The 140,078-nt window shown below is 32.8% G+C and overlaps 2 protein-coding genes across 2 annotated transcripts; both read left to right on the top strand.

Annotated features, from left to right (window-relative positions):
- The first annotated feature begins 63,385 nt into the window (after positions 1 to 63,385).
- Positions 63,386 to 135,483, top strand: BBS1 (Bardet-Biedl syndrome 1). The gene is made up of 10 exons (XM_072526291.1): positions 63,386 to 63,462; positions 63,849 to 64,105; positions 70,707 to 70,914; positions 75,177 to 75,390; positions 75,582 to 75,824; positions 75,879 to 76,107; positions 122,487 to 122,642; positions 130,612 to 130,739; positions 130,812 to 130,946; positions 134,858 to 135,483. The coding sequence occupies exons 1-10, from the start codon at positions 63,452 to 63,454 to the stop codon at positions 135,053 to 135,055; spliced, it is 1,779 nt and encodes a 592-aa protein (XP_072382392.1). The 5' UTR covers positions 63,386 to 63,451; the 3' UTR covers positions 135,056 to 135,483.
- On the top strand, positions 77,216 to 109,845 carry kel (kelch protein). The gene is made up of 7 exons (XM_072526290.1): positions 77,216 to 77,943; positions 81,897 to 82,194; positions 85,926 to 86,274; positions 101,819 to 102,181; positions 103,466 to 103,666; positions 106,317 to 106,658; positions 109,705 to 109,845. The coding sequence occupies exons 1-6, from the start codon at positions 77,645 to 77,647 to the stop codon at positions 106,622 to 106,624; spliced, it is 1,818 nt and encodes a 605-aa protein (XP_072382391.1). The 5' UTR covers positions 77,216 to 77,644; the 3' UTR covers positions 106,625 to 106,658; positions 109,705 to 109,845.
- Positions 135,484 to 140,078: the final 4,595 nt, after the last annotated feature.

The following is a 140,078-nucleotide window of genomic DNA, read 5'->3' as shown; positions in this document are numbered from 1 at the left end:
TTTACTAATATATGGTGGGGTTCCGAAACAAGAAAGAGCAAATGAAGGTGTAGCAATAATGATCAAAACAAAATATAAAGATCAAATTAAAGAGTGCCAGTACATATCTCAGAGAATACTTTTAGTAAAAATTAGGGCCAACAGCAAAATTATTAACATAATAGGGATATATGCACCAGAAGACTGCAAACCTGACAGCGATAAAGAAGAATTCTATGATGAGCTACAAACATTAGTGGAAAGAGAAGTGAAGCAAAATGAATTACTTATATTATTGGGAGATTTCAATGCCAGAATAGGAGACGAAGTAATACCAGGAATAAAACAAAGGTTTAATGAAAGAGTTATCAATGAAAACGGAAAGAGAATGGTGGAATTCTGCACATCAAACGAACTAAGGATAACCAAAACATTTTTTGATCATAAAATTCAACACAAATACACGTTTGAAAATACAAGAGGACATAGATCAATGATAAATTATGTGGTCACAAACAGAAATATTCACCATAAACAGATAGTGGATGTGGGAAGTTTGACGTCACCCAATGTGGGAAGCGATCACTATTTGGTACTTGGTAAAATTAGATTCAATGAAAGATGGAAAGAGAAGCTTAAACAAACCAATTCAGAGGAAATAATAAAAATAGAAAATTTAAGAGATGACTCCATAAAATTATTATATCAAAAAAGGCTAGAACAGAAAATACAAATGGAGAATATTGAAAATGAAAGCAATGTAGAGACTAGCTGGAGAAAACTTAAGAAAAATATTCTGGATGCTGCCCGAGAAGCACTTGGAACGAAAATAATAAACAAAAAGTAGTCAACGAAAACACCATGGTTTACACTAGAGGTTAAACAAAAATTCACCAAAAAAAGAAAGCTTTCCTAAAATATAAGTCAGAAAAGACGAATGAATCATATGATGAATATAAAAGAATAAGAACTGACACTCATGAAATGGTAAGAAAAACAAAAACAGACAACTGGGAAAGATTCACAAAAGGACTAGAGATGGATTTCTATGGAACAGAAACAAGTATGGCGCTTCATAAGACAACAAAGAAGCGAAATGAAAGAACTAGTTGAAATAGAACACATACAAGAGGATACATGGGTGGCCTTCCTGACAGAAATGTTTAAAAAACAAAACAAAGAACCTTTACCAGAAACGCCAAATATAATAACTGAGGAAAATACCGAAATCCCCCAAAACGATGTGAAAGAAGAAATAAACAAATTAAAAAACAGAAAGTCATCAGGAGAAGATCAAATACCAAATGAACTCTTAAAATATGGAGGTGATCATCTTGTACAACAACTGCAACTTCTTATTAATAAAATAATCACCACGAACAGAATACCAGATGAATGGAGGAAAGCGATCATGGTGATGTTCTTTAAAAAAGTAGACAAGAAAGACCCCAATAATTATCGAGCAATACATCTATTAAATACAACACTCAAATTGACAACAAGAATAATAGCGACAAAAATAAACGAACGAATATCTCTGCAAGAGGAACAGCAAGGATTTCGGACAGGAAGATCATGCACGGATGCAGTTTTTGTAATAAGACAAATAAAAGAAAAGTCGCTGGAATACAACAAAGCAGCATATATGTGTCTGATAGATTTGAAGAAAGCGTTTGATAGAGTGAGAATTCGGGACGCGATACATTTATTATATGAAAAGGGAATATCACTGGATTTAGTAAAAACCATTGAGAATATATATAAAGATAACATAGCTATGGTATGATGTAAAGGAAAACTATCACAACCTATCAAATATGAAACTGGCATTTGACAAGGAGATTCGCTGAGCCCATTAATATTTAATCTGATAATGAATGAAATCATAAAGAAAGTTAAAAAAAGAAGAGGATATAGAATGGGAGAAAAGGAAATAAGGATAATATGCTACGCCGACGACGCCATAATAACAGCCGAAAATGAAGATGACCTACAAAGATTAATTAAAGAATTCGAAGATACGGCGCTCACATACAACATGGAGATCTTAACAGAGAAAACTAAAGCGATAGTGATATCAGCGGAACCGAGAAGATGTAAACTAGTCGTAAATAACAAAATAATAGAACAAGTGATGGTAACTGAATACTTGGGAATAAAACTGTCAAGCTACGGAAAAGTGGAAGAAGAAGTGCAAAAACAAGTGAACATGGCAAACAGAGCAGCAGGATGTCTCAACACAATCTGGAGAAACAAATACCCTACAACGGAAACGAAAACCAGGATATATAAATCAACAATAAGACAGATAATGACGTACACAGCGGAAACAAGAGCAGATACGGCGAAAACACAAAGACTACTGGAAACAACAGAAATGAAAGTCTTACGAAAAATAACAAACCAAACTCTAAGAGACAGAGTAAGAAGTGAGGAAATACGAGCGAGATTTGGTATATAGGAAATAAACGCGTGGACCAAAAGAAGAAAAGTGGAATGGAATCAACACATCGAAATAATGACAGAAAATAGAATAGTACGAATAGCAAGAGACAAATCGCCAAATGGAAGAAGATCATTGGGACGACCGAGGAATTTTCGTTGAAAAAAGTTACGTTTTTTAACGGTTTTCATGAATAACTAAAAAATATGCTTCCCATCGAAAAAGTATGTAAAATAAAAGTAAAGCTTATAGAAGAAAAATGGAATTCATTTTTTACAAGATATTCTAGATACAATACAATGAGAAATGTGGTCGGTGAAAAAAAAACATTTTTTTTCCAATATTTGGATCATGTATTTTTCGGTGGTAATGATACTAAAGTTTTTTATAGTCCATGAAAAGACTTTTAAAATGAGCACTACAAAATGTCATTTGCCTGCAAACTGAGTAGGTGACAGGTCGTTCGAATCTCTTCGAATATTTTAAGGAAAAAGGGCAGTATAATTAACCTAATATTCATTCAAAGAATTAAAATTAATAGTTTTCTTCTACATTACATTTTATTTTAGTCTTCTTCATTAGATCCACGAGTTTGACTGGTTTAAAATGCATTATTTTTAGAAAAAGTTAATTATATTAAAATGTATCGTCTATGTTGAAAATTTCTAAAAAAGTTTTTTTCAAATTAACTTAAAACTATAATATATATGTAAAAAATGATACAGCACAAAAATATAGTTCTTTTTCAATAAATATTCTCGTTTTTTATAAAACTTCTGTACCTTAGAAAAACAATGGAGATATCACCTATTAAAATATATGTCTTAGTGTGAACACCCCCTCTTAGTGCTTCAAACATTCATTTTTCAAAATTAAAGGGTAGTTTGGCTTTTAACGAACCTAGCTTTGTAGCCCTTAAAATTACCTTTCAAATTAGTATGTATACATACATCAAAGCTTGTATTAAGACAAAAATGTATTAAGTGATTAAAACAAAGATGTATTAAGTGATTGTAAGGGTTTTGTACTATTTTTTACATATTTTACCATAATTTTTACGTATTTTATAAACCTTATAATTATTTAAAAGTTAAAATAATATTGAATGCTTTATACTGTTATTAGCATAGGGGTAGTATCTAAGGATTTGCAACCAAAGAAATAATGTTTTATAAGCAAGGAAAAAATCTTTAACTTTTTAACGTTGTAGTAGTTTTTGGGGGTGATTTTTAGGGGTTGAAGAGTTTAAACTAAAGAAATATCGTTTCATAAGTGAGGAATGAATTTCAAATTATCTAAATAGAAAAATAAAATATTTTATACTATAAATAGACTTTTAAGTATTTTTTGCGTAAAGGGATGCTTTCTACGGGTTAAAAACTTGAAACCAATTAAACATCATTACACAAGCGATGAGTTAATTGTTTTTGATTTTAAATATGTTAAGCATTTTACATCATAAAAAAATATTTATTAACGTTATTTACGTTACAAGCGGTGGTTCTAAACATTGAAAATAATTAGTAAGTATAAATTACCAATAAATACGTTTATTTTACTTAATCCAACATTAAGTCATCCATCTATTATTATACTAACCATTTCCATATTTTATTTTCATTTCCATTTATCTTTTATTTAATTCTATTTCCATTTTATCTCTTTATTCATGTATTCGTCTACTACGTCTTCTTCGCGTGAGGAAGGGTAGATGGTGAACAATCTTATCCCAGCAAAAGCAGTCTCTTTATCGAGGCTACAAGCTTAATATGATTTGAAAAAAAAGTATACCACAAAGTAAAAAAAACATAAAAGAAATAAGAAAATAGGAAAACAACAAAAAACAAAAAAATAAATTAAAAAAGAACAAAAAAAGCAAAAAACAAAAAGCAACAAAACAAAAAAATACAAGAAAAAATAAAAGAATAGAAAAAAGAAAATAAAAATATATCAAAACAAAATTTATGTATGCATAAAAATATTAGGTATATGTAGTACTAACATTTGACTATGAATCTGGAATCAATAATAATTAAAAATTCAGTCGATTTTAACAATAAACACAAATAAGTCTGGCCAATTGGCTCTGCCAAAGCCATCTTTCAGCAAAAAAAGCTCCTAAAGAGAAAATAAAAATAAAATTAGTACTTGCGACAAATGCACCCCACTTGCTTCCAACAAGTTTCTGAAGAGGATTGTTTATCTTTGAAACCTTTTTCTTGTACTCTGATATTAGGGTATTTATATCTGAGTGAGAGGTCTAGAACGACTCAAAGATATTTGGGTCCGTCAATATGTTCAGGATAGGTTGCCATCATGTTTAAAGCCTCTTCCATTGTCGAGTCTACCTATGTGAAGGTTTTCCCTTTTAATGCGAAACCAAAATCGTCAGCATCAACAATTGATTACGTTAGATGAATAATATGGTTATTAATTTGTGTACCAATTTCTTTGATAAACGTTCAATTAATGCTTTAATTTAATTTTAATGTAGCTAAATTTTTGATTTTTTGCTACATTAAGAAAGCTAAACTCTACTAGGCTACACACTTCGTCACTTATATACCAACAATATTACGAGTTATATAGTTAGATATACTATTGAATGAACTCATGAAAAACTCATTAATTTACTATTTATTTGTAAAATTACTTTACACAATTAAATGCTAACTATATTTGTAACTAATTCATTTGAAATAATCAATATACATAAAAGAAAAACACAGATTGAACATTATTACGGTTAAATCAACAATATTTTGTCATTTACAAACATTTAGCTGCGTTAATGACTTCTTAAATATTTTTAAATTTTATTTATTTATATTAACGGCAGAACAATTTTATAATTAAAAATAAAAAATTATAGATGAGATTATGTGCAATAATACAAATCTTACAAGTATATTCAACACTAGAACAATGTAATAACTCACAGAAAAAAGATTTGTGGTAATATTATCAGAATTAAATTAAAATTTTTAAGTTTTTAAGTTGCCTACTGAATGTACGTAGACTACGACAGAATGGCTCCAGGGAATGATCATTATAAATTCGAAATATCCTTGTCATAGAACAATGACGTGCATAGTTAGACCAATGAAAGGGAACAAAAAAAAAGTAAAGTGTGCAGAGTTCAGTGTTAAAACTAATATTACCCAAAACGAAGAGCAATTAATGTCATTATTAATTAACTTATATAAACGCAATATAATAGATTTTATACTGCGGTCTTTTATTGTTACAATAATAAAGCTGTTCATGGTTAAATTGTTTATTAACTTATTTGAAGCGAAGATAACAAGACATCAATATCTTTAGCTACAATAATTGCTACTTTATCGTCCGAAGACAACTCTATTGCTGTATTGACGATTAGTACATTATCATCTTCAAAGTGCTGTTTTGTTCTAAAACCTGCACTCTTACGCTTTATGCTGAGTTCTGCAATAATTTGTTTTTTATTATCCTCCTTAGAAATTAAAAACAATCTTGATACTGCAGAGGTCGTCGTCGTAGAATAAAAATCGATATTTGGACATATTTTCTTGACTTGCCTGCGTCGCCGCTCAGCTATTTTAGTACTCATTTTTAAGTTTTCTATTCAGCAGCGACGTCCGATCTTCTGTCAATTTTTTGACGGACGGACTACTTTTAATTGACATTTTAACCAACTTTTAGTAGTTTGCAGCTAATGTAAGTTTGTAGCCAATTAGTGATTTGTATAGTAAAGGTTTTTATTTAAAAAACAGATCTTAGAACCTTATACTTTTATTGACAACTTTGACCGATCATAACTTGGAAATAATTAACCGATCAGCTTATTTTGTATTTCTTTTGAAGTGTTCTTTAATGCACTATGAATATCAGTTTTAAAACTTAAAATCGATTAACAATTGAAGAAGTTCCCTAGGCCCTTCGGATCGACGGATTTAATTTTTTAAATTCAATAAAATGCCCCAAAAAATAAAAAAGATCAAAACATATCAGCAAATGAAAGAATTAAAAACGCATTTTATAATGAATTTGTTTTATGTTTGGCACAATGTGGTGATTTGTTTGAACATTTAATTCGCTAAGAATTTTATTTGGTTTCGAATATCCAATTGTTTGGAAATTAAGCAGAAGTGTTACATTTTTTTTTTAAAAAGATAAAAATAATTATTAAATATATTAAAACCTAAAAATATTTCCTGTTGCCAAATGGGAACGCTAGGTTCCTATGGCTACATTAACCGAATGAAATAAAAGTAAAAAATATTCTATGAAATTGAGAGATAATCGGCAAAAAACTTTCTATAGCTGTGTATGAAATTTAACATTACACTTTGTGCACAAACCTACTTCACATTTGGCGCATCTTGTTCTCATGATCGACCTGCATTCTTCACCTGCACACCTAATTTTCTTTTTATTTGGTACTGGTTCCAGTAAATGCCCAACTCCATGGTATCTAATATCATCAGATACTCTATGAAAGGAACGACTTGAGAGTGAACTAGACGGTCGGCCACCTTGTTTTGCAGGCACTCCGTATTTGGTCAAATAGGCTTGCACAATTTCACTCCTAAACTCTAACTGTGTCAACTTGTTGCCGGATTTTTTATGTAGCACCCACGCATTTTGTATAGTCGCATCTAGCATCCAGGTAATCAAGCTCCAGTACCATTTTTTTGCCCTCATTCCTATTCTAAAGCGGTTTATATTTTCGTCCATTAGGTCGGTGCCCCCCATTGCATTATTATATTTACCAATCAGGCATGGACTTTGAACCTGGATGATTTTCTTTTCACCTTGTGAATATCTTTTCACGAGCGATTGTGGTTCCACCCCATAACATGTTGACGCTACACTTACGACGCTGTTATCCAAATATCTTACAACTATAATACCAGTTTCTCTCTCGAGAATCGACTCTACATCACCCCTTTTGCGTTTCTGCATATTAGCTTTCGATTCTATAGGGCAGTTTTTGGGAATGCGATTTTCCCGTATTGTTCCGGTAAGGCTATAGCCACGATTCTTTATATGTTTCAAAAGGTGGAGGCTCGTAAATAAATTGTCGCAGAAAAATTTGTACGGTAATCTTGATTTATCATTGGGCAGTTCATCGAGCATTGTGACGAATGGAGCCGCACATGCTCCAAAAACTTTATAATAATGATTATTTGCTTTGGGATCGGTTCCTTGGTACATGTTGAAGCTTACAAGATACCCACTTTTAGTGTTGAGGCGCCAAACTTTGTATCCGAAACGAATCGGCTTTCCTTTTATGAACTGTTTACATGAGTGGCGTCCAAAGTATTTCACCATAGATTCGTCATAATTCGTCGTAATTTAATTCGCCTTCAGGGACGTAATATTCTTTATATTTTTTCTGTAAATAGTCAGCTAAGGGTCTGATCTTGTAATATTTGTCCCTTTCATCGATGGCTTCATTATTTGCAAGGTGGAAAAAACGCCAAATTGTAAGGAACCGATCTCTTCGCATAGCGTTCATGACCATTGCATTACCCATATCGCCTTTCGTATCCCAGTAAAAATTTTTTCCCGAGAGCCAATTATACCCCGATAGAATCAAAATGGCAAAGAAACACCTCATTTCTCCTGCGGAAATTTTGGGGTCGGGAAAGTTCTTCTGTAGTGCATAACTCGTGCATTGGTTGAGAATGTAACTAATTATATCCTCGTCGAAAAATAATTCGAACATCTCGACAGGTGTCAACGTATTGAATGGTTCGTAGCTATATTCTGGGAAACTAGCGGCATTGTCGACCAAATCACCCGTTATCCAATTTAGGGACTCGTATTCAATTTTCTTCACTGAGAGGTAGTTTGTGGGATGAAACTTCCGCTGCTTTCCTGGGAAATATCCATCGCTTGAACTGCATCTTCTTCGATGTCGTCATCCTCCTTGTCTGCTTCTTCGCCATACATTTGCACCTCAACATTTGCTTCCAGCTGTTTTCTAGACAGATTGTCGATGAATCCTCCCCCATCCTCCTCGCCAGAATCTTCATCAGTGAGGTCTCCAATATTTGGGGGCTCAACATAAATATTTCTAACGTTGACGTTATCTTCGTAAACCATGTTCAAAGCTTCTTGTAGAGAGAAACCCCGCCTGAAAAAACAAGATGCCTGTAGATACTAGCGTTGCCATATGGCAACGCGATGAATAAAAACAAAATATTGTAAAAGATCGCTTTTTTTCAAGGGTTGTCAAATATTCACAGAGGGAAAATGACCTTTCTATTAGAGCATAATTGTTACTTTAGCCACTTAGATGTAATAGTTATTCAGAAGTAATTGACAAATTGAGCTACGTACACAAATCTTATATCCATTTTTACAACTATCAAAAACGGTGACTATAAAATCTCACAAACACCAACGCATTAAGTTTTTGTTAGGTGTATATCTTCAAATCACTTATTTTCTGCAGACCGGCACGTTCTTGGAAACAAAACAAACTAACATAACCTCAAAATAATAAGATTAGTACGTCAATACCAGTGTTGCCATATGGCAACTCCAGTCCTTCATGGGTTAACAGAAGTATAGGAGCCGTGGCTACGCCTTCCAAATCTACCTATTTATAAGAATTGCGTAAAAATTACAACATTGATGATACAGAGTGTCTATAAAATAAAAAAATAAAAGCAAATACTAAATCTGCACAAAAAAAAACATAATGAGAGTTAGGGTTTCCTATATATCATCAAATAATAATGTTAATTCATTATTATTATAATAAACCACAAAGAAAATGAATTAAATCGAAAGTAAAATATGTAAAAAGGTAGTTTACATTTAAATTTAACCTAGGTATAAAGTACTGTTAGCCACAAAATCTTTTTGTTGCTTCATTACGTACTATTAACTGGACTTGACTGAGCACGCAAAAACTGATGATATTTTTCAGTAACCACAGACATCTAAATTATTCCAACAAGGTCAACAATTTTTATTCATTTAATAATTTTTTCTACATAATAAGTAAAACCGCCTCATTAACAAAACTACTGTTTGGTTTTGATTAATGGAAGATCGTCCTTTTTTATTACTAACAAGTTTTAAATATAATTATCGTCGGGGACCAATTGCGGTACAATTATATATGTGGTTTTTTACTACATTGTATAAAATACAAAGAAAATTTTTAAAATATCCTAAAGAAGTTACTAAAAGTAATCTAACTGAATTTTACTCTAAAACAACCACTTGAAAAGATATACAGAACGACAAACCTATTTCATGTATCTTAATCTGTAATGACAGACGTGGAAAATTGTCACGTCGTCAAAGACGTAAGTTCTTTGAGACCTACAATTAAAACAGCTGTTAATACCTTGTATAATTGTGTATTGTATTTATATTTCTGTTCTAAAGGATGAATATATATATAATGAACTTTAATTATTTAAATTTGAAACAACTGCAGTTTTTTGGTATACGAAAAAAATGCTACAAATTTAAGTGCATTTTTGCAGAGTTTTACAGGATATAAAAATATTACTAAATTACGAATAGAATAAACAGTTTATTCATAGTTTCTTAAAACACAAACTCAAAGCAACAAGTAGGAGACATACAATTTTTAAAATATTCCGAGCTTAAAAAATTACAAATGTTTAAGTACAGTTCATCCCAAACCCTTCTTTCAGTGCGTCATAGTTGATCGAATTCTCTCTAACGCATTAAGCTAGAAGTGACAGAAAAAAACGTAAGTCTGTGATTATTATACATAGAACTTAGAAAATTATGTATCGTTCACGGGTATTTGCATATTAAAGCGAATTCTACTTACGGATATATAATTGGTTGGAGTTTAGAATGCGCTAAATAGATATCCAATCAATGATGCGCATAAATATAATTTGACGCATATGGTCTCAATAGTGACAGTACTATGACAATGTCAACTGATAAAATGATAATTGTCATTCTAGGTTAGTATTTTCAGAAATTTTACAGTGAAAATTTAATTTTGTATTTCTTGTCATAAAAATATTTTAAATATGCCGAGATATACCGAGAAAGAACAAAGCCTAATATTAAAATTATTAAATTATTTTCAATTAGAAGATATATATTCATATGTATTAAAACGGTTCTTTTTAGAACCACATTTTATTAAAATATAAGATATAATTGATGCCAGCCACATATCCACTGTAATCATTGATTTTAATGAATCAGGTTCTGAATCGGATTGTGGATTGGTTGAAATATAATATTCATTTTTGTTATTCATAAAAAAAGAAGGTAAACTTACATTCGGTATCTTGTTTTTTAACTAAACTCCATTAACACTATTTCATCTGCATACCGAAACTGGTAGATTAACTCAAAAATCGACTGCTTCACTATTTAAACTATTTACATAAATTTACATTCGGTATCTTGTTTTTTAACTAAACTCCATTAACACTATTTCATCTGCATACCGAAATTGGTAGATTAACTCAAAAATCAACTGCTTTACTATTTAAACTGTCCATTGTTTTTTTACCTAAACTTCATAACACTCTTTCATTTGCACACCCAATCTAGTAGAATAACTCACTATTTAAACTATTTTCACGATTTTATGATAAATCTTCACAAAATTAAACTAATGGCTGCCACAGAAACTTTCCGAAAATTACTTATCCGAATATGACTGATTTCAATCGATGCTATTTTATCACAGGAATGTTTGCTTTGATGCCTTGCAATTTCCAGTAAATTTTTTTATCTCGCAGTCAACTCTTAAAAGATTCTATAGGAGGAAGCGTTATTTTAAATAAACAAACATTCCAATTCCATAGTGTTTATAATAAATAATAATAAATCCATAAATAAATCTTAGCTAATTAAGCACTTTCTTTGGAATGTATAGAATAGCAATTATGACAAAATGCCGTTCCAATATAAGGCGCAATAAAAATTTTTATTCAGGACGGGACCTCTAATATGTAAAGTAAAAAAAAATTTGAATTCTTAAAGTTTTTACTTCACATTTTAAAAAAATAATCTTTTCACATTTAGCCGATTACAATCCTGCAACTGTCAGATTTAACTAAAATGTCATGCAATAATTCTCGACATTCTTAAAATCATATATGACGTCAAAATTAGTGACGCACTGAAAGAAGGGTTTGGGACAGACTGTACCTAATTCTTAACAGCACAGCCGAGGCAAAATTTTGAGTGTGCAATCTAAACAAACCGGATTTTTACACATCAAACAAACATATGCGGTTTTTCTGTCTTTGCGGATAGACATCTTTTACAAGGAAAGTTTGTTATCTTTGTCAACTTCGGGATTTTCAATAATTTTTAGTATCTGCTGAATGCATAATCGAACTTCTCGACCCATGCGAAAATTTCCAAATCGTCGCTATCATTCCGGAATAACTAATTGCATGGCCAGTTTTTTTATGAAATCATGTTAATTTTTTTAAGCCCTTGTCTCTATTTGGTTTGCCTGCTATAGGCCTCTCCTAGTTCTCGCCATTCATATCTGTTGTTTATAAGACGTTTCCACATTGGTCCTGCAGTTCTTTTAATATCGTCGCTCCAGTGCATTTTCGGTCTTCCTTGTGGTCTTTTGGTTTCATATGGCGGCCAATTCCCGATTTCTTTATTCCATCGGCCATCCTTAAGACTTTCGTTATGTCCAGCCCATTTCCATTTCAATTAAGCTACCTGTTCGACAGAATCTTTTACTTTTGTTCTATTACGAATGTCTTCATTGGTTTTGTGGTCTTTGAGTGAGATACCCAGCATCTGTCGTTCCATAGCTCTCTGAGTTTTTCTGATCTTCTCCATGTTTATTTTAGTCAATGTCCAGGTTTGATCTCCATATGTAGGTACAGGTAGGATACATGAATTAAACACTTTGGTTCGCAGTCTTTGAGGTATATTTTTATTTTTAAATACGTATGAGAGTCTTCCGAATGCTGCCCATCAAATTTTTACACGCCTGCTTATTTCGGTAGTCTGATTTTCTTTGCTTACCTTGACATTTTGACCCAGATATGTATATTCATCTACGTGTTCTATCTTTGTCCCTTGGATGTTTATCATAGGTTTGTCATGTTTGTTTGACATTAGTTTAGTTTTGCTGAAATTCATTTTCAGTTCTTTTTTAGGGATTCTGTGTGTAGCTCCTCAATCATCGTATTCGGTGCATTTCACGGGTCGGCTATTAGTACTACATCTTTCGTTAATAGGGATTCCCTTATTTTCCCAGCCTATTGACTTAAAGATATCTTCTAGGGCAGCTGTAAATAATTTTGGAGATGTTGTGTCTCCTTGTCTTACGCCTCGGTTGATTGTTACTGATCTTGTTTCGACTCCATTACCCAACGTCACTATCATTTCAGCTTGTTCGTAAATATTATGTATTATTATTCTGTACCTGTAGTCGATCCGGTTGTTGACTAATGCTTCTTCTATTGCTCATATTTCTACGCTATCAATAGCTTTTTCATAATCTATAAAAGCCAGATATAATGGGAGATTGTATTCGTTAGTCTTTTCTATTAGGATTTTCAAAGTATTTAGATGGTCACAGATGATGTACCCTTTTCTAAATTCGGCTTGTTCTACTGGTTGATATCCGTCAAATTTAATTGTTAACCTGTTTGTAATAATATTTGTAAAGGTTTTGTAAAGTTGTGAAAGAAGTGAAATTGGTCGATAATTTTTCAGGTCTGTGGTGTCTCTCTTTTTGTGTATTAATATTGTTTGAACAGTATTCCATTGTTCGGATATGTTGCCTTCGAATAGACATTTACTAAATAGTATTTTTAGATATATGATGGCTTCTTCTTCCTTCGGCATTTCTGTTAGGATTCCATCGTTTCCAGGAGCTTTATTACTTTTTATTTCTTTTACTGCTCTTTCTATTTCTTTGTGGATTATTTTGGGCATCACTTCTGAGTTGACATTTGTTATCTACCTTTTCAAGTTCTGCTTTGAGGAGTTAGGTGGATCGTTTCTAGAACGATACAGATCGGCGTAGAACTTTTCAGTTGAGTTTGCTATATCAGATTTACTTTTTTCTAGTTTTCCTTGTTCATTTTTAATGGTTATTATGTTTTTCTTTTCTAGTTTCGATTTGCTGCATTTGAGACTTTATTTTTTCTTTATGACTTGTTAATTTTTCTACTGTTGATAATTGATACAAAATATATGAATATACAGAGAACATATCTACCGATCTAAAAAAATTGTCAAGTAGTAGAAAGTGATTATTATGTTCGTTGACTTTGTTATCAGTGAGATAAAATAGAGAAAATCAGAAGAAGCAGTCATGTTCTTTGTGTAGCCATACTTAGATGATCTCACTTCTCTGGTTTTATTTATCAAGAACTCAAATGGTATTTCTCTTGTGTTTTTTTAAGTTCCAGTATGTGTTATATATAAGTGTATAAGTTTTCTGCTTTTCGAATTCTATTGACGAAAACTAGTTGTCTGAAGTTATCTTTCGACTGGTCTTGACAATAGGTTTTCCAAGTGTAACAACAGATTTTGTAGATTTTAAGATTTTTTTTTCTTTATCGGACAAGTTACTATTTTCATAATTTTTTTATGTAAAGCTAGACATTCAATAAATAGTAGTTGGTTCTGGCATCTGTTAACGCAAGCAATTTAATGTCGTATTTACAAGATTTGTTTGGCATTTAAATCTTAAATTTTGGTCTCCAAGAAATGATATCAACATGTTATTAACAGAAGCTATCATTTCAATTGAATACATTTTTGGTCAATTTTCAATAAAGGGATTGAAAATTTTAGAATTAGATGTCAAAGGATCTGCTTTTAGTACCAACTCTGGTGTCAGAATAATCAAATCGCAAAGACATAAGAATAAATGCAAAGTTTGCATTTGTGGCACACCGAAATATGTCTCTACCTGATCGATCTGTAGCAAATATTGATCTAATTTGTTCATAATTTGATTTAAAAATTTGAAAATTTAGGGCAACAAAATCAAACCAATAAAAGGTTGAGGTTCTTCTTCATCGCTGCTTTAATTTAATTGTTTGTAACATGCTCACTTAGTATAAAGTCACCATTAGAATCATCATCGCTAAAATCATCGTCATCTTCTTCTTCTGTCTATTTTAGCAAAGTCCCCTCAAAATTTATGTCGCCAAATATTACGTTCTTTGAGGGCCCAGCCATATTAGATTCATTAGCTGTTCTGTATTACCAAAACTTAAAAATCACATCAAATGGTAAATTCGGAAATTTTTTATCTTATTATAAATATTTTATAACCCGATAAAAACTAAATGACCAGTCACAAACACTGGATATTTTGTTATGAGCTATTATTCACGTTAAGACAAAGCTACACTTGAGTTGGAATCGGTAGGGTGCGTGCTTCGGAAAAATATTAGGAATTCTAAAACCGAATACATCTTAGAGACTTTAGTTTGTCATTACGGCTTAATAATTGTCACCTTATTAGACTTTAAACAGTTAACAATAAATCTACAATTTGAGATAACTGTATAGACTGATTATGGAATTTTAAAACGGCAAATAGAATAATGAGATTTAGTTAATAGAAATTGCGCAATATGGCATATCTTTGTATGGTTTTTTGGAATTGTTGTCAGATATTCCATTTTTTTATAGATTACCTTGTATCTTTTACGAGTTTCAGATTACCTAAATAATTCTGAATGTTTATGATACAACACTCTCTATATCTAAATATAACTATTTCCAATTTACATTAGATTTTGATAACGAAGCATCGAGTAAAATTGTAATTAGAGCAGTTTGTGAATTTTACATTTAAATGAGGCTGGTTAAAAATTCAGTAGTTCCGTAAAATATAAACGTCAGTGCATAACTTTTCTGTTACTTTTTGGCAATATAAATATACAGTTGTACATAGTAATCTGAAAACTCCATATAGCACGCATAATTAGTGCGAAAGGAACAGTATGGTATTCCTGTGTACCTTTACATTGTCTAGAAATGTGTCCAAATTTGAGGCATTTGTAACATTGTGTAAATCTACCTAATAATTTTCTAACTTGAAAATATATTTCTGTGCATTCTTTTAATATCAATAATTTGTGAACTAGAGGTCATATATACTTTTTCAAATACTCAATGTTATATTTAGCATCAACATCACGTATCAGAGCTTTGATTTCCAAGAGGTGATTGGGAATGTACGCCTTTAAATTATCATACTTTAAATGACTATTATTGACTATTTGAGAATTTTAGAACAATATTTTTAGATCTAGAAATGCGTTTTCTGTTTACGTTTAGTATTTTGATATGATATTCGGCAGTAGTTACTTATATCCTTACATTGTTTGGTTGTTTGTATTTTGTGTTATTTGTTTTATTTTACGGTTATAGTTGGATCAATTCGGTATGCACTTAGTTATCAATTATTGATGACTTTTATTGTGTAAGCATTGGACAATCTCTCAACAGGTAAGCGGCAAGATAAGGAAATTATAACACTTACATTTATAATAACGCTCTCATTCTAGTATCTCTGCAGAAGACAAAATGAGTTCTAAGAGAGAATATAAAAATGGCTTAGGAAAGCGAAAGCTACGTGCACAAATATCCGAACACAAACAAAAATTAGCAAAAATGTCTTAATTTTTTGTTGAAAGCCGCCCTTAGGAGTGCAAAAAGCATTCCCCCGTGACCAGAAAAAAGCCTGGATTCGATCACAAAATAACTCTCACTGAAAAGATATATCTGTCCCAGTACATGACAAAGTATATATTGAGAGGAAAGACGCTAATAGGAATGAAATACTGCGGACAACAAGCAGGACTCAACTCAGAATCATATCAGGCGACTGATTAGATAGATATGTAGATAGACGATTTCTTAATGAAGGTAATTTAGGAATTTAGATATCAAGAAAATCATCCATGATATATTGGATATAATAATATAATATATTTATAATCATCCAAATATTTATTATCAAAAACAAACAAATTGGATGATAAATAAAAATAAAAAAAAAATCTTATATAAAATCAATAAAGGTGAACCACGCTAAGCTTGAATTTAGTTTAGTTTTAATAAAGTTAGTTAATACACCACGTGTTACCTGAAAAAATATTGAGACAAAAAAGCTTGTTCTATATTATGAAACGACAATCAAAAAACGGTAATCCCACCAAAGACATCAGGTGTTTTGCATACCTTACGGCAGTCAATTAATGACAAAAATAGATTGAACATAATTTTTTCCCACATAAAACTTTGACACCAGAAAAATCCATTTAGTGATTCCATATTGGGACAATACACAGGAAAGGTTAGATTTATTAATGTAATAAGGTAAGAAATAAACCCATTCTCAAAAAAATATACATATATATTAATATATATATATATATATATATATATATATATATATATATATATATATATATATATATATATATATGCATATATGTACTCGTATATATATATATATATATATATATATATGCATAGTTTTAATCGACATTCTTCTCAGATAGCGGTTTTGTATTTTAAAAATAAAAATCAACGTCATTTACTGACCACAAAAAAAATAGGTGGATGCTGTTGTCTTGTTTTGGCTGATTACAAGACCACACAACCAGATAATTTGGTTACATTTTAATACGATTACGTTTTTACTGGTCATTAAGTATGATTGTGTGCCTTTTTGTCACAAATATATTTAGAATCTTACCAAAAAATTTAAAAATATTTAATTATAACTTACTATTAAAAGGAAGTATTGAGATATTGACCGACAGTTGAATTATATTTAGATTTCCACAAGAGATCTTAAATGATTCATATAAACATAATTTATAATAAAGAGGAATATATATATATATATATATATATATATATATATATATATATATATATATATATATATATATATAGAGCGAGAGAGAGAGAGAGCGAGAGAAAGAGAGAGAAGAGAGACAGGAGAAGGTCCTAATATCGGCCCCATTTCTTTTTCCAAATATTATTTTTTTCTTTTATGATAAAAATGTGAAATTGTACATATAGCATGTTTTATATAAAAATGCTTGCAAGTCACAACTTATATAAAGTGACGTCACTTATATTTAAAATTTCCAGAACGTCAACCTTAGAGTTCAAATTTTATTAACACAGCTAATAATACAAAACCCATACGGAACTGCTCGATCTTTCATCTTAAAAAAGCTTCGGACAAAAAAAATATTAAATTAATATAAATCTTGTGCAAATTTTAAAATTGCTCGCTATGCTGTAAATATAGGCCCTTAAGAAAAATGACAGACAAATGTGTTATTTAACCAAAAAAAAACATAGTATAGTAAGTTAGTTGGTAATAATAGTAATAAATTGAAACTCTGCAAAAATCGCAAACATAAGCGTCTTTTAGTTCATGTGCCTACAAATTACACATAAGGTATTGAATCCAAAGCTCTCCCTTTCTGCCTGATTAGAATCGCCCCTCACAAAATACGCAGTCTGCATGTTGGTCGTCTATTGTGTCTTGCCAACTTTCTTAAGGTCAACATCATCGTCAGCTGGAAAAATTGTTGAGATGCTGCGGAACTGCCTTCACTGCTGGCTTCGGATGTTTTTGATTACTTCTATATTTTTCTTTTTTTTTCGGTCCTCATTTTCTGAATTTTTAAATTCTTTTTTTTTACGCAATCGAGTCTTTTGCTTGGAGTTTTATTGAGAGAAAGTCATTTTTGTAGGAAGAGGAGATAATTATTTGTGATTTGGAACCTTTTATCCACGAGTGGATGTTTTTCTTTTTAAGATTGGTAAAGGCAATATTGCAAAAGGTGACACAACTATTGGAGAGAAGTCTCCCTAGAGTATGACGTCGATAGTTCTATGGATCTTTTGTCAATTAAAATGGAGCAGATAGGTTGTGGCTCTACCAGTTCCTCTTGCAGAATACCAGTTGCTCATTTGGGGAAAGATTTACTGGTTTTCGCATCGAAGCTATCGTTTCCTATATCCGCTTCATTTTCGAGTACAACGACGATTAACGATGTAACGTTACATCTTTTTTCGGCTTCATACTTTTCGGCTTCATACTTTTCGGCTATAAAATCTGCATCAGAGAAAATATTACGGTGAAAAGGATAGATTTTCGTTACCCTGAATTCATTTAGAGCAATTTCTTCCGACTGTGACTTTAAAAATGCCTTGACTAACAATTTAACAAAGTCAAATTATGTAAGATTGCGTTGATTTAAACGAATGAAAATTTCCTCGCATAGCACGTCTTGCATCTGCCCATGAAGGTTTTATCAAGAGGTTGAAGCTTATGTGTGGTATGAGGCGGTAGGGAAATTATAGAAACACAGTTTTCTCTAGCCAAATTAATCACTTCCAAATTGCGCGTGTAGCTACAATGTCCATCAATAAAATGGACTCATGATAGGGATGGGAAAAACCTACCGGTTTTAACCGAAAACCGGTTTTTTTACTTCGCAATAACCGGTTTTATCGGTTGTTTTTTTGTCCCGGTTATAACCGGTTTTTTATTTTTAAAGTAAAAACCGGTTATTAGGTTTTTACGGTGATTAGGATTAGGTTAGGTATTATTTTGGATCAAAATCAAAGTTATTATTCTCAAGTAATTATTCCAAACAAAACAATTCAAATTTTAGTTTATTTTATAAATACAGAAGCAAATTGAAAGTGCAAACTTGTAACCTATTGGATTAAAAAAACCGAAAACCGGTTTTTGCAAAAACCGGTTTTTTTGCCCGGTTATAACCACCAGGTTAAACCGTAATAAAAAAAACCGGTATAACCGAAAACCGGTGTTTTGTCAAAAACCGCCATCCCTAACTCATGAAGTGAAGTATATAACAAGGAATGATATGAAAAATGGAATCCGAATTGTATTTTAAAATATTTCTTTAAAAATATTTCGTAATATAAGCAACTCTTTTAATACTGCTTTCGAGCATGCATAAATGTTTTGGGAGGTTATTTTGAACACATTATCTAAATAAAATAAATTAAATTTAGCGTTTTTTCATTTTTCTGTGTGTTGTAATTTTTTTAATTTTTCGTTAGTTTATATTTTTATAAATTTTATTTGAAGTAAATTGTTTTTTTTTATATGTTTATTTGATTACAAAGCTAACATATAATAATGGTAAACTGTCAGTTGTTGACAAGTTAATTATGGCCAACTCACAATAATTATTGGTAAACGTTTCAACACCTACATAATTAATACTTGGTAAAAAATAATAAGTTTAGGGGTAGGGAAAACACATACACAGGTTAGAAGTCTGCAAACTATCACGGTTCACAATTTGTTGATAGCTCACTACAAGTTTAACCCTAATTAGAAAACTGAAATACAGAGAGGATAGGTAATACGATATAATAGTAAAAACCAACCTAAAACTGACGGTTTAAGACGTTTTCGACTAACCCACCTTATATCTGAAGGAATACAATACCTTATAATCCTATTACGGGGGTATTTTGAATGGTTAGATATGAACGACCAGTGTCGTAGAGTATATGATTGAAACATTTATTTGAACTAAATAAATATATTTTTTAAATTGTACTTATGTAAATTGTATTTTTTAATAAAACTTATTTATTTTATTCAAAAATAAAAAGTTTCTTGCCATTTGTAAAAGATACATTTATTTAATTAAGGAAAAAGGCGTCAAATGTCGCCTGGCAAAATTTCCAATGTGTTTTAAATGTATCCATTATTTTCGAATCCGGAGAAAACTAATAATGAAAAATTTAACTGCAGAATGAAAGATTACATTATTACTCAGGGCAGAAAGTCCCTGAAAACTTCTACAATATTTATTTTAATATGTTATGTAACAGGGGTGAAAATAAAAGAGAAAATATAGTATAATTTTTAATTGAAAATATTGCATGCAAAAGAAACTTTTTATTTATTCTAAAAAATATTTCATTCTGCTTTTAAATTTTTCAAAAATGCTTTTTAGTTTTCTCAGGATTTGAAAAAAAATGGATATATTTAAAACACATTGAACATTTTGACAGGCGACATTTTGCGCCTTTCCCCTTTAATACCTTACGATTACAACTACTATTACTTACCTTATATAATTACGATTAGAAAGCTATTCAAATTCAAAATAAATAGGATCAACTTCGGAATCCGAGTCGTCTTGAGGGTTAATAATTAGGTTAATAATCTCTACGGTCCCATCAATTATGTTACCAAGATCCCACATTTTTTGTTCTTCTTCTATTACATGTCATACTGCATCTTTCCAGCTTTGTTTTGTAATATGTTATAAAGACTCGTGAGTATAGTATGAATAAGTACGTGAATTGTATAACAATTCACGTACAACTTGTATTTTATATGACGTATTTTTTCTAGCCACATAACTTTTCATTTGTGCCCAAATAAGTTCAATTGGATTTATTTCGAAGTGGTAGGGTGGAAGTCTAAAGACTGTGATGTTTCGCCTTTCCGCCATTTTGTCAACTATGTATTTCTTGAACTTAGATTTGTGTTGCGGGGCAATTTTTAAAAGTTCTGCTTTTACCATTCCATCTTCGTAAGGCAGATACTTATTCCGCAGCCAGTCAAGAATATCCTGTTTCTTCCACGCATTCGTTAGAAGTCTTTCTACTAGTCGTGAATGATAAGGTGCATTATCTAATACTATAATTGAATTTGGTGGTATGTGTTCAATCATTTGCTCAAAATACTCTTCGAAAACATCAGTTCATCTCCTCGTGATAGTCTTTTGTGCTTTTGGAATGAAATTCCAACAAACCATGCTTAACAAATCCTTTTTCACTGCCAATGTGAGAAATTATTAATCTACTGCCTTTACCAGAAGGTGAGGAGATACCAGTAGACCAACCTTCCATAAAGGCTTGCCTGGAGCTTAATATATTTTTATCTGACCAAATTTTTTTTAGAGTATGACCTGAGTTTACCCACGTTTCATCCTGGTAGAAGATAGGCCTTTCTTCAGCCCGGAATTTTCGTATGAATCTTAGATAATTTCTTCTCCAACATCATCTTCTCCTCCCGGTCAACCAAAAGTGATTTTCGGTCTGATTTCTCCCACCGGAAATTTAATTCTTGCCACAATTTAGTTCGTCCGATATGAGGTAAATCCGGGTCGTCTCTAACTTCTTGTAAAATTTTGTTTAGGTTTGGTATTTCTTTTTTGAAGAAAAATCCATGAATTTTCCTTCGAATACCATTTTTGGCAAATTCATCAATTTCAATAGGCTTTTTCCCTCTCTTTAATTGTTCGTTTGTGTTTGGGTTAGCTATACCGTGTTGTTTTCTTTCTGATAGGAACCTATATAAAGTTGACTCTGAATTGACATAAAACTTGATGATGAAAACATCACAAACAATCCAACAAAACGAGCACGAGCGAAAGGTACGTATATGTTCGTAGGTATATGGAATAAAAAATCACTCACGCACTGCATATAATTCGCAAAAGAAATATTCGAGACGCTAATTACGCTAATTAAAATACTAAATAAAAAAATTGTTTTCGTTCGTAATAACTTCACCCTTTCAAGTTAAGTTTCGAATATAATTATATTATTAAAAATCTGGGGAATTCCATCTTAATTATCTTGCAACGAATAGTACCTTCGGATATGAATTCCAGGTTTTCTAGTAAAGTGATTAAACGCGAAGATTAGTATTGAAATATCCAAAGAGATAAGGTATTCTTATTTACAAAATTGTTAATGGTTAAATTCTTATTTTTATTAATATAATATAATAACCAACATTAGTCGTGAAAGTTTTAATTGTTTTTTGGCTAAATATATTAGTATAAAAATATTATCAATATTATATATAACAGTATTAAAACATTATATTATTATTTAATGAATAAACACCTTAGGAACGCCTATGATTTACGACCGTTTTATGAGTTTGAGTCATATTTCGTGCTCTCAACAATTTGTGAACGAAGAATAATTTTGATATTACTGAATACAGCTTTTTAAAAATGTTGTGTAGAATCAGAATCTGCAATTAGAAATGCGGGCTTTTATTTAAAATTTCAAAGTTGAACCACGTGGGGGTGTGGGGTCCTGTTTGGTGCGATTCGACAGATTTTTGAAAATATGTCTCGACTTTTTTTATTTGTAAGTATATGTCTCGAGATATTAAACAGTTTCCATAATTTTCTTAGGTTATTACTATAGGTCGTTTTTCTCAATTCTAACGCCATTTATTAATGTTTATTTATGTTTTATAAAAAGTACCTATTTTTTATGAGGAATCCAAATCTGCAATAAAAATGGGGGCTCCCATCTGAGATTATCTTTTATCATAAAATAGCGAAGGTCTGGGGTCCACGGACTCTCAGGCTATATTAACAGATATAACAGAGTTGGTCATTGACCCTTTATTTATATAAATATCTATATATATATATATATATATATATATATATATATATATATATATATATATATATATATATATATATATATATATATATATATATATATGGAGCACAGGCTGAGAGGCTGAGAACAGTTTGAGAATGGGCTGAGAATAGTAAGATAATGAAAGGAAAAAACGACGTAATAAAGAAGATTAGATAACAAGTATTTCGACATGTATGTAAAAAATCGATGTGAACTAACTATAAAATAAAGAAACAATTCAATTCAATAATAATAGCTGTGAATGAAAGAAGATAACCCTAACCTTGAAAATTAATTAACTATAAGCGCGGTAACGTTATATTTAATTCAAAATATTCGAAATATGTGCCTGTCTTACTGAGTTCCGTCTAACAAAAAAGGATCTTAGATTTAGCCGAATTAAGGGAGTCCGTTACACTTCTCATTAATAATTTATATTGAGTGATAATGAATATCTATTGATCGAATCCTGAAAGTGAAGTGATTCGTAATTGATTGACTTTAATATAGTTGTTTAATTGAGGTGGTTAACTATTCACGTTTTTTTTTAATCTTAAAACGGAAGAATAATGTAAGTGCTAATTTGAACAATTTATCAATTCATTGATTACTCATATAATTTTAAAATCCCACATACTATAATTCCTGCTAAACTATTTCGATTACTATTTTTATTTATTTTTAGATTGTTACAGCAAAACAATCAGAACGAAATCCGCTTTGATATATAAATAATAACTCATAATAAGTCAATTATTCTAAAATTCTTCGTATGATTCTTCTTTCCTCCTCCTCCTAAGTGCCTTCTCTGTTGAGGTTGGCGATCAATATGGCAAATTTCTCTCTGTTCTGGGCTTGATGAATTAATTCATTTCCTCTTGTGTGGGTCCAATCTCTGATGTTTCGTAGCCAAGATTTTTTCTTTCGTCCTATGCCCCTTTTACCTTCAATCTTGCCTTCTAATATTACCTGTAGCTGCTCAAATTCCCTATGGCGCATTATGTGTCCTAGATATGACGTCTTTCTAATTTTGATAGTATTGACCAGATGAGGGCGAGTGTTCATTGCACTCAGTACTTCTTCATTCATAGTTCTGCTGGTCCAGCTTATTCTTAGCATTCTTCTTTATTTTAGTCAAATCTCCAAATCATCATTTTTATTGTTTCCACAAGCCATTATTATTTCAGTTTTTGATGTTCTATTATAGTTTCTAAGAAATTTAACTGCTAGGACATATTACCATAGTCAGAGATGGAAGACGGACCAAGAAAATTTTAGAATGGAGACCTAGACACGATGCTTATCGTAATCAAGGACGTACTTCAACAAGGTGGTCGGACGACACCAAGCGCATCCAGCACAACTGCATTCAGAATAGTCAAGATCGGATGCAATGGAATTATTTTTGGAAGGCCTATGTTCAGCAGTGAACTCAACACGGCTAATAATAATTATAGTTTCTGTAATATATCATGGTAGGTCTTGTAACCGTCTTGTAGATGCCTTACAGTGTGTATCAGCAAAATGAATAAAATAAATTCGATTAGAAATAAACGGAGACGTGTTCTAATGGGGTAGTGATGCGTCTCAAATAGCCTTTCCTACTCAAATGTCAACCTCACCTTCACGTTGGTGAATCCTGATATCACAAAACGACGATCTGACGATGGAGTAGTAGCGGAAAAACTCTAAAGGTACCCTTAGGCTATTAGTTATATTGACAGTATTAATAAATATTATCAATATTTTGATAGTGTGAGGGCATATACTGGTGTACCGTCAGTAATACTAATATACTTTCGGCAACTAAAGAGTATTCCTTCAATATTGTGGGCGTGGTCATGATGGTTTGAGAGATTCACTGACAGTATCTTATCAGAATAATCAGCCATGTTTAAATACACATATCGCATGTACCAGATACGTAGATATCGCAAATTACCAGTGTTATGGAATAGTTCATTGAAAGAATATAGCGACCGTGATAAGAAAAAGGCTCCTTATAGAAAGAAACTTAAAAAGTTAAAGATTCCATCAGATCGGGTGTTAATGCTGAAAACGTTTATGTGCAGAATTCATGGATGTATGAGGAATTAAAATTTTTATCTGATTGTGAGACTCCAGATTATAGCAGAAGTACGGTTGTTGTACAAAACAATAACATAAGAGAGGTAATAAAAATTAAAATTTATTACAATCTGCTTATTAGTAATTATTATGACATAAAGTACTGAGAAAATGTACTACTGTTCATTTTGTCATGTTGCCATGGCACTTTTCTATGGTTCTATGGTGTTAAAGTAATTGAAGCGTTTCTCGAAAACAGCTCGTAAGTCCAATTTCTCTAAAATAAAATATTCTCGTCACTTGATTCTGAACCCCCATATAAACACATACAAACACTTATTTCTCGTAAAAATATCATAGGTTTCATAATATCTACAGATAAAATTTGGTGTTCTTCTAAAAACTTAGCAAACCAAAAATTAACAAACTTGATCTACTCTTCAGTCCAGAATACCTATCAAGAGATAATAAATAAAGTCAATAAAGCAGCAAAGGAACAAAAAGGATACTCCATTGTGGTGGACAAATGACATCGGTAATGCAGTATACAACAAGAAACAAGCATTTCAGAAGTGGCTGCAAACAAATAACTCAGATGATAGATGAATATACGCAAGATCAGACAGAAGTAAAAAATCTAGTAATTAAAGCAAAACATGTTTTCTGGAAAAGTAAATACAAAGAACTCAACAAATATATAGGATCAACAAGATCAAGGAAAGCATGGAAATGACAAAAACCTGAGAACAAACAGAAAAGAAGTGAGTAGAATAGATTTAATAGAAGAAAGATCTTGGATCGAACATTACTCACAACTTCTGATTGAAACAAGACCGCAATTCACGAACACCATTACAACAACATATGAAGTGGAATACGATGAAGATGATAAAATAACAATACAGAAAGTCGAAGATGCAATACGAAATCTAAAAAATCGAAAAGCATGCAGACCACAAGGTATACCGAACGAATTATTAAAACAAGTATTTCGGAAATTACTGGCGTATGTATTCACCTTATTCTATGAAGGACATGAGTTACCACCGAAGTGCACAAAAGCACATATTAACAACATATACAAAACAAAAAAGGAGATAGAAAGAATTGTTCAAACTACAGGGGGCTAAGTGTCATAAATTTACTCTCAAGACTCTATGGAAAAATAATAAAAAATAAAATTGAAAAAGAGATGACAGACGTAGAACAAAATGGCTTTCGTGCGGGCAGATCCTGGGACAGCATATTTTCTCTAAAGGAGGTTATTGAGGAAAGATTAGCCAACAACCTTTTAACTCATGTATAACTCATTTATATATACTGACAAAGGCATACGATAGTGTACCACTTTCAATGCTCCGGGTAGCAAATAATCAAAACGATCGAAAATATCTACCAAGACAACACAATAAAAGTAAAAGTAGAAGAAGAACTAACCGACCCTATTGAAGCTGGCAATGGGATAAGACGGGAGAGTCATCTATTGTTCAAACTGATTATGGATGAAATAATAAAAAAAGCAAGAACTAAAAACGGATACCAAATGGGAGAAAAACAACTTAAAATAATCTGCTATGCAGACGACGCAATACTACTCTCTTAAAGTGAAGATGATTTACAACGTATGCTGCACCAATTTAATATAACCGCCAGAAAATTTAACATGTTAATTTCCCCAAAAAAGACAAAATACATTGTTACAACAGCAAATTTACTAAGGTAAATTGGAGCTGGAAGGTCAGATAATAGAACATGTGATGGAGTTTAAATATCTAGGCATCACACTATCTAGCTACGGAAACCTAGAAACTGAAGTGGAAGATCAAGTGAATAGAGCAAACAGACCTGCAGGCTGCCTAAATGAAACAATATGGAAAAATAAAAATATCGGGAAAGAAACGAAAGGCAGAATTTACAAAACAGTCATTAGACCAATAATGACATACGCGGCAGAAACAAGACCTGACACAGAGAGAACAAAAAGGATGTTAGAAACAGCAGAGATGAAAACACTTAAAAAAATTGATAGTAAGACACTATGGGACAGAGCTAGAAGGACAGATATACGACGTATATCCAAGGTGGAGAATATCAAGAACTGGGTAAGAAATAGAAGAGTAGAATGGAACGATCATATAAGCCGAATGAAAATAACTAGAGTAGAAAAGGCGCCGGTTTTCCGGCGAGAGACGGTTCTCCAATAGAAATAAAAAAAATATATAAAAGCAGTACAACAGCTTTACAAAAATATGACGGTATACATTAAAACTGGAAACAAATTAACTAGAGAAATTCCTATTAGTAAGGGTCTAAAGCAAGGCTGCTACATAGTACCTACACTCTTCAAAATATATCTGAATTAGGCGCTCTCAATGTACAGAAAAAAATGCTGCAATATGAGCGTTCCAATGAAAGATGAAATATTGTATACAATACACTTTGCTGACGACCAAGCCATTCGAACTGAAGACCAGAGCAATATAGACTATATGCTTAGAAAACTGGAGGAGTACGCCAAGTGGGGCCTTACCATAATCAATATGCAAAAAACCGAGTATTTAGTTACAGGAGAAAAATTAGAAAACCTACAAATTGAAATGGGAACTATAAAATCACCGAAAACCTTCAAATACTTGGAAGTCCAAATAACCTCAAAAGCAGGGAGTAACGAAGGAATACAGTCTAGGATTGGGCAAGCAAGATCAGCCACTAGACAGCTACACAGACTATTGTGGAGTAATAAAATAACAAAAGAAAATAAAAGAAGAATTCATAAAACAATAATAGAAAGTATTGGGTTGTACTGCGCCGAACTTTGATAAATCAATCAAAAAAACAAATGAAAAATTAAGGCCACGGAAATGGACTATTGGGGACGATGTTTCCGGCACACTAAACTTAATAGTTTGAGGAACGTAGACATAGGAGAGAAATGGAAATTTACCTAGACATAATAGATACTATTGAAGTCAAAAGACTAAACTGGTATGGACACTTGCAGAGAGTGCCTAAAAATAGGTGGCCAAAAAAGATAGAAAAATGGACTCCGCCTACTAGAAGAAAACGAGGTAGACCAAGACGGTCATGGAGAGCAGATGCATTGACCGCCAGAGATTTAAAAACTGAAAATTGTTTCGACAGAAAACGCTGGAAATGCGAGAAGGATGCGAGAAACGGCGCCAGCTCGTTAATACAAACATTAATGATTAATGTTTGTATTTTGTGAACGATTTCCGAAGTAGAAATTGAAACGTCAATAAATTTATTTTAACCTTCATTTGTGGCTTATTGCCAATAAAATAGTAATTAGTTTTTAGTGTAAATTTATATTTAAATGGGAATAAGCCACAATTGAAGGTTAAAATACGTTTATTGACGTTTCAATTTCCACTTCGGAAATCGTTCTCAAAATACAAACACTAATGTTTGTATTTTTGAGAACGATTTCCGAAGTGGAAATTGAAACGTCAATAAACGTATTTTAACCTTTAATTGTGGCTTATTCCCATTTAAATATAAATTAATTTAAAATGCCACAAGAAAATAGCTTCAGAACAATAGTTTTTAGTGTTTGCATTCAGGACACTTGTTCGTTTTTCTTTCAAAAATCTCACATGTGTATGTGTTTTTTTAATTTTCTTCATATTCTTGTCAAAAAAAATCATGGATGATATAATACAAACTATCTTATATTTTTGTACACCAACTAAATGTATCAATATCAAAAATGGTAATGTCGGAGAGTTTTTTCATTTTCCCAAATATGCTAATTTTGGACTTTGAGGTTTTCCGAGAAATGCCGCAATTTTTAAAACTGTCTCTAATGTCCTTAGTCGAACGAGCCGCATTTTTTACTCTTTGCTCGTTGTAAAGAAAAAAGAGTAAACTCGTCACCCATTTTGTGTATTTCTTTGGTACTCAGATTACGGTTGTAATTAATTTTTTTTGTTTAATTAAAAATTTATGTGAATAACAGCACGTAAAATTAATTAGGATCGTTTTACTGAAGATAAAATAATTTTTTTTTTGCAAAACTGCAAAAACCTGTTCACTAGGATATAGTCTAACAAGCTATCTCAAAATATATAGCTCAGCGTAGTGTTATTGTTAGAGGTGTGAACTTACATAAACAAGGGGTCATTTCTTGTCATAGCTTATTAGGGTATACCAAAGATATTTTTAACTATTCTTCTCGGTCGAGGTAATCAATAGTTGAAAATCCGAACATCTTTAGTGGATACCACACGACTGTAGGGCTCCATTAAATCTTCCCCTAGCTGAAACGCGTCATCTGCTAGGAACACTATGGAAAAGTCTCGCTTGTCTGTGATAGCTCTGATAGAGAGGGAATGTTGACATTTTTTTTAATGTTCTCAAAAGTCTGTATATTGTTCTGAAGCAATGTTCTTCTGACGACTGGGGATTATAACTGTGAGGATCGTTTTTATTTTCTGGTTCCAGAACATTTATTTCTAAAGCCTCTTTATCTTCATTTTCTGCCTCTTCTCTTTCGTCTGAATCATCTTCGTCTGAATGAAGCCAATCTTCGTCTGAATCATCTAACCCAAAATTATCATTGTCTCTACCCGTATCGCTTTCACTGTATTGTGATTGATCATCTTCATCACTTTCTAATAAAGCAGCTTCCCATTCTTGCTGTGTCAAATATTTTTGATATTTTCGCTTGGACATTTTATTTTTCAACAAAGCGAACACGTACCCAAATTGTAAATTAAGGTACAAATACCTATTATTTTCAAAACAATTAACCTTTAAATCGTCACGTGAATGCTAATGACATGACCTCTACCAAAATAAGTTTTCGGGCAGGCCACGTCAGTCACAATTAGGTGACGATTTTAAATAAACAAAACTAATGTTTTTTATCACGCAATAATTTTTTGCTGAAAACATGATAATCTAGACATAAAAACCCTTCCCTATATCTTCTATTTTTTGCTGTGGCCTCCCACGAACTTTATTAGAAAATGCCTGTGGCCCCCAGTGAGACAACGTTGTCACTCATATATGACCGACATGACCTACATCAAAAAATGTCTGTCAGTCAATTTTGGGTGACGTGGCAGGCAATGTATTAAGCTTACCACAAAAGTCCTAACCAACAAAATCAATAAACTAACAACTTTATCAGATGAACAACAAGGATTCAGATCCGGAAGATCCTGCGTAGATGCCGCGCCGTATTTTTACTAAGACAAATCACAGAAAAGGCCATCGAGTACAATAAACCAGCATATCTGTGTTTTATAGACCTGACAAAGGCTTTTGATCCCATCCAAGTCGAAGACGTCTTACACCTACTGTATAAAAGAAACATACCAATCAATATTATACAAACCATCGAAAACATCTACTTCCATAATCGAAGAATTACTAACGTTTTTACCTTGTTTAAGCTTTGCGCTTCTTCAAGGATGGAGATTTAAGATTTGGTGTAGTTTGCGTATTTGATTCAGTTTACTAAGACCGGGTGCCGCCGCTATAGGCTGGAGTGTCAGAAGAACTTTTTCTTCTTTAGGTACCGTCTCCTCTAAGGAGGTTGGTAATCATCACAGCTATTTTTACTTTTGAGATTGCAGCTCTGAACAAGTCGACGGAACTGCAATTATACCACTTTCTCAGATTGTTGAGCCAGGAGATGCGTCTTCTTCCAATACTTCGTTTTCCCTGTATTTTTCCCTGCATTATGGTTTGTAGCAACACATATTTTTCCCCTCTCATAACGTGGCCGAGATATTGTAACTTTCTTATCTTTATTATAATCGTATTCATGATTTCCATTTCCTTTGTCATCTTTCTGAGGACCTCAACATTTGTTATTCGGTCTACCCAACTTATTTTTAATATTCTTCGGTAGGTCCACATCTCGAATGCTTCAAGTCGATCGCTCACCTCTTTCTTTACGGTCCAGGCCTCCACCCCATACAGCAGCACCGAAAACACATATGAACGTTATATTCTTATTTTGAGTTGCAAACTAAGGTCTCTACTGCATAATACTTTTCTCGTCCTATTAAATGTTGCTCTAGCTTGTCCAATTCTCATTTTTATTTCTTCTGTATACTCGTTATTTTCGTTAATAATTGTACCAAGATATCTGTATTTTTTTACTTTTTCTATTGGAACCCCTCTTGTGTTTAAAATGTCTTGTTGTTGTGTTTTGGAAATTGTCATAAATATTGTTTTATTAGCATTAAGCGTTAGTCCGCTTTCCTCATTAGCATTTACTACATTATCTAAGAATCTCAGAAGAACTATAACCGTCTTATTGGAGCCGCATGGACCAAGCCCGCTACTAAGTACAAGTTCCTTGGAAAATGGTTCCTTTCAGATTGTTGGCCATTGTTTGTTTGTTTGGAAAACGCGTGGAGGATAGCTGTGGCTGTGTCCTCTCCTAGGATCAGGTATGGTTGTGCAATGAGATTGGGAAACCACAGAAAACCAATCTCCCCCTGTCCTTGTGATATTTAATTCGACTCTTAAGGAGTATGTGTGGTGCTCACTGTATACTGTTTTGATGTTCTGTTTAGGTGTTTATGATTGTATTATGTTGGTTATGTGTCGTGGATTCTATATGTTTATGAAAGTTGGATTTTTATATGTTTATGAATTTCTATATGTTTATGAGTGTGAGCGTATAGGTAAAGTATAATGTGTATTAATGATAGTTGTGTGTGTGTGTGTGTGTGGGTTTTATGTGTGTATTCGGTGTGCATGAGAGTGTAGTGTTGTGTATTTATATAAGGAGTTGGGTAAAGGTTTGGTTTATATGGTTATTAAAGCAGGAGGTGGTTATGGCATATCCGTATAGTGAATTGGATATTTGGTTAAAGAATCGGATGGTTGCGCTTCCCTTTTCAGGGAAAGCGTTAAATAAGGTCATGGATATGAAGTGTATTAAGGATTTCATATCGGAGGAAAGGTCGTATGAAGGGATTTGTTTCGATGTGTATACTGGTTGGGTTTGATTATAGTTATTGGGATGTGTGTTGCGGTGTGGAGATCTTGGTGAGAAGGCGGCATGGGAACCGTTGCAGTTCGGGCATTTGGAATCAGATACTGCGGGACTCGCAGTAGACCTGTGCTCTAGTCCGCAGAATGGACAAGTATATGATTTCTCTGTATATCTCTGTAATATTTCGATCGAATCGGGACGGAGTTACTAGATCTTGGGATCTCGCAATTTAGCCGTTCTCCCTCGATCTTAATACCGCTCGAAAGTGCTTCGACGAATTGGGGTTCAGAGTTCGTAAAAACTCTGATATAAGGGCTAGGTTGGTTTGTGGAACGGGCTATTATACGAACTACTTTTGTGTACGGAAATTTGATTTCGGATAAGTTATCCTCGATATTTTTTAGGGATAGGTTTTTTCTGACACCGGCTATTACTAAATGGAAGATTTGAGAATTATTTAAAGTGAAAAGTGGATTTTGGGGTTTGCTGGGTTGACGTGCAGTGATTAAGATGGTGTCATCTCGAGTGGCTTTACGGAGTTTGGCTGTAATATCGTGGATGTCTAGGAGCTTAGTAGTTCGCAGGGAGGCTGCCTTTTGGGAAGGGAGGCCTTTGATTGAGTCCAAATTAGGGAAGAGGTTGTGTTCTTTGATGAGACGATAGAAGGGTCTCTGCTGGCAGATATCTGAGGGGATATGCTCGATTTTGTAACTTTTGATGGGTGGTGGTGGTTGTGTGTTTGAGGTTTGGGAATGGGAGAGTGTTATTTGTTGAGGTGTGGAGGGTGATTGTGCGGGTATATGTATGGGTGATGGTGTTGGTGGTGTATATGTTGGCGAGATTGTGTCTTGTGTGCGTGTGGGGGTGGGATTGGGTGGGTTGAGGGATGGTAGTTCGTGGTAGGGTATGTCTGATTTAGATGTAGACAGGGTAGGGTGGTGTTGCTCTGTGTGTGTTTCTTTGTGTTTTCTTCGGTGTGGCGAGTATTCTTGGTGTAGTGTTGTTTGTATCTATGTATTCTGAGGATTTTTGCTTGGATATGGATATGTGACTGTAATCTGTGTTGGCTCGTAGGCCCCTTTACCACTCTATTAAGTTGGGAATGGGATCCGTTGTCTAGAAGATGGCCTGGTTTTCGGATGATTCCGTTCTCAGGTCGAAAGGTCTTCTAGGAGGTTATGATTTTTGAGGGTTCTGAGAAGTGATCTTTGATTAGAAAACTTCCTAGGAATTAGTGTGATGTAGCATTTGTGTGTGTGTTGTGTGTGTTTAGGAGTACGGTGTGCTGGTGTGGTTAGTTTAGGTGGAGGTGGGGGAGAGGGGGGTGGTATGGATGAGGTAGGTGGTGAGGATGTGGGTGGAGTTGAGGGTGATAGGATTCCGGGATAGGCGGACATGAGGGCATTGTTAATTAGTTTTTATTTTTATTAGTGTACATTTTGGAGTATTGGTATGAGGTGTTCGCTGGCCGCCTCAGGATTTTGGTGGCAGATCTCTTCTAGAGCCTGCTTCCATTCCTGTGGCGACCTTGGTGCATGTCCATCTATGATGACAGACACTTGTGATGTGTGTGATGAGTTGGAGTGTGTGTCTGAATCAGGGTACCAGTCTATGTCTGGTGTTTTTGGTGGTTTGGATAATTTAGGTGGAATGGGTGAATTTTCGAGCTTTTGATCGTGTTCTTGACATGATGTGATGTGTGTGCGTTTGTGAGTATAATTGAAATGTATTATGTATGTGTGTGGATTGATGAATTGTATCTATGTAGAATTGTGTTGATGTGGTAAATAGTAAGTGTATGGAAAGTGTGGAAGTGAATTGTGTATGTGTATGAATTTGTGTAAATTGTATATGTATGGAATGTGTAAGTGCGGTGATTAATATGTATGTGGAATATGTAGATGTGTGTAAATTGTAATGTATGATCGAGTTTGAGTGTGTGTTAGTGTGTGTGTGTGCGTGTTATCTTTACCTGGGTTGATTGTACACTTGCATATTGCGTGTTTCGGTAGGGCTCTACGTCGATGAGCTCCAGTTCGGCACCAATGTCAATACTTCCTTGCCCCCATATTTTTCAATAACCGGTTCTAGGAATTATTGACCGGCTGGCGCCACGCCCGTTCGGGTTTTATGCTAGATTGCCAGTTTTGGTACCTTACATGCACAATTATATACCTCCACGTGGCAATTTCGCATCTATTGTTTGTTTTTACCGGTCCAAGCGCCCAGAACTCGTCCCGTCGGCTCGTGGATCCGTTCGCGGGTTCACTAGGATTTCGCGACCGTTGGCACACGGTATTGCCGATATCGCGACCCGTTGCGCTGTTTGGACCTTGTTTTGCGGTTTTTCTGGACCTTCACTGGTGTGTGCGTTCACGTTGCGAGTTTACGCGCGACTGTGCCATAATCGAATACAGGCAAAGGTAAATGGAAAACTAACACAGTGTATACCAGTACAAAGCGGAGTCAGGCAGGGTGACTCGTTAAACCCACTTCTCTTTAATGTAATAATGGACGAAATAATACAAGCAGTATGTAAAGGTCATGGCTACAGAACGGGGAACAAAGAAATCCAAATATTATGTTATGCAGACGACGCCGCATTAATCGCCGAGACAGAAGACGAACTCCAAACATTAGCACACATCTTCAATACAACAACCAAAAAATACAATATGATAATATCCGCAGAAAAAACCAAATGTATCATCATCATAACAACATCTAAATACCCACTATGATGTAAAATCGAAATTGATGCGAAGATAGTAAAGCAGGAACCAAGGTCTGGAAATAGATATAACTAATTACGAAGATGTTGAAGAAGAAGTACGACAACAAAGCTTAAAAGCAAGTAAAGCGGCGGGATCTCTTAATGAGACAATCTGGAAGAACCAACACCTAAGACAAGACACAAAAACAAGAATCTATAAAGCAGCACTTAGACCTTTATTAACATACACGGCGGAGACAAGACCTGACACATCTAAAACGAGACGACTACTAGAAACAACAGAGATGAAAATACTCCAACGAATATCAGGGAAAAGTCTGTTAAATAGGGAGAGAAGCGAAAACATAAGAAGAGCATGCAATATAGAAGACATAAATGGATGGGTGAAAAAACGGAAACAGGAACAAACACATTAGTAGAATAGCAGAGGATAGGATAGTACGAATAGCACGAGACAAGTCACCAAATGGAGGAAGTATTGGCAGACCAAGAAAAAGATGGTGCGACAATTTAAACAATTTAGGAGGCTAATATTGAAGAAGAAACAGGCTCTAAAGCTTACATACAAGAAGGAAGAAGAAAAAGGAGTTATTTTGGTGAACATTACTGTTACTGTCTCCATTAGTTCAACTGATTTTCTGTCAAATTCTTTATTTAATAAACTGTAAAAGTGTTTTTCTATCTCTTTTTGTCATGCTTTTCATGAACTAGTATTTTATTATTTTCATCTCTATGTTTGCTATTTTTTTGGTTGTTTTATATCCTTCGTTACATCCTCCCTGGTATCAATTTGATCGTACATATTTTTATACGTTCTTTTTTAGCTTTTGCTACTTACACTTCCACTGTTTTTTTAGCTACCTGATAGTTTGAAAATATGTGCCGCATATTGTCTTGCCAATCTTTATAGAGTTTTCTTCTCCCCTTTATTTTTTCATGAATACCATTAAATCACATCCAGGTCTCTTTAGTCTCAAACTCCTTTTCTCAAAATCAAAGCTTTTCATTAAAATTGCAGTATTTCTAATAATACCAAATATACTCTCTAATTATAATCTATAAGTAGTACATATAAAACGAATTAAAGAAGTATAACTTAACCGTAAAGTCTTTGGGATAAACCCAAATCAAAAGTTTGAACATTAAAATTTAGACCCAAAAATAAATGCGGCCACGTTTTTTGTGTTTACCATTTGATTAGAAACTAAAAGAGTACTTTCCAATATTGATATTTAGTAATAGAAAACTTACTGAATGATACTAAAAAATTGCCCAGAGTTAACAAATATTTTTCCAATAATCAAGTTTTTTATTTTTCTTAACGATATGAAAATTTGAATACCTCAAAACATCATGGTTTATATTGTAAAATTGTTCTCATTTAATATTTCAGCTTTAATTAAATATTTATTTATGAACATATCGCCAATTATGAAATAATTTCTTTGTCGGTTTTCATTTAAGTCGGGCACAGACATGCGGTATTCGGCAAGTCCTGAATAACGAATATTTGCTCTTTGGCAATTAGCGACTAGTGTGTTTGGGTTTCCCTTGATGAATAATCGCTATTTGCTATTTCTAATCGTCACTCGGTATTTCAGCCCGAATCAAAGGAGATAAATAAGACCGAGCAATCTTCGGCAATTTATCTAGAGTAAGTCACATTATGTGTTCACTATATAGGTTAAATAACCTTGGGGATAATATGCAGCTATATTGTGCCTATTCTAATTTTATACCAAGAGGAATATAATTATGTTATCCAATCTCACGACTGCTTTATTGTTATCATACAAATTTTCTAGTAGTTTAGCCAGGTGATTCAGAATGTGATTGGAAAGTAAATGCCATTGTACGTTTTCAAAGGCTTTCTCGTAGTCTACGAAATAAAGATATATGGGGACGCTGAATTATATGCTATGAGTTGCCGTAGATTTAAAATGTGTTCTCGTCTTCCGGTTCCCTTTACGAATCCGGTTTGTTCAGGGGCTGTTTGGTGAGCAGTAAATTGATTTAATCTATTGCATATTCTTCCGATATTTTTTAACACTTTAGATTGTATTGCATATACACCAGGAGACTCATTCTGTACTTTTTTCTTTATAGCAGCTTCAATTTTTTTAACATATCCGATTCTTTTTTTCATAATCATTTTCATCGATGTTTATCATCAACCATATGCAATATCGCTCAGATATAGATGTTCAAAATACTTATGCCACACCTTTATTACTTCGTCTATATCTTTTACCTATGAATTATATCTTTCTATGTCGCCCAGTCTGTTAGTTTGAAACACCGTGTGATAATTTCTTGAAATTTCTGTTGTAACGAGTTAACCTTCTGTTGTATCTCTTCTTCTTCTTCTTCTTATTCTTTTGTTGGGCTATGTCCTTGACAATTTACCCAGTTTACTTCGAGGGTAGACACTTTTTGTCCTGCTTCATCAATCAGTGTCTACCTACACTTATATTCATCCTTTGTTTGTTTTGGGTTATTCTATTCTAGATGTATACTTGTATTGGTATTTTTTCTTATTTTCTTCTCAGGCTAAAATTTTAGTAAGACAACACAACAAAGGTATAAACTTTTCTCGCTCGGGGGTAGCCTCCAAGCATTGCACACACCAGAAATGCTACCGACGGATAAAGTAGAAGCACCCAGGACTGAAAGAAGGAAGATCATAGTTTATAATTTAAAATTGAAGGTAGAAATAAAGTTGGATAAGGTGTTTATTATATTTTCATTAATATTTGTAAGGATTGTGCAAATATTTAAGCGACATTTTAATAAAATATGGTTTAAGCCTCCCACTTGGCCACATTCGCAATAAGGATCATCTTTGACTCCAATTCTAAATAGATGAAGAGGGGATGAGCAATGACCCGCTCTCATACGGATGATCGTAGTTATGTCTCCTACTGATATATGCGAATTTATTGAACCATGGTAGAGTCGTTTATTAATTTTGAAATGGAATAAATTTGCTTGTGCCATATCCTTCATACCGTTTAGCTGCCCGGTTAGACCAAATCTCTCTTTTTAAGTAGGGTGTAAAATTTGAAAACTGTAGTTTGATATTCATGAGAATATTCAGGGAATGACCTATTCAGGGAATTGGCAAGTTGGTCAGCCTTGTAGTTTCCAGTAATACCAGTGTGTCCTGGAATCCATACCAAGATTTTGATTATATTGTTCCTTGCTAGGATAATTCCTCTTTTCGTTAAATACGATATATGTTCTGTGTCTTTAGAAAACCCTGTTTTTTTGATTTTTTGTAGTGCACTTTTGGAGTCAGAAAAGACAATGGCTTCTGTGATATTTTGTTCCAATATAATTTGGACTGCATTACTGATCGCGGTCACCTCTGCTGTACATATTTGGGTATGATTGGGTAGTTTAGATGAAAATGAATAGTTTATATCTGGGGATCCAAATCCCGCATTTCCCATTGTGTCTGTTGAACCATCTGTAAAGAATTTTTTGTATGAATGGAATTTCTTAACTAAGTTCACAAAATTTATAAGGTTGAATTTATTTTTTGTAATGTTTTCATTCAGAATTCCTGTTGGTTGAAGTTGTAGTTCCAGTTCATATTCATGGCAAGGAAGAAGTTTACTGGAATATAGGTTCTGCAAATAAGGTTGTATTTTTCTAAGAGTTGTTATCAATATAGGTTTTTCTTTTTTCTCCAGTATTTATTGTCCATATTACAAAGTGCTTCTAATTCAACTATTGATTGAATTACAGGGTTGTTTTTAACACTTAGGTTTTTCAGCAAAAATTTTGTTATGAGCCATTCTCTTCTGTATTTTTATGGTAGTTCTCCAAACTCTGATAACAAGGCTTGGATTGGAGTTGACTTCTTGCATCCTGTGATAATCCGGATACTTTGGTAGTGCATCTGATCTAGTTTTTTCAATATATATTTAGGGCATGTAGATAGGAATTGACTTAGGATAAGTGCTTCATGGATCATTTTTAATATTTTTGGGTCACTGCTCCACCATGTTCCACACAAGGCACGGATTACATTAAGTGCTTTACCTATTTTGACTTCCAGCTGGTTAATGTGTGCCTTCCATTTAAGATTCTTCTGTAAAAATATTCCTAGGTATTTAATTTTATCTACCCACTCTATATGTTGTCTCTTATAACTAATACTTCTGGGCATTATTTTGGTATTTGAAAACCCTTTGTAAAAAAGATAGCTTTAGATTTGCCCACAGAGATGTTCAAATTATGATGTTCCAGCCAGGCCTCAAGATTGTCTAAATATTTGTTTATTTTTGATATCATATTTTTTACGTTCACTTCTTTGACTAGAGTTACAAGATCGTCAGCATACTGTATGACTCTAACATTTTTTGGGAATACATCGTGTAATGAATAGGTATATATGTTGAATAGCGTTGGACTTAATGGTGATCCTTGTGTGAGTCCAGTGCTAGTGGTATTTGGGCCATGTACTAACCCAGAGTTATCTTTGACAGACAGTTCTCTGCATTTTAAAAAGTCATATATGAAGTTAACTAAATCATGTGGTATATCCAAATGTATTATTGTAGAGTACAGTTTGTCAATACTAACATTATCATATGCTAAATGGATATCTAAGAAAATTCCTATTGTACATTCATTATTACTAAATGGTTTTTGGATCTCAGATGTCAAAAAGGATATACATTCTAAACATCCTTTACCCCTTCTAAAACCTAGCTGCAATAGTCTGAGGATTTCCTTATTTTCTATAAGCCATTCCAACCCATTTTTGATCATTGATTATAAATCTTTACCTACACAAGAGGTAAGGGCAATAGGCCGATAGTTAGCTGCAGTGAGTTTATCTCTCATAGGCTTAGGAATTGGAATAATTAATGATTGTTTCCATTCAATCGGGATGGTCCCTGTACTTAAGCATTTGTTAAAAATTTGTAACAATAGTAATTGTAGATTTTTAATCATAGAGTATGAAATTAAATCAAGTCCCGTAGCAGATTCTTTTTTAGAATTGATTATGTATTTGCATTCATTAAAGATAAAAGGGGAACTTGTATTGCTAGTTTGTATACTTTGTTGATGTAAATTGATACTGGGGGGAGCCATGAATTCAGTATCTCGTGTGCCATATTAGGATCAGAAAGGGAGTTAATTAGGCTATTACTATTTCCAGCTATTTTCCTAACTTTATCCCATATTGTCTTGAATGGCGAGTTTCTATTAAGGCCTTCTACGAGTTTCCTAAAATTATTCTTTCTTTTTTCTTTAAGGAATCTTCTAGCTATAGCACATTTGTTTTTTACTATTAAATAATTTTGTAAGTTGGGTGTTGATTGGAATTGCTTTGTTACCTTAATTCTGTCTTAAATGACTTTAGCGCAGGATTCGTCCCATCATGGGATATGATACTGTTTATTGACATTTGATTTGTACAATGGGATAATTTATTAAATCTGCAAATGATCGGTAGTTCTCACCTGGAAATGATGTAAATGATGACTCTAATACTGAGGTATATTGATCCCAATTAGCTTTTTTGGACCCATCATTTAAAAAAACTAGTTCAAGATTATCTAATGTTTGACAGATGTTTCTCCCATTGAAATTATTACATGGGCTACCCCAAGCCTCATGGTTGGCGTTCAGGTCTCCCATTATTATTACTGGTTTGTTGATTTCCTGGATCAGTTCTATCCATTTTTGTTTAGATATGGTATTTGCATTAGGGACATAGGCATTAAATAGATTAATTTGGAATTTAGGTAGGAAGATTGCTTAGAATTGAGAGTTGTTATTAAATTTATTACATAAAGTTATTTCATAAAATTCTACTTCATTCCTAATAAGGATGGCGATACCACCATATGAATCATCTCATTCCGAATCATTTGGTTATTATCTAATCATGTTTCATTTAGCAATAATATGTCAGAATTGTATCCTTCGATAATTATTTTTAAGTTATCCACCTTAGCATTATATGATCTCATATTCCATTGTATTATAGTCAAAGGAGTGAAAGCTTTATTTTTTAGTTTGGACTTAGTATTCTGAAGCATCAAATACTATCCCATCTTCCATTAACTCATCCATCCATCCATCCAATGGCGCTACAGCCCAAATCGGGCCTTGGCCTCCTTCAACAGGCTTCTCCAACCATCTCTATTTACCGCTGTTCTTTTCCATGAACGCGTTCCCAGGCAGTTCCTGGCATCCTCATCGACTTCATCTTCCCATCTCTTTTTAGGTCTTCCAACAGGTCTTTTTCCCTGCATTCTTGCATTTAATAATTTTCTGGGGATTCTATTCTCATGCATGCGGACCACGTGCCCTGCCCATCGTAATCTCTGCAGTTTAGTATGTTGTGCTAGAGTTGGTTCGCTATATTGCTCGTATATTTCTCTATTGTACCTAATTCGCCAGTTGTTGTTTTCACTTATTGGGCCCAGGATCCTACGTAATATTTTTCTTTCAAACACATCTAATGCATTGGCAGATTTCTGTGTCACCACCCATGTTTCGCAACCATAACTTACTATGGGCCTGATTATTGTTTTATAGACCCGGAGTTTTGTTTTCCGGTGTACGTCTCGCGATTTGAATATGTGGCCCATCGCGAAATAGGCTTTATTTGCCAGCACAAGCCTTCTATTTATTTCCGGTTCTTCTTCATTGCTTGCGACCAGATCCATTCCTAGGTATGTGAATCTATTTACATGTTCTATATCGTCAATAAAGTGTTGTTGAACCGGTCTATTTGATCTGGTTTGTATGAGTAGTTTTGTTTTATTTGTATTTATTGCTAGCCCTACTGCTTCTGCACTCTGTTTCAACTCAACGTAGGTTTCTTCCGCTGCATTCATTGTTCTGCTCATTATGTTTATGTCATCTGCGTATGCTGCTAATTGGGTAGACTTGTTTGTAAGTATGTTATTTCCGCTCACCGTCAACCGTCTAATTACATATTCCAGAACAAGATTAAAGAGCGTTGGAGCTAGTCCGTCGCCTTGTTTCAGTCCTTGCGTTATCGTAAACGCATCAGTGATCTGTCCCTGAATACATACCTGTGCTTCTGTTTCTGTCATTGTCATTTGCACTAGTCGTATTAATTTTGATGGTATGCCAAATTCTTTCAGTATATTAGGTAGAATTGTTCTATCTATTGAATCATAGGCTTGTTTAAAATCTACAAAGAGATTGTAAACGTCCATGTCATATTCCCATGCTTTGGCTAGTATTTGTTTAACTGTAAATAGTTGGTCAATGGTAGATCTATTTTGCCTAAATCCTGCTTGATATTCCCCGATGATTTTTTCCGTGAGAGGTTGTCCATTAACTCATAGGTTATGTTATTTATTGAGTTGCTTTTAATTGTTTTATATTGTGATACATTAGATGAGTTAGGGACGTTAGGGTATAAGTTTCTTAGCAAGTTGTTTACAAAAGATAGTACCATCTCTTTATGTTGTGGTGGTAGTAATGACATTGCATGGGAGATTCCATGTTCAGTTTCCTTATTTGTACTGTAACCTTTTGATGTTGATGGCATTGATTCAGTATTTGTTGCCCAGTTCAATCTTCCCTCCGGATTAATTAGTTAAGCACTTTGTTGTTTTTGTCATATCCTGTCATGCCTGGTTTCCTTTTTTTGGTGGGTTGAGATTTGACGATTTGGTTATATTTTGGTATATTTGTATCATTCTTGATGACTTATATTCTTCTTTTTGTGATAGCTATTATATTATGGCTTGGATTCTTTATGCAAGATAGGAAAATTCTCTTCGTTCAAAGAATATTCCCTGTTTTCATTTTTTAGTATTTGCATATTCGCTTCGTAATATGAGATATTAGAAAAAGACATTAGGGCTTTTATTTCTTTTTGTCGTTGGAATTCTTTACATTTTTTATCTTTAGATATATGATTATGATTTTTGCAAGGAATGCAGTACGTTTCACAATTCGAGGCCTCTCCGTGTTGGTTTTTCCTACATTTCTGGCACTTTGGGTTTCCTCTTCATTGGTTATTACTGTGACCATATAAAAGGCAATTTCCACACATTAGAGCTGGGCTGATATATGGAATAACCCTCATGGGTAATCCATACACAAGAACAAGAAAAGGCAGTGCTTTTCCTGTAAATGTCACGCATATGGTAGTTGTTGGCACATAAACTTGTTCTTTTCCCTCTTAAAGAATTCTCCTATTTATTCTTTTTATGTCAATTACTTTACAGGAGGCCAATTTTGTTTCAATTGCATTTTTAATTTCCACTTCAGATATTTCTTTACATATATTTCTTATTATACCCTTGCAGGAGACATTGTGATTTGGAATAAAAACATCATACTGTAAATTTTCCCATTTTTTATCATTCACAAATAGATTTGCTGATTTGAAATCTTTAAAAACAACATCAAACCGGTTTTTTCTTTTACGGTTAAATTTGATAATTTGCTGTAGGTGTAAGTTAAAAATTGTTTTAGCAATACTTAAAATGTGAAAATTTCCTATATATTTGTCTTTTCCCTGTACATATACTTCGAATGGACGGGAATCATATATATTATATTGGTTATTAATTTTTTCCCACTTAAATCTGGCGGGGGGTCAGAAGGTTTATCAGGATCGAGGTTAATTGTTTCCATTTTCGGCAGGAGGAACCGTGTACTTTATTAGTTGTTACTATTAAGCTTGTATGCGATAGGATCGGGTTATAAACAAAGGATTGTTAGTAATAGCCTTATTATCTATAAATACCTTGAGTATCTCTGCGCAAATATTGTTGAGATATCTATTATGATCTTATTTACAACTACTTTTAATATGGTATGAGACTTGTCGATGTCCGATGAGTTTCATGGGATATCCAAGGACGTTTATTTGTTGTTTGTTTTGGCTGCATTGTTTCAATTATATGGATAAGAGTATTTTTTATTTATAACCACAAATTTTCTTATCGTACAGTTTTCAAATATAGGTGAAATTTTTCCTTGGATATTGATTTTCAGAGCTGCAGTATTCTTTATTTAAGGGAGTTTTTTAGTAGTGGATTTTCTTTACTTTCCTAAGTTTGGTTTTATAATATATTATAAGCAATCTGTAATTACAAATTATATGAAACATTTTTCGTGGAGCGCAATGTTACACTTAATACATTCTTTGATTGTTGTTAAGTGGCATAAACCACAACGAGTTCGTTTTGCTTACGGCCCTATAAGATGCCCAAAATTATCAAATCTGGTGTCAATCACAAATCGTTTTGAGTCGTTGAGTGCAAAGGACCTGATTTAGAACGCGAAGTACCATAGCAGTAAGCACAGCTTTTGCTATATTTCGACGAAATTCCAACAAATATGTTTCACGTTGGCCTTCAATAGTTTCCCTCATTTTTCTATACAGAAGTTAAACATTCTATATAGATAGGTTCAAGCTCTATATAAAAAGTAGCCAGTACCAGTTCCTAGACCTTATGGTTATTTTATAATATTAGACATTGTCATCCATCCTGTCAGTGTCTCCCATGTTCTCGTTATATTTTTTATCTAATTAGTCTGTGGATTTTTTTTTATTTTCTTACTTTCTGAACAACAGAATTTGAAGCAACAATGAGTACACTGTTGTCATTCTATTTACTAAAAAATGATTCATTGGTATATGCCATTGGTATATGGATTGGTATCATAATATGGCTCATGATGACCACGTGAAGATTTTTTCATTTTGCTTAATGGGCATTTTTCAACTCTATTTGATCTAATGGTACCAACACGACGACACGACCCCACACTCGCACACACTGGGGATGGGGCGGGAGCAACTTTAAAATCTTAAATGGAAACCCCTGTTTTTTACTGCAGATTTGGATTCTTTATGAAAAATATTAGTAACTTTTATTCGAGACATTTTTTCGAACATTTAATAGATGGCGCTATAACCGAAAAAATACGATTTATGCTGATACCCTAGGAATATTGGGGAAACGCTTATAAAATATCTCAAAAAATACACTTCCTAATGAAAAACCAAAGCTGACCCCACTACCACCTCCTAGGGGGTTGGACGGGGTAAAAAACTGTATTCAGTGCCAAACAATTTACCACCCTCTCCCACGTCCGAAGGTATAAATAAGAGATAATCAATTTTCTCGACATTTAAAACAGTTAAAATAATTGTAATACTGTGATAGAGGTAAATTTAAAAAATCAAAGCGTTAAATGTTTTAATTGTTTATACGCAAAATTCTTACAATAGATAGGTACAAAATCAACTGAAGAAGTTAACCTCATATTAGCTGTAGAAATACTATCACATGCGAGAAAGAGTTGTTTTTGCAAAGAGCGTCATCCATATGTCTAATCTCATATCATCAGATAGCCTTTTCAAAAATATTAATTTTGTGTTCCAAAGCGTATGTCCCGAGAAATTTGAGATTTCAAAGTTGCCCCCCACTCCACCCCCAGGCACGTCTTTAGTGCCATTCGATAGATTTTTGAAAAATTATCATTATGTGTTTTTGAGTTTTTTATTTGGAAGTGTATTTCTCGAGACGTTACCGTTTCCCTAATTTTCCTAGGGTATCAAGATAAATCGTTTATTTTTTCGTTTGCCATCTATCAACAATTTGGAAAAAATGTCCAAATAAAAGTTACTTATTTTTTCATAGAAAATCCAAATGTGCAAAATATTTCTATTAAAGGTTTTAAAGTTGCGCCCCGGTCCGCCCCTAAGGTGTCATGTTTGATATCAATCCATAGATTTTTAAAAAATATTTAAAACGTGTTTGTTCGTTTTTCGATCCGATGTAAATTTTGTAAAATATTTGACCGTCCCGCTTCTTTTAGGTCACCTGGTATGTTCACTCACATCTGCTTAAAAATAATCAAATAAAGGAAAAGGCAAAAAAGTTTTACAACAAATGTAAAAGAAGTAAACGAAGGAAGAGTTGAATGATAAGCTATATGGGAGGACATAAAAACAATACATTATAACAAAATTACAAACGATCTACTAACAAACATAAACCACGGTAATAAACCATGGATGACTGAGAAAATACTCAAAGCGACGGAAGAAAGAAGACAATATAATAATCGGCAGCAACCGAGGCGAAGTTTCGGGGTGTACATCTAGATGCATGCAGGTTTAACCTGGAACAACATATAGTTAATCTATCAAAAAAGCTTTCCCGGCAACTTTTCCTTTTCAGAAACTTTGTACAAGTGACTTCCAGGAAAACTATTTTAACAGCTTATCATAGTAATTTCAATTTTCATCTGGCATATACTTTTCTCTCTTGGGGTCACTCTTGTTATATTGATAAAGTGTTTGGATAACAAAGAAAGTGTGTTTGTATTAAAGTAAAACTTTTACTTTACCTTGTGTATACATTATGCAGTGTTTGTTGCTTATTAAACAAAATCGTAGCCAATACAATGCGCATGTATTTTTTAACAATTAAAATGGATTTTTTATGAATCTTTAATATCTTATCTTACCACAAGTGGTTTAAAAGCACAAGTACCTATTACCTTTACTACATGCTGGCTCAGCGGAAAATGAATTGAGATTAAAAAATATTTCTTTTTACAGAAGAAATATTCAAAAGGGGATATTTAAAGGCTTATTTTCGTTCGGGTCTTCTAAGGAACAATAAAAGATTCAAACAGACCAACTGCACTACTTGGAGGGATTATATTCTAGAATTTAAGGCAAAGGTGTACTGACGGAATTATTTGACTTAACAGTGTTTAGTCAAATACTGAAAATATTAAAGGTTCAAACGGGCCAGTTCGATACATGAAGTATTAGAACAGTAAATTTATAAAAAATATTTGTTGGAGGTTTATAACGATATTACAGAAGTACTGATGGACCTAACTGTAAGTCAATGTAGATAAGTGGGTGGTCGAAAATAAACTCATAAGAAGATATGTACACAAAGTAAACTTGATGTTTAGGATGAAATAAAATTTAATATCATCGAAAATTTTGATAAGGTGTAACCTATTGGAATTTTGACACGTTACACAGCCCCGACCACAATGTAAACCTGATCCATTACCGTTTAACATCGGATCTTAATCACGAAAGTTAAAGGAGAGATAGTCTGATTAACAAAACAATACAAAATTGTTCATGTTTTCAACAAACTAACAACTATTCACGGTAATTCATAGAAGACAATCTCGACGAGACAGATGAATATTGCTACTTACTTACTTAGTCCTAAGCCTTTCTACCGTTAGGTGTAAGGCTGGTGGAGTTAAGTTTTGCACTGTTGTCTCCATGCTTTCCGGTCTTGTGTTATATTTCGTGCACTTTCCCATGTCAATCCTTTCTTCTCAACTTGTTTTCTGATTTCGTCTACCCACCTAACTCTTGGTCTTCCTCGTTTGTTTTTCCTTGCACTCTCGTTTTAAACACTCGTTTTGTAAATCTTTCATTCGACATTCTGCACTCGTGCCCGAACCATCTTAGTTGCCCCTCTACTATTTTTTTGTTTATTGGTTTTAGTTTTAGGTGTTCTCTGATTGTTTCGTTACGTATTTTGTCTGCCCTTTTTGTGTTTGCTATTTTCCTCAGGAACCTCATTTCCATAGCATTGACTCGAGATTTTTGTCTCCCAGTCAATGTCCATGACTCGCTATTGTACATGATTGTACAAACTACTGATTTAACGACTGCCGTTTTTACCTTCTCCGGTATTTCTTTTTTCCCCAAAAATGTTGTTTTCATAGTATTAAATAAGCTTCCTGTTCATCCCATTCTCTCATTTATTTCCATGTCTTGTTTACCGTTTGATTCAATTATTACTCCTAGGTATTTAAAATGTTCCACTTGTTCTAGTTGTTTTCCGTTTAATTGTATTGCGTGTGTCTTTCTCTTATTTGAAATTATCATTGTTTTTGTTTTCTCTGTACTTATTTTCATATTTATGTTTAACAGTTATTTTTCTAGGATTTCAAGGTTGTTCTGTAGGTCTTCTCTGTTTTCTGCTATCAAAACCATATCGTCTGCAAATAGAAGCTCTTATAGTTGAGTCTGTTTCATTTGCCAGTATCCTAATGTTAGTTTTTTCATTCTTCTCTTGGCTTTCTTTATTGCTTCATCCAGTACCACTGAGAACAGCAGTGGGCTCAAAACGCATCCCTATTTGACGCCTTGACTTGTAGTACATTCTTCGGATTCCTCGTTGTTGGTTCTCACCGTATTTGTATTGTTATTGTACATATCCTTTATTACATCAATTGTTATCCTGTCAACTCCTCTTTCCTTTATTGTCCTCCATACGTCCTTTCTTTGTATTATGTCAAACACCTTTTCCAGATCAATAAAGCATATATGTATTTCTTTATTTTTATTGATTACTTTCTCACTTACTTGTCTTATTGTGAATATCTGGTCTTGCGAGCTTCTGTCCTTCCTGAATCCACATTGTGTATCTTCCATAGTTGGTTCTATTTGGGTTTTTATTCTTGTTTCTATTATTCTTGCGAATACCTTCCCAGAAATACTTGATATAGTAATACCTCGGTAATTATTACAGTTTCTCTTGTCGCCCTTTTTGTGTATTGGTAGTATAATGTCTTTCTTCCAGTCCTGTGGTATTTCTGCTCTCTTTATGATATCATTCATTAGTTCTTTCATGCTGTCCACTCCTTCTATTCCCATGAATTTTATCATTTCCAGGGTGATATGATCCTTGCCTGGTGCTTTGCCTAATTTAACTCTTTCAATTGCCTTTCCTAGTTCCTCTGTTGTTATGGGTTCTACTTTTTGTTCTTCATTTATTTCTTGTATCTCCACTATGTTGTCTACGTCTATATGAGTTAGCTCCTTGAAATGTTCTCTCCATCTTTTCATTATTTGGTTTTCTTCTGTTATTACCTTTCCATGCTTGTCTTTTATATTCGGCATCATGTGTTATTTCTTTTGTCTGAGCTGTTTTAATGCGCCATAGAAGAGTTTTTGATTTTCTCTATAATTATTTGTCATTTTTAGTCCAAACTTTTCCCATGACCTTTCTTTTTCTGCTTTCAGAGCTATTTTAACCTCTTTTCTTTTTTCTTTATATGCCTCATAATCTTCAGGGCGCTTTGGACTTAGATATCTCTTCCATTATTCTTTTTTGTTCTTTACTTTCCTTTGCATTTCGTCCGTCCACCATTCAGTTCTCCTCATGCTATTATTTGCTATTTTTGTCTTCCCGCAAGTTTCCTCAGCAGCTATCATTAAGTTGGTCTTGAGAATTTCCCACTTTTCTGAATAAATGAATATTGTTAAATAGAACATATACCCAAAAAAACGGGGACAAAGAGGGACATAATACTATTCAAAGCGCTGAGGTCTTATTGGGTTGTGAATGCAAAACAAAATTAACTTAGATCTATAGAGATACAACCTACAAAATATACATATTGGACTTACCCCTATATGATTATGTACAAATTTAAATACTGCATGGTTAGTGTTCCCATTTAAAATATTAAATAGCTCTTAGCGCTATTAAAATATTAATTTTTATATTGATTTTTTACTTAATATTTTGTTTGAGTTAAGCAGTCCATATTATATTTAGTCCAATTTAAAATGAAAACTGCAAATCAGCAGATCTTCAGTTATCTGTCGAAGTTGGACTTGGAATCGAATATTTTAACCTAAAGTAGTAATTGTAGCCGATTTAAAAATAAAACAATCGTAACCTTGGAAATTACGAATCAGTTACTTAATAAACGGTACACTTAAATTGAAATATTCAAAATTTATGTATATTTCACCTCACATTTCATTTACAATAAAAGTATATTACATTATACTGAATTAAAGGATCTGGTTAATAATTATTATTGAATTATAATCTTTTATAAATACTTATAACTTGAATCCTGAAAGAGAAGTAAGTCATTGGTGATTGATTGAACAAAATTATGAGCATTTATTTAAGTAGATGTTTTTTATAATTAAAGCGAAAAAATAATGTAAATGGTAATTTTAACTATATGTCGATTCATTGCTGACTCATCTAATTTGAAAATCATAACGAACATAATTCTTGTTAAAATATTGCGACATTGTTTTATTTTTCAAATTTACATCTTCTTCTTCTCATGGCGCCGTCTCCTTTCGAAGGTTGGCGATCCAAAAGGCAATTGTAGTTTTGGAAACTGCTGCGGGAAAGATTTCTGCGGATGAACGGTCGAACCATCTCCTTAGGTCTTTCAGCCACGAGTTCTGGCGTCTTTCTACTGATCTTTTGCCCTGTACTTTTCCTTCCAGTATAACTTGAAGTAATTCGTATCTTTCGCCTCTCAACACATGACCCAACTATTTTATTTTCCTCTCTTTGATTATTCTTAGTAATTCTTTTTGTCAGATAGCCAAGCGGGCTAGGCGGCCGATTCTCATTCGCTTCACTGTCGAATGGTTCAGTGTATGTGGATCGAGCCCCAGCTCGGTGTCAAAAAAATAAAAAAGGCTAGTGATACTCCTCCATAGATCTCTATAGAAGGGCGTGGCGCCTAAATTCCGGTAAATATATATATATATATATATATATATATATATATATATATATATATATATATATATATATATATATATATTTATATATATATATATATATTTATATATATATATATATATATATATATATATATATATATATTCTTTTTGTTTACTCATGCGACGAAGTACCTCAACATTAGTAACTGAAATTTACATCGGACCCAGCAAAATAATTATAGCAAATAGACAGAGTCCTTTAGATAAGCAATTCGATCTTTAAAGGCATCTGCGATAAAAATATTTCGGTAAAACAAAATTACTTTTTGAAAGAAAATACACTCACCAAGCGTAGAACAAATCAAATAAAATGAAAATCAAATTAATATTAATCGATGATGTGGGACTGTAAGTATTTACAATTAATGTCTTAATCGTAAGAAATAAATTTTTCTCAGAAAATCTTAATAACCAGATATTTGACGACTTTTTCCGATAATATCTAATACCTACCTATATTAAGCAAACCTATATGTTTTCTCAATTAATAATTTAGCGACAAAACGCGATTTTTTCGATTTTTCGCTTACCATTAAAAATATATTTACACTTCGAAAAATTTCGAAAATTGCGTATTGTACATTTTTTTAAATTTATTTGTTGCTCTAAAAATAGCAAAAGAATGAAAAATTGTTAATTGTTTATAACTTGTTTTTAAAATCAACCTACACTGTTATGATTGCTCTTAAAGCCGGCACCTATTATAGTGCTTATATTAACAAACAGTAGTAGTAGTTTAGTATTAACAAACCCTCAAAATTTCAGCTGGATCTATTAATTACTTTGAAAGTTATTTAAATTGTTTATCCTGGAGGCCAATTTTTTGTAACACCATAATCACCATAAGACATAAAATGAAGATAAGGTAATTCTATTGATACCATATGAAAGTTGAAGAATTTTACTTTTAATATGCACCAAATAAAATTAAAAAAAGTCATTTTTATAACAACAAATCGTTTTGCAAAATTATTATTGTTTTTGACATCTAAACAATTGGAATAACTTATTATTCGTAGACGAAATCTTTTTCATATTTAAAAAACTGACAATTTCTTTAAACAAAAAACGGAGTTATTCTAGGACGAGTAGTTAAAAACTAGGGATACAATTAAACTTAAAGAGCATTTTCTGTGATTATTAAAAATGAGGCTGAACTGAAGATCAGTCGGACCATGAAAATTCAAGCGTTCACAAATGTGAATCAACCTTAGAATACTGTTTGTATATTCTCGGTTCTAGTTGATGGATTTTGACTTTTTTTGGTTCGTATGTACTTTTGGCGTACATTACAAATTGTTGCTTTAGAACAGAACTAGTCTATGTCCGAAATCACAACTTTTCAGGAGAGCAATTTGAAGTTTATTTCAGAAGTTTTGTGCATACTTTTCAATTCATTCAGAAACTTTTACATTACTATAAAATTAGTTTTTTTTGTTTCATTATTTTAATAAAAAATTGGGTGGATGTAGACTAGTGCTGCATCAGAATTATTAGTGCAGAAGTAGCTTATCTAGACTTATGCTAGTTCTACACTAAAAATATTCTTCATTTTTACAAAAACACGCAGTTGCTATTTAAGTAAAGCCGAATGAATTAATGATTAAATAAATTACTGTTGTTTGTAAAAATATAAATATTTTATTAATATGTCACTGATTATAAAATAAAATATAAAAACAGTGATTTCTTAAATTAAGTTTCCTTATGACTTTAAATTCAAATAGAAGTCATGGTACACGGTCGGTGTGACCAATCATTTACATAGATATTTCATATATATATATATATATATATATATATATATATATATATATAATATATCAGGGATTCTACAGTATTCACTGCCTTCCCTCGCTCAACCGTTTCCTCCATCGTTTAGGTCTCTCTTACTCATGGCGTCGTCTACTTCGTTCCTCCAGAATTTTCGGGGTCGTCCTCTTTTCCTCCTTCCTATGGGGCTCTATTCGGTTATTCTCTTTATCCATCTGCTGTCGCTAGTTCTTCTTACATGTCCATAAAACTTTAGTCTTTTTTGTTCTATATATAGATTATTCAAGTCCTCTAAATTCTTTGTACTAATAGGTAAACTTTCAGCATTCAAAATTTGCAGGTCATTATGTACTGTCAAAGTTTTTCTTCTTTCCTACGCTCAGTATTAATTTTGATAAAATTCACATTACCATAATTGTATTTTATAAAAACAGCATTGGGGTGATCGGGCCCAACAATTATGACACGTACCTTGTGCCACTTGACCTTTTCTCCATTTTCATTTTTGTCCATTTCGTTACAAGTATGTTTTCTGAATTCAACAAAAACGTAAAATTCATCAATTTCAGTAACATTGTATATATGTTGTTCGTACAATAAGGTACGACTGACTTGATAAGACACATATTATATAGCAACATTTTTTGAAGCCCTCTTAACATTACTATGTATACTATCACCTTCGTTTTGGGTATGTCTCTTTTCCAAGAAAAAGTGGGAAATTTTAATTTTATGTTTAGCAGCCAGATCTTTATACATTACGACAGCATTTCTGTTGAGATTTTGTCCCCCGTAGTTATCAGAAAAAAAACACATTTCTTGTTTTCCTTCCAGAGCCTTTTCTTCTATTAATTTTTTAACATAGGAAGCTACTTCATTGGATCCTCTCGGTCCTTTTGTCTCATCCCACATATAGGAATAACCTTTTTTATGAAGATTATAAATACTTAGATTGTAAACAGAAAGCTTTCTAGGATAATACAACTGAGATACATCTAAATGGGGCATTTGAAGAACTTGTTGCATATCAAAAACTGCTGCAAAATAGGTATCATCTCGTCTTTGATTTTTCTTTTGTTTTTCTTGCAAGCATCTCGTTCTTTAAATGGTCCTCATTAAATCTTTCATTTCATTTCTCTCTTCTTCATTGCTGTTTTTATGTTTTCCGCATAAGTCACACAATTCTTTTTTCGGTTTGAAGAATCCACGGTTAAAATTTGTGTTGAATAAAGATCTATACATTGACAATTTCGCGAATTGTTGAATATTTTTATTCATACAGTCTTCTTTATATAAATCATACATTTTTATAATATTTAGATTTGAATCTAAATATTGCCTCTGTGTATCTTTTCGGCAATAATGGCTTTCTACCCTCGGAAACATATTGATATGATTCATCACTGACTGTTTTATTTTGTCAGATAATTTTCTAGCATAGACATTTTTCCTCTTTGATCTTCGCCGACTGTATTCATGGAAAGAGCAGGTTTTTACCATTTGATGTGAAAGACACAATGTATTCAGGAAAAACATTTTACAGACTCTTTCCTTTTTTTTAGAAGTACAAAGATAATAGAAATAAGAAATAGACCTGCGTGATTGTTTTCTACTACTACCTGTCGACGTTTCTTCATCATCCTTATCGTCAACATCATTAATGCTGTCATCAGTTTTATAATTCCTTATTCTCGAGCACATAATAGGCTTCTTCTCTACATTATTTATAATAAAGTCCTAAGGTATAGGCCAATAACAAAAATTATTATTTGATAAAATGTAATTATAAAAGTAACCTACATAACCCAAAACGTAAGTTAATGAAATTAACTATACAATCGTACAAACAGGAACTATTAAAATTATATTAATATTACTAATATTTACATTGTTGTGACAGTGCCACCATATACTTCTCACAACTCAACATAATTACATATTTGAATTCTCAAACAGGAAAAAGATTGTTTTTAGAGTACAATTTTTACTGTTGATTTTGAGATACAAATAACACAAACTAACCTATGTTTCCAAAAACTAGACTAGTACTGCCACGATCTGGCGAGTGCAGAACTAGTCTATCTCCAGATATGCTAGTTCTGCACTCAGTATATTTGATTTAAATCAACTTAGGTGAGAAGAGAACTAATAAATGTTGACATATACTACTTCTGCACTAGCAAAATTAAGATAATGGACATAGACTACTTTAGTATTATTTGAACTGCTTAAATAATTTTAAACCTGGACTTATAATATTTCTGCAGTAAGTACCTACAGTAACAAGGAAAGTTTTGGTCAAAAAAAAAAACAGCAAACAGCCAATTTGGACATAGACTAGTTCTGTACTAAGGCAGCGAAATATGCGATGATTTAATAATATTATTGGCAAAAGTATATAGAAAGTGCCGGCTAAATTAGCTACAAATGAAACGTCAAATTAGCGTTTGCGGTATTGCCATGTCCTTATTATGTATATGTTTTATGCCTCAGATAAGCTTTGAAACAGTACATTTTTATTATATTATTTTATGGAATCTGGTATTTTTTAAATTCATCAGTAATATCTTCGCCTAGATCCACAACTACTGGTTCCACGGTAATTTCAATGAAGTTATCAAGGTTCCCCTATTCTGCTTTTCTTTTGCTATATGCTCGATACATTTTATCCGCGACGGTAAGGTCAAATTGCTGAAGGCACTATTAAGCAAATTTGTTACATAATTGAATTTGAAAGTAACATTGTTTCTTGCTACTTCATTATTATTTGAGCCCACATACGTTCTACCGGGTTTAACTCACAATTGTATGGCGGCAATCGAACTATAATTGTAAGGCTCGTTCTCGCACCATTTCATCTACTACATATTTAATATATTTATCTTTACGACACCGTGCCAAGTTTAGTAACTTGATTTTCAAAATTGGTTCATTGAATTTAATATGTTCTTTAGTAAGCCAATCCGCATCTGCGCTTTTTTTCCATTTATTGGTTGGTAACTGTTCTACACGCCGGCAGTGATATGGAGCGTTATCCATAACAATAACAGATCCTGGTTCGAATTTTAACAGAATATTTGAAAACCATTTTTCATAATGATCTGCATCCATTTCCTCATCTCCAGTCTTTTTAGAAACAAATGCATTTAAATTTCCTTCAACAAATCCTGAGTCGCTACCAATATGGCTAATAATAAGGCGTTTTCCCTATTCAGATGGGGCTTTTAAACCTATCGATAAACCAGTTAGGACAGCTTGTGGTTTGTTTTTCATATTTAAATCCTGCCAAATTCTTGTCACAGTATGTCCTGCATTTAACCATATTTCATCTGTATAATATGTTTTTTTTCATCTCTTTGAAATTCTGCTATTTGTTTCAGAAACTTTCTGCGTCATAAAATAATTTCTTATTTTTCAATAGGGTTACTAGGTAAAGTTCATTTCACGTAAAGTACGTAACAAGACATCTTGATATTTTTGGAATATTTTCATTAGATTGAAGAAAAGAAGCAATTTTTTTTATAGTTGGTAATTCCCTTTTGAAATAAAATTTATGTACTGCCGACGAATGGCCTGTTTGGTTGTATCATCAAATTTTATTTGTTTCCTTCCTCTTGTCTCAACTTTGAAAGTATTATTATGGTTTGTTTCATTGTCTGTTTTAATTACTCTGTACACACTAGTTTCGTAAACTTTTGTCAAAATACTACATAATAAAACTACATCACTTACATTCATATTTTGTTCTCTAGCTCTAATTACTTCAAACACATTTCCGATCATAGTTTTTTCTTCGGGTGTTAAATTGTGACGTTTCTTTTTGATATACAGTTCACTATACTACTGTCAGTCATATTTATTATTTGTCAGCAAATTGAATTAAACTAAAACCCAAAAGCAGCTTCACTAATAATAATACTACAAACAATTATGTTCTCTGCTTTATGAAACCTCTGTCAGTGGGCTTATAAAACTAACTTACAGATAAAAGACAATAAAATAGCTATCCGAACAATGGCATTGTTGTCAGTTACATCGCCGTAATTTGCGACGACGTTGTTGATCGCAGAAATTGTCTACCGTTAGAGAAAGATATAAACCACGATATTGCAGATAACTTTAAGTTGAATCATACAACGTTACATTTTCCTTAGAAGCCAAATCTTTGCCAAAACATTTGAATAATTTAAAAATAGATCAGTTAAATTATTAAAATTGATTTCATGTAAAATGAGATCTTTTCTATCTTAACGCATATTCTTTGAACATTCAGAAAAAGATTTGTCAATTTTTAAGAGATTAAACAGATTCTGCAAGAATCCTCTAATTTGTTTATTAAATAATAATTAGATTTTCTTCTTTTGTCGGAACACAATTTTTTTTTCTAAAGGGTAAACGTCCAATTTTACTGGCCTATAAAAATCATTAAAACATGAGTCACTTGCTACAGTTGTGATACTTTACCTTAGTTTTACCATATTCTATCAGGGGTGTCACAAAAGTGTATTCGTTACAATAGTATTTACTGATAATGGTGAAAGCGCACCTGATCAGTAACCTTAATATATTTTATGAAAAAACAAATATAATAAATTTCCCAGCATCATTTAATGAGGCTTTATCAAAATAGAATTCTTATCTACTAATACATGCAGATATCTGATTTGCACTCTTATCAGTTTTTAAGAATCAGTCTACTATCTCATTGTGTATAGTAAAAATATCGCCTTGATATTTATACAAACATAAAATGTCAACTATTATGAAGTTATTCGGTGGAAATAAAAACAGAAAATCTAAACAGGAAGTAACAGTGACTGAGTACAAATATACTCAAAGTGATGAATTTGATGAACGCGTACAAGATGCAAAATTCGTTAGAAAATTTTCCTTATCTAAGAGTGGAAGAATGAAAGAGAAGAAAAGGATTAAAGTGCCCATAAAAGATCATTTCGAGACCAAGACTGGCGATGACAACAAAAAGACTGAAACACAACAAATGACTGATACAACAAGAACTTAGTGATTTACTTACTCTAGCGAATTTAGATTTTATAAGTATGTACAATTAGATAATAAACAATTATTTTAAATCGAATATTTTTGATTTAAAGTAGATTTATCTTTTGATATAAATATGATTTTTTTATTTGCTCATTTTTATACTCTTATGGTTTTTACACGTAAAGATTTAAACATATTTCTACACTATGTAACCTATTCTAAGATTACATAGTGCATAGAGAGTGTATAAGGAGACTAAGCATTGTGTATAGAGCTATTGTAAGGCAGTATCAGGTGAGAAGAACTGATGCCAATTAATATTTTCTGTTTATTTCAATTTTACAGATCTACTTGTCTACGTCAAGCTTATTAATGAAGTTGTTCACAAAGGAAGTTCACTAATAATTTCATCTTTTACTCTTTCTCTTCGCTAAAACCCCTCTTCAAATGAACTTCATCCCTGCCATTCCCTTTTCACACACTTTTTCTTCTTTTTCTTTGTGTGCCGTGCTTGTTTTGAAGCGTTGGCTATCGTCGTATTAACAAGCTGATGAAATGTTTTTCGATTGCCAGCTATATGAAACAATTCCTCGACCGTTCGACCTGTCCATTGTCCAATGTTACGTAGCCAGGAGAGTTGCTTTCTTCCGACCCAACATCCCAAGATTTTTTATTTTTGTTGTCGAGGTCTCAAATCCATAAAACAAAGATCACCGGAGGTATCACTTCAATACTCTTAGACGTGTGGTCAATGACAGACTTCCACTTCACAATACAGAACGTCAGTTAATAAAGCTTTTTCGTGCAGTTTCTATTCTGCTCGAAATTTCCTCGTCAGTTTCAACCCTGCAATCAATCCAACTACCCAGATATCTACACCCTTTCCAGGATTTTGTTATTTAATTTTAGTATTGAGTCTTCGATATTAATTTTTGCGACCACCATCCATTTTGTTTTCTTTGCGTTGATTGTTAAGCCCTTTTCAGTACGTTCGTTGTTTACAGCGTTTAACACGGTTTGAAGGTCTTCTAGGCTCTCTGCCATTATGCCAGTGGCATCTGCGTATCTGATGTTATAAATAATTTCACCAACGATTTTAACACCTTCGCGACGATTATTTAACGCTATCCTAAAAACTGGTTCAGTGTAGGCATTAAAGAACATCGGTAACATAACACATCCCTGTCTGACACCACGCTTAATAGAAACTTTAGCTGAAACCTCTTGATCTACACTAATACAAGCAGTCTGATTGTAGTAAAGATTTTTGAGCAATTTAATGTCATACGCATCCAGACCAACTGAGTTTAAGCATTGAAATATGTGGTACTCTGTCAAAGACTTTTTCGAAATCTATAAAACATACGTAAATATTTTTCCTAAACTCAATGCTCTTTTGTAAGATTATTCGCATTCAAAAAGAGCCTCCTGAGTTCCCATGCCGTTTCGGAAACCAAACTGCTCATCACCAGTTATCCCCTCACAAAGTTTATATATGCCACAATGCAATATTTTTATAAAAAATTTGAGCGTGTGCCTCATTAAACTGATAAGTCGATAGTCGCTACACTGTCTGGCATTCCTTTTCTTGGTAATAGTTATAAATATTGATTCTAACCAGTTGTCTTGTCATTTACCTATGCTGTATATTTTGTTAAAGAAGGAGGTGATAATCGCAACACTCTCATCATGTAATAGTTGTAACAATTCTGTCGGTATTTCGTCAGGACCAGAAGCTTTCCTTCGTTTCGTTTATGGTCTTCTGAACTTCTGAGATTAGAATAAGTGGGCCATAACATCTCGGTTAGATGTTACTTCTTGGTAGATTCTTCGATCTTTAAATAATTCTATTACGTAATTTTCCCATTCGGTATAGCGTTCTTTATTAAAATTCTACCACCAGAGTCTTGTAATATATTTTTCCTGTAAATTCTGCTTTTGGCTGTTAATTCTTTTAGTTTTTTATGCAAATGGAAGCTGTCGTTGCTTCAGTTTCTGATCCTTTGCTACTTTAATTCTTTTTAGGATTCCTTAATGTATTTCAATGTATTTTTCTCTATTTATGGATTTGAACGTCCATTAGATCCAAGAAGTTTTGAGTCATTCAGTCATTTTTAATTGTTCGTTGTCTTAAAAGATTTTCTCGAGATGCAGTAATTATTGTTGTTTTCATTTGTTCGCAGCAATTTCTTGAGAAACCTTATTTAGAGTGCCTGGGTCTTGGAGTGCATCTAGTGATATTTTCGAGGTTTTCTGATTTTTACAAATCTTTTTAGCCTGACTGTGATTGATTGTAGAGCATAGTAGAGTATGGTCTGATCGAATATGGCCTTGGCCGATCTGCCTTGGCCGATTTTATGCAGTTTTTAAATCGTTCATTGACTTATATAATCAATTAGATTTCTTATAATATTGTCTCCTCGACCACTTGGAGACTTCCAAGTATATAGTCTACGTTTTGGGAGACAAATCCATGTATTCATAATTACAAATTTCTCCTCTTGGCAGAACTGCAACAACCGTTCTTCTCTTTCATTTCGTTGTCCTAGACCGAACTTTCCAGTATATATACATACATACACATATATATATATATATATATATATATATATATATATATATATATATATATATATATATATATATATATATATATATACTAGAAGGGGCCAACTTAATCGGACTCGAGATCTACTTGTCTGCCTTTCTAATTCTTTGCGATCTACCGACTAGGAATTTTTTAGCGATATTGGCGAGCAATAAAACTTTTAATCCAGAATTTTAACGTTAAAAGTGAGCTGAATATCTCAGAGTCGCTCACTATATCTGAGAAAATTAATCACTGATTATCTTCTTTATCTTCTTCTTTTTATGTAGACATGACTCTGTCTGTTTTTCAATGTGGTGGTTTTCCTACTGATCATCTTCCTATTGGGGAACCGTCTCTTGCCGTCTTTTCTACTCTATTTGTTGTCATTCGGCTTATATGATCGTTCCATTCTACTCTTCTATTTTTTACCCAGTTCTTGATGTTCTCCACCTTGCATCTCCGTCGTATATCTGTACTTCTAGCTCTGTCCCATAGTAACTTGCCATCAATTTTTTTAAGTGTTTTTATCTCTGCTGTTTCTAACATCCTTTTTGTCCTCTGTGTTAGGTCGTGTTTCTGCCGCGTATGTCATTATGGGTCTGATGACTGTTTTGCAAATTCTGCCTTCTGTTTCTTTCCCGATATTTTTATTGCTCCATATTGTTTCATTCAGGCAGCCTGCGGCTCTGTTTGCTCTATTCACTTGATCTTCCACTTCAGTTTTGAGCTTTCCGTAGCTAGATAATGTGATGCCTAGATATTTAAACTCCATCACTTGTTCTATTATCTGACTTTCCAACTTACATCTTTTCCAATTTACATCTTAATAAATTTGCTGTTGTAACTATGCATTTTGTCTTTTTTGGGGAAATTAACATATTAAATTTTTTGGCGATTATATTAAATTGGTGCAGCATACGTTATAAATCGTCTTCACTTTGAGAGAGTAGTATTACGTCGTCTGCACAACAGATTATTTTTAGTTATTTTCTCCCATTTGGTATCCTTTTTTAGTTCTTACTTTTTTTATTATTCATCCATAATCAGTTTGAACAATAGAGGACTCTCCCTGTCTTATACAATTGCTAGTTTCAATAGAGTCGGTTAGTTCTTCTTTCACTTTTACTTTTGTGTTGTTTTCGTAGATATTTTCGATTGTTTTGATTATTCCTAGAAATAATTTTTAATCTGAAACCGATGCGGCTCTGAGCGCTAAAATTCTGGATTAATTAGCTTTATTGCTCACCAGTGTATATTGGCAATACCTAAATAAAACAAAAGTATTAATTCTTATTTATTTATTTTTCCAACTATATCAGATTGGAAAAAAATTAATGTGAAGCGCTCGCTATGATAGATGCAAGATTGCTAGCACTTCAATAATTTTCGTAATAGGTATTTAGGACGGAATAGGCCGTCCTAAATATTACGAAATTATTAGAATCCTAAATATATATCCTAAATATTATAAATATATATTATATATATAATATATATATATATATATATATATATATATATATATATATATATATATATATATATATATATGTATATATATATATATATATATATACATATATATATTATATATATACATATACAAGCAGACACACATAGTAACACGATCCACGATCCTCCGCCATAACTGCCAATCTTCGGCCTCTTTCTTTTTTGAATGGACGGATATAAATAAGCAGAACAAATTCTTTGTTATATACATAGTTTATTCCCAATATACAGATTCTAAATAGTCACAGCAACGACGTTATTAGAGCGTCCTACGCTTCTTTCGAAATATTCTAATATTCTGTTTTGGGTAATTCCATAAATATGTTTATTTCATTCCATTTTCATTTTTTGTACCCATGTTTGTTATACCATGTATACAATATGGTGTAGGAGGTACAGTAATTGCGTTGTTTGAAAATTATTTAGAACATCGTAAACAAAAAGTGAGGTTTAAAGACCAATTGTCATCTGAAATGGATAGTAATACAGGTATTCCTCAAAGCAGTGTATTAGGCTTCCTTTTATTTATTCTGTACATTAACGATATCGATATTTTTGTAATTTGTTTTAGTGAAATTTTATTGTAGCTATTCAAAAGAGGAATACTATTTTAGATACGGAAATATTTGAAAATAAACAAACTGAATTTCAATGTGAAAAAAAGAAATGCAATGATTTTCACTACCAAACAAATATAGCTTGCTTGATACTGAGAGCATAAATTTAAATATTAATAGTGACTATTTCACTAGACTATTTTTAACTGATAAAACGTTATAGCAACGCCACGTTTCTTACTGACAAAACTCCTTCCTGTCCGTGATTTCTCAACGACAAAATTATAACAGATCCGTCACGAAGGTGTCTGGTAATTCTATTGTTGTCAGTGTGACAAACGTCATTGAGGCGTAATCAATTTTTTACAGATATAATGAATCCAGACGAAAAATCAAGGTTTGGATGCCACCCAGGTAAAGAAATCAAAAAATTGGTTCTATTTGGACCCAATTTTCGGAGTTCCTACGGTTGAGAAATTTTACACTTGAAAGATGTACTACCATAACGGAACTAGCAAAAATTCATGAAGATTATGCCTTTAACATGAAAAAAGGCAATGGCGAAGACTATAAATAGTCATTTGTAAAGTCAATGTGGAATACTACAGCAAAAATTGTACAAGAATTATATTTTACTGAGTACGGCATAAAAAGCGGTCGTTCTCACAGATATACCTTTCACATGTGCAAGATTGACCAGAGATACAAAGCGGACGCAGCTTCAAAGTGTTTAAGAAAAAAAAAACTCAGTTCAAAAGCATTATCAACCGAAGAACTATTAAAAATCATCCAAAGTTACGACGGGGAAACCCCCGACGAAGCACAAAATAAGTTTTTTGCCTTTGCTCATTTGAACTTGCTCGGAAAGGAAAATTGTACAAGAATAATATTTTACGGAGTACTGCATAAAAATCGACCTTTTCACAGATATATCATTCAAATGTGCAAGACTGGCAAGAGATACAACGCGGACGCAGCTTTAAAGAGTTCAAGAAAAAAGAAAACTCAGTTTTCCAAAGCTACGACGAGGAAACCCCCATGGAGCACAAAAAAGTTTTTTCGCCTTTGCTAATTTGAACTTGCTTGAAAATGGCAATGAGACCGTAAACTGCAAGATTCATTTTTTTTAGAAGGAAATTGATGTTATAGCAGAATTTACGGGCCGAATTGAATACAATCATTTCATATTTTTACATATTAGTTAATTCGTTCATCTTATATTTTGAAGCCGTCTATTGTAAACGCATCGTGCCGTAGCCAGTTAGCTTATTGTACATCTTTCGTTTACTCATTACTTCAGAATTCTGGAACCATGTACCAGCTTGAACGGGTCTAGATTCTGGGTACCATATGTTTTTACAGTCGCTCGATAATTTTCGAAAAATTGTTGCCGCCTGCGACCTAATGCCACGCATGCATATAAGATATGATTGTCTGTTTCAGGTCCTCGTTTCTGCAGCGTTTCCAAAGTGAATCCTGCTCTATATGCATACTGTTCCTGATTTATTGGACTTTCAACCAATACACTTTCCTCAATGTGCTTATCGAGCACGTTTTCTAACTTTCAGTATAAATGACTCAACAAATGACTTATCGGCCACGGGGACTTAGCTTTTTCTAGAAAAGTTTCTCTGTTTTAAGTAGGTAATAAAAAAGTCAATCACTGCCAATGTCACTATCTTCTCCCCAACCATTTGTTTCTTCAAAACAAGTGTTTAAATATCGATTTTTAAGCGGTTGGTAACTAGGCAACATTTTAAATTACAACAATTTAGATATAATTCGTTTAAAAGAGATTTTTACGAAGCTACAAAAACAATGAGTCGAAGGTAAGTTACCTTTTTTATCAAATTTGTTCTTAAGCTGCATTTAGTGTGGATTATGTGCCGAGATGTAAATTTATTATTCATAAATTGCTGTGACAAGACAAAATTACTTTGAAGTACAAAGTACATAACAGATACATAATCTATAAATAATTAGGGTATTAGGAAGAGGAAGATAACTTAATAAACAGAAACAACAACTTTGCTAATTTTGGTCGTTTTACTTCTAAAGATTATTTATTAATTAGTGCTGCCCTCTTTATATAGAAGCTATCTCCTTGTTGATAAATTATTATCTTTACACTAGATGACACTACATATTTGTTTAGAAACATTATCTTAAAATGTATTTCAATAAAATTTCCTTAAGTCTTTTATTTATTTATTAGTGAACTAAAAATCTCTCGGTGGCTGGAAGCATTTTACGAACAAAATTCGAATTTGACAACCCTTCCCGGAAACGCTGTTTTGGCAGATGTTAATGGAGATGGGAACTACAATTTGGTAATAACGGATATTAAACTGGATAAGAACAGGAGTCGAATGCGAGTGTATAAAGGCACTTCTTCAATTGATATTCCGTTACCAGATGTTCCGAGCTGCGTAATTTCATTTTATACGGATGAGTTGGAGCCTAGAATACCAGGTACGACAAATTTTAGTCACTTAAGTAATTAAGTCACTAAAGTAAAGTAAGCGAAGTAAAAATATTTATTACTCTTACGTATCTTACTATTATAGTGTAAAATGGTATACATTTAAAATGTTTATAAAAAATTAAGATTATCCAAATGGATTAAAATTTCAGAACGTCTTCGGTCTTATCAAACCAACGTCAGTAAAAACATCGTTAGCAATTAAAACTAGCCACTAAATAAGGTGTAATACATGTAAGGTGGATTACATATTAAATGTATTAAAATTAAAATCATAAATGAAAATGAATATTAATTTTAATATAAAATACATTTAATATCTAATTCAACGATTATTAGTCGTTTTTTTTTTTAGGTTAGACTATTATTACTCCTTATTTAGCGGCTTTATTTGCTAACGATCTTTTCAGTCATCATGGTCTAATACGGCCGAAAACATTATGAAATTTTTATCTGTTGGGACAAGTTGAATTTTTTATTTAAGTTTTTTTTTAGTTTTTTACTTTACTGTAAGTTTTCTAATAATATTGTTTTTTTCATTTCCTTTTGTTTTTCTACATATCTACAGATTATTTTCATCACGTGCCTAGCAAATTTTAGGAAGTATTCAGGTAAGACGCTCAAAAACGTATACATATACCCAAGTATATGCTTACATATAAGTGAAATACTGAATTTATCTACCTAATCTAATGAATAAAGATATAGACTACTAGGTCTTAAAATCATCATTAAAAAATAAGGCAGGCTCTTAAAATATTATTAAAAATACTTCACAACAGGCTATATAAAAAATGTGAAGAAAAAATTGGAAATACATAATTATTTTAAATTTCAAAACAGTATAAGAACCAAGGACGCCCTCTTCTTAAGAAAGAAAACAATATATATGTTAGTGTACTTTGTAGATTTCAAAATAGCGTTAAAAGCGTCATAAGATATTTCTGACAGCGATCGATAGTATTTGAGCACACAATAAAGATTTAAGAATAATACACCATTTTACTGGTAGCAAAACGCTAAAATTAAAATTAACAACTAAGTCTCTATCAGCATTACTATGAGAAGATGAGCAAAACAATGCTGTATGCTATGCTATTTAACCTGTATTTGGAAATACTATTTAAAACAATACTAAAAAGTCACTGGAATAAAAGTTAATGTCAATCAAGAAATATCAAAAAAGATGCGCAGATAGCATAACATTTATCGCAGACTCAGACTTTGAATTACAAATATCTTTTAAATCAGTTAAATGAATCTATTAAGAGTTCGGGATGAAGATAAACAAAAAAGGCAAAATAATGTTACTAAAGAATAAATAAAATATTCTGTTACTTCTAACGATAAGCGACGACAAATTCTAGAACAGGGTTTTATTGCAAGTACTTGAGCCGTTGAGCTTGATCGTAAACAAGAAATAAATGCCAGAGTTTTGTCAAGCCAAGGATAGTTTTATTAGATCGAAGGAGCATGTTTCTAATTTAGATCTCAATCTGAAGCTAAGATCAAAACGTTTGAGATATTATGTATGGTTAATATTACTTTATATAACCGAGACATGGCCTTTCGAAATTTGAGGACGAGCTTATATAAATTAGAAGCCTTAGATATATGTTCCAACGTTGGAAAATACGTAGACATCAAAAATGTTAGATGAAGAAGTTCTACAATGAATAAATGAAGATAGAGAACTCTAATGGAGAGGTCATTCAGAGATGGAAAAGTATGTCCCTTTCACGAATATTTTAATATATTTATAAGTCTCAGTACTATTTAAAACTATATTACACCTAATATTCTCTTCTTTTATCGTCTTATCATTTCTATTCTTTACAGAAATTTAAAATTTTGAGGCATTGTCGAAATTAAATTTAACCTGTCTTATTTTTTTTTAATGTTACTTATGATTCGAAATACAATATATATTGTGCCACATCTTAACATTCCGTACGCAGTCCCAATACCAACACCCAATGTGAACGTACATGTAAGGTTTATAGTTCTGTCCACTCTCCTTTAGGAATGGCCTATTGACTCCTCTCATAGATATTGACAACACACTGTTTGAATCCGAATCTGATATATCTTTTCTGAAGTTGAATTTGCTCTGAAAAGACTTAAAAAAAAAAGATAAACAAAATATAAGGTTTTTTTTATTATTTTATTATCCAGATTTAGCCATACGGCTCACACTCCCTATAAGGGGAACATTCGCTCATCCCAGATACCTACGGTATCAAAAGGATTGAGCTCTGTTGGGACTCTTTCCATGTTATCGAGTCCTAGGTGACTTGGTACGTCGGTGTATCTCCCAAAAATTTTCGCACGCATCTGGACGTCGAAAGTAGCACAGCTTTCTGCATAATCTTATATAGATGTTCATTTAGACCCAGCTTTTTTATGTTTTTTAGGAGGTTCTTTGGGATGACTCCAGTGGTAGAAAAAATAATAGGTATCGTCTGAGTACTTTCCATTCTCCATTGTCTCCTTATTTGTATTTCCAGATCTCTGTACTTGGCGATTTTTTATACTTAACTTAACTATACTTAACACAGCAGATTATTGTTGTTAGGTATCGCCACATCGATTAGTGTTGTTTGTCTTGTTAGTTTATTAACTAGCACGAGATCTGGTCTATTATGTGCTACAGTTTGGTCTGTGAGCACAGTGCGATCCCAGTATAGCTTGTAGTTGTCATTCTCAAGCATACTCTCAGGAACGTATTGATAATATGGGAGATGGTTTGTTTGTAGAAGTCCCAGTTTAAAAGCTATCTCTTGATGGAGGATCTTGCCTACTGAGTCATGCCGTTCCTTATATTCAGTTGCAGCAAATGCCTGGCAGCCCCCGGTAAGATGATGGATAGTTTCTTGGGCTTGACATCCATATCGGCATTTATCGTTTTGGACCTGAGGGTCTTTGACGATATATTTTAGGTAATTTTTGGTTGGTATAACCTGATCCTGAATGGCGAGTAATGAACCTTCTGTTTCAGGGAACATCTTTCCTGATGTCAGCCAATAGTTCGACGCTATATTGTCGACATAGTCTTGACTGACTTCATTCGGATGTCGCCAGTGCAGAGGTTTACCCATCCAGATGCGCATTTTTTCGTTCTTAGTAAGATGGTTTATGCGCATTTCTTGTTCCCTCAGTTTGATCGGTGTTGTATCATCTACTGCACAAATCGCGCGATGAAGAGTAGATGTCTCCGCCTGCACCTAAAAATAAGTTCGTAAATTAGTAATCTGTTTTTCTAATTGCTCGCTTATATCAATAAGTCCTCGTCCTCCTAAATACCGCGGTAATGTCGTTCTTTCTACTGCACTTCGAGGATGATGTTTTTGTGCCTTTGTGAGGTGTGTTCGTACTTTTCGCTGAAGGGTTTCTATATCCGTTTTGGTCCACTTAATAATCCCAAATGAGTAGCTAAGCGCGGAAAATGCGTAGGTGTTTAATGCCTTAAACAAATTTTTACTATTAAGATGTGAGCGGAGTAGCTGTTTTACTCTTCGTATGAACTCTGATGTTAATTCGATTTTCATTTGTTTATGGTCAATTTTCCGCGCTTGCTTTACTCGTAGATATTTATACATGTCATTTTCGCCCATAGCCTCGATGTTTTGGCCATTTTGCATATCGAGTCCTCCGGGCTGAACCTTTCCCTTGACTATATTTAGTACACGACATTTGTCTAACCCAAAGTGCATACTGATATTATTTGAAAACGTTTCTAGAGTTTTTAGCATTTGATCTAAGTGATTTCGAGTGGAAGCCATTAGTTTCAAATCATCCATATACAACAGATGATTAATCTTCGCCACTACAGTATTGTTGTTTTTAATGCTAAAACCTGAGTCAGTGGAATTCAATAGCTGGGATAATGGGTTCATCGCTAGACAGAACCACAATGGACTCAGCGAGTCTCCTTGAAATAGGCCGCGGTTAATTGGGATATTTTCCGTTTCGATATTGCTTTCACTAGGTATTTGGAGGTGAATTTTAGTTTTCCAATCTGTCATTACATGTCTTAAAAAGGCCACTATATTATCATCGACTTTATATATTCTTAATATATCTACCAGCCATTCATGCGGCACTGAGTCAAAGGCTTTCTTATAGCCAATAAAGGCAGTGAAGAGGTTCCTTTTTTTGGTGTATGCCTGGTTAGAAATGACTGAGTCGATAATAAGTTGTTCTTTGCAACCCATGGAACCCTTAGCGCATCCTTTCTGTTGAGGTTCTATGATATTGTTTAGTGCGCAGTGTTGGTAGATACGCTGGGCTACACAGGATGTGACCAATGTGTACAGAGTTGGAAGACACGTAATTGGCCGGTACTTGGTTGGATCTTGGGTATTATTTTGATCCTTCGGTATTAAATAAGTTGTTCCCTGAGTTAGGAATGATGGTATTTAGTGCGGATTAGAAATAACACGATTAATTAGTGTTGACAAGCACTCATGAGCACTCCAGAACTTCTTAAGCCAGAAGTTTTGAACTCCGTCTGGTCCAGGAGATTTCCAGTTATGAAGCTCTTTGATGATATTTGAGACTTCTTCTGTGGTGAAAGGTTCATAGACAGTTGTACGGTAGTGTTGACAGCTGTGCGCCGTATCTTCTATCCATCCAGCATTGGTGTTAAGAGCAGCTGGTGTGGAAAGATGATTTCCCCAAAACTCCTGAATTTCTTCTTGGCTTGGGTATGCTTTATTGGCACTTTCGACAGTGGAATTGAGTTTCCGATAGAACGCCTTCTCGGCATGCTCAAAAAGCGCATTGTCACATTTCCGGCTGTTACTAACTTTGTACCTCCTTAGTCGTCCTGAATAAACGGAGAGTTTTTGTTTTAATGTATCCAGGCACTGTTGGGCTATGTTGTTTTCTGGATCATATTGTGAGTGTCTTGCAGTGCTTAGCATTATTTGATCAACTTTTTTAATGACTTTTCTACTTGTTGTTCCTTGTATATATTCTGTCATTTGACCAATATTCCTACGAAATAATTTAATCTTGTTTAAAAGCCGTTTCTCCCAAAGTTATTTTATTTATTATTTTCGCATACTTAACAATTAACTACTAGAAATCGGTTCGCAAAGGGTTTTTGCGTGACGTATTGTGACATGCAAATTGTGGCTTCCTCATATCAGTTCTTTTGTCGTCTGTCTGTTTGCTTTGAAAATTGTAGAAAGCACAGATTTGGGCAATTTCCTGAATTAATTTCAAACGTAAGAAATCTCCGGATTTCTATTATTTTTACCATAAATTTTCTTTTAAAACAGTTCATCTTTAATCCTATCTCTCGTCACATTATCAGTAGCATTTAAGCGGCCTTGCAGTTCATTTAAATCATTACCCAATATAACTATTTCATCTGCGTATCTCATTTATTCCAAATCGATATATGATATTAGAACTGATCCTTAAAGGTAAAGTTTAAGACCGGGGGGTGTAGAAAGAAAACAGGTTTCTTTATTTAAAAACATTCGTGAATGAACTGAGATATCAAAAGCAGGACAGTTATTTCATCTAGTAGCAGATCGAGAAGCCTTCGCATTGGTGATCTCCAACGTTGGATAGCTCTGATATGGCACGTGAAGAAGTAGAATCTCATTTATTATGTATTTATGAGATTTCCATTAATTTTTACACTATATTCCAAGTTATGTAGAGCTTGTTTAAAGATGCTATCAGAATACAGATTAAACAACAGTGAACACAGTATGCAACCTTGTGTAACTCCCTTTAGGATCATACACTTCTCCATCATTTTTCCTTTTTTGTTTGGTTTATTAATTTCTATTTTCTTCTATATTATTCCCTATCATTTTTCGGTTGTCTTCATTCATTGTTGTTTTTTGTATTTGACGTTTTAGTATGTTTAGCAATATTTTTAAATATTATCTTTAAACGTATTCCAGATTTCTACAAAATTATTTTCATTTATTATTTTGCTCAATTGTATCCATGCTTTCCATGTATACAATCTTCTCCTTAATTCGTGTATCCACTCCTTGTTTACACCAGGCATTTGTGATTATCATGTCGTGTTCTTGGTCAAATTGGTATAATCTAACGCCTCGTTCGTTATTCTCTACTAGTCCATAGTCGCTCACACCACACCTACTAATCATGGCATTTGGTTTTCAAATAGCGTGATTAAGTAATAATTTATTCCTTGCTTTGCTCCATGTTAATTTTACTCAGGAAATTTAATTGGAGTCCCCTTGCCTTCTTCAGTGATTTTTCTTTCGCGTAAGGTTTAGTTTTTGAGGTGGGATATTCGAAAGATGTATTGGTACTTGGTAGAAAGCTTGGGTTGGGACAAGACCTCTCCTCCTGAGGAGGTATGAGATAGACATGGCTTTTTTACTCATTCTAATCATCCAATATGTTGTTGGTGTAATTATTTGTAGCATGTTGACTGTAGCGATAAGGCCAAATAAAGCAACATGGACAAAAAACTTTCGGGTCCTTGAATATATCCTACAATTCCTCTTATATTATTTTTATTATTTGGTCAAAAAAATTTGTAATTTTATTGTTGTAAGTTGATCATTCTAGAGATATTATTAAACTTTGCTTTAGCTGTTGCAGTTGCTTGTGGTTGCAGTTTGTTTATTCATAAAAACAATAAACCATTCTTTAAATTTCAATTACCTAGTTATCCAGGAGTGCCACAAGAAACCGATGCTTGGAAAAAACTGTTTGAAGCAAAAGCAGACTCGTCAGAAAAGCCGATAGAAGATTTATTAAAAGATTTATCTAATGTTCCGTTTAACTCTCTATCAAATAAGTAAGTATATTATTTTTTTTTTAATTTTAAAGCAAGTATTAAAACTCTTAGTTATATACAAAAATGCATGGTAAAAATTGAAAATTTCAACGTAAAAATATGTCCAAAACAATGGGATTTGTTAACTATCCATTTAAAAAGTTCAAGATATCTAGTAGGCAATCACAAAAATGACTTGATTATACTGAATATATTGTAAATTTATTGTTGTTTAATACATAAAGAAGAACTAAACAGGGGTTTAAAAGAAAGAAATTACGCTCATTTAAATAATAAAGAAATGATAATTGTGAAATTTATTGCTTGAAAACTGTTAATGTGCAAATCAGAAATTAAAAAAAAATCAGCAGAAAGGAGTTAAAAGAAAAACAAAAAAAAAAGAAACCTAAAATTATCTTACCATAAAATATAATGTACTTATATTATTTCCTCTTGAACTTGATAGCACAGCACCTCATTATAAATCAGAATATTTAGAATTAGAATAATAATTGGATATTATGAGAATCAGATAGCTGATACAATAGGTTCGAGGATTAATACAAAACGAAAACGAAGGATTTGCCGATTCAGTGCCAAGGAATTGGGTATAAATGTTTGGAAAATGAATTTTTATCATAAACTAAATTTATTATACTATTAGACCAATCAAGTTAGTAAAAAATAAGATTTTTTTTCGTCACAAATGTATAGACGAGTTTGACAGTTGAAATATGTAGTATAAGAAAAAAACACTCGTCTAGTGATTCATCAATTTTTTAGTGGAAATATTTTTAAATAAACAATTAAAACGTTAAACTCATTATTTTGCTCATAACTTTAAACTTTTCTATTTAGAGATTTGACATCAACAGCCAACTTTTCAAAAAAAAAAGATACACAAAATGAGATAGGCTAAATTAAAATCGGTTAATAAACAAAAAAATTAATGTTAAATAGACAACAAAATTTCTGTTTTTAAATACTGTGAATAACTTTTTTATTATTTATTAAAATTAATTTAAATATAACTGAACTTGACGATCTTATTGTGTTTGAATAGTGTGCAAAATATAGAATAGATCTGTTGAATAGTTTTTGCCAAATTTAATTTGTTTTTTTGAAAGATTTTTTGAAAAATTAGGTAATTTCTAAGACTGGTCCAGATAATTTGACTGAATAGATTTTAATCCGGGCCTTATTTTCATTGTTAATTCGTATACTAGTAACCTGTGAAAAAAAAGTTTAAAAAAAATTAAATTTATATAATTAATTAAATAATTATAATAATAAATGGCATATTTTAGCTTATAAACGTTTACAATATCTCCGTAGCGTTTAGTTTAAATTAAATGGCTAAAAAATATTTGCAAAACTGGTTAAAAACACACAACTTAAAGAAAAGGTTCTACAAGTATAAGGAACCCAGATAGCCCTTTTTTTATAATCACTGTTACCTTAATTAAGTATGAATAAACAAATATCACAGTTCAGTTATTATATCATATCGTGTTTATCATCATCATCTGAATCTGAAGTTATGTTGTTTGCTTTAATGATAATTGGTTTTAATAAGCATTCGTCAACTAAGAAATTTAAGTTCCATAACTCTTCGTCCTCTTTTATTGCATGATGTGTATATCTTTCCAATTTTCTTTCGATAAAGCTTCCTGTAAAAGTCTTTTCACACCTAATTTGAATGTACTGTTTTTTCTAGCTACGGCACCCTTTACTTGTGCCCATATTAGCGGTATAGGGTTAAGTTGACAATAATACGGTGGTAAACGAAGTAGTTATTTCGCAATATTTAGCTTTTTCATTGATTACATATTTTTTATATTTTTGTTTATGTTGTTGAACAATATTCATGAATTCCTTTTTAACCATCGTATTATCAAATGTGATCTCGTTTTCTTTTAACCGATTAAGTATCTTATGCTTTTTCCATGCCAAAGTTGGTAGTTGTTCAATTAAATGAGAACGGTAACTGGCATTATCCATTACTATGAAAGAATGTTGTGGTATGTTACTAACCATCTGAAAGAAATATTCTTCAAATACGTGTGCAGTCATTTCCTTATGGTAATCTTTGGTGGTTCTTGAAGTAAATTCTAATATGACCATTTATAAAGCTAGTTTCAGATCCAATACTAGTAACTATTAGTCTGCAACCATTTCCAACAGATGAGTTCAAACCAGAGAAATAATCTTCCATAAAAGCCTGTCGCGAATTGGTAATATTTTTATCAACTCAACATTTTGAAATAATGTACCTTTCGTTTAATCAGGTTTCATCCAAATAATAAATTGTTTTCCTTCTGTTCGGGACCTTGTAAACGGTTTTTAGATGTTCCCTTCTCCAAAAATCAGTATAATCTTTGTCAAAAAGTAAAGCTCTTTTGTTATATTTTTCCCACGAAAAACTATTTCCTTAAGACACTTTCACAATTTTGTTCTCCCAAAAACCGGTAATGCGTCATCTTCTGTAATACTATTCCAAATCTTATCGATGTTAGGTATTTTTTTATGTAAATAAAAAGAATAAACTTTACGACATATGGCAGTTTTAACGACGTCATCTGTTTCCATTACTGTCTTTCCGATGGGTTTTTTGGCTCGACATTTCCTTCAGCTTTCCATTCTTTTGCACATAAGTATCAAAACTCACTGACTTTAAATCAAGGACTTTCTCTATGAAGTAGGTATAATGATATACAATAGAGGATTCGTGCTATCATTCTCAAGAGGACAGAGTATAAAAGCTCTATAAAATACTTTGTACCTAAAATACCTTTTTTGGCATTAGAAAGTTAATAAAGAACTTAAACAAGTAATCAAATGACAGAAAAAGCTTAAATAACAAAACAATAGAGGGCGATGTGAAAATTTGTTCCTAATAATGAAAAAGACAATTTATACGTATATCAATACATTTTATCCAGCTATATTCCAATATCGTTATCATATCACTGTAATGTTTCTCTGAACGTGCTGCAAATTATTCATCCATGGGTGATTGATTAAAAGAAAAGCGTTGATTGGCAACAAAGGTTTTCGGTTTTGAGAATAGATGGAAGTACGAGTAAGCTGAATCTAAGAAATAGGTTGGATTTTTCAGCACTTTATAATGCTTAATTTCCGTATTATCAAGACACTTATTTGGTTAAGTTGATCTGACAGAAAAGAATTTTATTCTTCTTTCACAAATACTTAATTTCAGTTTCATTACAATTTGAAAATAGTATTCTCCAGTTATCGTTTCCTTTTTTTTAAGATAGATAGATAAACTGATAAATAAACTTATATTTGCTGTTTATTTGCTGGCTGGTTTCATATGCGTAGTAATAAATCCAGGTTACATCAATTGTACGCAAGGAATACATTGCAACCATCTTGCGTAAAGCTTTCAATGTTCAATCGGGAACCAACACTTTATTTTGATATACTTAGCATTAACAATTTTATGTTCCGGTATACTCAAAACTTACAAATTCATATCATGCACTGCGCTGATGATTTCTTTTGTGGTTGCAATTTTTTGGACTTACTTCACGAGGATCATCTCGTTGGCCACGTTTAAATTTTACGGTGGAAATTGAAGCTAAAGAATTGATATACAAATATAAAAGCTGAAAATAAACTTTGCTCGCTGTTAAACCTTTCTTTACTAAAAATCGTATCACTGCACGAGAACTTTTTCCATTTTGAACAATAGCACCCGAATTCCTTCAAACAACTGCTTACATCCAAGTGCCAGCTCTACTTGCTAATTTTACATGGCATCTACTAACTACATAATGTACCAACAGCAGGGAAAAAATCATGCTGGTAGTGCTGCAATCTCTGGACGCGGCCGAACTTAGCAGCCTTATCTTAATAAAAGATATATACCAAAGCTTCTTACCAATATTTATCCCAATATCCAATATATCTAGTTTACATTGCGTAAATAACTGCAACAATAGAGTATTTGGTTAACCCGTAAGATACCCGGTTTCAATACCTTCGGGGAAAATGTCTAAATGTTTATTGAAAATATCTAAAGATTCAGGTCGACTCAACCGAAATAAAAAAGTATGTTGGGTGAAACTAAGAGGCAATTTAACCCCTTTCTTTTATACCATAGCTTCAAGAAATAGTCAACTAGGCTGCCAAATATGCAGTGAATTATAGATCACTGTTGTACATAAATATAAATAATACTTTAGCAAATACCGACGCTCTTTGCAGTCTTGGTTGAATTAATAATTTATCGAAACTGCACTATTTGCTTTTATTTTTAGGTCTCAGGAAATTTTAACGACAAGCAAATCTAGAATTCCCGATATTATTAAAAAATCAAAGCTAAGTGATATAGTGATAAACTATCCTATTACTTGTATGAGTAGTTTGAAGAGGAATTCAAATGATAAGTATGAAGTTTCTTGTCCAGTTTTAGCCAATGAAGCTGGAAATGTTTACATTTTAGATCCTCAAACTTTTGTAATACTGCATCAGGTAATTTATTATCTGTCTTTTGTTTACAATGAAAATAACCACTTTAATTTTCTTCAATCTCTTGAAAAAATTTAAATAATGGTCGAGGATATATGTTGTTTTAAAATATATTTCTCCAATCCCCCAACTGTTATTTGAAATTAGTAAATTAGCCGTAACGTTTTAAAACTAATTAATTTAACTATATTTAGGCTAATGCAGATAGGTTAAAGGTAACTCCAGTTTCTATTAAAACAACAGGAACATTAGCAGTAGATTTCAGAATAATTGTAGCCTGCAGAGAAGGCCATTTATGTGTATTGAGAAGGAATTGGTTGGAAGGCAAAAATATCATTCAAATGAATACCAATATAGTCGATTTTATTATAACGCCAGAAGACAACTTTATCGTTGTGGCTACTACCGACAAAATGCTTAATTGTTTTACGAAAAGAGTAAGCATATTTAAACAATTATTTCTTGAAATTGTTATCTTTGATGTATTGTAGGGACAAAGGCTATGGACATTGAAGGTACCTCAAATCATTACCTGTCTATGTTTGGTTCAGATTGAACATATCCGTGTCAACTTATTTGGTGTTGGTTTGGATTCCGGGTTAATCCAATTGTATCAAGGACGTAAACTGATTGATCAAACTAACGTTTCCGATGCACCATCTGTAATATTGTTTGGTCCCCTTGGACAAGAAGAGCATGTCCTTTCCATTGTCACAAAAGGTAAAGAATATTTATATAAAACATAGATACTCATCTATAATTTTTTTGTTTAAAACACTGCTCGATGAGGAAAAACTATAACATCAATAGAAAACTGATTTTCACTGATAGAAGTGCACCGTATAAAATGAAATGTTTTCTACAATAACAATAATGGAAAAAGTAACGAAAATTTGATTTGAATGAAAGTAACGAAGTGAACCCAGTAATTAAAGTCCGTATTAGGAATATTATACATATATGAATGACGGGAAATGTTTTTATTTTTTTAATAAACCGTAAATCTGCCTTTGATTTTTTTCAATTTATTATTTGAAATTTCAAAATATAAACAACTAATTCAAGATTGTTCTGAAGCAATTTTCTTGTGGTATTGTAATGTTATCCATTGCCTTTAATGGAAATTGTTCACAACTTCAGTTGAAAAAAGGTGGTAAGTACAGTAGGCGGTGCTGTAAACTAGCGCGAAGCTTCATGTTTTCTGTATTTTTAAAATTTAAATAATATTTTTAAAATTAAATAAAGTAATTTTGTTATTCATATAATATTTTTATAGATTTTAATAAAATTCAAAAAAAAATTACATGTTGTATAAAGGACTCCTATTGTCTTGTACATGGACTCTTCCAACTGTTTGCTGCGACCGTTATTTCGTACAAAGCTATATTTAATACGTGCTGCTTTAGAAATCTATTTCAAAGTATAAATATAAAAGTTCAACTTAAAATGTTTTACTAATAACTTTTTTCGGTCAAAATTTAAAAGTCATCATAAGTGTCGTCGTTCAATTAATAACAATATTGAATCATGGTGTTTAAATTTTTATTCTTATAGACACTTCTCGTTTTATAATGATTTCATAAAATAACATGTCGGATTTTTACTATTATCAGTTCGATTATTGTTATAAAGTGTGACAAAAAAAGTTATTAGTAACGTAAAACATTTTAAGTTGAATTTTCATTTATTGTCTCTAGTTTGTTAGTTATTTTCATGCAGTATTTAAGGTAAACCTGCTTAGAATAAATATATGATGACTCGAAACGAATTGATGGAGAATAGTGAATCGATGTGAAGACCGCTATTTCCTGGAGCTATTTCCGTGACGCCGCCGCCGTCTCGTGACGCTCGCCTCAGCATTTTAAAATAGAGAAAAGTAATACAAAGCCAGTATAGAACAGTAAAATACGTTTGTTTTGACGTTTTGTAAAAGTATTTTCAACTGAAATTGTGGTTATTTCCCAATAAAGATAAAAAATAATTCATTTAAGGGTAATTTTAGAATTATTTGTACACGAATTAAACTAAAACCAGTATATCATATTTTGTAACATTTATCATTCTTATATTTAACAGTGAGAGAAACGTTCCAAATAATTTTAGTCTTCCACCTTTACTAAACAGTTTTAGTAATCAGCTGACTGACAGCTGTCTACTATCATTGACTTTTTGACCTTGGCTAAACGACTGTTACTGTTGTGTAAAACACGAACTATTTGTTTTGTTGTTGTGTATATGTGTATATTAAACTCCTAAAATGGAGCCAAATGTAAATCTTATGGAACGACAAGGAAGTTGTTTACTTCTACGATCTGCTAGTCAAAATTCCTTGGATGAAAGTTCCCAAAAACATATCTCCCAAATTCATCCTCATACAAAGGAAAGGCCACCCTACAGGAACCACCTGCACACTCAAAAGGCTTTCGATGTTATGAATGTTATGAGGAAGCAAAAGTTGCTATGCGATGTAGTTTTAGTAGCAGGTGATGCAGAGATAGCAGCACACAAAATGGTACTGGCTGCCTGCTCATCTTACTTCTATGCAATGTTTTCTAGGTAAGTCATATTTTACTTATTCATTCTCAGTTATTATATCTTCTAAATACACTGGTTAGTACAAGGTATTAAGACACTCTTGATAATATGATATTAGTCATTTTCCCCCATGCATCTAGGATACAAACATTTTTTAATTGATGTTACTCAACATATTATATCTGCTGTAATGATGGAATTTTATTGTTTGTATTCACTATTATGTATACCAAAATTGAGGAAACTTTTTATTCAGGAAAAAGTTACAGTTAAAAGGAACCACTCTTCAGATAGTTAATAGGTTGATAGATAAGATTTTCATAATTAGCTTTGATCATAAGAAATAATAAAACTTAATACTAAAATTAACTTTCAAACAATCGCAAATATAAGAAAGAAAAAACAAAAGTAGTGATTTGATAAAAAAATGCAGAAAATTATAATTTAAACAATATTAAACAAAGCAAGTAAGATTATTTCAGCACAGTTATTGAAGTAAAAAATGTTTTTCATGTATTATTATAATTTTTTTATGAAGTGTAGAGGCTGAGTTTCCACACATTTATCATCAATTTTTCTTGCTTATTGCATTGATATTATAATTTCATGACTGATTGAGGTGCTAGAACAAAGATGCCAAGGTGATATAATATTTGCCATGCAATAGCCTCCTAACACCAGTAGAGCACATGCTTTACAGATTTGCCTTCTATCAACCACTGTAATGTTTTTCAGGTTTTAATACTAGATAACCATAAAATTGAGGATTGTCTAAGCCTGGGACTTCTGAGACCATATATGTTTTGTCAGTCACAGCTATTGTTCTTTAACTGGCCTCTTGTCAGCATGCCAACTGGAACATGTTGTTTGATCCACCATGTCTCTTATATTCTGCCACCTGCCTATGTTCATGCACTCACATTAAATTAACATGATAGTTTTGAGCCACTACTTTAAATGGCATGATATATGCTAGTGTTAGCTTCCAAGCCAAGATAGAGGCTGATAAAGCTTTTAGCATTGCCTGACTACAGAAGCAAATATATATATTCTTGAGACTATCTAAACCATATGGCATTTTTGCACCAAATAATGTTTATTATCTTTGCTTATAATATTGAGCAGGTACTTCACAAAGTCATTGATTGGCTTAGTCCAGTCAACTTATGCTTATTCTGGATTATTCTGGCTTATTCTATATTCAAAAAATTGCTCAGTACCTCAAACTACTTTTTTTAATAACCATTTTAAGGGGCTTAGATTAGATTTAGAGACGTGTCCTTTTGGCCTATTCCACTGCGACCTTTTCAGATCTATTGTTGTCCTCTAGTTCTAGATAACATTCTCGAGACTGTACCTTCCATGTAGCTATTTGCTAGTGGATTTTCTTCTCCTAATGCAAAGAACCGCACATTTGCCAGATTGTCACACTGACATAAAATGTGCTCTGCTGTTTCTTCTTCAAGGTGGCAGAATCTGCACAGATCATCATCTGATAATCCCATCAGCTTCAAGTGCCTATTCAGCTTACAGTGCCCTGTTAGAAGACCTACTATGACTTTGACCGTTTTCCTATCTTTGCTTATTAGGTCTGCCATAAATTTTGGCAAATTCTCTGTAATGAACTGTTTCGCCTGTCTTTGTCCTGGTGAATTCCTCCACCATTCCAGGGATGTGTGAGCTACCCACTTCCTTGTAGCTGTTCTTGTTACTGACTTTGCAACGCCACAGAAGGGTTCCGGTCCAATGAATGGCATTCATGAGCCGTGTTTGGCCATTTCTTCTGCTTTTTCATTGCCCTTATGATCCTCGTGTTCTGGTACCCAGGCTACCGTAACCTTGATAGGGTCTTCTAGTTTATTTAGGGCACACACGCAATCCCATACTAGCCTAGAATTGACCTATATACATCCTTAGATAGACTTACCGGGAAATGTATCCCTTGATTTGTCCCTACTATGCCAGCTCCCAGACCCTCGAATGTTTTTGAGCCATCTATGTACCAGGTAGCAGCAGCATGTATGGGTACACCTTTATTCCAGTATTCCCTGCCTGGTATCTTAATTGTAAACTTATTGTTAAAGCTATATCTTGTAGCTGTTGCATCGATAGGTTTCCCCATCACAATATCGGCTTTTAGCTTCTCGATTAGCTTCCTGTTGTCAGTACCATCCATCTGGCTTATATGTCGCTGACTATGGATTAATCTGTGCATCACTGATCTGGCTTCGCCCTGTATAAAGATATGAAGTTGTGGTAGATTCAGCATGACTTCCAGTGATACAGTAGGAGTTGTTTTTATGGCTCCCGTAATACACAGGCATGCTAGCCTTTGTATATTACCTAGCAGCCTTATTGCTCCCACTTGCTGCATCTTTGTCCACCACGTCACCGAGCCATAGGTTATTATGGGTCTAATAACCCTTGTGTATAACCATAGAGTCATTTTGGGGTTAAGTCCCCAATTATTACCACACATTCTTCTACATCTGCTCAGGGACATAGAATGTGTGGTTTTCAGAATGTGAGTACTCCATGTAAGCCTATGATCAAAATATACTCTAAGGTATTTTGTTTTTTTGGCAAATGAAATCTCTGTTCTTCACAGCACCGGTGGTTTTAGGCCCTGTAGTGCTGTTTTTTTTTTTTGGTGAAGTTGACGATTTGTGTTTTCTGAGCATTGACTATCAGTCACTACCTGAGCAAACTTGCCCCTGATAACGATTACTATATCGTCAGCATGTCCTAGACAATAAAAGCCTTCTGTGGACAGATTTCTGAGGAGATCATCTACCAAAGTTGCCCACAGTAGAGGGGACAGAACTCCTCCTTGTAGGCAGCCTCCACCTACTTTATCTTTGATGGTTGCTTTACCCAGAGTGGACATTACTGTCCTATTCTCCAGGGATGCCCTTATCCATCTGCATATTACCGCAGGTGCGCCTTGTCTACTCATAGCTCCTGTCAGAGAGCCGGTGGTAACATTATTAAATGTCCCTTCTATATCTAAAAACGCGGCCATTGCTATCTCTTTGTCTTCCATTGACTTTGAGATAAGCCTATTTAGATCATCCAATGCAGAGTCCGTAGATTTTAAGGGGCTTAATAAATTATGTTTTCTGATACTAATTTTAAATAATTTTAACTAAAATGGTCCTTGCTAATTTTTTAATGGTTTTCCAAAAATTATACTGCCCTCAACTGAAGACTAGATAGAGTAAAAAGTGAAAACATAAAAGACAAAGTGTTGCAGTAAATTTGAGAGGAAGACTAGTGTCTAAAACTCGTCAGAAGCATTTGTTGGTAATGAAAAAGCTGAGGAATATTATATTTAATGATTTTAATTTTTGGTAATTTTTATTGCACAGTGAAAACAATCTTAAGTATCTTACTTTATAAACAATCACAGCAGGCTAACAATTTGGTCATTTGAATGAAATTTCAAATTTGCTTAATTAATAATCCTTTTATCTTTTATTCTTGTGTATCGATAGTTCTTTGGAATAAAAAATCATACCATTTTTAATTTTCATACAACCATTAATTAACTCTGTAATCTGATGTATCTTCCAATGCTGAATTTGCTTTCATTATCATAAAACTTAATTATTAGTTTTCATTCACATTAATAATATCTCGACTGAGCTAATGAGTGGAAGTCAACTATATAGTTGGTCCTAGGAATCCTTGAGATAGACCTTCAACAAAAGCTTGCCGACTACTTGTTACAGTAGTGTCAGTCCACACATTTTTAACAGTATGTCCAGCATTGAGCCAAGTTTCAACTAAATAATAGATATTTTTGGAGCAAATTTTTAATTTTGTTCCTTTTAGTAACAGTCATTAAACAGTTGCAATTATGTAACCTAATTTCAAATTAAAAATTAATGCTTACTTACGATCAGCAATTCTGTAGAATGCAAATCAGTATTTCTGTGCTATTTTCAACTAATCTTGATCTTTTCAATTTTCAGTTTTGAAGAAAGCCGACAAGATAGAATAGTTTTACAAGAAGTTGATCAGCAAGCACTAATGCTATTAATAGAATACATTTATACTTCTGAAGTTAGTGTAACAGAGGACAATGTGCAAGTATTATTACCAGCAGCCAATTTGTTGCAACTAACAGATGTTAGAGATGCCTGTTGTGATTTTTTACAAGCTCAGTTACATCCCACTAATTGTTTAGGCATTAGAGCATTTGCGGATTTGCATGGCTGTTTAGAGTTACTCTCCCATGCTGAATCTTATATTGAACTTCATTTCTCAGAGGTAAGTGATTGCAGAATACTTTAATACCAAAGCATGATATATTGTTAAATCTGTTAAAAATTAATAACAATAATAAGTCTGGAATATACCTGTATCTTCCAGAAAGAAATCTCTGTAATTTGTTGCAATCAGACGAAATGCATTAGGAGAAGAAAATCCACTGGCAAATAGCTACATGAAAGGTACAGTCTCGAAGCTATTCGACTTTTTAAAAAGGGTCAGACTAGAGAATGTTATCTAGGACTAGAGGACCACAATTGATCTGAAAAGGTCGCAGTGGAATAGGCCAAAACGGCACCTCTCTAAATCTATCTATCAGACGAAATGAATGCCTGTCTTTTCCCCCTAAAAGTTTTTCTTCATTCACACTACAACATGTTTTGGTCTGTGTAGACCTGATTTGGTAGACCTGGTAGTAGTAGAATCGAAGAGAGACTCGGAGAAAGAAAGACAGGATTTTTAATCAAGTTTCCTATTTAAAAGAGTATTCATGATACATACATTCGATGACACAAAATATACATTCACTATGTGAGTCATAAATATTTTATCGGTTGTGGAGAAAATTATTGAGAGACTTTTAAAAGCCCGACTTATGTCCTTTCTCATTGAAAACATTTGATCACAAAGTCAGTTTGGCTTTTTATCTAATAAACAATAATCTTTATACTGCCACTGTTTTTTGTGACTATACCAAAGCTTTTGATTTTGTAAATCACGACATTTTGATAAAAAAACTGAATTTCTACGGAATTTGAGGTATTTCTTTGACTTGGTTACCATCTTACTTGAGGAATAGGAAACAACTAGTTAGAGCAAAAATGATACTGACTCTAGTCACAAAGGCATTGTATGTGGAGTACCACAAGGTTCAGTACTGGGTCCTCTACTTTTCCTTATCTTTATAAATGACATCACTAACTAAAAAATCGATGGAAAAATTTTTCTTTTGCTGATGATCTCAGTATTACCTGGAGGAACTCTAATATTGCAATTCTTCATGCAATTATAACTTCTGATCTACTTAAAATAAAAACCTGGTCCGACTCTAATTCACTCTCTTTTAACGTGGATAAGACAGTAGCATTATCCTAAAAAGGAGCTCTTAAACCCTTGCTTCTTAATAACAGCCAGATCAGTCTCGTCGATTCTGTAAAATTTCTTGGTATTTTTATAGACAGCAACCTTACATGGTCCCTTCATATCGATTTGTTAAGTAAGAAACTAGCCTCAGCCTGCTATGCAATAAGATCTGTTTCGAAGGAAATCAATTTAACATCCTCCAAAATAACATATTTTTCTTTGTTCGAGTCTCATCTTCGTTATGGTCTTCCTTTTTGGGGTTCTAGTACAACTGCCCAATCTGATGTTATTTTTAAATTACAAAAAAGAGCAATACGGTATCTTTTTGGCCTCAGTAGAATAACACATTGCAGAAGCTACTTTAAAAAACACGCAATTTCTTCCCTCTTTATATATTCTAGAAACTGTTTGCTTAATTCGTAAACACCTACATGTTTTTCCAGCAAGACTTAGTCATGACTGCTCCACCAGAAATTCAACCTTTGATGTGTATTTACTGATCCTGTCCACTGAGTTAGTAAAGAAATCTATATTATATTCGGCAAAAAAAACTATACAACTATCTCACTTTGCAACTTTAATCTACAACTTTTCTTAAGTTCCGTAAATTGACAAAAGGCTATCTATCTGAAAGACCATATTATTCAGTGGAAGAGTTTCTTAACAATTAACTAAGAAATTACAGTACGTTTAGGTACAAGCAACTAAAGTATTTATATATATATATATATATATATATATATATATATATATATATATATATATATATATATATATATATATATATTGATTTATAGTATCAGCAATCGGTCAAGAAATAAAACTCTATTTGTTCAGTCTCAATATTTATATATATATATATATATATATATATATATATATATATATATATATATATATATATATATATATATATATCTTCTTCAAGTGCCCTGTCCGTTGCGAACGTTGGCTATTAACATGGCAATTCTGATCTTATTTGCGGCGCTTCTGAATAGTTCGACCGATGTGAGCCCGAACCACTTCCTCAGATTTTGGAGCCACGAGTGTCTTCTCCTGCCTGGCCCTCGCTTACTGTCTATTTTTCCCTGGACAATCAATTGCAGTAGACGGTACTTATCGTGTCTCAATATGTGGCCTAGATATTCAAGCTTTCTTTGTTTAATTGTATTCACGATTTCTTTCTCCTTTCCGATTCTTTGGATTACCTCTGTGTTGGTGACATGTTCGGTCCAGGATATACGAAGAATGCGTCGGTACACCCACATTTCGAATGCTTCTAGTTTTCTCGTGAGCGTCTCCGTCAGCGTCCAGGCCTCCACACCATACAGTAAGATCGGAAAAATGTAGCATTTAACTAGACGTAGTTTTAGGGGAAGAGACAAATCCCTGCTTATGAGGAGCTTTTTCATATTGCTAAATGCTGCTCTAGCTCGTTCTATTCTCGCCTTAATTTCTGTGGCCTGTTCCCATTTTGCATTTACGTTGGTGCCAAGGTACACATAAGATTCTACATGGTCAATTAGTATGTTACTTATCCGTAACTATATATATATATATATATATATATATATATATATATATATATATATATATATATATATATATATATAATTGGGTATCACATGCAGCAACTTAAACTTATTCATAAACTAGTTTGTAAGGTTTTATTGTGCAATTTGCATATTAGTTAAATTTTGCAGTGTATTCTATATTTTATTATCCTTTATTTTGTGATATTGATGTTTTATGTGATTTTAGTAAATTTTAATTGTTATTGTTTTGACTTTTTGCAAGCTTTGTCCATAAAATTGTACAATTTTCAGTGACAATAAAGCATATTTCTTAGCGTTCTCTTCCGTTTGTCGTGATGATCGGCGGTTTTGAACTTGTTGTACGGTAATTAGACCATATAATAATGAGTTATGTTCATCAACAGAACACATTAAATTAAATTGTCTCAAACTACTGTTCCTACAGCCTTCAGAAACGTTTTGAAAACATTCCAATCTTTTACAGTGATAATCAGGCCCTGGATCATGGTTTTGCAATCTAAGTTTCTTACTTACATCCGTTATACAACCAAATGATTTTCTTTTCGTACTTAACTTTACATTTGCATAACCACTTACATCCATATAACTTATTTCTTCATCACTTTGCATAATAAAATGATTTTGTGTCAGTAACTTGAAGAAAGTAACATCAAATATACACCTCAAGGCAACATACGAAAACAACGAGTAATAATAAAAGCGTATTTACTTGTTTCTGCGCGATTCCCAGGTTACATTCCCCCTTCTTAACTGGTAACGCCATGACATTCCCCCTTTTTATCCTGTATAGGTATTTTATTATATTATTTGTGTTATCTCATGACACATTCGACACTCACGACACAACTCATTTTTAACCAGTGTTATTTACGTACAGTGAAGTACAGAATATAACCTATCCAATGATCTATTAAAACAAAAAATTAAAATTTCTGTTATTCTTCCTTTTTCCCTGTACCCTTCACATATTATAAATAAGAAATATCTATAAATTTTATAAAAAGTTTTAATAATAATGATGCATTACTAATTTTTTGGTATAACAATATCATTTGAAGATTTTTTTTATTTTCATATTGTTTTTTGTTACAGGTTGTAGAGTGTGAAGAATTTTTAACACTCTCACATCTTCAAGTATCCAAACTAATAAGTAGTGATAGACTGACAGTACCTTCTGAAGAAAAAGTTTTCGAATGTGTAGTAGCTTGGGTACAAAACGATTTAGACAATAGAAGAAAGCATCTTTCATCACTTATGGAATATGTAAGGTTACCGCTTATGTCTCAAGAATACTTAGTTCAGAGAGTAGAAGAGGAACCATTGCTAAAAACAGATCTGCAGTGTAAAGATTTTATCATAGAAGCTTTAAAGTATCATCTGCTAAAGGGGGACAACAAGACGTCTTTTAGGACACCAAGGACTAAACCAAGGCAACCAGTTGGTATGTGTTGTTGTAAAGCATGGCTATAAATACATTAATATGCTATACAGGGTGTTTCAAAAAGGTATGTCATAAATTAAATTAAGCATTCCGGGGACAAAAATAAATTGATTGAATCCAACTTACCTTAGTACAAAAGTGTACACAAAAAAATTACAGCCCTTTGAAGTTACAAAATAAAAATTGTTTTTTGCATTATCTCCTAAACTACTAGACATTTTGTAATAAAAATTGACACGTTACTTTCTTGTTCTAAAAGCATTTTTCATACAAAAGAAACAACAAAATCTAAGCGCACAGAAAAATTTTAGGGGGGGTCTGCAGCCCTAAATCCCCCCAAACTTTTGAGTATGTTCAAATCAAATGAATTTTGTGGCATCATTAGTTTAACACATTATTTTTAAAACTTTTTTGCCCCTTATCACTTTTTCGAAAAACTAGTTTTTTCCTAGTTGGCCATAAAATTACAATTAGTTTCTACGGATTCAATAATTACAAACAGTTCCATCAATAATAGTCAATAATTTGAAGCTATCATTTATTGTGTGAATGAGATTAATATTAAAAATTTTGATATTACAATGGCCTTCACATTTCAGGAAATGGCAGATATGCATTTAACTTTGGGTAAGTTGGATCAGATTAAATTATGATTTCAATAAGCTATCGGGAATATCGTAGGTGAATGTCAAGGAAATAGTGCAGCAGTCGCATGGCGTTATGCAGTAAAATATCCCAATCGAAATACACCCGATAGACGATTATTTCTGACCATTGATCGTCGTTTACGGGAAACGGGTACATTCCAAACGCAAATTGCTGGCAATAGTGGTCGTCCAATAATGGATGCAACTGATGAAGACATTTTAGAAATCATTGAAGAAGTCCCTGGAACAAGCACAAGGGTAATAGCTGCTCAACTAAATGTTCCTCACGTAAGGGTTTGGAGGCGTTTGAAGGATCAGCTGCTTAAACCCTATCACTTAACAACGGTTCAAGAGTTATTGGTTGAAGATTATCCTAAAAGGATTGGATTTTGCGACTGGTTGTTAATGGAAAACATTCGAAATGTTAATTTTATTAGAAATATTTTGTTTACCGACGAGGCTATCTTCAGTAGAAATGGAATAACAAACCATCATAAGGAGCACATTTGGGCCGACGAAAATCCTCACCCCAAAAAAACGACTCATCACCAAAGAACTTTCAAGGTTAATGTTTGGGCAGGAATTGTGGATAACAATATAATAGGCCCAGTATTTCTTCCCAACAATTTAAATGGTGATAATTTGCAGTTCTTGGCAAACGATTTACGAGTATTTGGAAGAAGTGAATATTGCAATAAGCCGAAATATGTGGTTTCTACAAGATGACGCTCCACCGCATTATAGTAATAAAGCCCAGGAATACTTTGCAGGCAGTATCCTGGTCGGTGGATTGGAAGGGGTCGTGACGCACCTATTTCTTGGCCACCCAGAAGTCCAGGTCTTTACCCCGTGGACTTTTGCTTTTGGGGGTTTATGAAAGAGAAAGTGTATTCTTTAACAATAGAGGACTAACAACAATTGAGGGTTAGAATAATTGAAGCTGCAAATCAATTTCGTCAGAAGAATATGATTTTTCAGCGCATTCGGTTTTCCTTATTAAAACGATACCGAATGTGTATTGAAGAAATGGGGGTCATTTTGAACATTTATTGTAATATCATATTTATATAGAGGTTATAGACATTTTTTGTACTTGTTAATTCATTTAAGCCATTTATTTAGTTGCACGTAATTTTTTAAAGGTTAATGAAAAGAGAAGTAACTCAATAAAAACTGTTTTTTGAAAAAAGTGATAAGAGGCAAAAAAGTTTTAAAAATAATGTGTTAAACTAATAATGCCACAAAATTTATTTGATGTATTGATGAATTGATTTTGACGTACTCAAAAGTTTAAGGGGATTTAGGGCTGCACACCCCCCTTAAAATTTTTCTATGCGCTTAGATTTTGTTGTTTCTTTTATATGAAAAATGCTTTCAGAACAAAAAAGTAACGTGTCCATTTTTATTACAAAATGTCAAGTAGTTTAGGAGATAATGCAAAAAAAAACAATTTTTATTTTGTAACTTCAAAGGGCTGTAACTTTTTTTGTGTACACTTTTGCACTAAGGTAAGTTGGATTCAATCAATTTATTTTTGTCCCCGGAATGCGTGATTTAATTTATGATATACCTTTTTGAAACATCCTGTATATTATATATAAAAAGTTTATAATTTAAAAGTTATTAAAATTTTTATGCCGACAAATCGAAGATTTACTCTTCTTTTAGTCCTCATTACTTTTTCCACGCTGCATTTTTCTCTAGAAGCTGCACATAAATATAAAGTTTGAACCTTTTTCGACAATTTGCTATTGAAAAAAATGGAAGAGACTTTCTTTTTCATTGAGTTAATAAGCAATGAACAAATAACTTTCGCCCTTGCAGTATCACAAGCACACAGCGAGCGAGTACGCGTTGTTGATATTCGCCTGCGTCGAGCAGTTATTGAAATTTTAAAATAACTACTAATACACGTATACATAATACACGTATACATTTTAAAAACTCGACGCGATGTTCAAAAACTATCTGTTCCTCTAAATAAAATGTCCCATATATATATATATATATATATATATATATATATATATATATATACATATATATATATATATATATATATATATATATATATATATATATATATAATGCCATTATCTAGAAGGATCGATGACCTCCATTACAACGGGATTCCATCGAATAGACGAGAACGTCACTCAAGGACTGGTCTTTCGCCGAATTTACTAGAATTCGGTCGACGGCTGGAACTGTTTAGCGTAGGGGTCCCTTGGATATTACCTACTAAAAAATACTTATTAGAAAAGCATGTTTACAGTTTTGAGTCATATGACACGTCATTATTTATCGTAACATTGCCCCCCTCTTAAAAGATGGTTCCTCCTGGAACCTTGTCGGAACTGGAACTGGAACAGTATGCTGGTATCGGCAACTGGACCCTCGTTTACAACTTCCAGTTGTATAAAAATGACAAGGGACGGTTTTCTCTCCGCACCAGTAACTATGCGGATTGCAACAGACTAACACCTGGACTTCGGTGTCTTTAAAAATCTCCTCACTCATGTACATCGTCCATTCTTCTTCGTAATTCGATCACATAATCTTCACCTGCTACATCTTCTCCAGGTCGACACCCAAACTCTAGATCGCAAGGTAGTCGCATTTCGCGTCCGAATAGGACTCTGGCTGGTGTCTGGCCTGTTGATTCGTTAACAGCAGATCTGTAGGCCATTGTGAAGAACGGAAGATATTGGTCTCAGTCTCGCTGATGATCGGACACCATCTTTGTCAATATATATAACATATATAACATATAACAACTTATAATAATATAACATAATTGGACATTAAATATATAATATAATAAAGTAAAATCCTAGAATTATTGAAACAACCGATTAATTCCATCCATTATAATATATATGATAAAAAAGAATATCACGGTTTGTTAAAATTTATAGATCCACCAACACCAAAATATTTGAGAAAAAAAGAATTAACACGGTTTTAAAAGCCAACAAACAATTGATATAAATTGTTTAAAACCTTTGAAAATATCGAACATTGTCACCCGTTATTGTATTTATAATTTAGTCTATATTTATAATAAACACCTCTTTTTATATTTATGAAGTGTTTTTGCTTTGGTATCTGGGAACTAATCTTTAAATAGAAAATACTATCATAGTACAATTTTTGCGTACGTAAAATGCAGGTATATTTATATGTTCTTATTAATATACAAACAGTGGGCGTCAGACTAGTATTTTATTTAAAAGTGGTCAGTATTGGCACCTAAAAATAAGCAAAAAATAAGTCAATGCTAGGGATAAATCACGAGTAGCTATTGATGCTCATCCAGCGCATTTGAGAGTTATAAATTATTATTAAATTAGAGGCGAAACAATGTAGTAAATAAAAGATTTTTTGTCACCTGTTGTATTAACGTCTCTAAAAATTTATGTGACTGTGTAGCAAATTTAATTTCAGCGACTGTCTATATTTGTATTGAAATTAGAGAAGAAAAATGCAATATAATTAATAAAGTTAGTAACTAAAACTAAATAATATAACTAATGTAATATAGGATTATCTAAAAATGACTAAATACGGGACTAGGTATATAGGGTATTCCATTAATAATGGGACAGAATAACTGAAGATTTTCTGCTTCTTAATAAGACGTTCTAAAAAATGCTTATACGGGCCGATTACGTAGTTTCCAACAAATTATTACCAGAAAATTTTGTTTGCAAGTGATTATCTTTGTAGCTTCACAACACTTCCTGAGTCTTTACTGCCTGTATAATTTGCCTCTCCCTCCAATCTTACTTTACTTTATTCATATAATTAAGACCCAGTATCGAGCTACGTGGGTTTCATCTTTTTTGACGAATCTCTTCTTTTTGACTTCTGACGAAGTATATAGAACTTAGTTACCTTCGCGTATCTAGGCTCTAGCTAGGGAATACGCCTCCAGTCTACAGGGATTTGAGATTTGCGAACCTTCGAATCTCCAGTTGCCGACACTTATGCGTCCACTATCCCGTCGAGTTAATTAAGGCGTCCACTGTCTGCGTATCGTCCGATCTCCACACTATGGCGTGGAGCGTCTGGCGTGACCACTTCCCACTGACGCCCTCGCGTGGGGCCCTCTCAGGCGCCGCGCTATTACTGAACGTTTGACCAACTTCTGCTTGTTTTTTATGTATTCGCTGATTATGCCATCTATTCCATGTGTTAAACTGGATCACGCTATGTAAAACTACTTAGTCAGCTCAATTCTTCTCACTTGTTTAACAATTCGTACCTTGTATTAATTTCCAACAAGGTCTAAGTGTCGTAATTTTTTAAACATTCAGGCTGGTGTTAAACTGGGTCAATTGTTTTGTTTTTAATTTGAAATGTATGCGTTAAACTGTATCGAATTTATTCTTTATTAATTTGGAATATATAATAATTACTTAAATAATTATTACTCTTTACTAGGCTAATTACCTCTTAATTTTTCCTTCTTTATTTCCTTGCTGTTTACATTACAAAAGTCTAAAGATTGGCCGATCCATTGAACCTGTGGAAGAGGAAAATATTCGAGCAGTTCATTCTGCACTGTTCCAAGTAAGCTTTTCCCGAATTTTAGTCGCTTTCGTGGTATTCGAGCTTTGTACGCTGTATAGAGAGAGCATACCGCTCGTTCGCGATTTGCTTAATTTTCTCTATGTGCTCTGCTACATTTCTGCTTGTTTAGGGATCTACAAAACCCACTGTTTATATAGATTTGAGAATGGCGTCGGCTTCTTGCATAACGTTACTATCCTGCATGTTTTGTTTAGCGCAGTATTAACTTGTTTGGTGTGAGCATATCTGTTCCAAACGGAGCACGCATACTCAGCAGTTGAAAAACACAGTGCCTGTGCTGTCGTTCTTAAGACGCCAGGACCCGCACCGCATCTACTTCATGTTAGCTTTCTGAGTATACTGTTCCTAGTTGTTACTTTCTCTCTCCTTTTTATGCAGTGTTTGTAGGTGAGGGACCGGCCCAGAGTTACTTTAAGATATTTAGATTGGTCTGTATGTTCTAATGTATTAGCATTCCATGCAATTTGGAGTTTTCGTTTAGATTCTTTTGCGCCAAGGGGGAACGCACAGACTTTGGCATTAGAAGGATTAGGTCTCAGGCAGGTAGTACGCAGTCATTGTTTCGAGTTTCTCTTCTATTTCTTTAAAACTTTTTCCTCGAGATTGCGAGATCGTCAGCAGAGGAAGTGCTTGGCTATTAGTGCTAAAACCTTCACTGTAGAGGCCATTCTTTTGAACTCACCACCTACCCTACAGTATAACGAAAAAAATGTCTATTTTGTAGAAAAGAATTTATGACTTTACCTAGACGGTGGTCATTGAGAGTGTCATACAATTTGTGGAGCAATGTCTTGTGCCTTACTGTGTCATAGGCTGCTGTCACATCTACGAAAGCATTCCCTGTTATCAATTTTTCTTCGAAGCCTTCTTCAATACGTTCTGTTCAGTATTGTCAGTGCGAGGACCTGACCGGTACAAGATTTGCCGGGTTTGAATCCTCCTTGTTGTGGGATGATGTGCTTGTCGACTTTTGTTTCTATCCTGGCCATGATATTAAGTCTCTCGTATAGTTAGAAAAATTGGCACAACAGGGAAATAGGCCTATAGCTACTGGGATTTTCTAGATTCTTTCCTGGTTTTAACAAACCTATTATTTTAGATTTTCGTCATGATTTTGGAATTTTACAGGCTTTACAGCACGTGTTATAGAGTTGCAAGATCAATTTTTTGCTTCTTGGCCTAGATGCTCTATTTTTTCAATGCATATATCAACCACTTTTACTTTCTGGGCTTAACTCAGATGTTGGAGTAGGGCCGCTCCGCAGTCAACCGTTTTTTGCTGAAAGGGTCAGCTACATAGAGGATTTCGTAAGTTCTAATTAGTTATTTGGACTTAATGACATCCTTGGAAAAAAATTTTTTGTCTACATTCACTGGGGATAACTTTCCTAGACACTTCTTTATTAATTTTATAAATTTTTCGTTGTTTCCTTATTTTGGTTCAAGACGTAGCAGCTCAAAATCTAGTATCTCTGCATAATTTTCTCAGTTTGTCTTTTTAGTAATTAAATTTCCTTCTGAATGAGGTAGCTTGTGTCTGACAATTGGAAAGTTGTTTATACTAATTGGTTTATGTTTAGTTTTTGGTATGGGGCCATATAATACTTTGGTATATGTCGGTTATATCCTCTTTTCCAAACTTTGCTCTGAAAGGATGGTGGAAGTCTTTATTTTGTATTCATACAACGCATTTAAATAATTTAAGATTGTATCATTCCATTTAAGTCTAGACCTTAAGCCTTAGACCTTTTCTTGTCAACTGATTCTCCTTCCATATCCGTTTGATGAGTCTTTACACATGTACTACTCATCTGAGCCTTTGAGTTTTTATCTCGTTAATTATACTTGGCTTGTTGTACATGCTTTCCAAATTTTCATTGTTTCTAATATTTTAATTGTTCTAATATAAGCAAAGCTTAGATTCAAAACTTATAAAAATAAGATAAGATTTTTTGCTTAATAGTAATGAAACTAAATAGAAAAGTAATTGGCGATATTGGCTAAATAAATATGTACAACTAAATAATTTAAAGGAAATAAAAAAAATTATGGAAACTTTTCAAAGTGATTTCCCTTCATCCCATTCGACATTTTAACCGGTTTTCAAATGATCTTCTTACATTTATAACCATTAGAACATTAATCTTAATTTGAAAGGCAAACCTAATATCGTTTTTTGCTGTTAAAAAAGGCAAGTTTAGTTAGATCAGGCGACCTACCTGGACATCGATCTAATCTATTTGTTCTTATATGTCGTCTCAGAAACTGTTCGTCTTGTTAATTACTAATCAATAGATTGTGATGAACATATACCCATTTTTATGAAATATCGCCGCATTTGAAGTTTGTTTATTAACTTTTCTTTGTTTTTTTGCGAAAGGTTATTCTTCGCTAAAAATTGTCACCATACCATTCCTGGTCTAACTGGTTGTAAAAGGATAAAAGGAATGCATTTTTTTTTAATATTTTCTATACACTGTCATAGGTTACATCTTGCTCCCTCGATATTTGTCGTATATTTTAATTTTGATTTGCCATTTTTCCATTATTTTTAAAATACATACACAAGTCGACTATTATAACTGTGCGAGTCAAATTTTACCCACTTCTACCTGTATGTGGGTATGGCAATAAGCCTCTTCTTCTTCTTCGGCTTTTCCCATTATGAGTTCACCGTTTTCGTCCTCCACAGCAATCTATTCTCCCAGTCACCTTCTCTGAGGTCTCTATCTATCATAGCATTTCCGACGTATGTTTTCCATCTTGTAGCAGGTCTTCCTCTCCGTATTCTTCCCGGCGGGTCCCTGTTTAATATTCTTTTCGGCCACCTATGCTCTGGCATTCTTTGTACATGCCCGTACCACTGCAGGGCTCTGTTTTCCAACTTTTTTGTAATTGAGCATTTTACTTCCATTCTGTTCCATATTTCCTCCGTTCTTATTCTATCCGCTCTTGTGATTTGTAGACATCTTCTCATAAAGTCCAGTTCAACTGTTCTTATTTTATTTCGTATTGTTGTTGTCATTGGCCATACTTCCGCTCCATATAGGGTAATATTCATCACTATGCTTTGAAAGATCCTCTTTTTGTTTTCTTTGGTTAGAGTGTTGTTCCATATCACTCCATGAAGTGCTCTTGTGGCTTGTTTTCCTCGTGCTATTTTCATTTCTATATCTTTCATACAAGTACCATCTCGGCTAATCATTGACCCTAAATACTTAAAAGCCTTTCAACTCTTAATAGTCTCTTCTTCTAAACTTAAGTTCAAATCTGCAACCTCGGGTTGAATAAGCCTATTCAAAAATGGTTAGCCGTAACAGTTATTCGAAATAATTGTGTTAATGGTATATTTTTAAATAATAATTCAAGTTTTTAACTAAAAATTTGATTGATCTAAAAAATGGATTTTCAAAGTAATAATTGAAGTACAGTCTTGTACTATACGAGAATATTTATAGAACTATTCATGTAAATATTGAAATCGAAACGTCAAACATGAAATAAAATTTGAAGACAAATGCGTTCAGACGGTTTTTTGAATGCTGGATCTAAGCCGCTGGTTATAGCCATCGCTGAAGTCGTCTGAAAGCACACAATTTCATTGCAGCCCAAACCAATTCAATAGAGTCCAAATCCGGATGATAGGGAGATGATAGGTCGCAAAATCGCAACATTTTTGAAATCTTGGTTTCATTATTAATAAAGTTGGCACTTGCTTTTCTTGGGTATAATAGTTAATATGTCCTCGTAAAGAAAATTCCTCTTGTTCGCCATCTTCAATTCTTCTCGTTTCTTGGCTAATGTTTGAAAAGTTCGCAATTTTGTGCCACTTGTACGGGCTACACATTATTGGACTTTTTTAACTCGATAACTAGTTCCTTACTGTCGCATAAATTGAATCACGTTAGGAATAACTTCCCTTATTTGCCATTTAGTTTTTTATTTTAAAGTTCAGAAATAAATTCCATATTGTATTTCACAACAAAAAAATTCATTATTTACTCTGTATAGTAACTAAAAACAATCGAAAATTTGGTCATTAAATTAAATCATTAAAAATATTTTGCCTGTAAGTGAATAACTCATTCATACTCACACACAAATTCATTACGATTTTTACATAAAGTGACCATAACTTTGAAAGCACAGCATAAGATAGGAAAGTCTTATATTAACATGATAGAAAATATTAGAAGAATTCAAATTCTTAATAATATTACATAAACATACATTTCCATTAAAAAAACAACATAACTTCGATTTGCCACCTTGTTATAGCAAGATGGTGTTAAGACCCAGTACATTTCGCATTACTTTTTAACTATATTGAATACTTCTCCCTGTGCATATACTTCGTAAATCGCAATCTACTAAGTTCGTCAGGTCTCAATTGGATTGGTTGTACTTTATTTTCCCTATTCTCTTTAAATGTATTTTTGTAATATGTCTTCCATATTATTTATAGTAGAACTTTTTTTACGCTTCATTTGTTCTTTTTACATTTATTGAACTTATCAAAACCTGATAAAATATGTTAGGTCACGGCCATCATCGTCTAACTTGTTAAACTGTTTGTTCTTGCTGTTGGGCCGTTGTCTTCTGAGATTAGTTCTCGCCGTTTCGCCAACACTAGGGGTTGGCATTTTCTGGAGATGTTACTGCTTCGCTTGTAAGTTGAACCTATTGTTAACTTTCCCTTTTGCATTAAACGAATCATAATGGTACTGTGACTAGTATTAACTGTGATGAGTGCTACCATCTGCATCTTGTTATCTGTCGGACCCAGTTATAGACCGTCGGATTTCCTACGAAGTTGAACAACTATTTTATCCATTATACCTTTGAGAGTACTGAAAGATGAAATCAAGGAGGTTAAAAAGTGTGAAAACTTGAGGTTTATTGAGAAAATTTGCGTAAAACTTTCTTTTGTAAAAAAATTTTTCTCTTTTCTCTCTTATGCCATTTTTACGAATCGATAAATTATTGATTCTATTTTTAAAGATTTTGACATAAAGCCTACTGGTGTTATAAGGGTGTTAATTATTGCCTAAGCATGTAATGTTTAGCTTCAGAACAATATGTAATGCCACTTGAAAGGTTGTTAGTTCTCATGATAAGGAACCTACAAAAAAAAGGCATAACGGCAGGTCATGAAAACGAAACATTTTACCTTCGAAAAGTTGCGGAAAATTAGGAAAATTCTATTTTCAGAAAAACGCACCCTGGTTGGCACCAACTCTAAATTTCCTTTTTTTCCTTATCTCGTATGACATTTTCAATATACAAAACGGCATAAGGGATAAAATCGTGATTGCGCTTTGTATTGAAATCCGACGTTCTATTAGTCCACCTGGCCAAGAACGATCTCTACGAAGAATCTCTAACATCAATATGTTTTTATATTTTTACATTTCAGCAACCAAATGTGAAAGGAACAAATTATAAACAATATTGAAGCATCTGCCAAATCATTTTAATTTTCGAAATTAGTGAAGGGAATGCCAAAAAATAATTTACGTGAAAAAATGTTATTATAATTAGACTGAAAGCTCTTTCTCTCTATCTCTCTCTCTCTCTCTCTCTCTCTCTCCCTATATATATATATATATATATATATATATATATATATATATATATATATATATATATATATATATATATATATTTATATATATATATATATATATATATATATATATATATATATATATATATATATGTATATATATGTGTGTGTGTGTAAAAGATTTACAAATTTCAGCAAGAGCTTTTAATGCTACCAGAATGGGTGGCGCTTTTTGCAGCATTACAATAGAATAGTGGAAATAGAACACATTCGCTGGCTTTCCGTGTTTGAGTTTGTATCTTCCCGATTGTTTGAAGACGTAGACAATTCATACACCTAAAGTTTGACGAATTCATATATATATATATATATATATATATATATATATATATATATATATATATATATTCTTCTTGTTAGCCTTCTGTCGTCCATGTTGGACATAGGCCTCTCCCAACTCTTTCCATCGGTCTCTATCCTGAGCAACATATTTCCAATTTGTTTCGGCTATTCTTTTAATATCATCAACCCATCTCATCTGTGGTCTTCCTCTTGGTCGTTTACTTTCGTAAGGTCTCCAATGTTGTATTGTAGTATTCCAACGTTGATCTTTTTGTCTAGCAGTGTGGCCCGCGAAGCTCCATTTAAGTTTGGCAATTTTTGTTGCTATGTTCTCGACTTTTGTTTTGGATCTAACCCAGTCGTTCCTCTTTTTATCTGGCAGTCGTATACCTAACATTGCTCTTTCCATTGTTCTTTCTGTTGTGGCTAGTTTATTCATGTTTGCCTTGGTTAGGGTCCAGGTTTGACATCCATATGTCATGATAGGAATAATGCATTGGTTGAACACTTTGCTCCTCAAGTATTGGGGTATTTTGCGGTTCTTAACTATCCAACTAAGTTTTCCAAATTCTGCCCATGCTAATCTTGCTCTTCTAGTAATTTCCGCACTTTGGTTCTCTTTGTCAAGTCTCAGGATTTGGCCTAGGTAGATATATTCCTGGATTTGTTCTATCTCACTGCCATTTATAGTTATACGTCTGGGGTCATCTGTGTTTGTCATTATTTTTGTTTTTTTCATATTCATTTTTAGGCCGACGTATTGGGAGCTGGCTGCTAGTTCCCCCATCATAATTTGCAGTTCCTCGAATGTGCTCGCTATAATCACTATATCGTCGGCGAATCTGAGGTGGTTTAAGTTGTTGCCATTAACGTTAATGCCATAGGTTGACCAATTTGTAGTTTTGAAGACGTCTTCTAGGGCTAGGTTGAAAAGCTTTGGCGATATTACGTCTCCTTGTCTCACTCCTCTCTTAATGGGGATGGGATTTGTATTTTCGTATAGTTGTACTATTCTAGTTGTATTTTCATATATATATATTATGTATTAGTGCCTATATCTCGAATCTATTCTACAATTATTAATAGCTTGTTCTATGGCCCACATCTCGATACTATCAAACGCCTTTTCATAGTCGACGAAGGCAAGAAATACGGGTAGTTGGTATTCATTGGCCTTCTCTATCAATGTTGTTATTGTCAGCAGATGGTCTGATGTAATATATCCTTTGCGGAAGCCAGCCTGTTCAACCGGTTGGTAATTGTCCATTTTGTAGGTTAACCGGTTGTTAATAATTCTCATAAATAGTTTGTATACTTGACTGAGCAACGATATAGGTCTATAATTCTGTAGATCACATGTGTCCCCTTTTTTGTGTAAGAGTATTACTAGACTCTCGTTCCAGTCTTTAGGGATCTTGCTATTATGGAGACATCTATTAAATAACTCTGTTAGTACAGGGATTGTTAATGTCTTGCTTGTTTTGTAATGTGTTGCTTGCCGAGCAAGAGCTCGGCAATTATACCGTCGTTTCCTGGAGCTTTATTATTTTTTAGCTCTTTTAAAGCTCTTTCTATTTCGAATCCCTTTATATTTGGTAATACTTCTGATTCCACGTTTTTTATTTTTCTTTTGGCGTTCTCCTTTGTTGTTTCATTAGGCTGGCCTTGCGAGCTGTACAAGGATGTGTAGAAGTCTTCGACAATATTTGTTATTTTATATTTGTCCTTCTCTACCTTATTGTTGGCGTTATTATTATTGAATTATTATTTTTTGAACTCCCAGTGCGGGTCTTAGACATTTTAAGCCTTTGTTGTTTTCAATGACTCGCTCTATTAAGTTCTCGTTCCATTTTTGTATGTCGCGTTTATATATATATATATATATATATATATATATATATATATATATATATATATATATATTTATATATATATATATATATATATATATATATATAATAGTAGTCCAAAATTTTTTGACTAGTTTGGAAAAAATATATGTAAATACTTTTTTCTTTTTGGGTGTGGTAGTCAATAAAAACAGAGCTTTGCTAAGGCGTACTATTTATTCTGAATCCAAGCTTTCGGTGGTTTTTTGCCACCTTTATCAAGGTCTACAAAGAAAATTACTATGTTGTAACAGTTTGAATGGTGCCAAAAAAGGCTATAAAAAACTATAAAAAACTTACCCGAATGTAAGATTCGTGGCAGAAACAACAACGTTAAATAATTGCAACTTCAGTATATCATGTTATTTAACGTTGTTGTTTCTGCCACGAATCTTACATTCGGGTAAGTTTTTTATAGTTTTTTATAGCCTTTTTTGGCACCATTCAAACTGTTACAACATAGTAATTTTCTTTGTAGACCTTGATAAAGGTGGCAAAAAACCACCGAAAGCTTGGATTCAGAATAAATAGTACGCCTTAGCAAAGCTCTGTTTTTATTGACTACCACACCCAAAAAGAAAAAAGTATTTACATATATATATATATATATATATATATATATATATATATATATATATATATATATGTATATATATATATATATATATATATATATATATATATATATATACAGTCCCGTTTATCCGTGGGGTTTTGTGGTTTAGTGGATAAACCGTAACTGGAACTCAAATACATAAAAAATAAAAATGTAGTTTTATCTAAAGCTTTAATTTAGAATTTTTAATGTGTACTTTACATCTTTACACTTTTTGAAAGCAGTCTGTCACTTGTTTCTGCATCTTTGAGTGGAAAACGATTTTATTTATTCTACATTGCACTTTACGCAACATCAATTTTTCAGCGAGTAGCGCGTCGTTCTGGTCCTCTAGGTATTCTAGAAGTTTATTCACGTGGTCGGGTAGCGCCGTAGTCTAACCACTCTTGCAGGTTTGCTGCGTCCACATTCTCTCCCCCAGGAACTGAGTTTATTCAACTTGTAAGGACAGGTAGTTCATTTTCATTTTCCCCAACTCCTAGTTCGACACAATTTTCGATGTTTGGTAACCGTTTTCACCATGACTTTACAATTGTTGAAGGCTTTACAGACTCCCACGCAGATGCGATTTCGTAAATAGAGTCGAGAATAGTGAATTACTTCCAAAACTCTTTCAAGTTATATCCTTTTTCAATTTTTGAGCGAAGTAACGTTGTTCTGTAGTTTCTCTTCATAGACGCAATGACGTCTTGGTTCATAGGTTGAACTAACGCAATCGTGTTTGGGGCAAAATTTGGCAAATATTCCGTCAGCAGACACATATGCGTTTCCGAATGTGAGGGGGCGTTGTCAATCAACAAATTTGACTTCGAATTACTCTTGTAATATTTTTTTATCTATCCACCCTTTCCTTTGATTTAAGTAATTAACAGGTAGTTTTTCTGGTCTAAGGCGCTTAAAAGATCTAGGGTTTTGCCTTGCCAATCACCGTCATCTTCAGTTTGTGACTCATAAATTTGTTACTTTAACATGCTTGTTTGCAAAAAAGTTACTAAAAAATTGCTGATACTGACGCATTCGCACAAAAAAATTTTGACGAAAAGGCCTATTATCTAATTATCACTCTACCAAGCACCCCACCCGAGAACATTTCTTAAAAATAAGCTAGACTTTCTTTTCGCCGAGGAAACGTTGTAAATAATAGTAAATAACAATTATTTTGTAGTGTTAAACGTACAACTAAATGTGCTTTATTTATAAACGAAAACATAATTCTTGTGAATATAGTTAGGGCAATTCAAAGCCAAGATGTTACAAAAAGTGTAGATTATACGGTGGATATATTATTATGTTAAAAGATAAGTTAACGGAATTGGAAGGTCAACGATCTACGGGCTTATACATGAACGGAGGGTGGGACCATGATATATTCAAATTAGGAACGTTTACAAAATCTATAAACGCAGACGAAACGCATAAGAAGAAATATACATTCATTTCATATACATTTCAAGCATTTGACAAAAATTACAAAAATGCTTACTTTAAAGATATCGCTAATCATTCACCTGATCCAAAGATTCACCAATAATGTTTGCCAATAACAATTATTGTAGAAACCCATTTCTATTGTATTCGGATCTCATGGATATCCATGCGTTTTGCATGCATTTGGTATTCCAAACGTGGAGTTTAGAATACCCTCTCAAAATCAAAAAAAGTTTAATCACTTTTTTATGATAAATAGCATTTGTCGCCAAATTATGGTTGTTGATCATTTGTATTTTTACTGATAATATGCAAGAACATAAGGCTATAGCAGACCAAAAAATATATAATATATGGTACACTATTTGCAATATTCTAATTTTTTTATTTTTAAAATATAAAACTAAAAAACTATGTAGTTAGTGTGAACAGAATACAATTGTTGTTTTATTACCATTAGGTCTACCGAAGGTCCTGTTAGTAGTCGGCGGCCAAGCTCCCAAAGCAATCCGCAGCGTTGAGAGTTACGACTTCAAAGAGGAAAGATGGTACCAAGTAGCTGAGATGCCCACTCGTCGATGTAGAGCTGGTTTAGCTGTTTTGGGCGGCAAAGTGTACGCCGTCGGTGGCTTTAACGGTTCTCTTAGGGTGAAAACAGTGGACGTATATGATCCTGCACTGGACGTATGGACAAGTTGCGAGAGCATGGAAGCTAGGAGATCCACCCTTGGTGTGTCTGTACTCAATAACTGCATCTATGCTGTGGGAGGATTTGACGGTTCTACAGGGTTGAATAGCGCCGAAATGTTTGATCCACAAACAGGTATATCTTTATTAAAAATCCAGATTGTAATTACTTGATTCTAAATGCTTTGTAGAGGTTGCATCATAAATAATTCGTGTAAATTGATTAATTTTTACTTACAAATATTTCATCTTCGTAATAGTTGTGTGATAAATATGTATGTATATACATAATTAATAAACACTAATAATGACTATTTCTAGTACCAATGCAGATCAGAAATTCAATTTTTCTAATAGTTAATATTCGAAATATTGTGTGATATTGTTGTTTACTGATATGTTTTATATTGTATGCACTTTATCTTCCAACAGAGTATCGATTTGAGAAGCTATTATTGGATATTTAAATATTATCTATGTTGCAAAATCACTAATAAACGTGGAAAATTTTAAATTAAATTATAAACTAAATATCTAGCTGAACTTTTTTAGTAGTAGGAACTTATTACCTAAGATTTAAAACATTTAGAAATGTGATTTAAATTAAATAAATATATCTCTATTATACCATTGATTAAAAACTACTATACAATGTATAGTTTTTAATCAATGATTATACTGTATATTGAGTGTCTTAAATTTTTCTTTATTTAGTTGTTTAGCAGCATCTGTTAAATATTTGGCATCTGGCATATAACAGAAGTTATACGCCATACTTTCTTCAAAGGGAAAATATCCCAGAAAATAGCATAGATATGTTGTTATATATTTATATTATTTCGCATACAACTAGGTATTTGTATTTTTGTTTCCCCATGATTTATTACACTCTTTAAGTACAGTTATAGTTCATTTGAATATCTATCTTGTGTGGTTCTAGTAATCGTTGTAGTAATGCGTTTGTACGGAACAGTAGTTGGTCGTGATATTTGACACTTTTTTCCTTGATGATGTCCTTAACATAACGAATTTTTAAATCTTCGTGTAATGTTTGATTTGTTAAGTACCATGGACCATCAGTTATTGATACGAAGAATTTGGCTTGCTTCTCTGGATTAGTGCAACATCAGTTTTACTACGGCTCTGACGCTGAGCCTGTGCTGATCTCAGTGAATATAGGGTGGCTCGGAGTGACTGGGTCTCCAGATGTGCCGCGTCATCATAGGCTCAGTTCGGATTATAGCGATACAATGAACATGCCCAAGATATCTTTATGTGAAGGGGCTGTATGACTTTTTTCCCTGGTTGCTTAAATTTCCATACCGTTTTAGAAAAGTTCAGTTCACAATACAAGTTTTTCTCATTTTCTTAAACCATGTGCAATATACTTGGTCAACATTTAGTATTATTTTGTTTTTAGGCAAATGGCGCATAATATCTTCGATGTCGACTCGTCGTAGCAGCGTAGGTGTAGGTGTTCTTTATGGCCAACTATACGCCGTCGGTGGTTACGACGGCGCTTCTAGACAGTGCTTAAGTTCCGTTGAATGCTATACCCCAGAGACTGACACTTGGACTATGGTACCTGATATGTGCTGTAGAAGAAGTGGGGCTGGCGTAGGTAAGAGAGTAAATAAAAATATGATCCTGAAAAAGTTGTTACTATATTAATGATATGTATATTTTGTACGTGATTTTTTTTTTCATTTACTGCTGTAAATGGCGTACCGAAAATTACAGGAGACTTTCAAAGAAAGAAATATCACAATTGTGACATCGTAAAAAATGTTTTTGACATTGTGTTGTGTAACTCCACTTCTGTCACATTTTTTAGGATTGGAAAATCGAACAGTAGCTTGTCTAGGATGATAAAGATCGTTATGTAAACTGAACATTAGACACAAGAAACTTTTACAAAATTTCTCACTAAAATACTGTTATCGATGATAAGGGGCCCAATCAAATTGAATGCTTAAAGGAACTTGAATAGAACTGGAAACAAGAAATGCAAATTGGGAGCAAGATGTTGTTATGTTTTTTAGCACTAGATGTGATAGAATAGATGGGGTTTTATCTAAATCACTACACACTCGTAAATATTTTTGAATTTAAACGTTTTTTATTGACCATAAATTAACTTAAAATTAACAGCGATGGAAAGAAAATAAAAAGGGTATATGTGTGTGTATTAAGCTTGAAAGTTTGAACTTGAATGTCTGGTTTTGGTAATTGTTTCAATATAGTCCCTAAGAAAGACGGGGGTAGTTAAAAAAACATGTGAGCGATACTAGCGCGCTCGCTTTTTTAGATACAATTAGCGTAAACCTAAGTTCCCCTTGAAACCATCGGGATTCAAGGGGAAACTATTCCCAAGAAAAAGAATGCCAGACAGTGTAGCGACTATCGACTTATCAGTTTAATGAGTCACACGCTCAAAATTTTTATGAAAATATTGCATTGTCGCATATATAAACTTTGTGAGGAGATAACTGGTGATGAGCAGTTTGGTTTCCGGAACGGTATGGGTACTCACGAAGCTCTTTTTTGCATGCGAATACTCTTACAAAGAAGCATTGAGTTTAGGAAAAATATTTACGTATGTTTTATAGATTTCGAAAAAGCCTTTGATAGAGTACCACATACATTATTATTTCAATGCTGAGACTCAGTTGGTCTGGACACGTATGACATTAGATTGCTTAAAAATCTTTACTACAATCAGACCGCTTGTGTTAAGGCGGACCAAGAGATTTCAGCTAAAGTTTCTATTAAGCGTGGTGTCAGACAGGGATGTGTTATGTCACCGATGTTGTTTAATGCCTACACTGAACCAGTTTTTGAAATAGCGTTAAATAATCGCCGCGAAGGTGTTAAGATCGGTGGTGAAATTATTAACAACATCAGATACGCCGATGACACCGCAATAATGGCAGAGAGTCTAGAAAATCTTCAAACCCTGTTGAATGCTGTAAACAACGAATGCACTGAAAAGGGCTTAACAATCAACGCAAAAAAAAACAAAATGGATGGTGGTCGGAAAAATTAATATCGAAGACTCAGTACTAAGATTAGATAACAAAATCCTGGAAAGGGTGGAACACTTTAGATATCTGGGTAGCTGGATTGACTCCAGGGTTGAAAGTGACGAGGAAATTTCGACCAGAATAGAACTCGCACGGAAAAACTTTATTAACTGGCGTTCTGTATTATGCAGTAGAAGTCTGTCGTTGACAACACGTCTAAGAGTATTGAAGTGCTACGTCTGGTCCACTTTGTTCTATGGATGTGAAACCTGGACAACAAAAATAAAAAATCTTAACAAATTAGAAGCGTTTGAGTTATGGTGTTACCGTCGCATGCTCAGAATCCCGTGTACAGCACACATATCTAACGAACGCGTGCTAGAGACCGTGCACAAGGAGCGAGAATTGATCAACATCATCAAAATGAGAAAGGTCCAATACTTCGGTCATATAATGAGAGGACCTAAATATCGCTTACTCCGGTTAATCATTCAGGGCAAAATCGAAGGAAAACGTTGGGTCGGAAGAAAACAACTGTCCTGGCTGCGTAACATTAGACAATGGACAGGTCGAACGGTCGAGGAACTGTTTCATCTAGCTGCCGACCGAGAATCATTTCATCAGCTTGTCAATATGACGATAGCCAACGCTTGAATACAAGCACGGCACACAAAGAAGAAGATATTAGGGTGCTGTCTTATAAAGATAAAGATCAAAAAAGTTACAGTAACTATGCCAATATTACATGTCTGTGTTTCATAATATGCATAACATTGATTAAGCAGACAAAGTAAAACCCACAAATTGGTAAGAGATAATCTATTGAATTGTAATAAATTAGTAACAAACAAAATACTACTTACATGCCGGTACAAGAATTATTAGTTAATGATTCGTGATACATAGATCAAACTATCCTGTATTGCTGATGATGGGTGATTTTCGGTTAATATTGTAACTGTCTGACAATTAGCGAGGAAGTTTCTTGGGGGGAGAGATGTTCTATCTCTCTATATACTATATATACACTATATATAAACACAATACATAAACACACAAAAAAATTAGAATTTGATATCATCCTGACGGTACATACACAAGCGCCAATTAATAACTAATTATAGGTTATTAAAATGTAATTTTCTTACAATCAATTGTGGTTTAATCCCATATAAACACAATAATGCAGTGTGTATATTTTTCTTCATAAAATAATGATTTATTTAAGAATTATATATTTGTTTGTAGGTGTTCTAGACGGCATCCTCTATGCAGTGGGTGGTCATGACGGCCCATTAGTTCGAAAGTCCGTCGAAGCCTATGACCCAGCCAAGTGTAAATGGATCTCAGTTACAGATATGGCTCTGTGCAGACGCAACGCTGGCGTTGTCGCGATGAATGGACTTCTGTATGTGGTGGGTGGTGATGATGGATCTAGTAATTTAAATTCAGTTGAAGTGTATAATCCAAAAACGGACTGCTGGATTGTGTTATCCAGTTCTATGAGTATTGGACGTAGCTATGCGGGCGTGGCGATTATTGATAAACCGATATGAAGGTTGCCAAGTGCTGGCAGTGGTGGAGATCTGGGTAAGGTAACTTTTTGTTAGTTTTATAAAGTATTCTTACTAAACAAATTGATAATACTACTGTATGACTGATCCTTATCGGGCCAACGCAACCGGGCATACACCCAGCAACGATTTAATCGGCTAATTTGTCACTCATCAGTTCGATCGATCGATTTTTTCCAAATTATAAATTATTAACTCCTGCATTCGTTTCGATTTCATTCTTCCTTTAGACTCACTCTTTAAATTGTTCTAACGAAACTATTCTCTTCTGAACCAACCATTTTGACGATCTCGATTAAAGTTGAGGGAATTTTTAGAGATAAAGAAGTTTTATTATCTAACATATGTACCAAATACAAATATGGCGTGTTTTTAATATAGAAAACCCCAAGAAGGTTGGTTTGCCCCAAATTTAGTGTATCTGGAATGGAATTTATTGTTGGAAGTAAAATACGGAAGTGGTGTCTTTGCCCGGCCTGGTCTGAACATATCATCATCTGCTCTCACTAAACGAAACGACGTAGACATTTTCATTGGCTGCATATCAAAGTTCTCTATGACCTCTGCATACAAGCCTCCTGGGGAAGATTTAACTTTCGCGGAACCTGACAACAATCTAATAAAAGCTGTGGGCAGATCGAGGATGACTACAACTGATACACGGTATAAAACTTCCATCTTCTTTTAACAGTGCTAGTAGGAATAGTTTGATACTAGCCTACATTGCACGACATAAAGGCTACATAGGCACAGAGAAGACACAAACAGACCGAGAAGGCGCATGTGCACCAATAATTGGTCCAAAGTCACGCTTTGGGGTTGCAAATACACACAAAAGAGCAGCGATTAATAAAGGGTGTAAGAAAAGTCTTTGAAATGGTGGAGAAATGCATCAGGAAAAAGACAGAAAGAGTTCATTAAGGGACTCTTAATATGACTTACTGACCCAGAATCGAAAGACTGTCAGGGTGATAGGGAGGCTGTTGACTATAGGTAATCTAGGCTCAATTAGCATTTTAGTCGTATGGGCTTGACGGAAGAGGATAAATGTAGGTTCTGTCTACAAAATGGGGAAACCTGCACGTCTTATGTCAGTGTGAAGGCCTCACAAGGTTGCAGTATGTAAAACTCGGAAAGAGAAAGCCAAAAGCGTCAATCTATAAGAGAGGACCTTGTCAAGGCTCATGGGGGTCATTAAGAAAATACGGCTAAATGAGGAGCTTTAAGTGACAAAGGAAAGTACAGTAGATCTGTAAAGGTCGCATTGTGTCAGGCCTAGAGCAGGCCTAGTTGTAATCTGTAACAGTGCTAGATGGAATAGAGGATGTAATTCGTGGCACTCAGTGCCATGTGCACTTTAAACGATGGAATAAAACCGCAAGAAACACCATTTAAAAGGAGATTTAATTCCAAAAAAGCAAGTTTGGAAAAATTCGTCTAAGACATTGATAACAAAATTAGTAAAATTCGTCCAACGTTTGAAAACTACAATAGATTTATCAAGATCGTAAGAACTATTTCCAGAAGAAATATTTATTAAGAATGCCGAAGTCACTATGTTCAAGGACTAACTCCAGACTCTGTACTATTATTCAACTGCTATCAAAAGCTGTATAATTCAAACACTTTCAATGATTATACTTACCAAACTGGTGAAATATTACTTGCTGGTATCTTAGACGAACGAAGATCAAAATTGTGCAATATCCTGGAAAACAACAAGAAGAACATAACACAGAATAGTGGATCTGCTTGGAAACTGTTAAATAATCTTATCTAAGACCCTACTCTCAGAACTAACAGTTTTCTAAATGTCTCAGCAAATCAAGTGGCCTCCCAGCTCATTAAAAATTAAAATGTGACAGCATGGCACCAGTCAGTTGAGCGAACCTTTCGATGATGCTGAGATCTGCCATCCATCACGAAAAATAACAGCTGAAGGCTAAAATAGAGTGATAGCTGCAATACATGCCCGTTCCCCCAGGTCGACATAGAAAACTTACGCAAAGCAGTCCCTGCATCTCTTTTTAATTTGCCAAGTTTGTCGACCACATAACCTAAATTACCAATGAGAAGGTCACGTGGTCAATAAACCCGCCCATTAGAAAGAGATGCAGGGACTGCTTTGCGTCAGTTTTCTGTCGCACTAGGGGAACGCGACTATATGGCAGCAGTCAATATATTAGTATTATATGTCTATCGGTATTTACATAGACATCTAATACTAGATATACTGATCCTTGCAATACCAGCCCGTTCCCACAGTGGGACAGAGAGAACTGAAGCAAAGCAGTAGCTGCATTTCTATCTAATTTACCAGGTTTATCGCCCACGTGACCTAAATGACCAATGAGAAGGCCACGTGGTCGATAAATCCGGTCCATTCAAGACCAAACATTCCGTGTAATATGAAGGTTTGAAATTCATTTTTAAAATACTTTTAACAATTATAAAAAAACGAATTATTTTGCAACTTTCTAAGCAACAAATAGTATAAACATTTAAAAAACGCCATTATGAATATTTTTATATGACTTATATGTTTATTACTTTTAAATTTATTTCAAAAGATTCAGTTTTGACTGATAAACCAAGAAGTGAAATTTTACCGTTTTTTGACATTAATTTGAATAACTAATTAAGTCCAAAAAATCGACTGCAGGAAACATATTTAACAGGTTCTTGTTATAGAGGTCCATACAACTCAAAACAACTGTCGTTTGTTTGCCACAATTGTCAAGTACCAATTTCAGTGAAACATATAATGATAGACTTCCCAGTGTACTCAACAGCAAGATTGACAACGAAAATACAACACAATTTGAAAGAAGCTATAAGAGAAGACATTAGTAAAACAATAAACTTTCTCAAAAATTGTAAACTGTGTAACAAACTGTAAGATTTCACAAAATGTTTGTGTTTTTCAAAACTGTTATGTGTAAAAAACTTTTTCTAAATTAAAACTAAATCACCTTGCTAATAACCCTAGGGGTTGATGCGGTTAAAAAATGCTTTATATGTTTTGTATTTATTTGTATGCAATATATATTTTTTATTTTAAGGTGAAAAGTACGTCGATGAATGTAGCAACGCCGAAGGAGCCGTAGGTTACGAATCTCAACAATTGGCATCTTTATACCAAGAAAACATCTACGAAACCATATGTAACGACCACAGCGATCCCAACGCCAGCACCAACCCAACCTCAAGCCAAAAATCCGAAAACATTTACGAAACAATCGAAGATCTGCGAGGCGGAATGGGGGCAGCGAATCCCCATCCTGTATTAGAGGAACCTCCTTACGACCTGAACTTAGATCAACCTAGTTGCAGCAGCACCTACGGACGTATCGGTAACGCATACGGACGAATTGATATTATCGGACATGGCATAGGACGAATCGAACGTCATCTCTCTTCCTCGTGTGGTTCTATCAACAGCAATCACTACGCTATAGAAAACCTCTATGGTACCAAAGATCATACAGGACGAATCAGTAAGGTATCGGTACAATGGTTATTGGCCAATAAATGGCTACCTCTTTGGATTGCTAACACTGAAACGGGAAGAGATTATAGGATCATTGATTTTCTTATAGCTCAAGGGCTCGAAAAAGAGGAAGATGAGGAAAGTAACGAACACAATGGGGATGGGAATGGTAGCAATGGAGGGAACAACACTAAGGAACAATAATTCTTAGTATCTTTTTACTTTAAAAATTTTTCTAGTCCTAATTATACTCATGTTGATTATAGAGTTTGTTGAATTCGTTTTTTACTATTTTTCTACAAATTATGACTGACACAGGCAACTGAAAATTTATATAATTCATGAACATAAGAGGAAGTTGCTATAATTTTTAGAGTTGAGATATAAAAATTAAACTTTGTTAAATACATATTTATAAAATAATATTTGGAGTCATGTGTGGATTGTACAGCCAATTTTGTGATGGAAAATTAAAATGAAATATTCGATATTCTGGAGCATTTACGCAAAATTGTTGTTCCATTTAGACAAGGTATAAATAAAACGATCAATCAAAAAAACTTTATCTAATATTATAACATAAAAGTACTATATTTTTTTATTTCCACAGTATATTGTCCCGTTTTAGCAATATAGTCAGTCAACTCAACATGTTTTGCTGAAACATCAGTTTCTACACAAGAATAATAATTTTAAATTAATTATTTTTATGCCCGAACAATCTTTATACCTTTATAAAAGAGGGTTGATTACATTTTACCTAGCTAAAGATCTGCTAGAGACAGATCGGTGACCGATGATTCATTTCTAAAATTGAACCGTTCGGACGAGTAACAGTTTATGTTAAGTACAGGTTGACATTTTCAAGAAAAGGTCAGTCTGAACATGTTGCATATTTCATAAAATTTTTGAGTGAAAATATAACATAGACCGTTATTCCACAAATAAAAGTACAAATCATATTTTGAAATAATTTTATGAACAAATATTATTACATGTACTATACTTTTTTATTTTGCGTAAGAGGCTATAGTGCATTATTCACTGGTTGTACATGTGCTGGCTTTGTTTTAGGTTCCCAATTTTCCTTGAACATCCTTAATGACTTCCAGGATTTTACGACTTTATGACTGGCTCGACCGTAAATAGTATTGTGATCATCAGGTCATATTTCATCCAGAGTTACATTGTTACTTGTAATTTGGAGAACTTATATTTTTTGGCATCTTATAGTTTTTTAATAGAGGTTAGGTATTTAAAGTCGTTTTGGTTCATTCACTTTAGCTTCAGCAATAACATATTGTCAATCAGAGGGTACACGCATCCTGGCACTGTTTTTTACTTTCTCGATTATGGCGGAATCTAGATCACAAATCAAATACTGTGATCCGAGGAGAGAAACTTCTGGTTGATCTCAGTAAAGTATCCACATTTTACACGATAGCAGTAGGTGTTTAATATCCTCCAGTTACTATTTTGTCCTACGGCCAATGTCCTACGACCTCGTGCAACGACCGGGCCAAAAGATTAACTTGCGCTCTTCTCCATATATTAATTTGTTATAGTTCATTGTAACATACTTGAGCATGTAAGATGCTACTTCTATAGAGCCTCCTCCTGCGATGCACTCGTACCATAAGTACATTACCGCATTAACTCTATGGTGATCTAGGAGCACCAAAACGCAAATTCTTTTGCTTAAAAACTCATATAAAACGTTTTATCACAGCAACATCGGAATTTTCAATTTGGATACATCAATACATTTTTGACACATTTAAATTAGGACTAAAGTATTCTTTCTGTGTTTTACCTCGAGAATAGTGTGACCTATGCCTTGGAAATTTGTTGATATATTCCATAACCAAGTTCTTGGTCTATTATGATGCTCACTGATATCTAGGAATGTGAACATCGAGTCTTGTACAGTTTGAATTCGTCTATGAGTGATTTTGAAAATGTTGAGTAACGTAGTTTTGCATACTTTCTTGTTATTAATGAAGTACGTGAAAGAACACAACTTTAACGAAGTAACATATGTTTTTATAGATCTTCTTTTTGGTTCCTCCGTTCTGATACATTTTGTTACAAACTCTGACACATTTTGTTAAAAACTCTGACTGCTCATTATGCGAATATGAATAGAAGAACTTGAAGAGATCCTTTCTCATATAAAGGGTGAAATGTGAGCTTTTGCTCACAAATGACATTTGCTTACAAGATTTGCAGCATATGTTTACCTTAAAAAAAATAAATAGTAAATCTATATAGAGATGTATGAGAAATTATGATTATTTTTTCTTAATTCTACTTATATCGGTAGGAGTGGTTTTAGCAGGAACTAATGTTGTTGTCTTCCATATCATGTATGCGAGACCCGAATCTGCGATATTTTTAGAAACACATCCTTCCAAGTTTCTATATTTATCTGTCTGATTTATTGAGTCTACGCATATCAGTAGGTGAAAACCAAACATTCTTGGATTTTTCTATCTCGTGTTCGTCCATAATATAATCAAACTACACACACTACAACGTAAACAAACGATAGCTATTAGCACATTTTGTGTGTACCACAAAACAGAATGATTTAGTTCTGTACAGTAGCTATCGGCACTCGAAGTTGATGTCACATAGACCGTTGTTCCAACTTGAAAAATTGATTTATACCCGTCATAAATACTCGCCATATTGGCATACTTGCCCCATCTATTAGTATATCAACAAACTATAATATTTAGTGGAATCTACACACTTGATAGACCGTTATTAAAAGCAAAACTCGATTTTTGATAATTTGTAACATAGACCGTTATTCATCCGAACACTTCAATTGTAATTTTCGTGAAGAAACTTATGTTTCAGCAAAACATGTCAAGTTTACTACATTCTGTGGATATAAAAACAGTATTTTAAACATTGTGTTTCACATTCCATTGTTGAACATGAATTTCTATCAAATATCACAAATAAAGTCATTAGTTTATGTAGTGACATATAAAGAAATAAATATTGGCGTCTACTTCTTATGCTATTGGTGGATAAATTATCATTCTAAAATATTGACAACAAACTCTGCAGTTAACATCCACCACATTTTTGTTTTAATGTAGTAAGAGTAGTGATGATCTGCCTGAGCCTCATTAACAATAAAGGTGTCAATAAAATAAATCAAAATACTAATACAGAGTAGATATTAAAGTAAAGGATTGTTATAGATTCAATATTATTTAAAAGATCTGGTATACAAAAATAGCTCTTTGATATTTTTATGTAGATGAAAATCACTTTTCAAATAACCGAAATTAGTGCTAAAATTTATTTCAAATCATATTTACAAAACGGGGATTTGAAAAAAATTTAATAAATTATATAAACCGCAATATTTTTCTTCTCAGCGTTATTTATATAAATACCTATAGATAAGTCTTATGGAAATATGTTTGTTACAACTACTTTGCGTCTTTTATATTTTGTATATATACCTGTAATAAGACAGTAGACAGCCTTTAAAGACTATCATATTTATCAGTATTCTTCACAAAAATGAATGCACTTTTGCATTCGCTCGAACTAGTTCTGGGGACAGTAGTTATTCCACTCGTTTTTTGATATAATCACAATTGCGGATTCTGACGACAGGAACTCATGATCACTTAGTCAGTCCTCGATTTTAGAAAAAAAATCGTAAAACAACAATTCGATGGTTTGTTGCGTCAAAAATTCGATTGTCTTGCGAACTGTGTGCGATCTAGTATTATCTTAGTGGATAATGATTCGTCGTTTGGGTTTGTTGGTTTTTCGAAGCTCAGCAATGATTTAAAAAAAATAATGGTTGTATAGCATCAGTAGTAACAGTTCTTTGATCGTTTAAGGGAATTGTTTTTTGCTTTCGAGACAAATTTTGTGATCTTTTTTGCCTCACAAAGTGTCTCTCAAAATGGCCTTTTTAGAGACACTTCGAAAAAGAATGACTTTTGTTAGGTTTTTTGCACCTTGACACATCCAAACACACGACTGGGTTATACTTTCTAACTCATATGAGTAAATCCATGATTTATCGCCACTCACTACTTGAATACGTTTTGTGAGTTTCCTGCGCTGAAATGATTTTTTTGTACCTAGCGGCTTTCAGTTCCTCAGTCAAAAATACAGTATCCAATGGGAAACAAAAAATGATACACACAATTCTTGCATTTTTTTTATTTAGGTTTCAGCAATTCCCAATGTCATATGTCAATCTTTCGATATTTCATCTACATTTTCCTGAGTAACTGCCGATATTTGTAGCTACTTTTGGATCGTGTCTAAAGCTGTGGTTTGTTAGAACAGTGAGCGACGCATAACTCATAGTCAGTCGAACGTTAAGCTGAGCTCACAGCGTACACATCTATAGCGAAATTATAATATTATATTTTTATATTGTTATTATTATTGTAATAATTAAGTGATGTCTACTAAATTTTCTCCGGAGAAAGATGAAACACTAGTGGATCTAGTACAAATCGTAAGACAGTTCCAAATAAATCTTTGGAAAGTCTAAAATATTCTCGAAATTTTTCCTTGTTTTAGATTATCGAAAACAAACCAATTGGATGAGGTATTCTTGTTGAGAACATTCCTTTCGAGAATTATTGCGCAAAAATGTTCACGGTTTAATTTTATTCTAGGACTAGATTGTCAACTTTGATTGTTTGTTGGGCACTACACACATTGCACTGAAATTTTAGATTTTAGTTAACTAAAGATGGAGGTTAATTTTTAGTAAGTACTCACGTGTGATTAGTTGTGCCATCTATTTCAAAATATGCAAGACATAGACATGTATTACTATTGGTATTTTTTTCTATTCATTTTCAAGTTTATTTCATATTACTGCATATATGTTTTTTTTTCTTTTCCAGTTGGTTGACGTTTTCATTTTTGTTTTATGTTATGCATATATACCTAAAAGTTAGCTTGTTGACAATTGTCTCTTCTTAAGAAGATTATTATTTGTATCAGGGCTTAAACGTTTTATCCTAGATTATAACAGAATACGTTTAAAAGTTAAAAGTGATATTTTGTCTATTTTTCATGATGTTCTGAGCATTTTGGGATTTTTTCCTTGTCAGATAGCCCTGCAAACTGAGACAACCTTGTGCATTCTAAATAAATCAAAGGGAAGCAAATTTAATACAATTCTTTTTTCTATTTACTGCAATTATCTGACGCCATCTAGTGGCTTTCAAACAACGGTTCAGAGAATGTAATTTTTTAGATCTTTTTCTATGTGAGATATTCAGTCATAAATTCGAAACGATTGTAGTAGAATTGATGAATTTACCTATTTTTCCAAGTCTTTCGACGATTTCGTTTTTTGTAACTAATTCAGACATGATCTTTTTAATATAGTTTGGAAAATATTAAGTTTACTGAAGACTTTCTGCATTTTTCTGTTCCCCTTGCATCAAATTCGTTTTATTTAAAATGGAAAAAAATTGTCGTATTATAACATTTGTAGGGTCTGGGTATTTTAAAAGTGATATTCGCATACATCTATTGTATTTTCATATAGAAGCAAAGTAAGAAGTTTATACAAAACTAGTAAGTGGTATAAAATGGACTATATATTCTGACATATTAAACAATATTTTCTTTGCCTAACTCTAATTTGTAACTGTATATTATTTAATGTATAATTTTGATGAAACAAAGGTTACTGAAAGTTGCACGATTTTGAACAGTTTAGGACATAAACAAGAAAGTTTAGGTATTTGTACGTTAAAGGAACCTTTTTAAATCTAAAGGGCAGTTCAGACACGGTAAATGATTTAGTAGAGTTTTGTAAGTCAAGTCGAATAAAACACGTGGCCATTGTTTAGTTAATAACATTTAATAGAAAGTTTAGTCATCATCATCATATATCAAATATAGCTCGCGTGAAGCGAAGGTCAGTTTATGGTGTTTCAGTTGCAAAAAATGCTATTAAAGGCGAATCTGTTAATATCATACACGACCCGTTGAACCCCTTCCAATCTTGTTTACCCAATATTCGTCTGTTTCCTACTATTTTCTTTGTCCATTCCAAGTGTTTATTTTCTTGCGTTCTTTTCTATATGTTTGTTGGTGTACCTTTTCGTCTTGTTCTTGGAGTCTTATCAAGAATAGTACCTACACTGACTAAAAAAAAATGAAAATATATTTGGAAAGCTTTATTATTTTGTAGAAGTAAGCAAAAAAGGCAATAACTCAATTTTACAACTTCCCGTTACTAAACTAAACACATTTGGGTAAAAAAATGGATCAGCAAAAGGAATGAGCTTGGAGCTTTTAATCTCAAATTTTCTGTTTTTATATTCTTACAGCGCATAGGTATTCTTGTATATTCTTCTACAAAGTTTAATGTGGTTTTCTCCTATAAATTTGCCCGGTTACTACGTAATAGCTTACAACTCGACTAAATGAAAATGACGCAATTTTGCACATAACAATGAAGCTGAACTCATTTGTCGTCCAAATTCGGAGAGTGTCCTGGAAATCATTAAAAATCTTGACATCGTTTTGGTCGACCTTAAATTGAGTTTGGTTAAGGTGCAAGGGTTAAAGATATTAGAAGACTGCGTATTCAAATTTTTTTATGAATACTTCTCAATGAGAAAGACGTTTTCAAATTGCGTGTCGCATTCGGGCATAGTTGATTAAAAACAACTAACTACAGGAAGTGGTTAATAAATTCTTGAATTTTTTTTTTTTAGCCCTTTTTCTATCCGAATTGTCGAATAAAGGCCTCTCCCATTTCTCGCCATTCATCCCTGTTGTGTGCTAGGCGTTTCCACATTGGTCCTGCGACTCTTTTGATATCGTCGCTCCAGCGCATTTGAGGTCTTCCTCTTGGTCTCTTCGCATCGTACGGTCGCCAGTTTCCGACTTCTTTGTTCCATCTACCATCTTCGAGACGTTCGTTGTGTCCAGCCCATTTCCATTTTAATTTAGCTGCTTGTTTCGCGGCGTCCTTTATTTTTGTTTTGTTCCGGATTGCTTCGTTCGTTTGCCGATCTATTAGTGAGATACCAAGCATCTGTCGTTCCATGGCTCGCTGAGTTTTTCGAATCTTGTCCATGTTCTTTTTTGTGAATGTCCAGGTTTGAGCTCCGTAAGTGAGAACGGGAAGGATACAAGAATCGAACACTTTGGTTCGAAGGTTTTGGGGTATCTTTTTGTCTTTCAGTATGTATGAGAGCTTTCCAAATGCGGCCCATCCCATTCTTACTCGTCTGCTTATTTCGGTAGTTTGGTTTTCTTTGTTTACCTTGATATTCTGACCCAGATATATGTATTCTTCTACATGTTCCACTTTTGTTCCTTGGATGGTTATCATCGGTTGATCATCTTTATTCGACATTAGCTTAGTTTTACTCAGATTCATTTTCAGTCCTTTTTTTATGGATTCCGTATGAAGCTCATCGATCATCGTCTTCAGTTCTTTCCAGCTGTCGGCTATTAGTACTACGTCATCTGCATATCTTAGATGGTTTAAATACTTTCCGTAAATTCTTGAATATGGTCTATTAAATTTGTCAATAAATTCTTCAATATGGTCAATAAATTTGCCAATAAATTCTTCAATATGGTCAATAAAGCCGCCAATAAAATTTGAATGTTGTCAATAAACTAAAAATACAACAACCGGTATTAGAGACACGTCAAAAGGGGTTTAACTTCCTTGCCATTTTACAAAATTACAATTAAACAAATAGCGTATGGCAAAGATAAAATGAAATATAATTATTATTACTTAGTTAAATTCTGTTAACAAGTCCTACATGCATATAATTAAGAACAAATCATAATCAAGAAACGTGGTTTTGAAAGAAGTAAGTTTATGAATATTGGAAATGCTGTCAGAATTATAGAATAAAGATTACGATGAAAGTACTTAACCCAAGAGAATTTTGTAGACCATAAAATGAATCTTATAATAATATTTGCTCTCTTTTATAAATTTCAAAAAGAGGCAAAAATTTATATTTCCACTACGTTAGAAAAGTTGACTGGCAGAAAGTAGGGGGACTGAATGAAGTTAGCTCAGATGTCATAGGATGTTCCTATATCATAGAATTAGTTTTTCTGTCAACACAGAACAGAATATTTAGTCTACCGGACAGAAAGAGAGGGGGCGAATAGTTATTCTACGGGACAGAAAGAGAGAGAAAAGAAAGACAGAGGAAGAAAAGATAAACAGAGGGCGCCAACTACCTTTTAAATAAAAAATAGTAAAAACTAAACTGGAGATAAAGAAATTAATAAAGAAATTAAAATAAAATAATTATTTAAATATAAATTAATAAAGATGTGACGTTTATAACGTTACAATAGAAACAAACTTACATGAGAAATTTGCTAGCGAATGCATTTGTTTATTACATTGTGAAAAAAACTTCGTATACCTAAATAAACAAAAGTTTTAAGAGATTTGTAGTTTCAATACTTGACGCGTCTATATTTGAAATCTAAAACAACCTATGAAACATCATAATTTGAAATTAAACAGTCAATGTGGTCTAAAAGAATAAAAATTGCTCGAATATTATCATTTTTACTCAGTATGTTAGCTAGAATATGGTCCTTTTACACCTCTTACTGTTTTGAAAGATATCTGCTAAGAGTCTGCAAATCGAATCTGTAAATTGTTATAATTTTAAGTTATATTAATATGCAGAGTGTCCGTTATTACGATATTATGTTCAGTATTAAATTCACACTTTAGTTAAATACCTAGTGCATAAGGGAATTTAACTTTTAGTTTGAAATATATTTTAAATATACCTTTAACTTGTAACGAATTATCGAGTAAAATCGATTCATTTAAGTAGTTTTTATAGGACACCCTGTGTGTATCAATTATTTCCTGCATCAGGTGATTATAGTAGTTTATTTTCGTTGAAAATACTTGCATAGTTTAAAAGTATGTAGCCTTGTAAGACTTCAATTGTACATTCTTATTTTTTATTTGGGAAAATAAAAGACTCGAAGTAATATTTTTATTTGGGAAATACAATACAACCAATACCCGCATATATAAAATTCTATTATATTTTGTAAAACATTCTTTAATTTTAAAAACTATTTAGAGTTTTAATGTGATATAGACATTTATTTCTGCATGATTTTATATATACAGAGTGAGTTTTGAGTATGGAGTTTTATAAATTAAACGAGTTTATGCATTATTTTAGTTTTGGCAAAGATAATGTAAATGTAGCAATAACTCCGAAATTACGGCATTTAGGTATAGGGAACATCACATGAAAAATAATCAGTATTTCTTAAGGACTTCAAATAGCACGTGGTGTTCCATTTGAAATAAGAAAGTTCATTAGATTTTCGGAAAAACGGAAGATCTGACAACAATATAAATACCAACATAACATCGACCGCATCACAACACACTTACATACTAAAATCTATAAAAACATTCGTGCAAGCTGTTTCCGAGATAATTGAGACTTTTCATACGTACAAGTCAGTATAGATCATATATGTATATATATATATATATATATATATATATATATATATATATATATATATAAATATATATGTATATATATATATATATATAGGTAAACGTTTATGGTCGGTATGGACCTAACGTGAGATGGAGTGAGAAACACCTGTTTAAAAAGAGAGAGGTATATTAGGTCCGCTCTTTATATCGTCGAAAATGCATTAGTGGAAATTATTAAAAGGAGAAATTCAACGTTGCCAAACTTATTGGTTTTATTTGACCTGTTGTGTTTTTAGCATTTGAACAATGTTCTAAGATAATCAAATTTGGGCGAATTGTTTTAAATGGCGGCTTACTGTTTTTTATTGGGAATATGCCACAATTTTACTTTACAATAAGTGTATTTTAACATTTTGATTTCCACTTCGGAAATCGTTTCATATAAATAAAATTTATTCATGTTTCGTATTTTAAGTACGATTTCCGAATTGGAAATCTAAACACCATAATAAGCTTATTTTAAAGTCACATTGTGCCTTATTCCCAATATAAATAATAAACTGCGTTAAAAGTAACGGTAAATTATTCAACTAGTTGATGTTTAAAAGTAGTTTCAAGTAAGAGAGTACATAAACAAACATATTGGCTATTATCGTTTATGTGTATATGTATTGAAGTGAAAGAAACTAATGAAGGATATATTTATTATAACTTGAAAAGTAAATTAAACAATATAAATCGTGCTTACATTTACATTACACGTTATTATTAAATCGCGAATCGTCTAAATGGACATATAAAAACATAAGTTTTTTCACTTTACTTGTTGTTAACCGTGTTCTTCTTTTATTTAAAATTAAACCATATTTTGAACATGGAACAAGGAACAGATGGCTACAATATTTTATGAATATAGTGGTTAAGTTAGGATATACATGGCGATGGTTTTTCCACCACTGTAATGGACAGTTCCAATCTCCGTTAGAATTTTTTCTGGGTAATATATCATCAGCCAAATATATGTTGACTTCTTATATAGCTCTCGATACAGGTGTACGTTAAGATGAGTCATGTCCAATTAAGTCATCAAAAATACACCATTTAAGTCATCTTTATCGGTTTCTTTTTCTTGTTGGTTGATTTTCAATAGTACATTATTCTTTAATTATATACAGTCCATCTAATTTACAAACCGTTGCACGTCATTATCTACGTCAGAGATCGAAGTTGACATAGTTGCCAAAGTATAAAAAAATCCTGAATCCATTTTAATTCACATAGGTCACATAATTATTATTATACTCTTTACAGCGACTATTTAAATTCTTACGTGATATTTTTGAAATAAAACACACTAATTTTGTTCTAAAAAGAACAGATTTTATTAAATAGGTAAAAATATAAAACAAGAGGTATTCACTTTAAAATTTAAAATAATAAAGTACAAAAAGTGTCAACACCGCAACTATCAAATAAGTATGACCAATTTATGCCAAAATTTCACCTTCGTTCGATTACAGTTACAGTGTGTTCCGAACAAATGTTCTTCATAAAAACGCTTTATAATGCATTTATACAAATTAAATGAAACATTGTTGTCTATTTCTTTAAGTTAACATTAATAGAAATCTTTAAATATTAGTTCTACGCGTATATAATAAAATATGTCTAGTGGCTGTAATGCCAGTGTACTCGGCAAAGTGATTCTAAAAAAGAACACACCTACCGCCTAAATATTTCGTGTTGGTATCATGTGACGTCACGGGCTATGACGTGCAACGGTATGTAAATTAGATGAAGTATAAGTAACCCGGACTGGTTACTGCTCATTATTTATCGTAACAATATATTACCCAGAAAAAATTCGAACGGAGATTGGAACTGTCCATTACAGTGGTGGAAAAACCATCGACATGTATATCCTAACTTAACCACTATATTCATAAAATATTGTAATATTGTAGCAACATATGTTCCTTGTGAAGACATATTCAAAATCTGGGTTAATTTTAAATAAAAGAAGAACACGGTTAACAACAAGTAAAGTGGAAAATCTTGTCAATTGCAAAATGTCAATTGAGACGATTTGCGATTTAATAATAATGTGTAATGTAAATGTAAGTACTATTTACTATTTGTATTGTTTAATTTATTTTTCAAGTTATAATAAATATATCCTTTAGTGGCTTTCACACATATACACATAAACGATAATAGCCAATATGTTAATTACTATTTAAATGGGAATGAGCCACAATTAAACGTTAAAGTACGTTTATTGACGTTTCAATTTCTACTTCGGAAATCGTTCTCAAAATACAAACATTAGTCTAATGTTTGTATTTTGAGAACAAACCAAAAAACCTACATTAATTTTTTTCCTATGTTTACGTTAAATAATTGAATTATAAACGAATACCTCCATGAATGTTATTTTTCGTATTCAATGATCATGTTTCATATTATTTCATAGTAGTATGGTTGTCCTATTAATTGGGGTAGATATAAAAAAAAACTATTCAGCAGTATTCCAATATGGTACTTTATAAATATTTAAGCATATTAGCCATAAACAAAGGCAAAAATGGAAGGATATTTCGCGCTTTTTATTACTTTGTACGCCTGTACCTTTATTTCTAGGTGGTTATACCATGAATTGACATAACCGTGATAATAGATGATTAATTTAAAATATGTTTTTAAAAAAGACTTAGAGTTATGAATTTATTCTAAAAATATTTTAACAGCAAAAAAACTAATTCAAATTTATTAGTTGTTTGAAAACTTTAATTTTCACTTTCCTCATCGAGCAATTTATTTAAGATTGATATTTTAAATGTTATCGTCCTTTTAAACAATTTTAGCTGGAACCGTTATATTTAGAATTTTGAAAAGAACAGCTGATTTTACTGCTAACAGTTCTGAAAACGTACCACAATTTCAAAGTAAACCACTACCATTACCAAAGAGAAGTAAGCTGTTTTTAGAGCATAGCATGAGGGAACGGGAGTCAGCTCTAGGTAAGTCCTTTTTAATAGGTATACTATTACCAATGTATAGGTATACTGTTACCAACTACTACTAGGAATACGGGTTTTTAAGTTAAAACAAAAAAATCAGTTTTTCAATTATGTCCAGAAAGTGGTTTTTGTGATATGTTGTCTGTTCTTACAAAAAAAGTATGTAAGCGATATTTGTGTTTTGTATCTACGATTGGCATTTGATGATTGTAAAATACATTGTGACGAGCTGCTTTAATCTGTTAAATATGTGTGTAGTTAGAAGACGAGTAAATTTTCAACAGTTTTTAGAGTTTAATAAGGGGCAAATAATGGGCTTGCATGATGACGATGTTCCCTTTAGATAAATAGCCACGAGGGTACACAGAAGTATTAATGATGGTCGTTTGTTGTCAAGTGTGGAATCTAGAAAGCCGTACACAAAGAGCTAGAGGTACATGGCGTGTCAGAAGCAGACCCCAAATAAAATGCCATATCTTTAGTGATGAATACAGATTCTGTTGTGCATTCCTGATGGCCGTACAAGGGTAAGATCATCTGGTGAAAGACGCTATCCTCAATTTTATATGGGAAGGCATGTGAACCACACTTGGAAATATAATGTCGAGGGCTATTGCTTATGGAGGCAGGTCACTGTTAGTGGTCATCAGAGGTAACATGACCGCCGTGCGTTACATCCAGAAGGTGTTAGACCCACATTTGCTGCCTTATATACGGACACTCACCAATACACTTTTCCAACAAAGATAATACGCGACCACATACAGCCAGAATTACGTTAGCCCATTTTGAAGACAATCAAGCCAACTTGTTGTCTTAGCCCCTAGATCTATCGATCTTTCACCCATTGAACTCGTCTTGGAAATTAGAAGATTAGTCTTTTTACCTCGTCTTCAGCATGAGGCTATTCTAGCGGCTCTTCGGCGTGAGATATAAGTAGTCTGGTGTGAGATAACTTAAGAGGAAATAGACCATCTCATTAGAAGTATAATCAGATGTATTTTTGAATGAAGAAGACATCGCGGAGGTCCAACATTCTTCTTCAGGTTCCTTCTCCTATCGGAGGTTGGAAATCATCATCGCTATCTTAATTTTATTGGCCGCGCTTCTGAATAATTCTAATGAGCTGCAACCGAACCACTCTCTCAAATTTCTTAGCCAGGATATTTTGCGTCGTCCTGGGTTTCTCTTCCCTTGCATAATTAATCTAAGTAATACGTACTTCACGCCCCTCATTATATGACCCAGATATTGAATCTTTCTAATTTTAACAGTTTTTATGACTTCACATTCTTTCTTCATTCTTTGTAACACCTCTATATTAGTTACTTTTTCAGTCCACGATATTCTGTGGATTCTCCTGTAGCACCACATCTCAAAGGAGTTTAATTTTTTGATTTCAGACTGTTTTATTGTCCACGCTTCCATGCCGTATAGTAAAGTAGAAAAAACGTAACAACGTAGCATTCTTGTGTGGATCTCTAGATTAAGGTTACGGTTGCAAAGTAAGTTCTTCAATTTTATGAACGGGTTTCTTGCCATTTCTATTCTAGATCTGATTTCTTTTGTTTGATCTCCATCTCCGGTTAGCCACGTTCCTAAATATTTATATGTTGTTACTCTTTCGATCGTTGTATTATTGATGATCAGGTTATCTACATTTTGTGTTTTTTTTTGAGAATATCATTGATTTCGTTTTCTTGAGATTCATTTGCAGTCCGTACCTTTCACATGCATTGTATACATGTTGTATTATGTACTGTAGATCTTCCATGTCACTTGCAAATATGACCGTATCGTCCGCATATCTAATATTATGAATGCTATTTCCATTGACCAAAATACCTTCCACAATATCCAATAAAGCTTCTTGAAATATCACTTCACTGTAGACGTTAAATAAGAGTGGTGAAAGTATGCACCCTTGTCGAACTCCTCTAAGTATACTTACTTCCTCTGTCAGTTCTCCTTCGACCCTTATTCTTGCTTTCTGATTTTGATACAGATTCGATATAATTTGTGGATCTCTACTATCTATGTTTTTGGTCTTAAGAATACTTAAAAGCTTTTCATGTTGAACTCTGTCAAAAGCTTTTTTAAAGTCTATGAAGCAAGCATATATGTCCTGATTCATATCCAGATATCGTTGTGTCAGAGCATTGACTCCGAATAATACTTCTCTAGTTCCTAGACCCTTTCTAAAACCCATCTGTGAATTACTTATTTCTTGTTCTAATTTCATGTGGATTTTGTTATGTATGATTTTAAGGAAGGTTTTCAATGTGTGGCTCATTAATGCAATTGTCCGATAGTCATTGCAATCTTTAGCATTTGTGATTTTTGGAATCGTTACAAAAGTTGAGAGAAACCATTCTTTGGGTATGTGTCCCGTCTTGTATATGGAGTTAAAAAGGTCTACCAAGACATCAATATTATCTTCATCAATTATCTTCAATAGTTCAATTGGAATATTATCGGGTCCTGGAGCTTTTCTACCTCTTGTGTGTTTTATGGCATAAATAACTTCCTCTTTCATTATTTCTGGTCCCGTGATTTCTCCGTCAACTTCTAATTGTTCTACTTTTTGGTCATAAAATAGGTGTTCAATGTATTCTTTCCATCTACGTAATTTGACTTGCGTTTCAGTTAACTCAAACGCAAGGTCCAACATATAAAAGTTTTATATTTTTTCTTTTTCTGAAATTTAGATCAATTACTTAACTAACCCTACATGTATAAAAAAAAACGGAATGTGGCACTACGGGAGTGACCCAGAAGGGGAAGCATAGCTTTCTTATCGTATACACATGGAGCAATGGTTTTTAATTTAAGTTATTCGATTCGATCCCAATCGATTTGATTTGACTCCAATCGATTCGATTCAATTCGATTTTAATTGTTTCGATTTGATTTGATTAGATTCCAATCGATTCATTTCTATTCTTTATTTTATTTTATTAATACACACGCATGGGACTGCGTTTACTACTTCACTTAGTGTGGAGTTACAGTTGTTACGGTCGCTAGTCCTTAATGTCGGTTTTATTTTTTTCACACCTTTGTGCAATCCACCGCGGTACATTGCTCCGTCCGTAGCCCGCGATAAGAATGCTATGCTTCCAAAAATTGTAATAAATTCAGTATAACTGGATGGTCTTTTTTCTATGGCACTTAGTATATTTAATATATATGTTTATATGTATTACTATTTATCATATATGGAATGAGTTATAACTAGACTTCGGCAAATATGCAAATAAAAATGTAGAAAATATGCGCATAAATATGCACGTGTTTCCCCGAAAATATGCAAATATTTTACAAAATATGCATACAAATAAATAAAAAAATCAAATCAAAATCAAAGTGTTCAAAATTTTCTAACAAAACCTTGTGGCTTCTGTCTGAGTACATATATTTATATATGGAAAAACTTCGTTCAACATCAACTGATGTAACGGGAGCATTTTTCAAACTAACCAAAACATTTGGTTCTAAATTAATTGTTTCCGAAATATTTCCAGCTAGAACACTGACTACTTCAGAAAGAATATGGTAACCTTTATTTTTTTCCATAGTAGCTTCAATTTTTTTTAAAATATCTTTTCCAATATTACCTCTAACGTTCCGACAACATGACGCAAATTCTTTTATTAATGCTGTACTTTCGAACAATGACAGTTTTGGTGATTCTAACTGAGTAATTGTTTTTTGAACAAAACTAAAATTTGATTTTATAAATGAATGGAGTTCTTGTTGAAGCAAGTTACTCTGAAAAGTTTGTTTAGAATCCAAAAGAGATTGGGAACTTTCATCTGTTAACGTATCAATTATGTTCTTTATTTTAACAAAATGATCTGCATAAAAATTAGCTGCTTCTAACCATGTTCCCCATCGCGTTAAAATAGGTTGTGGTGGAAGAGGAATGTTAGGTAGCATTTCTTTATAAAGTTGAATTCTTATAGAAGATTTAAGAAATACTTTTTTGACACTGGATATCATGGTATTTACAAGAGGAAACTTTTTTCGTATTTCCTCTGCAACTCTGTTTAATCCATGCGCTACACAAGTAACATGTATTAAATCTGGGAAAAATATTTTTAAATTTTGTCCTGCTTTCACCATATAAGGAGCAGCATCCGATAAAATAAGCAGTAATTTATTAGAAGGAATAGTTGTCGGAAGAAAAAAAGTTGCTAATGTTTCTTGTATAAAACGCGAAATTGTTAAAGCATTTGTTTTCTCAAGTTGCTGGCATGAAATAAGATGAGATTTTGGTAAGGTATCTTCTTTAAGAAAACCAATCAATAAATGAGCAATATACTTTCCTGAGAAATCAGTGGTTTCGTCTACAGATATGTAAAAATAATTATCTGCAATTTCTTCCTTAATATTAATTAACACCGACGAGTATAGCCCGTTCACATTATTTCTTCTTAGAGACCGATCACTTGGAACATTAAGTTTGCAATATTTTTTTAGAAACGAACTAAAATTTACATTTGCTAATTTTGAAAGCGGTATGTTTGCAGCCACTAATGCGCGACACAAGTCTTCATTAAAAGTTTCTTGCTCATCTAATTTTTTTGAAGTAGATTGGAAACATTTAGCCATTGAAGTTTGATGTTTTCCTCCTATTTTTCCTTTTTTTGCAATGTGTGAAGCAGTTCTCACATGTTGGTCTATCTGAAATTTCTTCTCACATGCTATCTATAAATAAAAATAAAAACCTTTATTTTAACCCAACCTTTAAAATATAAAAATATACAAGGTGTTTTTGGTTAATCAAATAACTGGTTTGGAAAAAAAAAACACTCGCTAAGTGTTTTAAATGCAGTATTAATCCACAAATTAGTTTTTGTTACTAACCATTAGTACATCATATAACTTATTTTAAAATTCAACAAAAGTTTTTTTTTTTGTTAATTCAATTACAATAAAAATAATTGTGTTTTAGAATAGCTGACTTCATAAAAAAAAGTAAAGGTGAAAAATTTTTCTAAATACACACCATTGTATTGTACCATGGACAATTTTTTCTCACTAAAGGAAGCTATTTTTCATTTAAAAACAACCTACGAGTACTAAATTTCAAGTAAATACGTTTATTGGTTTTAAAGTTATTGTTGTTATTAACTAAAAGAATTTAATTTTTTTTAATTTTAACACCCTGTATCTCAAAAAGTAAATAAGTTTGACCCCTCATTAACTATATCGTTTTGTTCAATTTTTCGAGAAGTATCTACAGTCAAACGTTGTAAGTGTCATTTGGAAACACCCTATATGTATGAAATATTAGATATTTAATAGAAAATATTAGATACTTACAATTTTGCCACAGACTGAACAGTAGATTTTTCCCATATCCATAGACAGCTCTTTATAAGGTTTAATCCAAGTTGAAGCACTGGTTGTTTTAGGCATTATAAAATCACAATCTTCCTTTTTGTTACGCACAACGAGTGTTTACGCTTTGAATATCAACACAAAAATGATTTACAAATCTGAGCATCAAATTAGAAATGTTTAGGTACCTAATTCAATAAACTGGGAGATTTTGGAAAATCCCTAAATTAGGAACAAAACTATTAGCCGTTTACCTGCTGTTAAGATACAATAAATTGTAGATAGATTTGGGGATTAGATCATAAAATGCAAATGAGCGAACCCTTAGCGATTATCCAATAACTGAATCCCTCAGTGACCGAGACTTTCTAAGAATGTTGAGGGCTACTTAAATTGATCTTCTTTGAAATTGTAAATGTTTTGTACCTGTAGAGATTACGTACTTAGATCATTTCTTGATTAAAATGACTACAAAATTTTATACAAGAATTGAAATAAATTGGTATGTTTAAAAATTTTCAAATACAGTATAAAAATCTGAACTTTTATGCACTTTATGCAAACTTTTATACAAATATGCCAAAATATGAAATATTTGCATAAAATATGCAAAATATGCAATATGCATATTTGCCGAAGTCTAGTTATAACTATTGGGACATATTCAAGAATCAGTTTATTTGGGCCAAAATAATCGTCAACAAAATGCTGCCGTGGAGAAAGATACACCGTGTTTGGTTGAACTTTTTTGGGTGTTTTGTTAATTTCACGGTTTATTTATAAATTGTTATTAAAATCGATACAGTGGCATAATTTTGGAAAATAAACATCATTTTATATTTTATTATAGAGCGCGCCACGTGCATGAATTCTGCGGATAAAATTGAGTAGAAACTTTTTTGAACGAAACTTTTTAATAGTTTTGATTAGAAACCATTTTCGAAGAAAACTCAATTCAACTGCTCGAAGTACCACAAGAGCATTTCCAATAACAGCACATGTAAAAACTTGTAACGTAAGGCTTATATTTCGACGATAAATCATAATTATTAATAGTTCAACTTAAAGAACAAACTGAAACCAAATTTTCAATGCATAGTAGCATCTTATATTTTTCTCCATAATTCATGAGATGAATTAATGTCGTGGGCATAAACTAAATCCTTTATGTTACCAAAAATAAAAAGCAAGCACATTAGGCTCAGGACTTCTTGGTAGTCAGTCCAAAGTTGAAGAAATATATCATTAAGATAATTTCTGATAACTCATGGGAAATGAGGTGGAGTTCCAACCTGCATAAACCACATTTGTCTTTTTACATTCAGTGACAATTCATCCAAAATATCACCAAGAATATTTTACAAAAAATAAATGAATAATAATCGCCATTTAAATTTAGAGGGAGAACATATGGCCTTGTATTTGCTTGATTATAATGCCACACTAAATTTTCGATTTAAAGCCTTGCTGAACGTATCGATCTTTAGTAGCATATGGGTTTTCTTCTTCCTAGTAATGGCTGTTTCACCAATTAAAAATCCACCGTCTGGTAAAAGTTGCTTCATCGGTAAACATAATATTCTTAATTAACCCTCGAAAGATATCTTCGAAGCAAATTTTGAACAGCTGAAGCGATAAGGGTGAAAGTTTTCTTTTTTTGAGAATTTTATTAATAGACGACTGACTTACTCCTGTTGCTGCTGATAATTAATGTGAACTTACTTCAGGGTAATAATTTACTTAAACCAAAATTTGATCCTCTTGATTAGGTTATGATTTGTTTTGGCCGAGCACTCGATGAAATAAAGTTGCAAAAGTTGCGGTGTTTGGTTGCCTTCTGTCTGCATATAGCAATGCATGTATTGTATCGATCTGGCGAGCGATGGCAAAAATTTTCTTGTGCGTATACAGAAATTATATCTCGCACTTCTTCATTTATAAAATTAATGTGACGTGGAATTTAAACTTTTCATTTTTACAACACTTCAGCTTTGTAATATTAAGCATTTTTGAGAGTTTGAAAATTAAAAATTAAACGGTGCTCCGCCTGGAACATTTTCATAAAAAAGTTTTAAAGCGTTTTGGAGCAATATTAAAAAATTTGGTTTTATTCTGTAACTTTATCACCCCGTAACTTTTTCTGTATGCACTTTTGCACATAGGTAAGTTACGCCAAATCGAGTTATTTTCACCACTAACAATCGTGGCATAATTTATGACCTTTCTTTTTGTGACATCCTGTATATATGAGAAAAGCGCTATGTTCCTTAAATATTTTTCATAATACGAAACGCATTTTTCTAGACTAGTGGGATTTTATTTATCTCTCTATTTTATCTGTATAATTGTTGCATCCCTCCCGAGCAGTTTTCCACCTTTTGTTAAGTTCATTGATCACTTTGTTGACTTTATTTCTCATTCTTTGTCTTGGCCGTCTTTATGCTTCCTTTAAGATCGATTGTATGTTAAGGCACAGAATAAATAACAAGTTAGTTTATTATTCTGTGTTTAAGGTGAGTTTTTGAAGATAAATATAATTTTTACAATTAAATTTATCCTTTTAATTTAATGTAATTTATATAGTGTATGAATTAGTTGTTTTAATTTAATGCCATTATTTTAGAGATTCATCAAAGCTTTCAAAAGGATCTATTGAAATTGAGACTGGACGTAGCTAAGTCACTTCTACAGTATAAATCAAACGAAAATGAAATAGCAAATTTTAAGGGACAGCTTAAATTATCAGCACAGGTAAATTAGCATTTAAAATATTTCTTCCATTCAAAAAGGTTGAGTCTAACCAAAAAACAACATGCGTTTTAGGTTCGAGGTATAGGAACTAAATTTACAGTCATATTTACTCTTGAAAATTTGGAATCGAATAAGCCTATAAGTGGTATTAGTATGATACTTCACACAAATCCTGACTATTACATTTGTTCGACAAATAGAATACTGGTAAGTTTAAGTATATTTAAAAAAAAATAATATTGCGTAATTTTTAATAATATGAGTAATATTGCCCAAAATATCTTCTATCTATTACACATTCCATAAAAAGCAGTATTTTCCAAAAATATTTTTTATCTTCCCCAGATTTATATCGACGCACATTGCGAATCAACAAACTCGTTATTTTATAAAGTCTTTTGATTAAGATAACGAAAACATTTATTTTTTAATTCACACAATATACGAATCTGTGTATAGTCTTTCTCAGACCCTTATTTCAGTGCGTCATTAATTGTGACGTCATATAATGTATTGGATGTGTCGAGAATTAAAATGTAATTATTGAGAAATCTGACAGATGCCAGGACCGTACTAACTTTTATTGCAAGGTGGATTAAAAATAGTAAACAATATTGTTTATTACATTTATAAATATGGAAACATTTAAAAACGACAACACAACGATCCATTTATTGTTTATTTTATAATAGTATATAATACAAGCATAGTTAGTTCGTTTTCTAGTTATACAATTAAATATTTGCCGTCATTTTTTATAAACACAAATACTCCTTTCAAAGATGTTTATTAGGTAACTTAATAAATTAATTACATAAATAGGATATAATTCTAATCATAAAAACAATTTATTCACTGATGCCTAATAATAATACTTTATTAGACATTGAAAAGTAGAATTTGAATATGAATGAAATATTAAAACCTTTCCTGTATTAATTAAAGATTTCTTTGGAGTTTAAATTACTTAGCTAAGTGCAGCGTCTTACTTATAATCTTATGTTATATGGCTGAACAATTATTCAAAAACGTTAAAGACACTGAGGAATTTATCACTAATTAAATTTTTGAAAAATTACTTACTGAAGAAATTATTACATACATTTCTGACCAGTCAATTTTATACGCACGGCAAAAAATAATCACTACTTTACAATATCTCCAAACGAAATGCAAACTTTTTTTGGAATATTAGATCTAACTGGGTATAACAGATTACCACGAGAAAGATTATACTGGTCATTAGATGGGTCCCTGTGTTTACAACACTATTCGTATGAGTAGAGACAGGTACTTAGATATAAAAAAGTTTGTTCATCTAGCGGATAATGCCAAACTAGGCGATTCTAAAGATTCTATGTATAAAACTAGACCGCTAGCAGATAAAATTATAGAAAAATTCTGCCCGTGGGGATGTTTCCATAAACATATATCCATAGGCAAATCCATGGTGAAATATTTCGGCCATAACCGAGCAAAACAATTTATTAAAGGAAAGCCAGTTAAATTTGGATAAAGAATTAGATGATAACTGGTTCCACTAGATATTATTATGGTTTTGACAATTATTGTGGAAAAAACCAAATGATACTGAAGATACTAAAGGAATACCACTTGGAGCTAAAGTAGTAATTGATCTTTTGAAATACCTGCCCGAACCATCTAGAAATAAAAAAAAATTCGATAATTATTTTACGACATATCAACTAATGATATATCTGAAACAAAAAAACATAAAGGCGACAGGAATTATAAAAGAAAATCGTGTACAAAAATGTCCAGTAATACCTAACATATTTCCTCCATTTTTGTGTATTATACTTTGTCAATTATAGCCTGTAACTGTCATAAATTGAAAATTAGGGCGAAGTAATTAACACAACGAATTGAAAATAACATAAAAATGGAACTAAATTTCTTATGTAATAATTAAAGGACAAACTTTGACACTAGGAGGTAAATTTCGGTATTGTGGGAATTAATTTGTACACATACAGATTTACATGAAATATTGTTTACTGAAAGAAAAGAATAGAAACAGTATTAGTTTATACATCTTTTAGTATTATTCAATAGAAGAGATGTCATCCTTTGGCTTTTATTAAAAGCTCTTCATTTTTGCTATCAGCTATTTTCAGCAATTTAACCCTTTACCAATTTAACCAATTCATGTCAGGTGAGTTTTTAGACCTGCTGGAAGGGTAATCTTTTATTCTCTGAAATATTTCAGAATAACTTGTTAAAGTTCTCTAGACAAGCACGTTTCTAATATATCTTTATATTTTTCACTGTTTATCATGCACTCGATTGGTATAATTGTTCCTCTTTCCTAATATGAAAAACAGCACCAAAAAATTTTTCTGACTGGATGTTTCATTATTTGGTCCATGGAAACTGAAGTTAACCATCAACTCATCTGAAAACAAGACATTTCTTCAATATTCTTCTGTCGAATAAGCATATATGTTGCCCAAATATTAATTGATGTTCAATGTAATATCCGTTACATGTTTCTTTTTAGGTCTCATAGCTTTATTTCTCCGTCCAAAAGAAGCAGGAATGTCTTCATTCCTGGAGATCCTTCTCCCACATTTCTCCTTTTTCTCCGACATTTCTCCTTCCGGTAAACTTCAACTGATCCAATAACTCTTTTTTGTTTAATTATTTTATTTACAGCTCCCAAACTGGGAGTGTATGCTGCTTGGGCAACAAGCTGGGTACACCAAATATTCTTGCTTTTTATATCTATGGGACAGTCCACCGAAAAAATCACTGACCAATGTACAGTTAAGAGCCAAGGACAAAACAAAGTTCTGTAAGAAAACTTAGTTTCACCAGAAAAAATTCTCCTTGCTCCTCTTGATATAAGCCTAGGTCTTTTGAAAATATCTCCCAATAGACGAAGAATATTTAAAATACTTTAAAAAGTTTAAAAGATTTCAAAAGTTTCCCGGTCTCTCGGAGGCGAAATTGAAGGAAGGTATATTTGTTGTTCCAGATATCAAAAGACTTTTAGCGGATGAAGAGTTTGCCAACACCATGACAGGTCTCTAGAGAGACGGATGGTTCGCATTTAAGGATGTGGAAAAATTTTTGGGCAACAATAAAGATATTAATTACAAAAATATAGTCAAAAGAATTATTAAGCCTTATCAAGACTTGGGTTGTCTCATGAGCCTAACGGTATATTTTTTCCATTCCCACCTGGATTATTTTCCTGAGAATGTGGAAGCTGAAAATGGAGCACAACTATGATAGCAAACTACTGCTGGATACTGCAATGGGACATTCCAGATAATATTTATAATCAAAAATGTACCAAGAGGAGCTTCACAGTAAAAAAATGATTTTAGGTAATTTCACAAGCTCATTTGAATTCAAAAATAAAACTTTAAAATAATAAAGATGACTTCCAATATTTCTATAAACACTACTTGATCTCTCTTTCGAGTAATACTATTAGGAAAAACAGATACCCAATTTGTGAAAAAACGTGATGTGCTACGGCAAAACGGAGATGTTTTTGGATTCAGCACATCATAAACCATTTAAATCAGTTAAAATTAACAAAACAGCTTTTTAATTTTTTTGTAGACCTGTGTTATTAACCTATAGTTAGGTTAGTCAGATGGGTGATGCCATCTCGGAACCTTTCAACCTGCCTGGTTTTCCATCTCTTAGTCGATATGTTCCAGTTATTCAATATAAAAATAACGCCAAAAAAGACGAAAATTATGGCATTTGAAAATAAATAACCCATGAGAAAAAAAAATAGTAATTGACGATCATCCAATAGAGCAAGTGAGTAATTTCAATTGCGCAGGGCGTTACTCAAGTTTCGGGAAAGATAGACAAACTTTAAAACGAAAGGATTACATATTACATAGAAACAGAAACATTAGTGAGAAACGATACTGAACAGGTAGAAAACTTAAATATAAATTTTCATGTAATTTTCTATTTTTAAAGTAGGCCATACATATAATGAAAAATATTTTTAAAATGTACAACTAATTGTATCTTTGTGTGATATTGACTTACTTTTGTGGGATTGCTAATCAATTGTACTTTCGTAAAACATAGTACATATTTATAATCATAAATTATTTGCATTTTAGATACCACTTTTGTTGCCTGTATCTTCATATAAAGCAAGAGTTGGAATCCAAGAAATTATCAATGAAGGTCAAGTTCCTTCTAAAATTGGAGAAATGTGTGTTATCCGAGTTTTTATAATGAATGAGAATAAAACCCAAACTCAACCGTTGTTAACCGCAACTGTTGCTATACCTTATACTGACAGCGCCCTTGTGTGAAGACGACAATACTATACAAACACCATAAAATTAAAATAAGCTGCCTGGAAGTATAAACATAATTCAGATTTTGTGAAAAAGCTGTTACCTAGTGTGTTGTTTTATTAATGTAAAAATTAGCACTGATATTTATTAAACATTAACATTATACGATAAAATATATTTAAGAAAAAGTTTACCCTCTAAACACTTTTGATATTTGTTCTATCTATTATTATTTGAAGTTAATCATATAACTGGTTGACCTTAATAGAAATTTATAAGAATTCAAGAAGCTCCAGGGTTTATATATATGACAGGATTCACCAATTATATTCTCTGAGGGTCCGTTTAAAAAAACTACTAAACTTCCACGGTCCGGACACTCAGCACTACACCAGGCAGTGGCGTAACCGGGACTTACCCAGAAACCCTCCAGTACTTGTAAACCAACCCCCCCCCCCCCGCTGGTTACGTAGTTAATAAAAGTTAATAAAGCCAGGCAACTATAAGTCCACCTTGTTTCGTTCAGGGTGAGGTATAAAATAAACTCAAGGAAAAGATGATTATAAAGCTACTATATTGTTTTTCTCACGTCTTTGTTTAATAAATTTTTGCGGCATAATTTGAAATATTTGTATCTTAATTGAACTGAACTTAATTTATTCGTTTAATGATACTGTTTCTGGTTGCTTTCTTTCTGCATCTATAGTGTTCGACAATTTTATGGAACATATCTAAACCTATTTAAACATTTACAGCTTACCTTAAATAGCGTTTGTTTACTTTACTTTACCAGCTTTGCTGGTCCGTACACCATTAGGCTTGAGTGAAAAACTGTTGCTTAACAGTTGTACAACATTTTCAATTTTGTGGAAATCAGCATATCGTTTTTTACATTCCAAATCAAGTTCATTAATAAAAAGTGAGAACTAAGTAACATCAATATCTTTATTAGTATCACAAACGGATTGAGAGGAAAGTTTAAAAGTTCTGCCTTAATATCCTCAGAAAAAAGTTCAATCTTTTTAGAAAATCTAATATCCGACAAAAGTTCACAAAAAAATTTCTCTTGCATTGTAGTTTGAAATTCAAGAAGTTACGATGTCTGAAGATATCCGCCAAAAATTCGATAGTTGCAACGTTTTCTGTGTCCAAGAGGAAGCCCAAATGGTCATTTACAGCTTCATTATTAATAGTGGACAGAAATTCTTTTATGTTGTCAAGTATTGCAAACAATCTTTCAAGCATTAAACCATGAATTGTCGATTCCTGAGATGATTTTGCACGTACAAAGTTCACTATCTTCATGAAGGTTTACATTTTACTGTGAAGAATTGGATTTAAACACACAACATACTTTGATGAATAATACAATGATACGATATTAGATTTTTATTGCACATAGAATTGCTACTTAGTTGCTGAACCAAGACTTTTCTACATCCAACCATCGCTGCAGCGTTGTCGGTAGTGATCGAAATATTTTTTTTTTAATCCAAACCATCCTTGCCAAAATTGTCCACCACAGCCTTGTGTAAATCCTCTTCTGTAGTAGTTCCTGATATTGGCAAAATAGTCAAAAGTTCTTCAATAAACTCTTCACTGGTTCTGTCCAGGTACCCCCCATAAAATTACAAGCTGTGCTGTATCTGTAATGTCGCATGACTCATCCAATGCCAAAGCAAACATATTTGGTGACAGCGAAGATGTGTTTTAACGTTTTGTATGTTTCATCTGCCAATACCTGTGTATTCCTTGTGCTTGAAGTAGTAGATATTGGAATACGCTGAATAGTATCGACAATATCCTTTTTATTTTCAAATAATGAATTTTCTGATTCCAGAAAACACTCTTTAACGATAGCCGCGTCAATAAATGGCTTCATATGTTTGGCAAGCGATCAGGAAATGCGTAAAGAAGGCTCAGAACATTTTTCTTGATCGGTCATTAATCGCTTAATAATTTCCGTGGATGTAGCGTAATTTGAGAGTAAACTCTCAAGTTTAAAGAGTTCCTATTTTGTATTTTTCGTCAAATATTTGATGTTTTCTTTCGTAATGCCGTTTAACATTCGAACTTTTAATTATTGCCACAGACTGATGGCAAATCAAACAAACAGGTACTGCTCCAACTCGGTTTGGCAAAGTAAAACAATATAAAGCTGTCCATTCAGGTTGAAACTGCATGTTTTCTAATTCAATTTTTCTTTTCTTTTCAATATTGATCAATGTAAAATATAAACAACGCTAGAATTATATAGAAAACACTTGAAAGTATTAACTACAAACACGATAAAAAGAATAAAAACGTAAACAAAACTCAGAATGGCGACTGATCGAAGACTGCGATGCGACAAGCAAAACTGAGACTGAGACTAGGGATGCGGGATATTCATCAATGATTGATAAACATCGTACTCCTTGGCCCAATGGTCAATGTTTTACCATCGATATTTAGGTATTCGATAATATCGATGCTAAATCGATGTTAAATAAAAATATCCAACATCAACCTCAGTAATGTTTAGTTTTATTAAATACAATAGAATTTTTATAAAATTCCACAGAATGGATACTATGTCAGAAATATGCAAATTGAAATAATGTTATAAAATACAAAAGAATTTCAAAATTTGAAATACAAAAGAAATTCATTTTATTATGGTTTTATTAGCTGAAAATTTGGAAAAAACATTTTAGTTTTATTATAGACTGGTTACTAGGTAGGTCATAAATATGCAAATTAAAATAATTTTAGTGTTAAGGCAGCTTCCCTTTATAGTTTGCTAAAAGATTTTTTTCAAGTAGGTATTTCCTGAAATTTTGAAAAACCCTTTAGTCGAAACATATTGTTTTCATTACTATATGTTTCTATAGAGTATTTCTATATAGTATTAGTAATGCGCATTTTAAAAATGTAAAGATATTTATATGCATATTTGGATTTTATTAGAATTTTACACTATAATTTTATTATTATATTTTGAATTTAACGGCGGTCCGCAATAAACAAGCTCACGGTCCGGATGCGGACCGCAGTCCGCCGTTTGGTGACCCCTGATATATGGTATTACCCATCAACAAAATTAAGGAGTAAAGCCACTGTAGAAGTACAAATAAAGCGATTTTTTGCAAAGAAAAGTAATAATACTCAAGGATATAATTAATGACGTTTTTAATGTGTTCAAAAAAAATTATTCAATAATAGTGCCTACTATATGGCTGCGTTCTGTGAATCTAGAAAGAAAAACATTTTTTTTCTGAATGTACATAAGTATAACTAGAAAAATACGTATGTGATTTGAAAAGATCATTTTTATGCGATTAGCGATCATTTGCAATAAACAGTTCAGTTTTGGAAAAAAGCGGTAATTATTTTTAATAAATAATATTAGAACCATCTTATATAATTATTGCTAGCATACGCGAACGACATTAACATTTGTTGAAAACCGTCTCCATTTGAAAGGAAAGTTTCAACAAAATAGAGATAGAGGCAAAAATACCGGTCTAATGGCCAATGAAGAGAAAACAACCAAATATATGTGCATTAAACAATCATGACCATCAAACTAGATATACGAGTATAAGGAATAAGACAATTTTACCTATAAATAATAAATTCATACTCCAGAGATATGTTGGTTACATAATTATACGATTGTCTATCGGAGAATTTAAAAAACAAATTAAAAATTATAAGAAACAGGTATTCTTCTTCTTCTGGTTCCTATCCGTTTCGGATGTTGGCAATCATGACCTTGCTCGCTGCGGCTCGAAACAGCTCCGTTGAGGTTTTCTTAAACCATGTTCTTAAATTCCGCAGCCATGATATTCTCCTTCTACCGGGTCCTCGCTTACCTTTGACTTTACCTTGCAATATCGACTGCAGCAGGGAGTAACGGTGCTGATTTCTCATAACGTGTCCCAGATATTGCAATTTTATGCGTTTGATCGTAAACACAATCTCTGGTTCCTTCTTAATTTTTTCTAGAACTTCCTTGTTCGTGATTCTTGCTGTCCATGATATTCTCAGCATTCTTCTATAAAGCCACATCTCAAATGCTTCAAGTTTTTTAATAGTGGTGTCTGTAAGCGTCCATGCCTCCGCCCCGTACAACAACACAGAGAAAACATAGCAGAGAGAGAAACAGGTATAAATATGGATAATAGTAATAAATAATAAATATCTAAATCATACGACTGTCATAAGTCGAAATGAAATATCAAACTTTTTTGAAATATTAATTAATTATTAAAGTTAACTTTATTTAAAAGAAAACTAATATGACAATTAGCTGATTCATAAAACTTATAGTTTTATTTATTTATAATTTTTTAGTTTTTCATGAAAGCAAATCTTTATATATTAATGAAAAATTAGAAACATTTAACAAAAAGTACCTTGTTTCACTGGCTGTGTATTTATTTTAAGAAAGTATATTACCTTGGGATTGGATACAAATCAAACACACACAAAGTGCAAACGATCTGGATGGACCCATGAAGACACAAAATGAACAAATCTTGGGGAGGTCAAACATTGAATTGGGCTTCAGATTATCCCGGATGATAATAAAATGTATTCTTCAAAACTCGGCTGCTTAATCCTTACTTAAAACCATGTGGACTTCTTAAAACGTTGGAAACGCTGTTTTTTGAAAACTCTCCTCATGGACTACTGCATTCAACAGAACGGTGATTAATTAATTCACTGAAAAAAGACTGCCAAATAGCATTTTGAGTTTAAATTTACCGCTTAACTCATGAAATTAAGCAAAAAAATTGCCGGTTTTGAAAACTATATGAGAGATCTTATCTGTCCCGAACCCAAACTGCTTCTCATCACTGCTACTACACTTTACACTATCATCCGATGACAAAAATAAACAAATAACGAATAACAAAAACCAATTTTATTAAGAAAATCCGAACTAAACAATGAAACCGGCTGCTTTGGCAGCGGTTCATCGGAGAGTGTTATCATTCTCCCAACTCGGTATAAATAAAACATAGACAGAAAGATTCCTGCTTATAAGATT

Source organism: Diabrotica undecimpunctata, chromosome 3 (assembly GCF_040954645.1).
Source record: "Diabrotica undecimpunctata isolate CICGRU chromosome 3, icDiaUnde3, whole genome shotgun sequence".
NCBI lineage: Eukaryota > Metazoa > Arthropoda > Insecta > Coleoptera > Chrysomelidae > Diabrotica > Diabrotica undecimpunctata.
This window is presented reverse-complemented; position numbering and strand designations above follow the sequence as displayed.

Bases quoted from the DNA above. Each gene is read 5' to 3' on its own strand.
- BBS1 (XM_072526291.1), top strand. The intron at 64,106-70,706 runs GTACGACAAATT...ACTTTGCTTTAG, and splicing joins GTTGGAGCCTAGAATACCAG to CTGTTGCAGTTGCTTGTGGT. The intron at 75,391-75,581 runs GTAATTTATTAT...AACTATATTTAG, and splicing joins CTTTTGTAATACTGCATCAG to GCTAATGCAGATAGGTTAAA.
- kel (XM_072526290.1), top strand. From the start codon at position 77,645: ATGGAGCCAAATGTAAATCTTATGGAACGACAAGGAAGTTGTTTACTT. The intron at 77,944-81,896 runs GTAAGTCATATT...TTCAATTTTCAG, and splicing joins TTCTATGCAATGTTTTCTAG to TTTTGAAGAAAGCCGACAAG. The intron at 82,195-85,925 runs GTAAGTGATTGC...TTTTTGTTACAG, and splicing joins TTGAACTTCATTTCTCAGAG to GTTGTAGAGTGTGAAGAATT.